The following is a 137675-nucleotide window of genomic DNA, read 5'->3' as shown; positions in this document are numbered from 1 at the left end:
GGTCTCTTGTCACATCTGCTCATTTCCTGACTACTAGGAGTTAGGCAAGTTCCAACTGAAAAAGTGAACTACATTTTCACACAGCAACAACTGAACGACGTGATCCACAAGCAGTTAGCCTTTGTGCTTCAGCACCACTTCAATAACTCCATACAATGAATCAGCTGGGTTTATCAACTACAGCTGAACTAGATGTGGCTCAACAAAAAGGTGGTTGGGTGGGTATCTCCTTGCCATGTACCAGGATTCTAGGACTTCATGAAAATAAGCTGCTGTAAAACTTGTCACAGCAAGGTGTGGGATGTTGACAAACACTTAGTTTCAAAGAAGTCCCAAGACGATCAGCATGCCTAGGGCTATACATACAACTTAAATCCTGCTGGACGGAAACAAGCTGCATTAAATCACTTGGCTATGTCTGCATCACAACTCACACATTGTCCTACAGCTCCTACATATTTGTATTTTCCCGTTGTAGTATTTCTGCAGTGTGATGTCTGGTGAGACATAAGGGGATAACAGGACATTCTCTAAAAACCAATAAATGAAAGAAAATAATTCAATATAGTTGAATACAATACAGTAGTTTCAACAGGTTGGTTGGACTACAAAAAGTGTCACCAGGAAAGAAGTGACAGTGTAAATTGACAGATGACAAATCAAATAAAACTTCTGAGGCATCAACATCTAAAATAAATTGCCTGTACTCAACCTAATGCCAAAAATAATTACACTAAGTTTAAGTAACCAGCAGAGCTAAAGCAGTGGAAATTCAAGAGACAGCTGGCAATCGAAACCAGCGCAACAGTAAAAGCAACCCATTTTTTTAAAGCACTGTATGCTGGAAGAATGAGGGAACAGCCACATACTTGACTACAACCAAAACAGAAAAAGCCTGTGGATTCGGTGGCCTAGCATCAACAAACGAATTAACCAGACTCTAATGTCTTATGAAAAGAAGCAATGATGCAGGCATTTTGAGCCTATGGAATCATTAGGCAGTAATGGCTTTGTTCAATTTCAAAGCCACTACTGAGCTACAAATTACCTTGTTTGCAACTAGTGAGTACCAACAGATTGAAAAAAAACTTCAGCTAAACCCCAAATTAATAATTAAGCTACCACGACAGATAAGTATTAGAAAGGAAAAGCAAGCATCAATTAAAAGTAAATAGATATAAATACAGAAAATACACCAGATATAAGCATCAAGAAAAGGAAAAAGCTAAGGATTAGAAAACAAAAACCCACTACAAAACAAACTAACAGACCAAAAAAAACCAACCCCAGCAACAAAAAATCAACAAAGAAAGAATGTTCTGCTGCTGCTGAACAAGTAGGTGTCAAATCCAACCATAGCTATATTTCAAATACAGGACATATCCCAATCAGAAACATGACTGAAGGTTGAGTAAAATCATTAAATGCAAACATCTTGTGGAGATTCCTCTGCTGACTGTATGCTTGAACATACTCAAAACAGCATACCTATAATCTCCTTGAAGGAGGATTTAAACATTCCACAGGTAATAAGCTATTCTGAAGGGGAGAATAATACTAAAAAATAATCAAGGGATTGCTTCTCTGAGATTTAGGTTTAGGGCTTTCATCTTCTTAGGAAGAGAGAGGATAAGCAACTCTCTTTAACTCTTCAAGGGCTGCAGAGCCATTTTCAAGACAAAATGCTTCACAACTGTTTTAATCTCCTTAGATATGAAGATCTTGAGGTCACACAACTTCAATTAACAAGGCCAACAACTCTGTGAAGCTCCAGAACTGTTGGAAGACGTTGATACAAAAAAATAAACAAAAACCAACCAACCAAACAAACCCAATGAACCACAAAACACCAAACTCACAAAACTAAAAACACACCAAAAAAAACCCCCTCAGTGCAGTAGCTGGAAATTATGAAATTGCACACTCGGTCATCATACTGCAAAGAAGTAACAGCAGCATCAGCAATATGATGACTTGGTGCAAATCAGACGTGTTCATGGCTAGGTTTTGTGAATGAAGATTTGGGAAGGGCTCTACCCACGTTTGTTATAAGTGCATTGGTGGCTAAAAAGGCCAATACGAGATAGACATGTCCGGTTGCAAAAGGCACAGCAGAAAGACTCCTTAGATGGTATATTCTGCAAGGCACGATTCTTTTTGCGTTGTCTTTTCTCCTCGAGAGTGATCCTGCGCGTGTTCTCAAAAGCATCAGCAGCGTTAAAGATGGTGTGTCTCCAGGCCTCCCGATTGGAGGTCAGAGCAAATCAGACATGTATAAGAAGCAGTATATAATGTCAAAGGCACCGTTTCAAGTATGTACCTTCTACAACTCTAACAGGTTTCCAACAAGAGGCCCTTGAACTTGGAAAGGTTTGTGAACTGAAAAAACTTGAGACTTGAGAACCTTTACAAATTCCAGGTGAAGTGGAACAAATCACATCTCTATCAAATGCGAGAAATGCACTTTCCAGAACTCAGAAAGCCTCCCTGGGAGAGTCTTCCAGAATATCACAGCCTCCCTGCCCTCAGGTTCTTCTATAAGGCAAATCAAGCCCATTATCTGTAAACATTATTCACGCAAAAGTACAACAGTACTTAAACAGGGATGACTTCAATGGCAAAACAATAAATTTAGCAACGTGTATGCACCTACACAGTAAAGATAAAAATATTTCATCTGCTTGGAGAGAGTTACTGAAATACCTACTGTTCCATACCAGAGGGTGGTAAGAGGCAAGACGTGGAGACAACTTCTGTGGGCAGGAAACTACAACACACATGGTGTGTGCTGATGAGAGGGGGGAGTGAACAAACTCAGAAGAGGACCTTTTGTATCATCTCATCTGAACAGGACATTAACGATTTTCATGTTTGTATTGTTGGTGTAAGACTTCTTTTTTTAATGTTAATAAACATGAAGAATTCCTACATAGAATCACAGCATAGCTGAGCTTGGAAAGGCCCTCTGGACATCATTTGTTCCACTCTCCCTGCTCAGAGGAGGCTCAGCTACAGCAGGTTGCTTTGGATTGTACTGAGTTAGGATTTTAAGTATATCCAAGTAGGGAGACTCTACAACCTCTCCAGGCAACCTCTTCCAGTGTTTGATCACCTTTACAGTAAGAAAGCTTCTTTTATGCTTAAATGAAACAATCACCTTGAACAATATCATGTAAACCATGCACCAGAAATACAAAACAGCTTTCTACATTGATACACACTTGAATTAAACCAGATTTATGAATATACCTGTGCTTCAATATCTAGAATACGATTTTGAGTTTTACTGTACACATTAACAATAACCTTTAAGTTAAAAAACCGTGCTAATTAAAAAAAGCTAATTTTTTACTTCAGATAAAGATTAAAAATTACTTTTTACTTCAGAGAAAGATAAAAAATTAAATAGAATAACCTGCTTCAGTTTTGTTAGTTAATATAAATGTAACTGATCACGGATTGATGTTAATTCACAGTTTAAAATTTAAAAAATTATCATATCGACATTATTTCTGTATGTCATATGCAGCAATTCATTGATGAGAATTCTAAAGCTCTTGGCAAACTTAACCATTAAACTGGTATGACAGAATGATTCCAATTTAAAAGTTTAGTGGAATACAACCTCAAATTGGGTACTAGAATGCACTGTCCTACACAGGCACCCTTCTGAAGTCATGTAATCCACTCACCTTGGCTACAACAAAAATTAACAATATATCTACAGTGGAATGTAATTCAGGGATGTATAACAAGTTGAAAAAATGTTTCCTAATCATTGCTGTTGTAGCAGAGAAAAAAAACCCTGACCATCACTACACACCAAAGTACTATGAAAAACTCCTTCACTCATTTTTTTCCCAGATTAAATACATTTCTTTCCTCACAATTCCTTACCTCCTAATCTTGTTATTCTGCAACCACTGTTAGATCAATTCCTTTCACTTCACTTATATCAACCTGCCTCACTACTTGCAGACCACAGCCTGGCACAGTTTTTTAACCTCAGTCTCTCACCTATTGTCAACTGGATAAAGCAATATTGATTAGTTTGTGAATATTAGTCAGCTTTTTTAACTTCTCTTCAAAAAACCTCACTTGACAGCTTCTCAGATGCAACAGTTGTTGACAGCACTGCGCAGCAGGAACAAGACAGAGAACTGACAAAGATCCTTCTTTTGATGAGTTATTTTTAAACCAAGTCAAGTCTCTGACCCAGTTCTCTGCATCGCTCCACAAACCTTGGCACATGGTGGAGCACAAGAAAAAAAAACACAATTGTAGATAGAACAAAAACATGCCACTAAAAGAAACAGTTCAAGTATTGCTCTGAATTCTATGTTTCAGCACATGACAAACATTTAAATAGTCTTACACCTATTCAAAGATCATTTGCAAAATGCATCTGTGAATGATAACAAATAATGCTATATTTGGTATTCAGTAAGTGTGAAGCAGGAAATATTCATGCACTGAACAGCAAGTATAAAATTACCTCTAATATATCATTTATCTTATTAGGTACTTTCAAAGCATAATAGTAAATAGAGTTAATTAGCTGATACTAAGAATTCCAAGGCACAGAGTATATTTAGGACATTGCTGTATTTTGTTGCATAACAAATAGTAACGTCTTCCTTTTAAGTCTTACTTATTGTTCCATGAAGATGGATCTCAGTCAATGCCACAAACCTGGCTTCAGAACACAGTCCTTGGAAGAAATAAACCAAATAGTATTGGAGGACTTCCAAGACGACACACGCTCTCTGACAATGAACTATTTAGAGTCTCTTACTGTCTGTCTGAGCTTCTCCTAATACTTCTCCGCCCTTGATTTTCACACTGCACATATCCACAGTGGAAGCAGACTGCTAAAATACCATCAGGGAGAACAAGCTACTCATCAGCTTGGACAATTAATTCTCTGTAGATACTTCGAACTAAACTCCCCGTTCCACAGTCATTTCAGGTTCAAACACACTTCTGTTTCAATTAAATGAAATTTCAAAATTAATCACATCAGAAATAAAAATTAATTTTTAAAAAAATGATCCAGTATTTTAAGCCTCAAATTATTCTGCCTCTGTTTTACAAGCATGTCCACTCCCAGACTAAGGGCTGGCAGATTTGGAGTCATGCTTACACTCTGATAATAGTGTAATAGAAAAGCAGCAAAACGCACTGGAAATTTAAAATCCCGATTCATGACAGAAGCACATAAATTCTTAACAAGTGAATATGCTGAACACCACACACACACAAAAAACCTCACAGAACTTTCACTACTGTGGTCCTTTTTGAACCAGTTATATTTTAGGTCATTCCTGACCTCAACCTGTTGCAAAAGTGGTCTGTGACACCTCTTGTTGTTCCTGGTAGCATAAAAGTTCATGGTGGATTAGCCTCATTTATGAAAGAGGCTTTCATGCCTCAATGCAGTAGTTTTTATTTTTCCATTTGCAACCAAAGTTTGTGATCTTGCTAACAGCTCCTGCAAAAGCTGTTACAAGCTCTACACATGAGTCTTACCTGCAGAGTCTCTCATGCAGAGCTCCATGGCTCTCCAGAGGTCAGCAGTTCCCTTCTTGATTTGGTAGTACATGGCGAACACCATCAATCAATCAATCAATCAATTCACAAAGATAAGCAGATGCACCCCTACATGCAACTACAAAAGAGTTCAAGATACTGACTTAGAGGGATCACTTTTCCAAATATCTAGCCATAGACCGTCCTACTTGACTGTAACTTAAATTATCGCCAAATAAAAGAGGGCAGAATGAAGAATTGTGTGCCTTTCTGGTATGTTCAATAGCACCAACAAAGGAAAATCCAGACAGCCAGATGAACACTCGCTTAGAAAACAACTACTATCCTCCCAAGTAACAAGCCACACCTAGAAGACCTCAAGGCAATTGCTCTTTGCTTATATTAAGATTCTCTCTACTGCTGTTTTTCTGGCAGAGTAGGTGTTCATGAGAAAAGCACTTTACGAGCAGAAATGGTAATAAAGCAGCCAGAAGAACTGGAAATAAAAAAAAAAAGCTGAAGCAGTAAGATACATTCTGAGGACCTATAAGAACCATTTCTAATTTTTGATGCATAAAGAGAAGTTAAAATGAGATATTTCACATGCCTGTCTTCTCCCACCATGTAATTCTTCAATACTGCTTAATCTAAATAGCTCCTCCCTCCTCTGCTCTCAGCTGCACAGTTCCCCATTCCTGAGCACTACCTGTTGCTCATCTATCTGGTCACACAGTATGATTCCTTCACTCAGTCAGCCAACAAAAAGTTACTGTGTTAGTTATTTGCTCTTTTATTAAACTGAATCTGTCTACTGTACAACCAACAAACACCTCAGCAGAGCTTCAGAAGTTATTTCCTCACAACCTTTATTTATAACAGAAAAAGTACAAGTTTTTGTGAACAAACTGCAATTAATTTGTATAGTACACATCTCTCACTGGTCAACATCAGATGTCTAGTATATGTTTTTATGGTTGCAGTTTATGTTTCTGACAACAAACTCTGAGGTAGAAATGGCAAACAAGCCCCAGTTGGCACACGCAGAATGATACTCTTCATTTGTAATCTTCTGAGGCACTTCATCTTATTTTTGCAATAATTAAAAATCCAGCTGAATACTTATGAAAACTAACCAAGTTTGTCCTTTATGTATTGCTTGCTTGAGCTCATGGTTGCAGTTTTTTTTAAGTAAACAACTTTTGAAGCTTTGTTGATCTTCAAAATGTAATTTCCTAAAACGTAAGCAAATGGACAGAACTATTTGCATATAAGTAGCAAGAAAGCATCTAGCTTTAGCAGGCACTGGAGAGATATTTTACAGATATTCCAACTGCGGATGCTCCTGCCATGCAGCATTAGGTTGAATATTTTTCCTATTTTTCCTAATGCTAAGTACTGAAGAGAGCAGCATTTATATCGACATTTTGATTCTTTTCAGACCTTCTTTATAATTGAAGCATTCCAGTGATTGATATTCCCTGCTAATAATTATTTTCTTTCTTTTTCAGTTTTAACATTTTCTCCACACATTACCTTTCAATACTGTACCAGAACAAATGTAACACAGGAAAACCTCAAAGAATGAACACAAGCTTCTGGCTTTTTGCTAATGTAAGATGAAGATTAACACATTCTCTCATCCCAGAATTAGTGGTTGTGCTGCGGCCTGATCAAATAGGACTGTTCCAGTCATTCCTGAGCACATCCATCTAAGTTTACCTGAAGCTACTGTGCCCATTACTTTAAGCTGCTTTCCATCTCAATCTTTTTTTCCTCTGAGCATCAATATGAGCAGTGTTAATTAGTTACTTAGCTTTGCACTGCTCTCCTTCTCCCACTGCGGCCAACAAGCCTTAACAATGCATCTATCAAAGTTTAAACAAACTCTGTTAAAGTTCTAAAAACAGCGTGCTGCATGTTTGTAGAGCTACACTTGAGACTCAGCTGTTAACACTAGGTCTTAAATGATTTAAGAAGCTTCAACTCAGAAAAAAGCAAATCACGCACACACTATTGTAGTGATAACAGGCTTTTCTACAAAATTCCCGACTACTAGTCTGCAGCAAGAGTATAGTTAGCACCAAATGCTAAATTTTACACAGTTCAGTCTTGGTCATCCTTTTCTGGGATTACTGAAGTTGAAATATCTTTCAATATCGTCAAAACTGAGCCTACTCATTGCTCTACTACCATACTTAAGAAGCATTTTAGATGTCAGAAGTCAACCATTCCAGAAATTCAGGTCAGATTGTCATCTTTTCCAAGTCCTTTAACCTATCAAAACACAGTCCCTATACACAGACAGACATGCCTAAGTTATAGTGTACTTTTTGTATAACAAGTGTAGGGATAGTTTTACTCTTCAGACACTAGTCCCAGGTGGATAAACAAGCAAGTCATGAACACGACTGCCAACTCAGTACATTAGTTTAGAAAGAATGACAGTGTTGCCTTAAGAATATGCTTATGGTCTACAGAAATACTAAAGGATAGAAAGTGAGGAATATATTCTTACCTTAATCATTATTGGAACTCCACTGAGAAAAATCTGATAGTCAATATATTTCTCCCACATTCACTTCTGACCTCAAACTCATTTAAGCAAAGAGCAGAACTCCAGTTTAAAGTCTAGGAATTCCACAAGAAAGGCTAACCTAAACAGCAAATATTTATGACCTGATAGGTCTGAAACTTGTCTGCAAGGACTAATATTTTTGAAAGCTAGCAAGTACAATTGAAAAGTCATAAAGACTGCCAGCAAAGTCCCATAATTTCACAGTACCTGCAGAACATTTATTGAAGATTAGACTAAGATGAAGGCATGTTTGCCATTTTTCACAGTCAGTAAAGTACTTAAAACTTCTAATACAAAAGAATCATCTTTATGGGAAAAAGACCAGGTTTGCCATCAATAATTTTGCAGAGCTAACTTGATTCTAAGACAGCTGCATTTGCCAAAGGCCCTGATATTTGATTTTAGAATTCTATCTAGACATGTCAGAAAGGATAATAATCATTCCTGCTGCCATCTGACAGCACATTTAAAAAGAAAAAAATAAACTGTTTTCAAACAAAGTTGAGTCGATATTTGACATTATCTGAGTGCTGTGCTGGCATACAGAATTATGAAGGAATTATTTACTATGTATGTCACTGTATACAGTATGAAAGCCAGTCAATTTCAAAGGCGCAAAAACAATTACACCAAGAAATCCACTGAAAACAAATATAAGTCTAATAGACAATCTATACTCCTAAAGTTTTGCCATTAACTTTCTGCCTTTTATTTACAAAACAATAACTGTTCTCTAAATGCTGCTGAGATATGAGACTACTCAAACTAATTAAATGTAAAAAGAAATTAATTTGCAGTCCACTATAGTCTCTGTGAAAGCAACATCACTAAAGTAAACATTTCTTTACCAGAATTCTGCAGAAACTCAAAGCACAATTCGCAGCATACATAGCAGACTAAAAGCCATTTCTGCCACCAAAAGAAAGCAGACCGCTTATATATCTCACCAATAAACGGAAACAAAGTTAACCTACTACTCTGTTAAAAACAAAATACTTTATTATGGTGACATTTGAAGAGAAAAAATAGGTAATTCACAAATCGAATATTCTTGGTGCCTTGCAGATCAAGGCACTGTTTCTATTTACAACAGATTTCTAACAACTCTCATTTCCTAAATGAGGACTGGGATACAGCATAATGCACGTACAAACATCCTTTATATATATATATTATATATAAATTATGGAAGATTATAATCACAAAAGGTTACAGACTCATCAACTTTATGGTGTTCAGGCTAACAAAATATATGACAGATTAGTAAGAAAATTGCTATAACTTAGAGGTTTCTACACTGGAAGAACACCTTCATAACGACCTGTTGCGAATATTGTCTCAGAATAAATCTGAACCAATTTTCTTTTAAAATATCACATAGAAAAGATTTAAGTTTTAAAATAATAATAAAAACCCCAAAATGCATGGGTTGGATTCAATTAAGTGATTTTTTTTTTCTTTTTAAATTTGGGCTTGTTGAAGACTAGTTAAAGGTCAGTATGAGGAGAGGAAAGCTTTTCACACAGCACACATTTTTTTAAAGACCTGAAAGTACTCCTACTTTTAAATATACTCCAAATCCATATCACTGAAAGGAAGGCATGGAATTTGCTATGCATAAAGAATGCTAACTTCTTACCTCATCAGTTCTGAAAGAATAACAAATTCTGCAAATTAACCAGAATGAGTTTGTCTTCTGCATGTCTCTACCACACAGGTAATCCTAAGCATGCCCTGGTCCAGCTTCCATTTAAAGCTGGCATTTGGTAGACTCTACTGTAGTCTTTCTGTAGGAAAATTCACTGAAACAATAAAATCATCGTGAACAAGCTTTTATTTCCCTAGATCCCTTTCTCTCTACATCCGTTTTCCAACACAGAAGCCAATTTTTTAAATCAAGAACCTGCAGTTTCATTTTGCCATGTCCTGCCTGTGGATTATAATTCCATTTATAATTGTGCTGCCTGTCAGCAGATGAGCTCTGGCATCTGAGAAAACTACCACTGCATGTTCTGTTCCCTATGCTTGCCAAAAACTACCATCCCAACAACAACACAAGGCAGCATATGCCCACACCTAAGCTATTTTCCTGCACAGCGCAAAAACTAAGCTTATGGTTCTGTGCTCAGAGTCTGGACTTCTCTCCACAGCAGCTCCGTCATGGGTATGTATTTTCTTACAACTTTTGATGAGGCAGGAAACTCTGACAGAGAGCTGAGGTAGACAACAAGAGACGGTAATTTTTTTCCATCAATGATACAAGAACAATCAAAACTAATCTGCCTGTAAAGACTCCATAAAAACAAACAAACAGCTTGAAATTGGCTAACGAGCCAATAATAGGCTTTACACTGGGTTTTTACTGAACTAATGCAAGCATGCTGTAATTGAAGAAACTGGTCACAATTGTACAAGTCATCTGTCATCTCAAAGACTTTCTAACAGTAAATTAGAAGTCAGGTAACTTTACAATCCCAGCACTGAAGATGACAATTCATTAATTTTAGAGAAAATACATGCTAATTCTCACATATTTGTTGTTTTCTAGTAATATTGTATTTTAAAGCAAGATGACTTAACTCATTCATTTCAGATGAGTATCGTGCACAACTGATATGCTTTGTCTTGCGAAGTTTCTATGATTCATAGTCAAGGGTACAAGTTCATAAAACATTTTGTGATTAACTCACCTAAATAAGAATTCTACAAATCTAACAAATGGAACAGCTATCATATTCACACCATGCACAAGTAATGAACTTCACAACTCCTTTTTTGGCTGACTGTAGCTTTTACAAGCAATTTCACCACTGGTCCAGAGACACCAAGAACTGATTTTATTAGCACACCTACATAAGCATTTTAGGTCAGATGTGGAACATGCCTTTCAAGCCAATTTCCTGATCACACTCACTCCTCTGTGCAGCCACTCCAGAATGGGCAACTACATTCCTTTTGTACGAAGCTAACCTAGAAGATATACCCTAGGATGGCACATAATGAATCCCAGCTAACATTCAGTGTACAGGACCAGGAACTTTGATAAAGTTTTATCAGTGTACAGGAGCTTTACCAAAAGAAAGCTTCTGAAATACATAAACAGAGCAGATGACAGCTCCTCAGCATAACTTATGTTGTGTCATACTACACGCTAATACAAACACCAATGCACATGCAACTGAGCCATGAGCTGAGGCAAGTGAAAAACAACTTTGACAAAACCTTCTAACTTTTGGCTGAATATACTCCCGGAACCAGCTCACTGTCTGTTGAAAGGAAGTCAGAGCCAGCATGAGGCTGCTCCAGCTTCCAGTAGTTTAAGCTACCACGAAACCCATGCTAGGTCACAACTGAAATACCCAATTGCTCTAGAAAAAGGAAAGTTCTCCACTTCCCCCTCTGTCAGCAGTTTTCATGTCTCCTTTCTTGTACCAGCACTGTCATTCATTCAACTCCACTGCTACCTGATACAGAGTTATTATCAACAAAGAGTTGTGATTAATTTTCTGCCTGCCTAGCCCCTGACGCCAGCATACGACAGCACTGGACAGGCACTAATGTCTTTGCAAGGAGAAGCAGGAACACATGGCTGGGGGAAGACTGAACCACCTCCTTCAGTGGAAACTCACCAACAGATTGGGTCAGCTGCAGTGTGAAACCACACCCTTGAGAGCAACCTGAAGACTCATATAACTATGGAGAAGTAGTTGGACTTGTTATCCCAACACACGTACTTTTATTCACTATTTTATGCAAGTCTTCTACCTTAATGCTCATTTCAGGGATGTGCATAAACAGAAAGAAATACGGGTTAAGAGGGGCTGGTGTTCTCACTCTGGTGTGGTATTTTTGTTCTGGGAATAAGGCTGTCCTTTTGTGTATGTGTATTAAGTAGACATATAGCTTTTGTTTTCCAGGATGCTGTAGTTTTGCGTACAACAACCATAATTGTTTCAGTTTTCTACATGTTCATTTATTCCTATTTAATAGGCAGCTGACAGTGTCCCTTAGAGGCAGAAATGAAAATGATTAGGAACAATGAGCCACACATAATAACTTTTCCTTCTGCAAGACAGATCTGTCACATAGACATAACTCTTTGCAACAAAGGTTGCACGTATATCCAGACTTTAGACAACAGATTTTCAAGCGAAACAAGTTATGAGTCTAAAAATGCAACCATTGCACATTTTCATTTCCAAAAGAATCAGTTCTGAACTGTGCAGTACAAACCTGTACAGCTGAAAAGGAAAAACTTTGAGGTAGTTCTTCATGACTACTTGGTCCCCTTGAGTTTGAAGAGCAACAATTTCATACTTTGTTTTGCACACCTACAAAGGTACTTAGCATTCATGTGACTAGTACTGCACTTGCATTCCAGGATTATATAAGTATTGGGTAACTGAATCAAGTTCCTTTCCCCACAAGCATCAGGTGCTTCAAATGAACAGGTAAGAACACAGCCACCATGTCGTCAAAAGAAAATTCCATCTCCTTCACAGGGTTTCTTTATTTCTTAAGCTATATTAGCTGGAGGTTTAAGTTACAAAGTCTCAGCTTTGAAAACATCAAATGCGACTTCCCTTCGAAGAACCCCAATCCAACGTATTTATGCCTGTGTTAACCCGAGGTAGAGCCATGTTTTAAGAGGAACATAAAATGACTAGACAACTAAATTCTTTTTAAAATATATGGTAGTTTACAGGTGACCAACAGTGACTGCACAAGACATTCGTAACAGGTCGAACTGCTAAGGGCATTTTGACTTTCTTTTCATTATTTACAGTCTCATTCCTCAGGTAATCTAATATCTTGTTTGCCATTTTAACTGCAAAGTTTTCCTTGAGATTACTACAGTGATAAGCCAGGTCTGCTTCTTGAGTTAATTTATTTAGGACCCACAGAATGACGCCCGAGTAGTCTCTCTTCTCCAGATGCAATCTACTTTGCAGAAAAATCTGACCTCCTCTGCAAAAGATAAGGATATAATCTGTATCCACTTATATTCAAAATTCCAAGTCTTTCCAAGTTCTTGCACTAAATTCCTGCATAAAACAACCTCTAGCACTAGCTGACTTCATTTATACACTGATCCAGACAAGTTTTATGTAAAAGAAATTTTAAATACAGCAAACATTTAAACATTCACTTTCCTAGGATGATTTTTCTGAAACTGGTTGGCCACACTCAAAAGCAACAGTGGGTGGCCCCTGAGAAACCTCACTCATAATACTGAGCATGCAGACTCTCTTAAGTCCAGTCTAGCAAGTCATAAAATAAGAGATTACTAGTTTTACCAGTAAGAACCACTTCTTATTCAGCCCTCTTCCACTTCATTGTGTCTCAAACTCGTTTCAGCAAACCAAGTTGCCCTTGGGAGGCCCAAAACACATCAACAGTAACCCTAATCTGTAAGTGTTCTCCTGGTACTAAATTACAGAATGTTGAAGTTTCTGCACTCTGCTTCCAGCAACAGTAAGTTTAATACTTTTGTTAAAAAGGCTGCTTATCTCACTAGGCTGAGGATGAAACCACATAAAAGGCGGCACGGCTTTGTAAATATGGCTTTACCCACAGCAGCTCAAAAGACTATACATGAACTTTAAAGTACTGAACAGTGACAGAGGGAACTGCAGAAGCAGCAAATTATTACAAGTAGCTGTTCATAAGAATGGTTCACTGGGAATATGTTCCTCAAATAATTACACACGCCAAAGCAGACTTTCCCTTTCCCGTGCCGATAGCTCTGCAATACTGCTACACCTTTTGGATGCAACCTGGCCAAGGAAGTAAGTGCTAAAACCACGCACACACAGACTACAAGTATGGGCCCGCATCAGTTTTAACACTGAATTTTTCGTTTTTAGAAATGCTTTGATGACTACAGGTAAGTTAATTCCTGCCAGCAAGTGATGTCCACAAAACACTGCATGGCTTAGGTGAAGTGGATCAGCATCAGCAGCTCCCAGTGACACAAACCCAAATTTCCTTCTGTGTTGCTCTTCACCAGCAGATTGTGGGATGAATCTCACCCATCTCCCTAAAATGCTTCGGGAGTCCCATTTTTTGAATGGCCTCTGCCGGCATGGAACAAACAAGACAGTTTCCTGCCAGCTGTCGGACGCTGCCAGCAGCCACCAGCCCCTTCCCAGCCCCCGCAGGTACAAGGAGAGGGGGAGCCACCACAGGCTGCTCAGTGCAGCACTTGCTGCACCCCCTGCCCCTCCCTCACCACCGGAGGGACTCAGGTGGCCGGCTCCAGGCCAGACAATAGCTCCCTACTCTGTGCAGGGAGCTCTACTGTGTCCAGATCTGGGCTCCTCAGTACAAGAACGACAAGGAGCTGCTGGAGAGGGTCCAGTGGAGTGCCACAAAGATGACAGGGGTCTGGAGCATCTCTCATATGAGGAGAGACTGAGGGAGCCGGGCCCGTTCAGTCTAGAGAAGAGAAACCTAACAGGGGATCTAATCGATGCACATAAATATCTCAGAGGCAGGTGCCACGAGGACGGTGCCAGACTCTTCAAAGGTGCCCAGTGACAGGACAGGGAGCAGTGGCCAGAAACTAAAACACAAGAAGTTCCACCTCAATACCAGGAAGAACTTCCTTACGTTGAGGGTGGCAGAGCACTGGAAGAGGCTGCCCAGGGTGGTCATGGAATCTCCTCTTTGGAGACATTCAAAACCCACCTGGACGCGTTCCTGTGTCACCTGCTCTAGGTGACCTGCCTTGCCAGCGGGGTTTGACTGGATGATCCCCAGAGGTCCCTTCCAACTCCCAACCGATTCTGTGGATTTCCTCGAGTTCCCCGCCCGGTCCCCGCCCCCGCCCGCCTCCACCGGCGAGACGACCCGGCCCGAGGGCTGCGGGGCGGGCAGGGGCCGCGGCCCACGCCCGGGGCCGGCCTCGGCACGGCGGGGCGGTGCCCGGGGCCCGCCGCCCCCGGGGCCCCGAGGCGGCGGCCGTAAACCTGCAATGACCCACGTCGTTGGGCAGCGCGCGGCGGCGAAACTCCAGGAAACGCGGCCCGTTGGACGCCACCTTCTTGGTGCTCTCGGGGTCGCAGTTAGGAAAGAGCTTCGCAGTAGGTAAACGCTGCTCCGCCTCCTCAGCGTCAGCCCCTCCAATCTTTCAGCGCCGCGGAACCCGACCGCACCCGGCGCGGCGGCGGCGCCCGCGGGGGGGCTGCGGGCGGGAGCAGGGGGGACACACGGGATCACACGCGCCGCCGGCGGCCTATGCGCGCGGGCGGCTCGCTCGCACTCCCCCGCCACCCCGCCACGCGCCCGCGCGCCTGCGCGCCTCCCCCGCGGCCTGCGCACGGGCGGCGCGGGGAGCGCCCAGCGCGCGGGCACCCCGCCCCTCCGCGCCGGCGCGGCGGGCGAACGCCGGGCCCGGGGCGGGGCGAGCGCCGCAGAGGGGCCAACGGCGCTCTCCCGCCCCCGCCCCCGCCCGCGCCGACGACGGCCTCATTCGTCTCTGCCCGCCGTGGCGGGGGCGATGGGGTGGCGGCCCCGCCCCGCGGCCTTGGCGGGCGCGGCAGCGGCCCCTGTGGTGCGGCGAGGGCGGTGGGTCCGCGCTTCGCCGCCGCGGCGGGACCCGCGTTCCCCGGTGCGGCGGCGTCTCGCACACCCTGGTTCTGGCCAGGACTGCACGGGCCCGCGAGGCCAGTGCCCGGTACATCCGTGGATGCTTCGGCTGCCCCGCCGTCGTGGCCCTCCCTGTCCGGCGCGGCTCAGTGGGCCGTGTGACAGGCTGAGGCGGTGCCAGACGGCTTCACAGAATCACAGAATCAATAAGGTTGGAAAAATCATCGAGTCCAACCCGTGACCAAACACCACTCTATCAAGTAGACCACAGCATTAAGTGCCATGTATAGGCTTTACTTAAATATCCTCAGGGACAGTGACTCCACCACCTCCCTGGGCAGCCCATTCCAATGTTTAATCACGCTTTCAGTGAAGAAATTCCTCCTGATGTACAACGTAAACCTCCCCTGGGACAGCTTGAGACTATGTCCTCTCATCCTGTCACTAGCTGTCTGGGAGAAGAGCCCGAGCCCCACCTGGCTACAACTTCCTTTCAGGTAGTTGTAGGGAGTGATAAGGTCACCCCTGAGCCTCCTCCAGGCTAAACAACCCCAAATCCCTCAGCCAAGTCCCTCAGATTTGTGCTCCAGACCCTTCACCAGCTTCGTTGCCCTTCTCTAGACTCACTCCAGCACCTCAATGGCCTTGAATTGAGGGGCCCAGGACTCAAGGTTTTGAGTACATCACCAGTGTCGAGTATAGGGGAAGAATCACTTCCATGGGCTCAGGGCACATGGGATCATCACCAGTGCAGGTTCTGCTGGTAGCTGGTGAAGAATTGCCTATTTTGACACATAGGCCCACCTATAAGTGGTTGCCTTCCTCTGTATGCTTCCTCCTTCCACCATTGGTACCTTATGCAGCAACACACAAGAAGTGGCCTGGATAATAACTCTGTACATCAGCCTTGCAAGGAAGAATAGACAAGAGCTCACTTATCTCCACAGCCAGACCTCTTGCTCTATGTGTCTCTCTTGGCCATGTTTTCACAGTTTCTCTTTGTTTCTCTGTGTAGAATCCTAGAAGGTTTGGTTTGAAAGGGACCTGAAAGATCAACTAGTTCCCCCCCCCTGCCATGGGCAGGGATACCTTCCACTAGACCAGATTGCTCAAAGCCCCATCCAGCCTGCCCTTGAACACTTCCAGGGATGGGGCATCCACAGTTTTTCTGGGCAGTCTGTTCCGGTGCCTCACCACCCTTACAGTAAAATATTTCTTCTTTATATCTAATCTAAAGCTGTCCTCTTTCAGTTTGAAGCCATTCCCCCTTGTACTGTCACTACATGCCCTTGTAAATAGACTCCCTCCATCTTTCTTGTAGGCTCCATTCAGGTACTGGAAGGCAGCAGTCAGGTCACTCAGGTAGATCTATGCTTTTGCTGTGGTACAGTAACAAAGTTCCCTCTGAACTGTGGCTTCTGGAGAGAATCTAATGAACACCATGGTCTCCTGCTTGACCCTTTTGAGTACCTGATCTGATTTAAATCCTGATGAGTTGACAGTCCACTACTTCATACTTAGACACATCCTCTCATTTTTAGTTTATGTTTCTTCCCTTTTTCCACTTCACTTTCCTTCACAACTCTTCCAATTTTTCTCATTCCAGATTGCTGTTGCTGACTGCTCTACTTCCCTTAAGCACCTCATCCTTTCTGCCTCATAAAGTAGTTACGTTTGGAACTTAAGGCAGACATTCATCTTCCTTGTTTTTGAAATACACAGTATATGCTTTTGCTGCCAACCAAACTTCTGAAAATCACCTATATGTTAGCTTATAGTTAAAATAAAAAAAGGATCTTCCCAGAAATGTACCATTATCAAGTTTTGCAACCCAAAGTTATACTAATGGTGAAACCACACAGACTGATCATATATTCAGTTAAAATTTCTCAAAATAGCCTACACTACAGAAATAACTTTTTTATATTATATCCAATTATTATGATTTTATAAACCTATATAGGCCAATTTAGCATTGTAGGTCACTTACTTGGAGTTGTTGTCACATCAGTATTTCTGCAAGTAAAATGATTGTAAACTTTCCTCCACAGCTAAATTGCATATTGCAATTCCATTAGTTATTCAGAAGAGGTTTTTTAATCACTTATCAGCAGGTGCTTGGGTTCCAAGTGCCTTTACTTCTTACAGTGATTCAGGGAATCTGCCAGGCTTTTCCCTGTATCGCATAGACTATAGCATCACTCTGAAGCTGTTAAGGTAGATATTTTGGAAATCAGATTGTTGGGTCACATTTCCAACTCCTGTACCATAAACTTACCTGCTTGCTTTGTGCTAGTTCAAAGACTGAGCAGAAATAATAAAAATTACATGACATGTAGCAAATTAATTTCTAACTCCCAAGATCTGTGGACACAGCATCTTTGCCTCAGAGAGTCCCAGTACAATGTTTCTGTGTTTGGCTGTGGGACCTCCCTTCCCCGCTTCAATCAGCCCCTTGAAAACCTCCAGGCCAGGGAGGAATCTGCTCTTCAGAACTTTACTGGTGCCCTTCAGGCCAGACTTAGCATCTACTGAGATAAAAATATGAAATCTTTTCAGTGGCTTCTCAATGACAATTCATTTTCTTTGGCTGGAGAACGTGCTGTTTGCTATAAGATGAACTGAGGAAAATAGTATTCCTGCATGTTTGTAAGTAACTTCTCTGTATTTGCACTTTCCAGTGCAACTACCCTAAACAATGAAACCATATTCTGAATTTAGTTGTTTTTTGGTTTTGTTTGGAAAGATTTGTATCACAGCATTTCCCAGAGCTCATATTAGATACACAAAGAAGAAGTTTTATGGCAAAACACCCACCAAAATATAACATTAGTGATACAGTTTTGATAGAGTAGTTTCAGCCTTCGGTACATGAAACACTTGATTCAACTGCCTTGGTTTATGTTTTAAACAGAACAAGAAGAGGAACTTTGTTTTTGGATTTTTAGGTATGGTACCTTTTATTCTCTCTTTTTAATATAGCTTCTTAGAATTCGGAGTTCTGAATAGCTAAGAGTTAAGCTACTCTCCACATGGTGCCTAATTTTACTGTATTTTATTTTCATTGAAAAACTGTTTGATGACATGTATTGATATCAAAGCAGTCATCCTTTTAAGAGATTACAGTCAGAGAAAATCATCATCATCATCGGAAGGCCAAGTCTAATGACCCAGGGGGAAGGGAGTACAAGGTTATTTTGCTGCCCATAACTCCTAGAATCAGAGCTAAATTATAGATCAATAAAACATTGTTTTTAGAAAAGAAATACTTTTACAATTTGATATGTGACCAAAAATACGTATGTTCATTGCTACTAAAAAAAATAATTTTTTATTCATTTAAGGGAAGTAGCATTTAAAACTGGTTTCAATATCTTTTATAAGCTATGAACTTACAATTGGTTTCTGAAAACTAGTTGTTACTAGAGACTCATTTCTAAAAATAAATGTAGCTCATAAACAGGTAGTTTTCATCAGGTGATGTGGGTGTGCCATCTCTAGGGTCTACCTGTTTTTAATATCCTCATTACAGTTAGTAGATCTCATGTACTATATTATTTGCACTAAAGTAAGTTATATGCTCAGATTATTACTTTTTTAATTAAAAAACCTGCAAAAACTTTCAACCTTGTCAAGTATGTATTCAGGTCCACTTTCCATCTTGCATCTGGTTCTCCAAGTTTAGAAGAATGGCCCTGAGGTTATTTGTCATTGCCTTTCTAAATTCTTCCGCATACATAATGTTGTGGAGCAGGTTTTACAATCTCTGTCAATATACTCCTTTACTTGCAGCTCATCAGAAGTTCTGGGAACTTGTTCTATCCTGATTCTTTAGTGTAAAGACAAGTAGATTAAGGCTAGAAATGAATGAGAGATATTTAAGAAAATCTGCTGTCTCAGACTTTAAAACTGGTTTATCGTTACTGCCTGATTTTTTTTCAAAAAAGAAGATACCTTTGGAGGTAAGGTACTTTATTCCAGACAGAAGATTTTGAGAATGGCTCTAACACTTAAAAATGAAAGAAGTCCCTATTCTGCTTTTCTAAAAGCATCCATATTTTCTTTGTACAGAAGCAACATTTTAGTGCAAGTATAGCCACTTTACAGATGTTTGTACCGCTACTTCTGTAAATTTCTGCATGTATGTTCTGTGTTACAGTTTACAACCTCTTTCCAACCTTGCATTTTTCAATTTTGAAAAACATCAGTTTCATCATATGGTCAGGTTTCACCTGCAGCTGTTTTTATCTTCTTCAAAATGGCATCCGTATTTCAAAGAATTTACCAGTTCTATGAGTCCTGCTGGGATTGTTTCTCCATCAAAAGGGCATCCTACACTTAGGCTATGAAATTTTCCATCGTGGATGAAAAAAATCCTTTCCGCACAGAGCCATGGAGCAGACAGTAACAATGATGGGGGTGTAGTTATTTTCCTTCTGTACAAGGAGAGCACCTTTGCAAGGAGTGTTCATCAAGTAAACGGTGGATCTAAAACAGTGTGGTTACTCATCAAAATATGGTCATTCTGGTCCCTCCTGCACCTCTGTGCAGGCACATCCTGAAAGGGAAAATAATAATTTCTTCGTCAGCAGCCTCCCTAGTGTGTTGTGTTACCACTGACATGTTTATGGGATCCTGGCTGAAGACATCTACTCTCTGTAAATTTCCTCAGTGCAGAATGAATAATATCTTTTCTATATAATTTGCTATTGCATCAGATTTCCCCAGTCTCTCCTTTAAACATGTCATTTGTATGTATCTATCATGGTCCTTGTAAAAGTTGCCCATAGTTAAAAAATTGACCCCTTTTCTCTTTCATCCAAATACATCAATTGATTGAAAAGAGTAAGCAGTCAAATGAAAGCCTCTAAAGGAAATGTTTTTTGGTTAAAGCAGTCAAAGTAAAAGATGCTGGAAAGGGACAACCTTTACTCCTTTATGATTTTGGCAGATTTCTATATGAGATTTCATCTCTGCATCTCAGAAGGTGGGGGCCACCTACCCTCACTCCAGCAGAGCTACATGCATTTGGTAGTTTCCAGAGAGGAATTCCTTTACAGGATGTATTGAAGGCAGAGTAACTTTTCGTATTTACCTCAGCACCTCAAAAGCATGAGCAGCTGGTCAAATACCACTTCTCTTTAGATTTTAAAACTATCCTTGTTTCTTCCAAAAGGAAAGGATGTCTTTTCCTTGCATGATAATATCAAATAAGTCTCTTATAAAAATTAAAATTCCTTTTAGAGCCTTACAACATTTAACTATAAATCCATCTGGTCTTGTTGTTATATTTATTTACAGATTATTCATGAGAATATCTACATCCTCTTTTATAAATATATTCTCTATCATTTTTTAGAGTCAGGAGTGGTAAGATAATTTAACTTTTGTTTGTACTTTTTGACACTAACACACAATTATTCATAAAATGATTTTAATATTGATAAGAACTTCCTTGAAGTGTTATAAGGCTATATTCAAATTACTTTTCCTAATTATTTGGGTTACCTTTGTAGTCCTTCAGTATCTTTCTTTTGAAGCCCTAACATTTTCATTACTGAAGTCCCAGCTAGTCTGAAAACAGTCTTAACTTCCTTCACTACCTTTATTTACTCATCTCCCCTTTCCCTGGATTCTTAAGCAGTTCTCATTGTTCTCATACTTTTTACTCTTTCCTCTTGCTCCCTGAATGTGGAAGTGCACTGTAACTTGTTGATGGAATAGGATGTTATCCCTTCCTGATGGGATTATTCCTCATTATTTCTTCATGATTATTCCTTATTATTCCACTGAATAATGATCTCCATCTGGGAGGGTTGTTAATGGCTACTTCAGAAAACTTCTGGCACATTACTGAATTTGTCAGACATTGGTTACAAGGTGGGAAGGAATGCTGAAAGGAAAATTTCATATCTCTCCCATATTACACACATACTTAACCCTCCTTTCTTTTTCTGTTCCCTGCTTTTAGCTGTACATATATAAATATATCTATCCTTTTCCACTTCACTTATATTTTAGTTTGCATCTTACTATTTTTACCTAAAGATTTTTCAGTTATAATCAGTTACACAAGGTTTTTAATTTTCCCCTTTAACCTTTCTTTCTACATATTTTTTCCTCACGGCCAGCAATACAATCCTCCACAATATTGATAGTCATGGGGTTTGTATTCCAGCCTGCTTTTTCCTTGTGCTTTGGTACCTTCTTGATTCTGGATTCCCATGTTTGTTATTTCACAGTGTGATTCTCCCTCATGGTCAAAATTTGACTCAGCCTGTTCTTTTAGCTGTTTTCCATCAATATCAGTTTCCCAAGGATTTTAGTCTCTTCCTTTTTCATCCATGGTGATGTGAGCTGTTCTTGGTATGTTAAGATAAATAAAATATAAAACTCTGTCTGTGTCTTATATTTGTTTAAGATAGCAATAATCTAGTTTAATTCTTTTTCTGAAAGTCCTCTAGATCAAAAACACCCCCATGTGCTTTCAAATATGCTTCATTTGTTAAAAACAACACTGTTGTAACATTTCTCTGATGTTTCAGTCAGGTATGGGAGGGAGATTAAGATGCTGGGTGTTCCATCTGTGGTGGCTTTAGGAAGGAATCTGATAATTAGAGGTTGTCCTCTCTGTCTATATATAGCTTTCCTTCAGTATGTTTTTCAGACTCTTACATCTTCACACTTTCTAATATTTATGTTATTTTCTTTTCTGTCTCCTGTCTTATGTTTTTCTCTTTTTTTTTTCTTCTGAACATCTTGACTTATTTTGAAGATCTATTTCCAATTACGTCTCTATCCACATTTGTTTTGAGAGATTGGCAACGGAAGCCAGGATCTGAGCATGCTAACAAGACAGGCAGTGGTCATCTTTGCTGACAAAGGTCCCATCCTGCTGCCCCCAGCCAGGGCAGCGGGCAGGGCTGGGTGTTCTGGACCAGCAGCCCATGGCCAGGGACATGCAGGACAGCAATGCAGTGGAGCTGCAGCTCTGGCCAGGCCCTGCAGCAGAATGTGAAATGAAGGCAGATCCCATGGGACGAGGTTGGTCTTGGCTGTGGCTGCCCCTCCAGCAGCCTGTTTGCAACTGACCCTGACCCCCGCAGCCAGATCCCCACTTTAGCTCATTGACCTCACCTCCCTGTCCCCAGCTTACATACAGTGTTAGAAAAGCTAGAATAATTCCATCACACTGAGGAGCATAACTCTGCATTTAAATTAGTATACTTGGGAGCAGAAATCAATTTAGAAATACGGTAGTATTTTCATTATACTACCATTTCAATTCACAGACCCCATTTTTTTATTTTGACAGAAAGATACATACAACATACAACAACTGAAACTTCTTCTGTTTGCATTAGGAGACTTAAGATGCCAGAGAAGAAAGATGTAGTTTTCCTGTTAGTGTATAAATAATTCCTGGAGAAAAGCTCTTACCATCAGAACTTCCTGCTAAACTTGACTCAGTTAGTGTTTGCTAATGACCGTCCTGTAATGTAAAATCAATAAATGGTATTTGAACTAAACCCATTATTTGAGAAGAGTGGAAATATACTTAATTAACACACATTCAAGTGTTCTAAAGAAATGTAATTTCTTTATTTTTGTAACATCATATTCTGTTCCAGTCATTTTAGAGGGACTGTATTTGGTAGAATTGGGGCTAAGCCTACATAGTGCTACAGCTTTCTGAATTTAGGTGGAATCATTGCCAAGTACTTATTTCTCCCTCTTTCTTTAGGAAAAAAAGTTCAGATCTTACAGTTCTTTAAATTAATCCTAAAATGAGTGTGTTAGAGACTGGCAGGATGGAATATGTGCATAAATAAAGAGAGGTGATTGCATCTTTTGCTATCTGCACATTTTTTCATGTAACTGGCAACTTTTGTTTGCTTTCCAGGATTTGCCAGGATTTGTGTCTTTGACAGAGGAGAGAGAATGCTCTTGAGTGCATGAAGCATATATCTCTCTTATACTGGAATATGAAATAAAAGGCGAAGAAAAAGCAGAACTTTGCATCATTACTCTTCTCATGTGCTTTTTCGTTCAGGCTAAGAGCAGTGTAGCTCTCTTATAGAAAATAATTAGGTAGTGATTAGAGTGTACAGCCACCCCTCTGACTGCAAGGCTGTGTCCCGAGTTGGTATCTTTTCTGTACTCCCCAACAGATCAAAAAACAGTTGTGACGAAAGGCAACGCTGAGTCTTTGCAGGAATCCAAGCACTGCTGTTACCTGGCTAAGGTGGCAATCTAGATCTCTTAGCCTGAACTGGAGGTAGAAGGTAGCAGGCTATCTCATCCTCCTCATTCCCTCCTGACCCATGGAGTGATGTATTAGTAGGTTTTTTCATGGGAAATGTCCAGGTAGTGCTTCTTTTTATAGGTGTCTTACAGATGGCTGAGAGATAGTGAGGGAAAACCTCAGGCATGACCCCTGCAATTCCTTTATAGAGGATGTCATGTAGTTGGAAGAAATAGCACCGGACAGTAAAGCAGGGCTTGCTGGGAGCACAGAGTGGGCTCATGCTTGCTTCCCCAGATCTCCAGTTACAGCTGGTTGCTGAGTGAGAACAGAAATTTCTTGTCCCACTTCCCAGTTCATTCTAATGAGAATTGTTGCAGCCCTGGCAGAAAGCCTGTGACTAGGATAGCCAAGAGTTCACCAAATATATTTCATAATGTTGGACTTGATGATCTCAGAGGTCTTTTCCAACCTAAATGGTTCTATGATTCTATAACTCAGACCTTTCTCTTGTTTATATTTGATCATTGTACTCTAGACACTCAACTGACTGAAGACTTAGGACAAATAGCTGAGAAAAAAGGAACCCAAAAATAGTTTATTGAGATTTTTGGGAAGATTTATTGTGTAGTTTGATCTTATTGTCTTGGAAGAGAGAACACTTTTTATTAAGAGCTACTATATTTTATTTAAAAGAAAAAAAGACAGCAGCTACCTTTGACATACAACCTTTTTATCAATAAAGGCTTTTCTGATATCATCTGGGTACTTCAGAAACTACATATATATATATATATATATATATATATATATATATAAAAGTAGACAACCAAATGCATTAAATAGTGATGATGCACTTGAAGTTGTAAACCCTTGCTTTTTTGAATGAGGCATAGTGAAAAGGGAGACAGGAAACTGCAAGAACAATAGGCCTGGTCCCATTTTCCTCTTCTCTTTATACAGAGATTATGAAGGAAGTGAAATGGCCCTGTTTCCTCACATCTGACCTGTGAGAAAAATAGCCTGTGCAGTCAGTTTTTAGCTTGGGAACACATACAAGCTCTATTTCCCAGTAACGAAATAAAGGATGTGTATATTCCTTAGAAAGTTAGTAAACGAAAAAATGCCTGCGTTTCTTCTGGTGTGAGATACTAGTCTTTCCAACTTCTGTTTTCCTCTGTGATGGAAACATTTTGATCCAGAGTAAAAATTAACTGATGTACCAAGTCTTTGTTGATGCAGATTTGCTATTATGAGAAGCTGTTAATACTGAGCCTTTGTATTAGTTAACACTGTTAACTAATTATTACTTAACACTGATGTATTTTGCTTGGTCTATGATACAACTGATTGTCTAAATTAAAAAAAATGAAACTACCCTTCCAACTTCTGTTTCCTGTTAGCACTGTAATTACAGATATTTCTGGATTTTAGAGCAGAAATAGATACACAAATGCTGGAATCATCAGCCCCCTCACTCATTCCCATCATTTCTGCCAAATTTGCAGGCCATCAGAAGCCTACTTTCATGTAATCTAATATTGTTTTATATTGAAAATGGAGATTAACTGTTTAAAATGGAGTAATATGCTGTTTCCTAATAATGGAAGGAAATTGAAGCTGGTTTAAACTTGATTAAGGAAGACTTGGATTCAGAGGAAGTGCACTGGAAACTTTCCATAACTGTTCACGAAGAAAACACTTGTGTGTATGCAAGACAGCTTTTGTGCTTCCTTCAGTAAACATAAAGAAAGTGGGATTCGTTTATGCTATTTATGTGACACAGAACAAATAGCATTTTCTTCAAAATATGACATCACTATGTCTTCAGAAGCAAATATTATTTATATATATGTAACGCAATTACATAGGATAACTATGAACCAAACAAGAAGATGGTTATATCTTTTTTTCTTAACTATCTTTTTAAATCTAAGCTTCTCCAATAGGTCAGAGATGCTTGGACGTAATTTCCATGAGGAAAAATAAAAAAGGTTAAGACTTATTCCAGAAGCTTGCAATTCACAATTACAATTAACTTTGCAGATGAAAAATTCGTAACACTTTAGTGTGAGATGAAGAAGAAAATGGGCACATCATTTGTAATCAAACCATATGGTGTGTTTAAAAGTGTAAATTGATTTGATGATAGTACCTCCCTGGTGGATATTTGTTAACTCTTTGAAATCAATATACAGTTTAACCTGCTACACTGTGACAGAAATTTCTCCTATGCTATTAAGTCAATAGGTCAGACCATATGCAATGCTCTGTAGGAAGCCACGGTGGGAACCTCATCATTGTTCTCTGTTGCAGTTTCAAACAGCTTGAAATCAAATTATTTAGGACCAATGACTTGTGGCTGCAGTGCCAGTGAAATCAATAAAGTTTGATGGCATGCAAATTTCAATCTCATTTGGATTTCAGTGCTGGCATTCTATCATGAAACCAGAAAAGAATTCCTAAAAAGCAGTTTTAATATAAATCTTATGCTAAAAAATACACTTCCTCATATGCAGGCACCAATAAAATGCTTCTGTATGTGACTTCAAAATATAGTATAAATTCAGTGTAATTTCAAATATTATCAGATTCAGATGATCCAACATGCACCTTAAGCACAGTTTTTCAGCTAAGAACCTGGCATGTAGACCAAAAAAATTACAAGTTTATCCCTAAAAATGCATATGAACAGGAATCTTGCATTAAGTGATTATTAACGTTCATAAATTCAGTGATAAAGAAAGATTTCTTACTTCTTTTTAGCCAGCTGTAAACTTCTGTGAACCATGCTTGCATTCTGACAAATATGAATCCACAGTTCCATTTCAATAAGATTTCCTCCAGAAAAAGATTTGATGTACTTGTGTCATGAGTCATTATAAATGCCTGAGCTTTAGGAAGGAAATTTATATGAAAGCAATAAATAAAGATATTACACCTAGAGCTGTATTTGATGTGAATGTGAATAGTAATTCCATATTAATGTAACTGTCATCTCTGCTACCATTATTTGATATCTTTTATGCAAAGCCTCTATTTTTGGTTTTCTGAAAAAGTCCCCAAAATACCAGTCTGTGTATGTATATGTATAGAGGGAAAGGGAAAAGGGGAGGTGATTTTTTTTCATTACGCATGCCAAAGAAGAGGACAGAGGGACTGGATTATTCAGCTTCTACCATGCTGCCTGGATCAGGGCATGTACTCTGTTTCCTTGTGACATGAGATTTTCTGATAGCAGGAATCTGAGAAAATAATTAGTTTTCATGTTCCTCTCTCTCAAATATTCAGCTGCTGTAGCAAAGAACAGTATGTAACACATTAAATACAATCAGCTATTTATATATTTCTTTTTCTCTTTGTAAACTGTCTCCAAACAATTTTTGATACTCTGCTCCCTCAAGACTTTACTGCACATCCTCTTTACTTCACATCCTCTTGTGCAGAAAAGCATCACCAAGCTCAAAATAACACCCCTACTAATTCTGACTTTGTGCCTATTTAAGGATGCTTTGAGCTCAGTCTTACAGTTTTCAAGTAACTACTCTCAGACACATGGTTAGGGTCATCCCATAGTTCCTCTTACAGTGTGTGCTGTATAACAAACATTATGGGCCCAGTCTTTTAGCCTGTACTGATACAGCATCCTTCTGTTATTCCATGCAGAGGTTTACTCTTGGCTTAGATGTAGAGCAAGTAATTTTGGTGATTTACTCCAAGAATTTAAGTACTCCTTCTCTTTTCTATTCCACTGTAGCAAAGATTTACATGCTAAATTTAGGAAGAAGCAGCATTACATTGTTTGAGGCACCTAGCGAAAAACAAGAAGAGTGTGATGCACTGAGGCCATTCCTGAAATAAGTCCCCTCTCCTGGACAGACACCAGTGAGTAACAGCAAAAGTGAATCATTCCATTTGCCTCAATAGAAGTGCTCATTCAAGTGCCAAGACTCAGCAGTCACTGTGTTTGTATTTATAGTCTCTCTTGTTCTGAGGCTGGTCTGGTGTGTTTGCTTTTACACTAAAAGAAGTGTTTATGTTTTGTTAGGTTATGTTTTCAACTCACTAAGAGAGTAAAAAGTAGAAACTGGGGGTTTTTTTTCTGTTTTCTGTTTTGGTTTGGGCTTTTTTGGTCATTACAGGGAAGTAAAGCTACAAGCCCATACAATTAATATTTTAAAATGTGGCTCTACAGGCAAATTCAGGGAAAGTTTTTCAGAGCATCGCTATTCTTTTCGTTTTGGTAAAATTATTTTCTTTCTTGAAACAACTGCTGACTTAAGACAGAGAGAACAGGCAAGTAAGACAATGATTGGATAAGGAGTTCATAAGAAAGTACTATTTTCCAGGTTGATTGGCTTATCTTAAAAAATGTAGTTGTTCTGACTATCTCTAATATCCATACTCTCTGAATATTGCTTATTCCCGTCAGATTTCTGTAACAGCATTGACTTGTAGTGGGTTTTAATTTCTCATTGCACCCAAGGACCCTGTCATGTTCTAGAAAAAAGATACTTTACTTTTTCTGTGGTGTTACAAAATCCACGGGAATAAGGAATGTAGTAGATCCTCTACCACTTGAAATCTTTAAATCATATGAAGACATATTTTTTTAAGACCTGTTTTAGCTTGGGCTAAAGTGGCTTTATAACTTCATGTTGAGTCATAACCCTACAGTGGGTTGCGTAATACAGCACACCCATGATGAGAAGTGACTCATGGCAGGTTGATGACACAAATACATGATGGGACTGGGCGAAGACAAGACACTTATGCACACTCTTGTTTGAATCAAAGCACTACAGTTTACTTCTAGCTTTGGAGACCGGAAGGAGAATCTGGCATTTTGCACAGATGTAAGTTACTGGTATTAAAGCAAAGAGATGGGACAGGCACATGCAGCAGGAATTCATGCCTCTTCTAAATCAACATGTCAAACAAAAATGTGCTGGAAGACAAAAGTAAGACCTGAAGTATGTAAGAAGACTGTTAAGATGATCTCATCTAACAGTAAAATCTGCAAATCATGGTGTCAGTTCTAATGATTTTTAGCTGAGGAGGATCTCAACAGAAAACTGTGTGTACGCGCACGTGATGTATCTGCCTATTCACAAGCACATATAATATAACAAAAAATCAAGAGAACAGTATACAAAACAAGAACAGCATAGGTTACCAACATATACTAGTAAAATGAGAATATTTAGTTAATATGTGCTAGAAAACATTAAAAATGGCCATTACCTAGCAAATGACCTTGTGACTTTCTCCTACTTTTTTCGGTCTTGGCCATGTGCTGTTACACACCTGTCTCTGGAGAAACCTGTTACAATAAGATGTTTACAATATGTTTACTGTAAACATTAAATATTTTTACAAAACTAATTTCTCATGGGGTAAGAAGACAGGCTCCATTCAGAATCAATAAACATCTGAAAGGTAGGACGAGTCAAAAAGGTAGAGGTGATGGTCAACTGAGGGTCATGAGGGAGAAAAGTTACTAGTGCGCTCTTAGTACCATTTCTGTTTGGACCTGTGCTGCTTAAAGCTGTCATTGAAGACATGGGAAAAGAAGTGACAAAGTTTGGGTGATCCTATTTTAAATCACACAGTGAAACAGCTGATGATACTGAAAAATACTGAAGTAGTATACTGTGGGGGAAATAATTCCACTTATCTGTAAAAGAAAAATTAATTACTACCACTTTGGAAATAGTTTTTGACATCACTGTGAGTAGTGCTTAGCACTTTTCAAAAAGGCAAGTAAAATGTTGGGAATTATTAGGAGTGAGAACAAAACAGAAAACATCCTTATGTCTTTGTATATACTATACACGTGCTGAGTAATGCTACTGAGTTCTACTAATGCAATCCCAGAGAATAACAAAAAATTATTTGAAAAATTATAAAGAGAAACAAGAGGGATCAGCAACACGGAAAGGCATTGAATGTGATGGAGAAAGTAGAAGATGTAATAACTACTTGCTCCAATAAAAGCCAGGAAAGAAGAGATTTCATTGATTTTACTGTTTTCCATATACCTGCTTGGTCACTGCTGGAGGCAAAGTGTCCAGTTAATTGATGGTTTGATCAGATGTCTACTGTGGTGTTCTCAAGATACATCTTGTCTAGTTCCTCTGTTTGTCTGCCTTCACGTAAAACTGTGCATCTGGGGGGACAGCAGCGATGAAGTGAGCTGTCACATTAGAATAGTCTGTTTTAAGGCTGAATCTCTTTTAGTAAATGCAGAGCACTTTTAGTAAATGCAGCTAAAATGCATAATGAATTATGAGTCTGATGATGACCTTCACCAATGATATGAAATATGTATGAGCAATATTTCCATGTCTGTCCTGAGAGCTTGTAAAGGACAATTTTGCATTTCTTTCTTTTTTAGAAAAGTATAATTTTTTGTAAGTAGAATGACTGAAAATCACCCTCTCCATAATTTTCACATTTCCTGCTGACTGCTGCTGCCCCTGGAATGACATAATCAGTCACTTAGTTCTGATGCTGGGTAGCTAATTTTCATACTTTGGCAGCATCACTTTTCCCTTAATTTTCATGGTAACAGATGTTTTTTATTTCTTATTTACTTAAAAGTACTTTAACATTAAATGACTAGGAAGGGCCATGAAACAAACAGTAAGGAAAACATCCTGTGTTTTGATAATCTCCTCTGTACCTGGGAACCAATACTTGGGTATAACACTTTCTTTTCAAAAGACAGAATTTAAAAAAATTATTGCACTTTCTCAAAAAAATGAGTTAAAAGAATAAGATAAGGAATTACAGATGTTTGTTCATCTTTCTCAGATGTGTAGTTGATCTGCTTCTTATACATTAGCAGCTGTGATTCAAAACTGAAAAGAATTTTTAACATAGATTTCATCAACAGCATAATAATACTTTTGGTCTGAAAAGTCCCAAACTATTACCCATAAGAACAACCACATTATGCAAAGCAAAGGCCTACATTATTTGTGCAAATATAATGGTGTTTTGATGATTAAGAAATCTAGAGTATGTACAACTGAAAGCATGTTGTTAACAATAAAACCAGAAGATAAGCACTTTTATTCTATACTGCTAAATAACCAAAATCTTCACCATATTTGCTAACATACTAATTAGATTACCTTTTAAAAGGTTTATCTCAGATTTATCTTTAAAACCACTCTTTTTTACTGTAGTATTTAGCATTGCATTGGCCAACAAAATGAAGACCTTCAGAAAAACAGTATGTGTATATGGCATCACATCCACAGAGCATCCGGGCTCTTTAGATACTACATTTTCCTGGGAATTTTTACTGTCTTTTGATTCAATTCAGATCTAAATGTCATTTACTTCATTATCAACTTAGGAATGTAGCCCTTTTAATCTTAACCTGTTTTCTGAACTCTCAGGGTTTGTTTTTTTAAAAGAACACTCCTTACTGATGTAAAACACAGCTAATCTGTTCCAGAAAATGTTTTGATATGCTATCACTTGCCGAATATATAGCTCCTTGAGCAGAAAGCAGCATGGGGGTTTTTTTGACTAACCAAATATTCTGTTACTAATAAACAGTGATTATTCTAAGGAAAAGCTAATCTTTTCCTGAAAACACCATCAAAAAATCCCAGGAAAAAGCAATGGGCTTGGACTACAGTGGAGTGATTTTATCCTGGAGTGATAAAAATATGATCTTCTTGGCATCATTTCCACTGTGCAAATCAATTTATCTAGTTGCAGATTCAAGCTCTAGCAGAGATAGCTTCAGTGGTTTAAGGTGCTGTTAGCTATGTATTCATGCCTACACCGTGGATGGGAGAATGTAATAAGGGACCAGCCCTAACTGGCTCAGCTCACAGTCTGAGAAAGTATCTCAGCCTCACCTTTAGAATCTAGTGCAGATAAATGTGAAGTGCAAGGGCTGGAAATAGTTTCTCATATCAACTCTGCTTTAAGGGCAGTCATGCCTGATAAGGAGGTGGGAGAAACAGCTGGGAACAGCAACGCTTTCGGCAGTGCCAGTGTGAATTTTCTGGAGAGGTTTGGTGCGAACCTTGACTATGACTAGGGGGTTGGCAGCAGCTTCGTTGCTTTGTAGAAGTTAATGCAACTCAGCTTTAATGCCTGAGTCCTTGAGAGATGATGTAGATATTTCTGTCAAGAGGAAGCAAGAGAGACGAAAGCAGTTGTGAATGCCGTGATACGAGACAGAAAAAAGTAAACTGCATTCTTTCTGCAGTGCAGAGTGCAAGGGTATGGGTGCTGAATGAAAAAACAGATAAACTGCAACATAACTTTATCTTAGTTAAATAGTATTAACCCAGCTCCTTCATTTTCTTTGGAAAGAGAACTGTTTTTCTAGAAGAAAATAAATGTGGGGGGCATAGGAAGAGAACGTGGCACAATGTCACCCGGGGAAGCCAGCAGAGATGACGAGCATGGGGCATGATACGGTGACAGAAAGTGACTGAAGGAATACAGTGCATTATTGAAACCTGACCCTCTGGAAGAGAGGGAGCTGCTGGCCTTGGAAGGCGTTTTTCTTAAAAAAAACTTACTAACGCCCTTGTCACGGGAAGAATTTAGCCCTGGCATAACCCGGGGAGAGAGAGGAGAGCACGGACACTCCTACTGCCTCCGCCACCGGCAGAGCCCAGGATGGCCAGGAGCGCCGCCCCGGGGCGGTGGGAGCCCAGCCCGGAGGCGGCCCGGCCCCGGGAGGCAGGGCTACGGCCGCCCGCCCCCTCGCCCTGCCCCCGCCCCCCGCCCGGCACCCCCGCGCTGCCTGACACGGCTCCGCCGGCGGCCCCGAGCGGCGACCGCGGCACCGGCACCGGGTGAGTGGCGGCGGGCGGGAGCGGTCGGGGGCGCCGCCCCGGCGGCGGCCGTGCTCCCACCCCTCCACGCCGGGGGCAGGGAGGCGCTGCCCGGGCAGTGGGCGCGGCTCGCTGGCCCGGGCGAGGCCCCTTCCCGGCTTCCTGCGCGGGTGGCGGCGGGAGTCGGATCCCGGTGGGGTGTGGGAAGGGGACCGCGCTCTGCTCCCGGCGCGGCCCCTCCGAGGAGCCATCGGTGTCTGCGAGGGGAGAGTCGGCGCGGTGGGTGACAGATGTGTGAGCGTTCGCAGCGGTTCGGCGCCCGCCTACCAAATAAGGAGAAGTTTAGCTTTCACACCACGTAGTGAAAAACCACGCTGGCTTCCAGCGGCGTATTGGCGTCAGAAATATTACAGTCTAATAGTTGTCATGCACTTTTGATAGGTGGTGTGTTGAGTCGTTGACAGTATAAAATAAAGATTTAAGTATTGCGATACTTACTTCTCTACTTCCTTACTCCTTGCGTAGCCACACTTCTCTCAGAAGTTTTGCCCAAATAATATAGAATTAATTTTTTTTCATTCTAAATACTGCTATTTAAATTGATGGTATACGTGCATGAGGGAAAATAATATTAAATTAATGTGAACTTAAAACAGCTAAAAGTAAAAAAGAGCCTTTAAAATGAAAAGGACATCTTTAAAGAGAAGCTAATTATGCTACTGTGATGACCAATATTAAAATTGGCAGTCTGACAAATTAATAATTAGTGTAAGCTTTCTAGTACATGGGTCGTATTTCCTTGGTGATGTGCGACAATCTCTTTAGGGCTGAGTTAAACAAAATCTAGGAGTTCACCTAAGGCAATTGGAGCTCTGGATAGTTGCTGTTACCACGTGTTAGGGATGAAACAGTAGTTTGAAAGGGGCTTTGCCCAAAACCCGTGCTGATAGTTAAGCTTGCTCAGTTTCGCATGTTAAAAAGACAGATTTTTTGCAAGTGAATTTGGGATCTAAAAATCAGGCTCTGTTGCAAAGGGGTTTTTTGCTCTTTGGATAAATTGTAAGGGGTTATTGTAAGAGGTGGAAATATGTCACTTTTACCTATTTTAACTCAATAAAAAAAGAAAGGAGGGGAAGCTCTTATGAAGAGTTTGTGATGCATCCAGTTGTCAGTTTTTTAACTCCACTTACGTACCAGTGCAGAACACTGGCTTCTTGAACAATAGAGTGGGTGTCGGTGCTCAATGAGCACCTTTTAGACAGTGCTCAGCTCCAGAAGCTCTCAATGGTTTTTGTTCCAGGCTGCATTGTTGGCATTTGATGCTTTGCTTTGTCTGTGAGGCCCAGTTTCTTGTGCTAACCTCAATGCCAAAGATTTTGCTTAAGGAGTTCAACATCTAAAGGTTTCATTGTGTTGGTGCTGCTTTGCACAGCTCAGATCACAAAACACCTTTCAGGTGTCTGCAGTTTTTAACCTTGGACACTTTGTAGCCAAATAGCGTTTTGTATGACTTCGGTGTTGCCCGGTGCTGAGCTGTGTATGGCTAAACTGTTGCAAGGCATCAGTGTACACTGGTGAAAATTGCTGTGTTTCACAGCCAAGAGGTGTCCCGGAAATATTTGGCAGTTCCTTGGGATCACTATGAATGAAAATAAATGTTGACTGCCTTAGATTACTTGCATAGTTTGGATCAGTTCTGCTCTTAGTAGCACATATGCAGGAACTGCTGTCCTTTCAGACGTTGTGTGTGTAGACCTGCTGTAACTGGCTGGATGTCTGCAGTATCTTGCCAGCATATGTGGAAAGCTGTGGTATGATTTAAAAAACCAAATCTACCACATATCCCAGAGAGGAATTTAAAGGCAAATGTTCCATTTTAATTGAGGCTGTTGGCAGAAAGTTGCAAACCCCTGAAGACCTGTGGCGTTAAAGAGTTGCTCTGACTCTGTGGCAGTTTAAGCTCATTCTTCATAACAAGCAAGGTTCCTCCTCCTTGACCTTCCCACATCTTTCATGTTTTGAGATACATTCTAAACACAAATGTAAGGAGCACACCAAGATTGCAGTTTCTGTTCACCTTCCCTCAAATGTGGAGGTGCAGAGGTTCTTTATCTGTTCAAGACTAAAATCTTATATTATCCTGTAGTCATGTGTTTCCAGGCTACTCGGATTTACGAAGTGTGACATTCCTAAAGAACAGAGAACAGGCCAGAACAGTGCAAAGGATATTTACAGGATTCCTAATAACTTCGTAAAAATTTATTTTACTTGTAGGCCACAATGAACGTGGAACATGAAATCAGCCTCTTAGTGGAGGAGATTCGGCGGCTGGGAACCAAAAGTAAGTATTGTAACATCTCTGACTGTACAGATGTAGTCATGTCATAGATGCATACATGTATATGACATATATTTCATACAGATGTAGTCATGTTATATCAACCTATGAACCTGGCAGATTTAATTAAGCAGGCTCAGGTAAACTGAAAACTTGCATATGCACTTAATGTTGGACTGTCTGGTACTACCTGTGTCCCATCCTTTAAAGTAGTTCTGTTATGAAGTTAAACATTTAAGCCTCTGCAGCAGGGAGGATGTAGGCCTGAAATCCTGCTCCCACTAAAATCACCAGGAGTATTGGTTTTCAATACTCACTATAGTGATCACAGAAGAAAGTTGCACCTTCTCCTTCCACCTCCTTCCTTGGTAACTTCTGTACTTCAAAATTCATACACTTCAATTCTGTTCATGACTGTATTATTTGGAAGAAATTGATCTGTATGCCTAAAACTAATCCAGGAGTTATAGGTGTAGTCTTAACCTTCCTTAATCTTGCGTAGAAGGTAGCCTTTTCTCTTAAGATTGTTTTTTATTGCTAAAACTCCTCTTTCCTTACAATTTTTTATGCAGTTTGTGGATGCTTTATCTGCTCATATATGGCAGTTCTAATGTCATTTGTTCAGTTCCAGTAGTTTTTCGAAACCTAGAGAGATATATATGCCATGTTTTGTATGACTGCATCTTCTTTTTAGGAGTAACTTCACTAACCTTAACATATATTTTAAAATTCTTGCTTTGCATGAGAAATGAGTTCACACTGCAGCCTTTTCAATGTGAACCTCAAATACTAATGAGTGAAATAAAAATGTGAAAAAATATTTAATGTTTGGTTTAGATTTAGGTAGAAGCAGCAGGGAATTGGACTTGATACTTATGGGTCTCTTTCAAATTGAGATAATCTAGGATTCTAGGGTTTTAATTATTTAAAACTAATTTCCTCCTTGTGCTTTGAAGAGGTTCAGTAGCCTGTGCTTCTCATACATTTCAGAAAGCCATCAGTAAAAGTAAACATAGCAGATATGTGGTCCTTAATATGAGTCTTTAGAAGAAAACGGAAAGTTATACCACGCAGGAGTTCTGCCTACCGTTTATCATCAGCATTTATAATATGTTCCCCAATAAATTGGGAGACACAATGGGATTTACTTTCAATGTTCTGACTGTGTCACCTTGTTTCCCCAGCAATCTCCTAACTAAAAGGAAATCTGCATGTGTTTTCACATTACATCTTTGATTTAGATGCTGATGGACAAGTGAGTGTGAAATTTGGTGTGCTGTTTGCTGATGAAAAGTGTGCCAACCTCTTTGAAGCCCTGGTGGGAACTCTTAAGGCTGCAAAACGACGGAAGATTGTCACTTATCAAGGAGAGCTACTTTTACAAGGTGTTCATGACAACGTGGATATCATGCTGCTGCAGGACTGATGCAGTGTTTCAGCTATGCATTAATGGAATTGTTTGAAATGGTGACTTTCCATATCCTCTGAATAAGGCTGATCATTCTATGGTGTTTTGATGTATTTTATATACCTTTATAGCCAAAAGAAAACTGTCCTATTTTGGAAAACATTCCCTTTTGTAAGTCTTCCTAAAATGGTACTGTATGTGAGTAAGGTAAAAGGTGCCAGATCTTTTTCTCTCTTTTTTTTTTTTTAATTTTTTTTTTTTTAAATCTCAGGTAATTCTCTCAAATGTCTAGTGGTTATTTTCAACATAAGAAGAATGGAACTGGTAATTTAATGTTTACAGATCAAAATGTGCCATGAAAGTATAAAATAAAAGCACATACTTAAATTTGTGTAATTCTTATGGCTTTGGTTTCTCTTCTTATTTGTAATCTGAAATGAAAACAAACTGAATTCCTGCAAGGAACATATTTAGGCAACTGTACAGAAAGCATGGCATTGAGATAGAAATAATTTTGCATCATGATTCAATAGAAGAATGACCATCCTTTAGAGTGACCAGATTGTGCACAAAAAGGCATGAATGTTAGATGTACCTCATTCGTCTCTGGCAGTGTCATATGCTTTCATTTTCTTATCCTCTAGACTTTTCAAGGAAGTGGGTGAGGAGCTCCCTGAATGCTTTCATGTGGTATTAACCAGAAGTTAGTACAGCAGCTTCAGATTGTGATTACTTTCCTCAAAGAAATCATACTTTTTCTAAATCACTGCAGGCAGAAAGTAAGAGGGGAAAGGAAAAAGCTCTTTCAATTGTTTTCTAGCTTACTGCTAATTCTTCTTAGCAGGTAAAAATGCTCTCTCCAGTAGGGAGAAAGAGTTGTTGCATGAGGGAAGCAGCAGTGGGTGAGTAAACTGCTTACTGCTCTTTGCTTACACTGTACAGCTGCAGCGTTATGCAAGTGCAAAATGCTTGAAAAATGTGTCCTTTTTTCCAGATACAGGAAAAGCATGCACAGTTATGGAATTTCTACAAAGCTGTGTCATTCCAGCTGCCATCCCTTTCATCTTTGTTTGTTCTGCTTCACACAACAGGAAGACAACTTAGATCCTGTATGCAAACAGATCTGGGCTGCCTCTGCCTGTGCTGGCCCCGGGATCTGGAGAGCAGGGAAGTGATACGCAGAGAAACTTGAGCTGTCTGGATCTAAGCCAGCTGGAGTGGAGAAGTAGAGCAGGAGCTCAGCACAGCTTACTGGCTCCAGTGCTCTGTCACTCCGATGCAGCAATGCTGCTTCCAGACCTGAGCTGGCAAGTGCCTGCACCCCTGCACTCCAAAGGCAGAAAGAAAGGGGACAGACACCCAGGCCTTCAGCTGGAGGGGTGAGACCAGACAGCTCTGTATTACCAGATAACCACAGTCTTCTGCTTCTGTTTTGTCGAAAGCCTGAGTCATTGTCTGGGTTCATAGGGTAGCCTGAGTATGCTGACTGATTTTTTTTGTGATTGTCTGACATGCCAGTTTTGGTACAGAGGGCACCAACCTGCCCCAATCAGGATGTAGTTCTCTGTACAGGCTCGTGACAGTTCTTAAAACGCTGAAGGTGGCTCAGCCTTGAAAATTTAGTGAAAACAAAACAACCAAATGAGTAAGTGTAAGGCTCAGTGCTGAGTTGGAGTTGAGATGGGACTATGAAGAGACCTTTATGTATCTCATTTAAGATTTATCTTAGCAATACTAATAAAAGTGCTCAAGGCTTCTGGGAGCATAGAAAGAGACAGAGTAACTTGGCATTAAAACAAATCTGTAACAATCGGAGAAGAATGTGACTTGTGTACTGCCTGAGGGAGTTCAGATTCATTTTTCCTCTGCTTCTGAAAGCAGAAGAATAAAATTAACAAGGATGTATATCCAAGAATTGTCCTCAGTACAAAGTTTAATGTATCTTCTGGCTTCAGAATTGTGTAGGGTTCTTCACTTCAGGTTAATATACAGGCACTGTTGATTTATTTTCCAATTTTTTTTTCCGAGAAAATCAAATACTCACGTTTCTTCACATGGATGGGATCACACATCTGTTAAGGAAATAATTACCACAGCAAATGGCCTGGACATGAGATGCAGTTCCTGGAGCACTTGACACAATAGTAGAAGGGCTGACTCTAGGGAAAGCATTACTTATTTCTGTAAACAGTAGTACAATCAGCAGTCCCCTGTGATGGGTTCCTTCAGCCATGGGTCTGAAGGAGATCTGTAGGTCAGTCAGGAGCACCAGTGATTCCAAAATAGAAAGTAATTCTCCTGACTGTGAGGAAGTAGGAGGAATCAGAGATCTTTTGTAACAGCATAAGAGGTGTCAGTAGAGCTGTTACCTGCATGTGATAATGCTGGGAAATTAGCAAAAGTATAGCTTAGTTAATTCAGACTCTATAAGATCCGAGAGCATGGTGGAACCTTGAAGAGAGGTTAGATGAGCTCCAGGCAAATCTGGCTGGTAAAATGTAAGATGCTATCAGTGCGTGTCTTCAGCTGGGACTGTTAAAAGTAACTGATTGAGTGGAGTGTGTGCACTTACCTCACCTCAGCTGTTTCCGTGCAAAATGCAGTGACTGGAGGTAAACATGCTTTTCAAAGCAGTTTTGACTAAGCTGTGAAGGTGCTGAGGTGCAGGTCATCATAACTGCTTGTGAGAGGTGGTGACATCTTAAACTTTGCAGCTATTTCTCCTATGAGCATAGTTCTTTTGCTGGGAGCATGAGCAAAGCAAGGGTTGAAATGTACGTGACACTATCTTTTACATGCGTCTCTCATGTTGGAATGAAGTTTGAAAATGAATATTGTGTTTTGCTTGTTTCTCATCTCTCGTCCAGAGATTTGCTGGAGGTATTCTTTCTGCTTCAAGGGATTTCTCTTCGTGACAGCAATGTCACTTTTGCCATTCATAGCTTTGTAAAGCTGATTATCTTTGCCACAAAAAAACACTTGAAGGAAAGAACAAGAGTAAGAGGAGCAGGAAATTCTTACATGCTGAAAACTTATTATATTGCCACTGATATTAGTGGTTTTATTTAAAGTTACTTGAATGTTGTAGGAACAAGCTGAGATTCTCCTCTACTCGAGCAGCACAAAATGCTAAGTATGTTTAAACAGTTGCAGAGCATTTGCCAAGGAGACACAATATGAACCAATAATTATCACAGGACTGGCCTTAGGGCTCCATATTAAAACGTTAACCCATAATGTTATCTTTGTATCACCTCCACCTAATATAAAAACAAGTCCTAAACATTTGTTCCATACTCTGCAGCATAATCGATGTTCAGCATTACTTGAAAATCCTGTCTGATAACTGTATTATGGGAATCATGCTTTCAAGGACTTAAAAAACCCCAAGGTGTTTTTTTGGAAGCTGGAAAAGTCAGTAATTTTGCAAAATTCATGTTCTTGTTCATGTCCTTCTTGAGAAAGTATGGGACATTTGGTCTGTTACGGATCTTTTTGTCTGATGTGTAAGAAAATGATTCATTCCAAAGTCAGCCACAAAAGGTAGAACTAAATATGAACAAAGCAACTTGAAGGAAACTGAGCTCCTAGACCAAAAAAAGGTGTTTCAGTTCTCTGACAGTTGTTTGGAGCTGGTGATCTGACTAGACTGAAGAATAGGAGTTTGGTGGCCCGGAGTCATATTTAAGCCTGGATACTTTTAGGACCAAAGTCAGTGTGACATACTTTGTTTTGAAACCCAAGAGATGATGATATATGCCAGAATACTAGGGGGTGGGGAGGGGGGCATTCTGCTTTCCTACAGATCAGTTAATGTTTTACTTTGTAAACTGCCTATTAAGCTTATGCAAAAGGTTTGACTTAGGTGGACTTGGATCTACCAGAGTACCTTGCAAACATCACATACTTGAATTTAAGTATTCCAACGCCACGGAAGGTACCTGCAATGCAATTATTTCCATGGTTGTATCTTGACTTCTGTGTGAACTGCTACACAGTGCTGAAGTCCTGATGAATGGTGGTGTCTTCCACTGCTGTTGACTATCTTTTTTTTTTCTCTAAGAAAACTGAAAACAGATATCCAAGAAAATCATACTGTGCTCCAAAATACAAGTTTATAAAGGAAGCTTTTTAGAACATTAGCTGCAGAGACAGAGCAAGGCCTCTTCACTCATAAAGACCTGGCAGTAATACATCTTCTATTACCAAAGCTTCACAAAAGACCTAATTCTGCAAGATATAGATATTAATTATTCTAACATGATATTCTGTGGCACTTAGCAGACTTAGCAAAGACCAGAAAATGCAGATCACTATATTCCCATGCAAACATAATTGTCATTTTACTGAGTGTTTCCCCACTCAGAAAAAAAATAGGTTTTAAATACCTGTTATACCAATCCATACACATATTATGCATATACAATTACATGGTCCATACAATTTTTCTCTCTGGAGAACAGCTTTAAGCATGGCAAGGTGGCAGCAAAACTCTTAGTGTCACTCAGCTTACAGTGGTTGTGCAGGAATAAGCTCCAAAAAGGAGCAAGATGATGGACATAATGCTGCTGTATTTGTGAAAATGCTGTACTAGAAAATGCTCAGGTATAACTCTAAGCATTTCTCTGAAAGGACATTTCATCTGGATTTGATTTGACAAGACTTTGGAGAGTGTTTGTAGGTCGTGCTGCTCCCTCTCTAGGTTACCAGACTGCTATTTAACCTCACCGAGTCGCCCAGGTGGTCTGGCAGAGATAAGCATAATCTGCAATGACATCTAGGCTACACCACAAGATAATGCTGCGTCTGGTGCATTATTCAAAATACCTGCCAGCAGACTAGCTTCAGCTGCTTAAATGTGCATCTACAGTGCATTTCTGGCTAAAGCTGTACACAGAATGGCAGAACTAAACTGAACTGCCACCCTCAGGAAAACTTTATTGGAATAATTTCACATTAGGGCAGTTTATGTAACTAGATCCTAGAAACACTGCTTTCTAGAAACACTGTCAAGCACTTATCCTCAACTAACCCATTCAACTTATTTTTAAAACAGAAGTACCTGGAAATTTTGACCATACAGATTCCTGGAAATCATTGGACTGGAGCAGTTCTTCAACCTGCTCTTGATTTTTTTGAGAATGCCATTTCAGATCAAAATGCTGAAGAGATCTTTCCTTGAAAATCAAATCCTTAGGAGATCTAAATTGATATAGGTGCTGGCTCTTAGAGCAAAGGTAGATCACTGTTTCTTAACATCACCTGTAACATCAACAGTCTTGACTAGGATCCTGCCTGCGTGTATTGGAGAGTACTAATCGGTACTTTTGTCCTTGTCCTTTACTCTGGTACATAATAAATGCACTGAAGGGAACAGTTTGGGTCTTTTACATAAGCTTAATAGACAGTTTACAAAGTAAAAAATTAACTGATCTGTAGGAAAGCAGAACGCTCCCTCCCCACCCCCCAGTATTCTGTCCATAGGGATCAGCACACACGTCTTAAGTCCACCAGGATCTTGTGCTGGGAAGCAGGGACACTGAGTAGTCCTCAGCTTTATACAAAAATGTCTGATTTTCTCCTTAAGCATCCACTAAGAGACTTTTTATGATCTTGGCGAATGGTTCTGGCTTGAAGAGAATGGGAGCATCAGCAGCAGGTGGGCGCAGGTTGCTGCCAGGCCCCTGCATGGCACATGGTGTGCCAAAAAACATGTCAGCAGGTGAGGAGAAATCACTACATAAAAAACTGTGCCTCAGACTCCTTGGGAAGCTGGTTTGCACTTTTGTGTCAAGCAACATCAAGGCTGAATGGTTTGCTCAGAGCCAAGAGTGGGATTCCCTAACCTGCATCTTTGTGGTGTGGAATACAATGCCGCTCTGTGTGCTTACATTTGTATTGTGTTACATTTAAGCAAGCCCAGCCAGCTGGCCTGATAGTGGGGAAGTGTCATAATGGGACTTCTCAGAATTGTTCTCTTCTCTATAAACACTTTTGGCAGTTTATAGAATCACAGAATATTTCTAGTTGGAAGGCACCTTTAAGTTTGAAGCACACATCAGCTTGGTTTCCTCTCAAACACCTTGTATAGTGAGAAAAATAGCTCCCAATCATGCTTGGAACCCCATTCAGAGGTGTGCACCCTAGTAAGGGTCTTGACAGCTTTGTTGACATTACTGAACACATCTTGTCTTAGAAGTATAACAATATGTGGCCCAGAAACGGAAGGGTTAAAAAATGGCAATACTGCAGTCCCACTGCCATTACTAAGTTTAGGCCTGTATGCAATGTGCTTCCCTTACATTTTTAAAGCAGCCAAAGACAGCAGGGTTTGCACTTCGATGTAAAAGTGAAACCTTCCCCTCTGCAATCTGCAGCCTGCGCACCAGCAGGATGTTGTGGTGGGTGACAGCCAGGGGTGAAACACTTCTGCAGAAAAGGAAACAAAACCAATCCATGTCAGCAGAAGCAAGAGGGAGTAAACGGTATAAACAGTGCAAACTAAATGATACTGGAAATTTTTGCTTTATGGCAATCCAGACTGCTAGTCATCATGCAAGCACATATTTTAAATTGCTATGTTGATAATCTCTATTTTAAACAAAAAAAGAAACATCACTGAAACTGTCTAGAAAACTCCTAACTTGAGCCATACCTTGCAAGCTGTGTTACTGTCAAGTCTCATGTAAATCTCATTTACTCTCCTGTAAATGTAAGAAACAAAACTAATAATCTTTGCATTATTAGTTACAGATGATGGCAATGATCTTGGCCAGCTAGTGATGTCTTGAGAGTATGCAGACAGTTGGCACTTTATCTATTTATAATTTTTAAAATGGCAGTGCCATCCCTTCACTCCCACTCCACTTCTCCCACATACACTCAGCATTTTATGAGTCAGGCTGCAAAAATATCAAGAGGCTGATGCAAAAATTAGATTTTGGAAAGTTCTTTTTTAAAGAAGGCTTGAGGTGCTTTTTCTTTGCTTTCCTTATTTTCTGGCTGTGAATGGGTCATATTTCCAAGCCTTGTACTGTCTGCAGTACAAGGACAATGTTTTCATTAAATCTAAAATCTGAGAGCATTGTATGATTAAGGCGAGGCCATGAAAGAAATAAATATTTTTACACCAGATTTCTAAGAATGCTTTTGTATTTCGTAGAATCTTTATTTTTGCAAACATCTATAAATCAATGGGATGGTTCACATGAGATCAAGCCATGTATTAGGCTGTGGCTATAGAAGCAAGAGGGCAGTCATGAAAATCATGAGTCTTATCACTGCGTTCAGTACTTATGCATGTTTCCATCCTCAGCACAGGTAGTACACATCAGGCCATTCAGGCATAACATCATGATCCTGTGGCTTCATAACTACAGTAGTTAGGGATACCATACCATTAACTAGACGATACCAAGGCCACAGCTTGGACATACAATCATACTCTAGACACATTTGTCTCATGAGAGAGGTTTATATTACTGTCTTCACCCATTAGCATTATGTTTCAGGTTTAAAGGTTCACTGGGGTAGTAGAGATGTGAAGGCTGCTGAGTGACCTGGTCTCCTGGTTGCTGGAAGGCAGCAATCCTGGGGGACAAGTCCAGAATAAAACTCCTGAGTAAACCTGATGTTCTGCTGGGTGCTCAGCCCAGTCCTGCCCATGATTGTGAGGAGGGGCTCTGCTCCGGGGACACTGTTGTCTCTACTGTGGGTACAGCCACGTAGCTCCTCCTCATAGGAGGCCCATAGGGTGAGGGGTGGGCATGAGGCGTTCACCTTCTGCCTCTGAGATGTGCCTTTTGGGGTGACTATCCAACAGAGTGATATCTCTGAGCCTGTTGGAGAAGGAAAAGTGTGAGTTTGTGTCTCTGTAACACCAGCAGTCCATTTTACAGGTATCTATATTTTTTGTTTTACTTTGTGGCTCTAGGGTATGCCCAAGCAGCATAACCCTACTTGTTATACTGCGAAACATCTCCATCTTTGCATAATGGGCAGACAAAATAGCCTTTTGAATTCTTAGCCCATAAATCCCAGAAAAATCTCTCATAAAGGCATCTGATCACAGAGCCCATCCCTGTGGCTTTCCAGGTAGCACCAGGGCTTTTTGGTGGAAACTCTCCAATGTAAGTATTGTACTTTGAATTTGTGCAGTTATGTGTGGGGTACAGCACAGGCTGAAGGCCATGCTGGATGTGCAGCATGGCACAGCACAGGCCCAAGACTGCTCAGGTTAGCTGTGGAGTGGATGACTGATTCCCTGATGCACAGCAGTCACAACGCAGGTGAACTTAGTTGATTCCTTAACGCTACTCCTTGGCTCACTTCTGAAACGAAGTCATTTAATGTACCAGAGAAAATGGGAAATAAAATTGGGGAAGTACTTTCTGTTGTTTTCAAATAGAGTAACTTGTCTTTGTGGGAACTTGGGTATGTCATGTATTGGAGTGGACTTTACCTTAAAAACTGTCCCAAGGGGAATTTTGCCAAATACACATTTTCTAATAAGTAAGAACTGTATTGTATCACATAGGATATTAACAGGTACTTAATCCTACTGGGTGTCATGTTCTGTTTCTGTGCCTTCCACTTCTTACAAAGCGTTGGTCTTTTCTGATTTCCAGAGCTGCCAGACACTCTAATGTTGGCCCATGTTATACTGACCCACACATTTTCTTTTCTGCTCTGTTGTGTCTGAACTGCCGATTCACTGTCCAGGGAGCAGACTGTGGGAGCTGTGGTTACAATCAGGGAGGAAGTGTGTAGCAGTGGCAGAGACATGACTGAGTTTCGTTTTGTAATGTTCACTTGCTTTATTCCAAAAGACATGCTCTCTCCTGTAGTCTCTTGCCTTTCCTTTTTGCAGAAGTTTCATTTCCTACATGGTGGAGCAAATGAAGCAAGGATCCTCATTAATTCCCAATCTTGCTTCTTTTTCTTATTGCTGTTCTCACTATATGACAAGATCCCTGTGAGAAAATAAAAGGAATAACATTTAATTAAAGGTTATCTTTCATTGTACATACACTAGGATCCAAATTAAGGTGCCATGAAAGGTGTAATTTATAATTCTAGAATGTTTAAACTCAGTCTAGAACATATTATATAAATGCTGTATGATGAACATATATACTTATTGATAAGCATTATCTCCATGTTGATAAGCATTTTTACATATGAGTCTTCCATGACGAAGATGGATAAGCAGGGTCTCACTCTGGATCCCTGTAGGAGTTGTTCTTGGTAGCATACTCTATCCTCCCTCTTCACAAAGGGCTCATGCTCTGTTATTCTGGCAGGATATTGGTGGGGCAAATGCAGATGGCAGAAGGACTGCAGCAACCTAAAAAATCCTGTTTGTCATCCGAGCTTGAATGGAACTCCATGGAAGGCAGGCAGCAAACTTGTCACCACTCTCCCCTCCAGACTTGCAAGGGCTTGCTATGAGGCAGAGGTAGCACTGAGCTCCTCCAGAAAAGGTCAGATATCTTTTGCAATAGCAAAGACTAATCAAGCTAAATATGTAACTCCTCACAACCTGCACACAGAAGTTCAGTTTGCTCTCTCATATCATTCTTACTGCTGATCTAAGTCATGGCAAAAGGCAGGGAAACTTTTTCAGAAGAATGATTTTGGCATGCTTAGAAATTTGGTAAACTTAGAAATGTGTTTAATTCTTTTTTTGTGGATACACAATGGCTTTTAGAAGCAAGTGTAATGTTTAAACACATGCCATTTGATCCCATGTCACTAATTACATCTTACTGAGCATCACCAATTGACAGCTGTTTGTTCCTAAATCCTTTTTTTAGAGATTTCCTTTCTTAACATTTCCTATTAGCACAGTACTAGGTCTCAGACAGTGGAAGTCTTGCATAAATAATATAGAAACTGAATGAAAGCTGTGTTTTCCCTTTGGTCCTCAAGAATGCCTATGAGCAAGGTTAGAGGATGATAGTATTTTCCTACTCTCCAGCTGATGTTGCCCGTAGGAATGAAGCTGGTGTTCTTCCAGTCTTTTTTCACTTTCATTTTATGTAACTTCCACAATTTTGTGAGTGTCCTTCATCTTTCTATCTTATTTCTGCTTATTATAGCAAGACAATCTCATGGAAGCAAGAAAATTTTATCTCCAGCTTCTTTCTCCTTGCAGAAGAGAGCATTTGTTCATTGTGCCTTTTCACAATGATGGCAAAATGATGTACAATTATTACTAGATTAGAAAAGGTGTTTGTGCTCAGTTTGCACAACAGCAGGTGATTACATCAAGTGTAAACTGCTGTATGATTAGGCCCAGTGTTTCTAAATATATGCAGAGCTACAAAGGGTAAGTTATATTGGAAGTTTTCCAGCAGAAAGTATTTGATCTTACAGCTTGTACTTTGATGTTTGTGGAATATGTTTCAATCAGAGCTGTAAGATTGGGCTTAACATATTCAAAGCAGTTTGAATCTTTCAAGATCATGTCTTTTTTCCATTTCCAAACCCAATGGCTTCAAATCATCACATTCCACCACAGCTGAAATGATTTATAAGTCTTAGTGCTGCAAACTGCAGTCTTCCAACCTGGAACTCTCTCCACAAAACATTAATGTTCCCCAATGATTTCAAATCACTTTGCACACTGTAAAAAGAGCTAGGCAATTTAACACCCTTAAAAACTCCCTGTGTTTGGCAGAGATTTGTATTTAAATCCTAGGCATGTAGAAAACCAGGCTGATACAAACCACAAGATGTATTATTTTGTACCTTTGAACGTGAAAGGTATTTCCCAAGTTTTTTTGCTCTGTTAGTCAGCTAAACGTGTCAGAGTCAGTAAAATTACTCTCTGCCTCTTAAACTTCAGCAAGTTCTTGTAAAACAAGCCAAGAAAACTGGTGGGATTTTTTTGGCATAAAATGCAAACTTATATTATGCTTTCCTAAACTACATACTGTTTCTCACTACTGTTTCTTCTGTCCTTTATCTTCTCCATAGACTCTACAGAACCTCCTGTTCAGCGTGGGGCATTGTTTATATAGACAAGAGGGTGGCTCTGAGACCATACAAAGAAGATCGAAAGCTGCATTCAAGGATTAGAGTAAATCTGTTGGATTTCTTCCTCCTCTTCCCTTTCTATGATCTGGTAAAATGAGGGGACTTAGAGTAACAGCATGTGAGGTGGGATCAGTGGGTGCTTATGTGTTGGTTGGAAGCAGATGGGCCTTCCAGATTAGTTGCCAGTGGATACAAAAGTATTTGCACAGGTGGAGTAAGAACAGTCCAGTGTGGGAATTCTCCTGGTTTGTGGGTTTTTTTGTGGTTTTTTTTGTTTGTTTGTTTGCTTGTTTTTTTGGGGTTTTTAATGCAGAACAGTCTATCCTACTTTCTGGAAAGAAAAGGCCAGGGCTTACTGCCTTCCCTAACAAGTTGCAAGCACAAAATCTGTCCCCTCTACCCTTATGCACATAAATACTACCTTCACTCATGCTGGTTTTGTCTGGAGATGAACTGCTTCAGCTGGTTCAAATTCTTTTCTCTTCCTCATGTTCCTTTTGCTCTGCACTTTTGTTTCCCCATACAGCTGAAGTCCCTGCTGGTATTTTGGATAACTAGAATTTTGTCACTGACCTGGTAATGTCCACAGAGACCTAACCTTTGTTATTAGCCCTCCTGAATGTAAGTGCCAAAATCTGTGTGTTTGCCTTATCTCATCAAACTGGAACCAAATTCTGGTGTCAGCACATTGCTGCCACAGCGCTCAGTCAGTCCCCTTCAAGGCTATAATGAAGGGCAATAGCAGCCATGGACAATACTTGTGGTGCAAAGTGCAAAGGTTCTTTGATAAAAGGATTCCTTCCTGAGTATGTGACTAGGGGATTTCAGCAAAAACCCTGAGAGCAAACAAGCTGAACCACATAGTTCTTTTATAGCACAGAGAATTACTGATGTGTTAGTAGGATAAATCAGATGTCAGCTCTCCCAGAGCACCAGGTTTGGCCAAGCATATTATTTTCTCTGCTAAGTTTGATGTTGTGTTTTTTAAATTTATTTACTTATTTATTACATTTTCTTTCTTTGTCCTGTAGCGAAAGGTCTGCAAACTGAACCATACCTGCATGCTTATATCAATCTCATGGTCCTACAAGCAGAGTCTGTAAGATGAACTGAGCCATAACTACAGGAGCAAGAAATTTGTATTGGTTTGCCTTCAAAAGGAACAGTCAGCTATGGGACCTGTGAAGCACTTACTGTTATGCCTCTGAGTTTAAGGAAAGTCCAGGCTGTTGGTTTTATTTTTTAAGGAGAATCTTTCTGTATTTGTATGCACACATAAGAAATGTTGAAAATTAAATGAAAGTGAAACATTAGCTGTTCTTCAAAGCTTGTCACTGTTATTTGTTGTGCCTGCTATTTTGCTACTATAGCAGCAACCAGAATCCTCTAGAAATACTGTATAGGGCTCCTTAAAGACCTCAATTCATCTCAACAAAGAAAGAACAAGTTACAAGAAGCCAAAAGTTAAGAAGTTCTATGTGCTCCTCATAAAGAAGGAGCATGCTGGATACCATGACAGGTTGACTGCCACCTTCCTCTGCTCCAGAGGAGCTAACTTGAGTCTGACTCTGAAAGAGAGCAGTTGTGTTGCCTGAGGGGGGGCAGGATAGCATACTAGAAAGTTTGGATAGCTGTTTCCCAGTCCTGGCACTGGCCCCAGCTCTTTCTGTGGCTTGTTTTTCCTGTATGTAAGGTAAGGGTTTCAGTATTTACTTACTTGACAAGGTGAAATGATGATTAATTTGTCTTGGTTTTTGCAGTCTGATGTACAGAGTGCAATTAGTTGCAATGTGTGCACACATCATCCCCCGGGCAGGCCACCTTCAGGCTGTTCTGCCCAGCACTAGCATGAATCCCAGCAGGAGTAGCTGCTTTCAACTCCTCCTGAACCAGGGAGGGAGGTGCCTGGATTTTCCCTTCCTCAGTCCCACACGAAGCTGATTGTTTGCCTTCCACCTGAAGGTTTAGTGCAGGTGTGGGCGTTAACCATTCCCCAGCTTCTGGGCTGGCCCTGTGTGTGGTGATGAAGATCCAGTGTATGTGAGCTGGCAGTCATAGGTGGCCAATTGCATTATAGATTGCCCAGAAATATCACCCTTATCCTTCAGTCAGGACAATGCCTCCCATGAAGACAAATTTCAATCTAATTGTAACAATATTCTTTGAGTATAATGAGACATAACGCAAAAAGATTGTGATGACAACAATATAAATCAGCACAGCAGTTAATGGGAACACCGCACAGGCCATTCACGCATACGCTTCCATTAACTGGTCTTAGTTCTGTGACTTCATTTTTTTTCCTGTTTCACTGTAAAGGATTTGCAGGTCTGGATATTAAATCTATCTGAGTTTTGTAACAGAGAAGTGAACAACACTGCAATCTAAATTTAAACTCAATAACTGACAGCCTACTCTTTCTGATTAGAGAAAAAAAAAAAAAGGTCATCTCTTCCAAGAAACTTCACCTCTTCTCAGTGTTTCCAAAGACTGAATATCACCTTCACTCTCTCTGCCCTTTTCATCATGCGCCTGGGGCTATACTCCATAAATTCTCTATGGATTCACTAGAATTGCTAGAGCTTGTGGCATTGCTACAGGTTCCAATGCCAGCTTCTCTTTTCTGTAATGCAGAGGTCTATAGTACAGAAAAGAGGGAAAGAGCTTTAATGATCTACTCCAGAGCCCCCAGTCCTACTTGGAGATATCAAGGAATGATGGTAAATTAGATAATGAAAAAGACCTCAATTTTTTTTCTTCTTCCTGGCTCATAGAAGATTTTTCTCTGCTAGAAATTACATATATACTACAAGTTCGTTATTATAATTTACACTGAGTTCATGCATTTTTCCTGGTGTGAAGCTCTGTGATACTCAACCCACTTTTATTTTGAGAGTTGAAAAAGACTTCGTACAGCAAGAAGAGAGCTTTCAATCTGTGACAGGAATGGCACTGAGGTTAAGTCTGGCAGCAACGGCTGTGCCAAGTAGAGATGCTGTTGGCATTTCTGTACCACCTTTGTGTACTTTATCACCTTTACCCATCCCCATTCTGCCCACATCATCCCAACTATTACTTGTGGCAGAAGTGTATTGAGTTGTTACCTAATGGAGTCTGCTCCTGAAAATCACAGATCTCAGATGTTCATAGCAGCAGCCGGACCCAGACTAATAAGTGCCCTCACATCAAGGGTATTTTTCTGTGGTGAAGCAAGTACATTGGGTGTTCTCTTATCTTCTCCTTTCTGAGTTTTCAGATTGCCCTGAAAGCTTTTTTTTAACTTTTCATTGAAATTATCTGAGGCCCCTGTTAATTTGATGCTGCAGCCAGCAGTGGGGACTTTGAGAGACCTCAGGTTGCAATACCCACTGCCTGGATTGTGACTCCATACAAGCAGCCCAGGAGGACCCAAGAGGGAGTAGGTAAAGCCAAGCATATGTTAGGGTGTGCATAAGCACAGGGAAGATGGTGCTGGGAATATCTCCTGGGATCTTGCTGTTCGGAGCACTGACAGTTGGCCATGCCAGACCCCCTTCTGAGCAGCTGTCTCCAGCTTGCTGGTTTCTGCCTTGTTCAAGGAAGCAAAGTCTTGTGCATTGTAAACAACTGGAGCTGTGTCAAAGACACCCACCTCTCTTATCATTACTCTTCCTAACAGAAAATTACTACAGAACCTTGAATTTTGGCTAAGCATTAAGGTTAAAACGCAAAAAGTAGAGAAACGCTAAAATACACAAAGTATGCCTGGTTCTCTTCAGGCATCCTGCAAGATTAATTTTCTATTTCTCCTTACCCCCTGCCTGAGGCACCACATTGTCTATAATGCAGGATTCGCTTGGGAATGTACTTTGTCTTGGAAGTGATCCTTGGTATTTCTGATTATTTTTTTTCCCCTGGGAACTTGTCATTTGCGGGAAATATTAATGATTTCTGAGTTTGACATGATATGGGCCAAAGCTGAAAATGAAAATAGAAAACAAAGATATTGTCCTTGAGCTGGGATTATGGCCTTTTCAGACAGCTTCATCTAACTAGAACACTCCTGAAAAACTGTATGCATTTTTTGTATCATTTCAGGATAGCACTATGAGGTTCTTAGAAGTTGCTTTGTAAATGCATAATGCCAATAATTTTTCAGTGTAAAGCTTGCTTTTATCCATGGATTTCAAGGCATTTTACAAGGGACAGCCATATCATGATCCCATCATTCTAATGAACATGAGATTTTAAACTAGAGAGAATGATTTGCTCAATATCATACCATAAGTGTGTGGAATTGCTAGGAAGAGAAGGCAGATCTCCTGGAAGAAAAGTCAATATTCACAAAAAATAGGCAGCAGTCCCTATCCCTGTATCTCAGCATGAACTGAAAGTTTCATTGGCTATGTACACAGTTTTGAGTCACTAATACAGAGTCTATTGGAATTGAAGCTATTTCTGAGTGACCTCTCTCAAAGCTTGCAGTTTCATTTATTCATGGGGTTTAGTACTGTATTTACAGCATCCCATTTGTCTTGTTTTGTTGGCCTTTAAAACAAAATGGACTATTCTGCAGACCTGAGTCTGTGCAAAGAATGATACACTATTGGCAGATAAAACTGGGAAAATATGAAAAAACTAAGCTCCCTTTGGCATCTACTGACTCAAGTTGGATTAGTACAGAGTGAAAGGTCAAAGTACTGGCAAATTCCTTCTCTCAGCTGGGGGGAAGTGAGCAGAAATCTCAGAAGCAGAAAGTACATTCTTCAATGGGGAATTTTGATGGATAATATAAATGAGCTGAGAAAGAGAGGGAGGAAAATCCCATTGATTTAAGTTAAATGTAACAGCCATAGCTATGAGTAGGTTTTGTCTCCATTTCTTAATAATGAAAAAGTATTGAAAGTAAAAGAATTAGTAGAAAATTATTAATTTAAAAACAATTAGTTGAAATAGATCTGTGAATGACATCATCAAGGCTAAGAAAATATTTTCTGAGTTTCTCTTTTTTTTGCATTGTTTTCATACAGCTGCAAGTTACATCTCTTCCTTTCTTACAACATGTCTTGTTCAAAGCAATTTTTAAAAACCTCACAATTAATGTTTTGGTGAACAATCAAACTTGAAACCAGATCCAGAATTTCCATGAAAACCCAGATAGTCTTATTTGCTTTTTAAATGGGAAATGATGGATTTCATGCTTCTGAGAGCAAATGACTGGGACCTGGATCCTCAGTCCAGACTCCTGAGGCCTTGTGACATTTAACAGGCAACTTTTCTCTTCTTTCCTATGCCATCAGTTCATTATGAACTCTTTGTCAGCAGCATCCTCTTCCCTCCCCTTTCCTTACATTTGGGAGTCCATGTAGTAAAAAGACAGAAGCAGCGTTGTCCTAAGACCTCTCAGCTGCATAATACAGACCAAGTCCTTTGGTCACAAGCAGACCCAAGGGAATGGACTCTCTGCTGGCTCTGGGATCTTCATGGGGCTGAAATATACTTCAGGCTCTTCTTTGTCATCCACACATGTTTTTTGTCAGGCACTGGACTTGTGACTGCTATCTCTGGTGACTTAGGTCACGATTTGACCCATATGCTGGAACACAGAGTTCAGTGGACATCAATAGTAGGTGAGCAATTCCCTACCTGACATTATCTAACTGTACCAATCAACATCTCCCATGAATCTGGGGGAAAAATCTAAAAGCTCACACAGACCTATAAGCTATTCTACAACAGATTTAAAGCCTGGAATATGTCTTTCTGTAAAATGTACTTACCCCTCGCTATACTTAGGCATGTTCTCAGAACGATCAGTCTGGATTAGCTCTTAAAATAAAATTAAAGTTGCAGCAGCAGCCATAACAGGGTTGTCACCAGCAGGACCCAGACTTAGTGCATGCTGAAGGGAACAGCTGGTTCATTTCAGAGAAATGAATAGCCAGCTATAGTCCTTGCACCTGGCCGGTACCGGCTCCCACAGCTGGGGATGATAAACAGGGCGACCATGAAATGACTGGTGTATTTTTCTGGAGAGGAATGAATTAAGTAATAATTGTGGCAGAAGTGTATGATGTGTAGGAATTACATACAAAGCAGGTGTCATGAACATGATCTTCCACTTTCCCCCATCAACGAAAGCTTTTTAGCTCTCTTGTCTTAGGGACAGAAAAACATTGGGGAGAGGGTCTTTTCACAACATGGAAAAAAGGGGAATCACCAGACCAGGGAATGCAAATGAGCCTTCCAGACCACTGGACAAGACTCTAATCCTCATTATTCTTTGCAGATGCAGTGGAGATTTTGATTGTTGCTTTTGTTAGCTAAATGCAACTGAGATATGATTTGTACAGGAAGCCCATCTGTTTGTAAGAATGAGGATGATTGGAGAACAGCGAGGCTGAGCTCAGCCTCCCCTGCTGCTTACAGCAGAGGGTGTACGCAATTGTTCCAAACATCGGCGATGTCTTCAGGCATGGAATATGGAATAACTATTATCACCACAAAGGACTTAACCTGGTGACTGGGAAGGGGCAGGTAAGCCTGCTGTACTGGCTGTGCTCAGGAGGCTGAATAAACAAACCTTGTCACTGTGCCTGCAGCCACAGCTGCTCTGGTTCCATAAGAAGGCAATAAGGTCTGGGGCAGTGGGCCTGGGTTTCAGCACAAGGTGAACATCATGCTCATGCTTTGCTCTGGAGTCAGGGCCTTCACCTTTGATCATTAGTGCTCAAACTTCCTTGAGCACAAGGGACTTCATACAGCACCACTTTCCTTAATTTCACATACAGCTCTGCAGTGCTTTGCAGCTTCCCTACCACAGATGTCTAAACCAATCTTCCCATTCGTTTGAGTAATAGCAATTAGTAATAGTGGAACCCATCTCCTGAGATCTCATTATAAATCCCCAAACCCAGGCGTTTACACATAATTAGTGATAGCAGAAGAGACCGATCCCCTGCCTGTCACTCATCCCAGGGATGGCAAGCATATCCCCCCTTACATTTTTGGAAGCTCAATCTAGTTTTTCAAAAGTAAACACCACAACAGTGAAATAAAGACTGCCCCATCCCTTCTCCTTCAACAACTTTTGCTATACCACCTTTCTACAGATGCAGAGAAAACTTGCCTGTGTGTGGCTTGGAGCCTTTGCAGAAAATAGCATCCATTATTCAAAGGATGAGTAACAGCCCACACATTACATGTTGTGTTTCCTTTTTTTTTTGTTAAAAAATACCTGAAAGAAAGGCTAGCAACTTCTTTGCAGTGAACACCCAAGGAGAACTAGAAAAATTCCCAGGTTATGGATAATTTTGTGTTTTGCAGCTTCCCAAAACTCAGGTATTTTTCACAGACACATGATATTCTCTTGGAAAATCTGTGCCCTGCCTGTCATCTCAGCAATAACTATGTGAAATTGATATAATTTTCTTTAACTTCATCATCTACCAACTTCTGAATAGCAGCAGTGAAGGTAAAAAATGCCACCAATTTTCCCTCAGTAGTTGCAAAAGCTGTGAATGTGCTGCTCTGACACCAAAGCTCCCAGGACTTGAAAAATACTTGGCGCTTTGCAAGAGTCTGCATTCAGCCAGTTGTCGCAAATAATTTCTGAGAAGCTCACATTTTCTGATTAAACCACTTTTCCTTGGCAAACTTCACTGGCCAACTGCAATGGTAACAGCCTGTCTGCCATTATTTCATATTAGGGATAGAGAAAGATGCTTCAGGAAACGCAGCTTTTATTGTCTTAAAAGCTGGAAGGATTCACATAACACTACTCAGGAAAAATTATAAGTGACTTCTAGGACAAAGACTCCTTACAGACAGTGGGTTGAAGAGCAGAAGTCACTTCATCTCTTGCTTTCAGAGTTTCAGCCAAAGCCAAACTGCAATACAGATGTTCCCAGGCACTCAGCTAGGGGCTTTACTAACAGAGGATAGGAGGTGAAAGACCACTGTGGCATCAGAGGAAAGTGCAGATGGGAGCCACAGAGAGAGAGGATGAGAGACTTATCTCTCTTCAGAGTGGGTATTTTTGAAAGACAACTAACTGGAGCCCAGATGTGAGTTTTTAGTTGTCTTAAGAAGCTGGGTGAGGCATAACCTGTTATCTGGAGAGATGACGGTAATAGCTAGCAATAAAATAAACCAGTCAAAGTACTCCATTTTGTCTCCCACAAAGGATGTTTCATTTTTATTTCTTGGTTATGGGTAGTTCTGTTTGATCAGCTTGAATCTGGACTTGAATGAACGTTTTACAGTTGTGGAGAACTGCAGAGGTTTGAGTTTTCACTATTTTAATCTAATTCTTTCTTTTTAACCTTAGGCTTACATAAAAGCACCTACATAGAAAGTTCATAATACAGGTTATTTGTATTAAATATTTCTGACAGGAAAATCCCAAAATGATTCACAACATCTTCCCACTAGCTTTCTCTCACACTTTTTGACAGCCATGGAGTGAAATATGTCTCTCTCTGTCAGTAATTTAAGTAAAATGGCACTATTTTATCTACTCCCATCTCTAGTCAATTGAGTCTCTTTTCAGAGTATGTCCCTGATTTCAAGTGTCTAGTCTGTACCTACTAAGAAAGTCTTGTTGGTTCCTATACCATCGTGCTGATCAGGTGCAGTAATTTTTTTCTGTTATTGACATTTTCAAGCTCATTTTTTAACCTCAAAGGAGATTACACCAAGAATGAAATACTGGCCAATACCTGTAAACCCAAAATATATTGCTTAGGGGAATTTTTCTTCTCTGCAGAAAACAGACTTAGTACATTTTCTCAAAATCTCTTGATCCTTTCTATGTGCAGCTCTTTTGAAGTACACAAACGTGATGCTGTTTACGTTACTACAGATGGGTGTTAAGGTGCCTTTTATGTTCCAAATCAAAATTCAGTGAGATTTAACAATTTGTGAACAGCTGCAAATCAAGTATGTAAGGTCGGCTTTCTGACTCTGTTGCTAGGGAAAGAAATAAAATATAAAAAATACAAACAAATAAGAATAAAAGGCTGTGAAAGGTGATGTGCTTTGCTAACATCTTCCTTGTTTGTTTAAGGATTTATCTATTCTGATAAAGGAACTCCTAAGAAAGTATGATAAATGGAAAAGATCTAAGTGTGAACAGAAATCTGGTTCAGTTTTCCAAAATTTGTGTGAATGATGTAACTACTTACCCGACTTCTAAAATAACTAATTTCAGAGTGAAATGGTCACAACTGATCTGTGTAGTATATATAGAAAGAAAAAGAGATACTTACTTTTGAGTTATGAAAGCTTCTGCAAAGGATTGGATTGTGAAGAGAGAATTTGCAGGACCAGTTGGTGTGAACTTGCTGCACTCGTCAGAAAGATATATCTCCAGGACAAGTCCTGGCTGATGATGTGCAGTAAGGACTTGCTTCTATGGGACAGGGAATGGGAAGGCCTTTGTGGAGAGGCTGGTGGAGACCCCTCATGTTTAGGGATCCTCATTACCCCACAACCAACCATGGGTCTAAGTAGGACATGTACAGGGGGACTGTGCCAGCCTCGTTCCCCTGTCAGACCAGGCCAGGGAAATCAGGCAGCATATATGGTAGCATTGGTACTTGCCACACTTGTGGAAGACCTTTTTCACGCACAGAACATTACAGCAGATCTCCATGACTGCTGAAATTGTCGAAAATTACTTGATCTCTGCACTTAATTTCTATGATCTCATCCTGAGAAGGTCTTGCTCACACATGGCACAACCCTTGTAAGAGTGTAAAAACTGAGTGGACATCACTAAGATTTGACCTTCCAAAGCAGGAAGCTTACATTTTGCAAAACTGATGTTTGAGATGTTACACTCCTTTACCCAGCCATGAAAGTTACTCCTCCAGCTCTTCTGATTCATAGTAAGGAGCTGCTGTCTTGGCTCAAACTGACACGTTTAGTCAATTTAGTGTCAAATTTAGTCTGACACACCGCACATACTCTGGACATGAGAATCAGGCCTCTATTTTACATCCATGGGGTTTTCACTGTTTTACAGGAACTTGAAAAGTTTTCCTTGGAGGTCTGATGTTGTTACTGCAGGCAAACACCTTTACTTGCCAGTGAATGAGATAGTAGAAGGGATCCTTTTTTTGTTTTTTTTTTTCTCCTGTGTACACTTAAAGAAGGGTAAAATCTGCTCTTGTCAAAACAAATAGAAGGTTTATAACTGAGGTGGCTGGAATCAAGGTTTGCCTAAACTTGTGGCCTCAGAAATTGGCTATACTTTCTCCATTCCTCTGGTTTCTAAACAGAAGTGCAATTTAGAAGGTTCAAAATTGTGAACCTAAGATAGGCAGGACATTTAGATATGGCAATGCAAGATACTGAAAAGCACACATTTTCAGAAGGTTTCCACGAACACAAGAAACTGCTTTAAAATCTCTCTAAAATGTTGATTTCTGCAAGGAAAGAGACTAGGCTATGTGACTCAAAACTTCTTGTGATAGCTGCTTCAAGACTATTTCAAAATATGGCTGCTAATTTTCTTGCAAAACTAAGGCTCTGGCTTAGGTAGGCCCAGGTACAAGATGATCTGGGATGTACGTGCAGTGTCTCCTTGGAAAAGATTTGGGAACTGTTCCAGTCCATTTGCCCAGTCACTGCAGATAAAACTGTGACTTACAAAATACAGCACCTTCCCATCAGACAGACCTCACTTATTGCACGTTTTGACCCATCCACTTTGACTTGACCTCTAGAGCCCAGACAGCTTAGGCATACTCTTGTCCTCCCAGCCTGGATCAGTCACAGACCACTAACCATAACTCCTCAATTTCTTGCATGCCTGTGTACTTCTTCTGTGAAGAAATCATGGAAGCCTAATCTGCAAGACTTGGAAGAGAAGGAAAAAAAGTTAACCTTTGTGCAAGGAAAAGCTTGCCAAGCTCAGAATAACAGCTCATTCTGGGAGCTGGTCTAATGTTCTTATAATAGGTTGTAATTTTTTATTCCCGAGATGGATAAGCTGGTAGGTAGCAATGTGAGCACACTGCCAGATGGTACTTGTGAGCTGATGCTGCTTGTCAGCCAGGCAAAGGCATGTCACGAGTGCTGCTGTTTTGCAGCTGACAGGCAGCATCTCACATCCCTGGGTGCAGGAATCCCGTGAATATTAGTTACCAATTTTCCGCAGGGCCTCCCCCACTGAGAACTCCTGGGCTCCTGCAGAAAATGAGGCTGCTGCCCCTCCACAAAACCTCTGTAGAGGCTCGGTGCTTCCAGCTCTGCTCCAGGCGCGTGCAGCAGTTTGAATGTCTTCATCCAACTCATATCCTAAAGGTTCGTCCCGTTATCCGTCACCCACGGATCTACCCCTACCAGGAATCACAGAAGACGAGCATTCTAAAGTCAGGGCTGGACTGTTGTAAGGCTTTGTGCTCCTTGACCCACCCCTCAACATGAGACCGCATTGTTTTGGTTTCCTCCCATCCTTCCCCCCCCTTTTATTCCTGCACACTCAGGTGACATTTTCCAACTGTTCCTCGCTGTTTGGACATTCACACCGCCTGGGATGCCCCGGTGGGACCCAGCCCTCACCGCACGGGCCAGGGCCGGCGTGAGAAGCCCGCAGGGAGACCCATGGCCCCCGCTCGCCCCGCCTGCGGGGGCAACCGGCTACAGCCCCGATCCCCGCTCTGGTCTCCCCGGCGCGGGGCGCGAACCCCGTCCCTTCCCGGGAGCGGCTGCGATCCCGCCGCCCGTGCCGGCCGGTCGATCGGGCTTTCCCTTTCCCGAGAAACCCTGCCCCTGCCCGCGGCCTGGCTCAGCCCCAGCCCCCCCCGCACACGCCGCTCCCGCCGCCGCCCGCGCCTGCTCCGGGAGGAAAGAAGGGGCAGTTGCGGCGGCCAGAGCGGGAACACGCCTTCGCCCTCCCCGGCCCGAGCCCCCCGGGCCCTGCCGCCCACGCGAGGCGCGGCCAGCTGCACGCGCCGCCGCGCCCCGCATGAAGCCGAAGTAGCGGCGGCGGCGCCTTCTGCAAGCCGCCGCCGCCGCCCGCCCCGCCGCGGCGCGCCGGGCCGCGATGCCGAACAGAAGGCGCAAGGGAAGAAGAACAAGCCGCGCCAACAGCCAGCGGCGACGAGCAGAAACGGGCGGCGGCGGCGGCGACCGCGCGCGGCGGGCGGCGTGCCCAGGTGGCGACCGGAGCGGCGGCCGCGGCGCGGCGGCGGCGGTCGCGGGCAGCGGATCGGCGCGCGGCGGCGCTGGCGCCCGAGACGGTCAAGAGCGGTGTCGCAGGGCCGCGGCCCCGCGGCCTCCGCGGTGGCCAGGCGGCGCGGACCCGGAGTGCGGCGCGTGGGAACCGCGGAGCGGGGGCGCGCCCGGCGCGAGGGGACGTGCGGCGGGTGCCCGGGGCGGAGGGCGGTGTCGACCCCCCTGCGGCCGGTGCTGCCGGCCGGGATCTTCCCCGGAACGCGCGCGGGGCGGGGCTGCGCCGCCGGGTTGTCCCCGCCGGTTGTCCTGTGAAGCGCCCCGCTGCGCCACGTTGCCGTAGCCTGTGGGCGGCGGGCGCCCGGCCGCGGGAAACCGTCCGCGGCAGAGCGCATCCCCGGCGGCGGAGGCGCACGCCTGCCGGCATCGGCCGCGGCTCGTCGGATTCGGTGCTCAGTTGAAAAATCCCCGCTTTATTTCATCACGATTGAAAATGGAGTCCTGCCTTTCGGTCCGTTTCGTTTGCCGTTGTACAGCAGTTGGGTTTGTCAGGGTAACGTACTCACTTTTTCATCAACCATTTTATGGTGCTTTTGGTCGGTGGGTTGAGTTTTGGTTCGGAGCAATTTTGGTAAGGTGTTTTCTTGCAGAAACTTGCGTTGCTATTCGTGTTTGTTTTACTGTAAAAGGATACGTCAGGCTAAAACTAAAGGCAGGCAAGGATTTTATTACACTTTTTGCTGAGCCAAAAAAACTCCACCTCTTAGGTCTGCTGCTAGGTTTACAAACTGTGGCGTGGAGTCCCTACTCTTGACTTTTTTCCTTTCCCAAGTTGGATGTCAGCTTCTTACTCTTGATGCTTTACAAAAAGTGAGAGGGTAGCTACAATTGGTTCTATGCTTTGTGGTGGTAGTTTTGCCTTGGCTGCTTTTATGTGGTGGTAGTTTTGCCTTGGCTGCTTTTAGCCACAAAGGCAGTTTCAAGAGCCATAGTTTGGTTTTCAAGATGTCTGATTCCTGTGTATTATTTAATGGAAACTTTTCCTTGGAAATAGTAGCAATTAATTACGAATCACTTCAGCTTACAGGGTGTTTGCCAGACTGCTTTTGTAAGAGTATTACTTACTCCAGAGAATCATGGAGAATGCTTAGAATTTCCTTTTTCGGTTTGTTTTGGTCTTTTTCTTTACTGTTTGCTTTAAGTGAGTGAACAACGGGGGGAAAAAAAGAAAAAGAAAGGTTACCAGGAGTTAGAGAATTTCTAGAGCATTTTTATCATGACTTCATTATGGTGTCCAACATTCACTTTGCAGGTGATGTCTCATACATGGCACCGCTGGCTTTCATTTAGGTGGGGAAAAGCAGTGTTTGGAAATTTTTTTGCTCAAGCACAAGTGGCAGCAGAGGTGCATTTCTGGTGTGGCTTTTTGCCTGTGGATAATGAGATGGTGTTCCATCTGCAGATGCCCCAGAAGGTGATGCCACTGAACACTGGGTGGTAGTCCACCTCTCTAGCTGGACAGGTTGTTAGTCTTCTTCAGCTGTGAGACTGTGTGTGCCAGGTGCCTGACGTATCCTTCCTCTGTGCTGGCCAGCTTCCTCGGAAGTTGAGACTTGCCTGTTTGAGAGCTAACCTGAGGTGCTCCTTTATTCTCTCTCCCTGCTTCTGTATGACTTCAGTGTTCAGAAACATCCTTGACTATTTTGCCAAGTCCCTCCCCTCCCCGTTTTTTCCCCCCTCACAACAGATGTACAACATCAGCTTTGACATTTGCTGTAAGTGCCTGGTCAGCACACCTGATCCTTGCCTTGACAGGATCATTGCATCTACTCGTACCTTTCTTTTCAGATAATCATAAAGGCTGGAGGAGTAGATGTGGTTGCTAGCTTTATTTTACACTGGCTACTACCCATCAGATAATCCTGAGCTGTAAGTTTCGTGAATTGTATTCTCACTGGTAAGTCCAAAGCTTTCAACAGTTTTGGTTCAGGAGATGAAAGGAGAAACTGTTCCTGACATGCTACAGAATTAGGAATCTGGCTCTCATATGCGAGGAAAAGATTAGATGATGATAATGGATTCCCTGAAGTCTTCAAAACCGATGAATCTGAAATGAAACTCTGTACTGTAGCCATGGCCTTGGAGACAACTAGCCCGTTACTAGACTCAAGACATTTGTAAGAGGCTGTTCACTTTAGGGTTGCCTGATCACTAAGCAGTTTATGGAGGATGTGGCCTACTGCAGTGAGTGGTGAGGTTAACAGAGTTCTGTACACAATCAAGCCTCACTTATTCATGGGAGACTATCTGGGTTGCGGATTAAGTGTGCTGGGTGCAGGGAAGCTCTTCATCGTGCTGCTTTTGGATTGTGCAGCTTCATGCTGTGACTCCTGCTACCCAGGTTCACTGGTGCTGTGGATCCCCAGGCTCATTCTTCTCTCCTGCATTGTCACCATATGCTGTTCTAGAGTATTTTGCATATGCCTGGTCTCATCGGTCTCCTACTCTATCTTTACCCTGGAAAAGCAAGGGATGGTCATAATAACATAACCTGTTTTCTTTCATTAATGTGACAAGACAGAAGTATGCAGAGATGAAAGCATCAGATTTAATAATTGAAAATGTCTGTGCAAACCTTGGCTTTGCATCATGGTGTCAGTATGACAGTCTAATTATGCAGTCACATCAGGACTCTGCTTCACTCACAAAGAAATAGTGATTCGGATATGGGTTTTTTTAAGTTTTCAGAGTTCATTCTATGTTCCATGTATTATTTCTGCCCCCACCCATGTGCCATAATGAAACAGAATTTTCTAATTTTCTCTGGGCTTATCCATGCAACTCTGACTAGTGGTGCTATGTAGTAGAGAACTGCTGTTACAGCACCCCTTTACGGTGGAAAGTTGTTCCCTTTTACTTTTTGATAAATTTTGCTTCAATCCCCGCACAATTTTCCCTCAAACTATCATTCAGTTTTTGGCATGATATCTGAGAAATACCAGCTTTTCCCTTGCCCCAAGAGGGCCTCTGTTTATGCTTTTTTGTTGTTGTTGTTGTGATGTTTTAATTTTTGCGTGTTCAGAAATCAAATTGTGCTCGAAGGGTTCTACAGTCGTACGTGGGAATCAGGAAGACAGAGAGCATAACCACTGACAGATGTGATGGCTTTTCTCCATCTTGCGCTGTGATTTCTTAGCAGGTATTGGGATGATGCCTAGAAAGAGGATTCACATTCTGTGGCTGTGCTTTTCATTCCTCTCCCTTCAGTTAGACCAAGCAGGAAATCTGTATATAATAGAGTAATCTTTCTTGATGAAAGGAGTGGTCATTTTCTGCATTGAATGAGGCACAGGTTGTGGGAGAGAGAAGTGTGGGGTGTGGGTAGACTAGTTTAACAGTATCATAGTGTACAGGGACACTGAGATGTGGTGTCACAGAAAGCCTCATTTCTTAGAGTCCTTGTCTTTAGAGTGATTGAATAATGTTTCTAAAATGTTTTTAGTTTTCTTGATGGTTTTCTGGGTTACTTTTCATAACCAAACCAAAAAATCTGAGTGGTTATCATGTAACGTTATGCCAGCAGCTGCATAGGATTGTGCGACCTCATTGACACCAGCATTCCTGATGGCAGTAGTTGGTTCCCTTCATCTGTAGACATAAAGAAGTGTAACATTTTGTGGATACTTTGCCCTGATCAGCAGAAGAGGACAATGATCGATGGGGTTTACTTTCAGGTCTGAGGCTCTGAGTAGCAAATTCCTGTTCTGTTCCTGCCATGCTGAGGCTGGGCACTCCTACACCATCAGCTCCAGCTGTTTTATCCCTTTGTCCTCTGAACTTCTAGCTTTAGTCTCTACATGCTGGTTTCCATTCTTGGTGTCATTGTCCAGTAGACCCAGGTCCTCTTCCTCCACTTAGTGGTTGCTATCTTAGCATCTTGCTGCTTCATCTCCTTGTTCTTGTCACTCTGGTCTCTCCAACACTGGTGCTGTGAAGAGATGAGAGAAAGAAAGAAGCTAGCTCTCCCTACCTGTATTTTATCCTTTAACATGGGGTTAAATAAAGCCAGCTTAATTAAATTCAATGAAAAAGCTGTTCCTGAATTGTTGTTTTAACAGTATACTGGCCACCTGTTTTAAGACCATAGTTTTCCCCTTCTGGTATAGGTCAGCCCTTAAACTGCACAAGTGTCAGAGCTGGAAACTTGGTGGGCTGTCAGGTGGAGCAACCAGTGGTCAGATTTGTGTCAGATTTGAACACTCTTTACCTAAGTTTCACAAATTTTTAAGACTTATGTACTTTCAAATAAAAATGGTAACGTAGAACAAGTGTACGAAGAAGAAAATCAGCACAACAGTAACTAATGTGTTGAAAACTGTGATTGGCCAGCGATTATGATTTACTAAAAACCAGAAATTATATCCTGGAGGTGGGATAGTTAAAGAGGGCCAGAAAATTTGTCAGTGCAATGTTTAATTTAAAAACGTATTTTCAGAGCATGAATTGTAGTAATATTTAAGCCTGGATTAATATTTGCTGTCAAATGTTCCCTGCTGCGTATAACATTCAGTTCCAGTTTGGCACTCTAATGATATTCAGTATTGGCACCTTCTGATTACTTAGCCTGAGGGAGTCCCATTGATATCAGTGAGGCCACCTGGAAAATTAAGTTTCTATTCTGTTGCAGTGACTACAGAATTTAATACCTATTAATTTACTAAAGGGAAATAATTTTGCTTCATAATTCCATTGCATTCGTCTAACTGCAGAAATCAATTGAATGCAAATTTTGCTGTCTCAATGCAAATCAGGCTTGAAAGGACTTTCATGTTAGTTTTAGAATTTTTAAAACTATGCAATTACATGCTTTGGTAGCAAATACAGTTCATGTTCTGCGAATCTTTGCAAATGGAATCATGTCTATGGTATTAATGAATAACACAAATACTGTTCTTTCATGCAAGCACGTACACACCCATTTAAGGTTTTTTTTTAAAGTTATTTGCTATCAAAATGGTTATCAGTGACCTGACAGCATTCTCTGTTCATGTGGTTAGTCATTGCTCAAGTGTAGCACTTTCATGAGTAAGGGTTAGGCTTGATGTTTGTTCTGTTTCATACAAGGAACTACAGTTTTTGAACTGATTCCTTTCTTTGTCTGTACTCATCCCATATCTTACTCCCAGTGATCTAACAAGTAGTGACAAAACAATTTCTAGTCCTTGGAGTCATTTATAAGTTTTCTTCAGCCTCGCTTACAGCCTTGCATATTGAGACATCCTTTGAGATTAAAGTACTTTCATGACTGGTAGGCATCCATCCTTCTCTGCTTTTTTTCCTGCAGCGTGTGTGAGTGAAAAAAATGGAGGTAAACCTTGCATCCAGCTCAGAGTAAAATATTCTGCCAGGGGAGGTTTAGGTTGAATATTAGGAAAAAATTTTTACAGAGAGAGTAATCAGACATTGGAATGGGCTGCCCAGGGAGGTGGTAGATTCACCGTCCCTGGAGGTTTTTAAGATGAGACTGGATGTGGCACTTAGTGCCATGGTCTAGTAACCGTGGTGGTGTTGGATCAAGGGTTGGACTTGATCTTGGAGGTCTTTTCCAACCTGGTTGATTCTATGATTCTGTGATTATAGCTAATCTTCAAGGTGTCTAAATTATAATAGCATTAGGCATGAGCTTTCTTTAACAGTTTTGGTAGAAATTCAGGTAATTTCAAAGAGGCCTCTCAAAGCAGTAATCTAGTCACTGGAGTGGGTAATTCCATTTTGAAAGCTTGTGGGATCTTGAGTGGAGCACTGGCATTTCCTGGTAGATTTTAGTGACATTTATCTTGAGAGCATTCACTTCAGCCTTCATATCTTTGTCTCCGAATCTGTCAGTCCTCCTTCCCAGGCTTGAGGGGGATGTTGCCGTTGTTCCTGTCTTGAATGCCTGCTGGGAGAGGAGGTAGCTTCTCTTAGAGCCTGGCTGTTTGAGTATGTCTGGCACTCTCAACCTCCACTTCTGTGCTACTGATACCCGTTTTGGGAACAGTGTGCAGTTCAGGTTTCTGTGTACTGCACAGATGCCAAAGACGGTACATGACAGGGCTGAGAGCCAGCATAGCATCGTGAGAGAGACGTCTATGGGAACCAACAGCTCCTTGCTCAGGAGCCGCTGTCTTTCAGAGATGCTGGGTACTGCATCTCCTGTTTCCCACTGAGTTTCTACCAGCTTCTTTAGGCTTTAGCATGGGAAATAAAGTACAGTCTGTCACAATGAAGCTTGGGAAGGATAGCCCAATGACAAAAACATCCCCAGACTTGAAACTATAGGAGGTGCTGATACCACTTGATTCAACCTATTTTCTTTTCTCTTCTGCCTTCTCGTGCTTTTGGACTGGGTCTGGTGGCTAACTGGCTCTCAGTCTGGGTGAGTCCAGCCTGCAGCATTTACATCTGTACTTGGTATTAGGGTATCTACTGCATGCCACGGTTATCTCTTTATTCCCAGCATGAGTTGGAGTTTGCAGCTGAAAACTTACTAGGCAGGTGCATTAGAGTCTTACTTTACTTATTAAAACGTCTGTTTCTTTAGGCGCCAAGGTTAGTTCTCTATAACAGTTCAAGTTATTAAAAGCTCTTGGAAGACTAAAATGAGAGGGTTTAGTGCTGGAAGTGCTCTTCTGTGAGGATGATTCATGTGCAGACTAAGCAATAGCCAATGTTCAAAACACATTAAGGCCCGCCAGGCTTGAGATAGTCACTAATCTCTGCATTCACCACAGTGGAGGTCACCAGAAAAATCCACCCAATGCTGAGGAGTGCAAGGAGTCTTCCTGGCTAGGGCACGATTGCATATGGGATGTAGAACCAGTTGTTGCCTGACCTCTTTAAACCAACTTGGAGTTCGCATGGGAGTATCAGGAGTGCATTGGCTTTAGTTGTTCTGGTACTGATACAGCTAGAGGCTTAGGTCTGTTCTCTTTGGTATGGTGAATTGGGGATATTTTCAGTTGAATTCAGGGTACTACAGCACAAGCCAGGGCAAGATTTCTCCTATGCAGAGAGGACCTGCGCATCCTAAGCAAAAGCCAAAGCTGGTGATGGAGTTGTTGTCTGTATTTGGATGAAACATATTAAATGCAAAGAAGCTGGCTAAGTTGGCTAGATGATAACTGTGCAGATTATGGTGACTTGTACAAGACCATGTGAATTCTCATATGATGGATTTCAGCAGTGTAGGCAGTTGGTCCAGCTTGGAGCACAGATGGCTGTGTAAACAAACTGCAAAATTATTGTGCAGATGTAAGTGCCTATCCTCCTTAGTTTGTACAGTTTTGTGCTTGACTTTCTGCCTTACTTTGGTGAGGTGATGTCTTAGCTGGGAGTGGGTGGTTGAATGAGAGCCTCAGATAACTGACTTCGTATCACACTGATTTCATAAACAGCCATTAGGTCAGGCTGTGCTGTAAGTTAGAAGGTGTTAATGTGGCAGGTATGAGTTAAGCCTTCATGATTTCCATGGCATCTTCCTACTGTTGTATAGTTTCTAGGCTTCTTATTTTTTTATTGTGAAGAGATTCCCTTGGAGACCAGGTGTGAAATTAGCATAGGTGAAGTGCATGGAGATAGTCCTGCCATCTGAATTCCCAGATGAATCAGAGTTTATCAGCTCCAAATTACCTGAAATCCTTTCTAGGGGAAGGTGATCACTTCATGTGACTGCTCACTTAATAGAATTAGTGACATCTTGCACAGGGGGTAAAGCATGTGAAGGAGCTGGGCTGCTTATGGCTTTGTTCTCCTTAAAACCCTTCTGAGCATAAATATTGATTGCAGCTTACCTGGTCCTTGAAGGTAGGATTGAACTCCAGATTGGCACCTCAGTGGCAGTACGTAGGTGCTTATGCGTATAAAGCTACCAGCCAGACCGCCTTTGTGATGAGGAGTTGTCTGGAGTCAGTGGCACTGTCTGTTGCTCTCTGAAAATGGAAGCCTCAGCTTCTCTTTCCAAGAATGTGTGAGGGAGTCTCATGACACAGAAGAAAGCTGGTGTTAAAGGTGGTTTGCCACGTACTGCTGTCTTGTTTTTTTCCCTTCCCTCTTGATTGGAAGCTTTAATATTGATCAACTGGTAAAGATTGCTTAAGAAGTTTTGAAGACACATCACTTATCATCAGTGAATGTTACAAATATAAGCAGTGAGCTGAACTATTCTGAAAGACTTCTCTTACTGTTTGTTAGCTGTTGTTTGCTGTTGCTTCACTGAAGATCCAAGCCTGCCTTTTGGATCCACTTGGGAAATATTTTTTCTCATTCTATTCTTCTGCTGCATTCAGGCTCTCAAGAAGGTGGATGATCATTTCTATATTGCCATATGATTTGTACTGTTTAGCCAGTTATGGGTATGGCAATACCATTTTATCACATCTTGATAATCTTTTGAATATTAGATTGTATTCCAGGGTTCAGCCAAGCAAACAATTAGTTCAAGTTTCTGTTTCTGTCTGTTTTGTTGTTGTGGTGGTGATTTATTTTCTATATTATAGCTGCATTACAGTATTAGCACAGTAGTATTGTGTGACTTCAATTAAAATAAAGCTATGCTGCTGATGGCAGAGGAAATTCAGAAGATTCTTGCAGATGGTTGGTAGGGAGTAACCTTCCATGGGAATGACTCAGCTCTGGTTCACACTGGCAGAGTGAACAATTCCTAGTGTGTAGGGTTGTGAAGAGAGCAGTGTTCATGGGAAAGCAGAGTAGAGGTTAAAGTGCTTGATTTGCAAAGTATGTGTCCCACAGATACCCCTCTGGCCTACGTAATGTGCTGGCAAATAAAGTGTCCTTGGCATAGGTGATGAGATGGTAGAGTAACGGTAGACCAAGAGCAAGCCATAGTAACTGTCTTGCAACTGATCTGGTGCCAAGACCTTACCTTTTTTTTTTTTTTGATGATTACTTTTTCCAGACCCATAACAACCTCCTGTTACCTGACAATTGTTTTAAGGTGACAGTAGGGCTGCCTTTTCCAGCAGCCACTGCACTTCCCTCTCCTCTGCTCCCAGCCTCACATGTTTAACACCTCCCTTGAGCTTTACCAGCAATGGCAAGTCTGTGCAGTGAGCTGAAACCTGTGCTGACGAGTATGGGAAATAATTATGTGTTTCTGTCCACTGACTGAAAAACTCTGGTGCTTAACACAATAGATAATGTGGGAGCGTGGCGGGGGAAGAGCCAATTTTGCTTTAGGCATCTACACGGAGGACTTGGAACAAATGAGAGCAGTCACGAAACTGAAGCCATGGAATCATTACATTTGGCTTGCTGGATGCAACTTTGGTTTTATGACGGATGTGTAAACAGAAGTAAACAACATTCTCCTCAATTTACTTCACCGGGGGAAGTTCCTCAGGCAGCCGTTGTTCTGCTGCTTTGATTTGGGTCATGAAATGGGAAGGATGGTCTTCATATACCCCCTCTCTTTTTTATTAAAAGGTAGAAACCAGTTCATGTGGGCGTTTTTTTGTTGAAAGAGGTTTATCTCAGATGTCTGTTTCTGTTCCTGGCTTTTACTGATGTTTATAAACCTGAACAGAAAAACTGAGAAAAAGCCAAACAACCCATTCCAGCTTCCTTGCAATCTTCTGTCATGTCCTCGTTTTTTGAAAGAAAAGTTAATTTTGTGGTAGTTCTGTCAAACATAAAACACAACCTTGTTTAAACAATGAGCTGTCTTTGCTCAAATGTATGTTTGTGTGGAATATTGTATGTCACATCTGTTTTTGAAGAAATTTATGTACTGCTCCTTGCAACTATTTTCAGAATTACTGTTCCAAATCATTACAGAGGAATATGAGAAAACCTGTTTTTTTTATGTGGAAACATAACTTCTGGAAAGAAGCAGCATGTGCCTGTAGTTGCAACTTGACAGCCTACATTGAAGCTGTTCCACTACACAAAATTGTACTCTGTCTTGCTTTGTTCTCTTAGGCTGTGAAATGCATCTTGAAACTGAGAGTTAAATAGAAGTTCTTTTATCATTATTTTGGCATTCTTTCAGAAGGGGCAGCTGGAATAATGGATGCTGCTCTCATACCAGGTAATCTTTCATTTTTCCTGAAGTTCAGTTTCATAACTTTGGAAACCAGAAACCTGTTGAGCTACTACTTGGAAGCAGATTATATTTAGATGACAAACCAGCTTGGGGCTGCAGGTGTAGATGGGCAGTTTGGCCTTGTGAATTTCTATTTACTCCCCATTATCATCTCTCTTGACATTTTTAGTTATGGGAAGTACAAGGGCTTGATAACAAGAATTTTGAAAGTTTTGTAGTATTGTAATAAACGTTCTGTCTCATCTATAAAATGGTGATTAAATAGCCCAGACCACTTTCGAGGATGTGAACTGATGGAAACAGGTCTTCACATTTGCTAAAAAGTGGCTCCCATACTGATCTGAATGCTGTCTCTTTTGCTCTTAAGTCATATCTGTTGCCGTGAACTGGGAAAGTTGCACAAAAATAGCTGTTTTCTGTTTCTCATTTATTCTTCATGCAGGAACATGTGGCATGGTTATGTTTGGCAGGAGACATGGATGGAGAGAAGTCTGCAAGGGATGTTCAGTCCTGTACAGTCTGTTTTGTACAGATAGGCCTGCTGGAAATGGAAATGTTAGGCAGAACCAAATGTTGGCTTGAGGCTTCCGTATGCTTTTCAGGTAGTGGAGTTTTTTGCTTTCTTAAATACAGGGATACTACAGAAGTGGTAGAACTTTCTACTGAGACAATTTTAATTAGCCATTCTGGGCTCTTCAGTTTCTCTTGTGGAAATACTGCTGTAGTTCAATCAAGGCCTTCTGCAAACGAGCAGACTTCAGAATAGCAAATCTGTATCAGTGAAGGCAGGTGCTTTGACTGGCATGGCACAAAACCGTGCTGTGGAGCATGGCAGCATGGCAGAGAGACCTGTTAGTTTTCTACCGAGTATTTCTTACGCTGCTAAAGTGACAGTAGTGAAGTGTCAGGGGAGTGCCCAGAAGAGCTGAGTAGAGACCAGCTTCTCCTCTTAGCAGCGATGGTTTCCAAAGTGATCTCAGTGCCACAGTTTAACAATTCACTGGTGTCTTTTGGAAGGGGGAAGGCTTTTTCATTCTCTTGCTTTCTTCCAGCTACTCTAGACCTGTTTTTGCTATGGTGATTAAGTGACCAGCCAATTCACACTGGGTAGATAGAAGATCAGGTGAGGTAATGTCTGAAAACTTAGTAATCATCTAGTTAACTTAAATGTTGAAGAAGACATCACTGTCCAAAACTTGAAGCTTTTTTTTGTTCATAGTTATGCTGTATGGGAAGTTCCTCAGGTAGTCTGACATCTGTAAGTTCTCAAGAAGCTGGAAAAGATCTCATTCCACAGTATACTTCCATTGACCAACTAGGAAAAGGGAAAAAAGTATGTTGAAGGTTGCCCTTACATTAGCCTCTGGACACCCAGTACATGATCATAATGAATAATTGTGAATGTGTTCTGTGGAAATCATGGGCTGTGGTAATTTTTTTTGTATTTCAGTCACTTATTAATTTCATTTTTTTGCCACATAGTGAAGAGTCTGTAAACTTCTCAGGGGGCTAGAGATCATATGTTTTTGTGTACAAAACAAAAAATATGTTCAAAGGCTAATCAAGAAAACACTTTTTTTAGTCAGGTAACTATGCCAGTATGGATGAACAAGCGTAGGGTCTTCATTCAGTTCTAGACTTCTCTGTATAGTAACTTTCTCAGCTGTCAGCCATAATTATACCTGCAATTGTTAGAACATTTACTATCCGAAACACGGGGAGAGTACAAGTGGATTTTTGGCATGTTCTTCCTTTCCTGCCTCCTTGTGGTGGTGGTGGTAAGGAACATGTATCAAAATAGATGAATACAGGAAATGCATAAGTGAGAATTGTTCATGTTAGTACCTCTGGTATAGAAGGAACCTCCGAAAAGTCCCTAGGGAAAGCCTCTCTCGTCTATGTTCTCTCCAGTTTGGTAATGTGTTTTTAATGACTGAACATATCCATATTTTGAAATGAAATAGGCTTTTTCTGCTTTAAAAGACAGTTTTTGGCAGTGTGCTTTGCTTGCAGTTTGTAGGTGAGTCCTCGAAGGAAAAGTGTTGCAGTAAATTCTCCGTGCAATTGGTCCACTTCTGGCATTAGAAACAGAGGCCAAGAAAAGAGGTGAAGGATGTGGCATCTTCCAGGGAGTGGCTCAGGAGAGGTTTTTTTGTGCTATTTGTGCCTGTTTCTTCTGTGTACATAAATAGTCTTAAGAGATACAGTAATCTTGAATTTACTGAAGGTAACCTTGAAGATTTTGTTTGTTTATAGCATTTTACAAAAACTTGTTGGGAAGGAGCAAAACACCTAGTGTGGTAAAGATCCTTTGTAAAACATCACGTGTATTGCTGCTGGAGGACAGGTGATGATGGGTAGTGTGTCTGTTACTTAGAGTCTGAGTAAAAGTAAACGTAGCAGTGTAAAACCTATTATTCCACTTCAAATTACATCGTATTATTTATGCTAGCAGTGATAAGAATGGGATTAAAAACAGTGCAACCAAGTGATGTTTTTTTTCCCTGCTTATCAGATAGAAATTTAAGGTCCTAAGGAAAAAAAACCTGGATCATGACTGTCTCTCTCAACAAGGCTCTCTGTACCTCTGCTGTAGATCTTGGAACTATAGCTGAGGCAGGGAAACAGCAGGGAGCTGTACTGTGTTGTGTTGTGTACATGGGGTGAGGCAGCACTTGACCATGGAATACCCTGAAGGAGTCTACTAGTATTTGAATGCAGCCATACAGAGGTTAAAAGGCAGCCTGACAGCCATGTTGGATCGGTAATTTCTTTCTGTCTCTCGATCCAGTGTTTCCTCAACTGCCAAAGAATTTGTTGAGCTGTGTGGTGCTACCCTGAGTTGGTCTAGTGATTACTTTAATGGTCAGGGCATCTTTGCCTCTATAGGTCGCAGGAGTCAACAACCATATTTGCAATCTGGCAATATATTCTGTCACATTTGATTCTCCCCAGATCAAACAATTTGTATGCTACCACAACAGCCTTTGTACCTTATATATGTTTGCTATTGTAGAGTATTATAAATGGATAAATGAATACCAGTGTATGCCACAGTCGGATATGATGGATTCCATTCCCTTATGGCTCCCTGTACTGTCTCAAATTATTTATCTAAATCTGCCCCATCCTCTCTGAAATCAGCTTCTGAAGGTGGTTCCTTCTGAACTAAATTCCAGACAGCCGTAGTGGCTTTTCCTGATGCAGTAGTTGTGGCTAAGAAATCCTGAATCAGGTCAGCAAAGTTACTTGTAATGACCACGTGTAAGTGATGAGATTACCTTTTCCAAGTATGGATCTAAAGTTTTTTTAGCAAATTGTAATAAATCATAAATTTCTAGAAAGAAATCAGAAGTCATGAATATTTGCTAAAGCTTGTTTTACTACGGGATTCATAAGAAGAGGATCATGACAAGTGGAGGAATTAGGAAGACAGAAATACAGAGAAGAAATATTTGTAATACTTGAATAAGCATCTAAAAAGTTCATACAGAAACTGCAATAGAAAATTTCCGGCCCCTTTTGTGCCTCCCAGCTGCAACAGAGCAGCCAGCAGTGGGAGTCATATGTAGTCCTGGGTATTTTTGAAGGACCAGAAAATGTCATGAGTCAATAAATGCAGAACATATTTTTGTAGAACATTTTTTGTGTAAAAGCTGACTTTGTTGCCAGGAGATGATTGAAGTAAACTGTTGTTTGCTCAATGGTATAGCAAAAGCTGCTACTTTGATGATAAAAGACCATGTGGCATTTGTTTTTTTTAACCTGTTGGTGCTGCAGAAGTGTTTGGTTTGTGAAATTTAGCTATCCAGGATGTCACTGGTGATGACATAGTCTGTATTTGCCTAAGCAATGTAATGAAGGCCCTCCTTTCTGTACTAGGAATATAAGCTGTTTGTCTTGCTTTTCAAAGTAGTCTGCTTCCTCCTCTCCCTAGCTGTTGTCTCTTGCTCAGTCCCAAAGAAAAGATCAATTCCTGCCTCTCCCTGTGATTGTGGAGCTGCGCTGTATTGCTTACTTGTTTTTCAAACAGTGTTCTCTCCATGTGGCCTCTCAGGCTTCAAAGCAACCCTCCAGAAACATTCACAAAGCTTTCTGCTTGCTTCTTAAGGTCTTGAAACAGTATCTGCAAACGCTTGAGGAGGGCTAATGCTTGTGAGGTGTTTTGGTTTTGAATACTAAACACACTGTGATGTTGTTTTGTTTCTTTATTCCTGCATTTCCATATCTCCTTTCACATGCTTAACTCTTTTTGGAAAATACTGCTTTTTGCACTGACTCAGAGGTAGTGCTTGTGGCCCCTCAGTAATATGGGCCATAAGAACTTGTGTGTTTGTCATGGTCTTTAAAAAAGTATTGCAATAAATAGACTATTAAGTTATTAATGTATCTGTTTTATCTTCCACAGAAGCTCCTTGTGCTACTCCACTGATCTGTAGCTTTGGAAGGCCAGTGGACCTGGAGAAGGATGACTACCAGAAGGTTATATGCAACAATGAGCATTGTCCTTACAGCACTTGGATGCACCTTCAGTGCTTCTACGAGTGGGAAAGCAGCATCCTCGTCCAGTTCAATTGCATTGGCAGAGCCAGGAGCTGGAACGAAAAGCAGTGTCGCCAAAACATGTGGACCAAGAAGGGATATGACCTGGCTTTTCGCTTTTGCTCCTGTCGGTGTGGGCAGGGTCATTTAAAGAAGGACACTGACTGGTACCAGGTGAAGCGAATGCAGGATGATAAGAAAAAGAAATCAGTGTTGGAGAAGAATACGGGAAGGTCCATGGCAGAGTCAACAGAGGAGGCCAAAAAGGGCAGGCCGGCCAACAAGCCCCAGAAAGGCTTGAGTAATGACCTCCAGCGAAGGCATTCGATGGACAGGCAGAACTCCCAAGAGAAGGGTGTGATGGGTGGCAGCTACGCCGTTCGTTCACCTTGTGTCTCTCCTGGCCAGTCCCCGCCCACTGGCTACTCTATTCTTGCCCCCACACACTTCAGTGGGCCTCGTTCCTCAAGATACTTGGGAGAGTTTTTGAAGAACGCCATTCACCTGGAGCCTCATAAGAAGAACATGGCTGGTGGGGGCATGTTCAGGAATGCACATTTTGATTATGGGGCAGCTGGCTTGCAAGCACATAGGTCAGGACACTTCGATGCTCCTGTGCAGTTTTTGAGAAGGCTCGATCTATCTGAGCTGCTCACTCACATCCCCAGGCATAAATTGAATACTTTCCATGTGCGGATGGAAGACGATGCCCAGGTGGGCCAAGGGGAGGACCTTCGGAAGTTCATCCTTGCTGCTCTCAGTGCCAGCCACAGGAACGTTGTAAACTGTGCTCTATGCCACAGGGCGCTGCCAGTGTTTGAACAGTTTCCGCTGGTGGATGGGACCCTATTCCTTAGCCCATCAAGACATGATGAGATTGAATATGATGTTCCCTGTCACCTTCAAGGTACAGGTTGTCTGTCAGTCATACTAGGTTTCATTAAATGATGGAACTGCCTTCTGTGCCCTGTCCCCCTCCATTATAGATTTTCATCCCTATTCTGCATTTTTAAGGAGTTCAGTAAAGCCTAAAGTAATGTCCAAAGTACTCGCGTGGATCAAATTGAAACACTTAGAAGGAATTACAGAAAGCAAATACTCTGTAGGAACGTCCATGCCTTGTGTTTGTGTTTACAACTAAAAGATTTCTTATCTGATTTCTAGGTAGACCATGGGAATGTTTTCCAGCCAGTCTGTTTTGCATGCTCCTTTATCTGTCGTGAACTTTACTCCAAGATACACATCAACCTTTTAATTTTAAAAGTGCAGTGCTGTAGCATGGGTGAAAGTTGTATTTGTACCACTGATGAGGGTGAGGTGCCTCTCATTTGCTTTCAGACCAGAGAATATCGGTTTTGTTTTGTAGCAAACTGTTATTTTTTTCATATGGAAAAGACTATAGTCTGACCTATGTTAACACTGGCCTGGAGAGGTTGGACATAGTAAAGGTAAGCTTTTAGGATGGTAGGTTGAAGCAGCAGTATAGTAGTGAGGGTTTTAGACTTATTTCCAAACTGCTACCTGTTTGAACTGTGTCCTCATCATGTCCCAGCTCTGAGATGAGACCAAGGCATGTGTTTTTTTTCTCCTAGAGAAACAAATGAATGTGGGCTAGCATGAGCTTCAGCTCTTCCCGAAGGCTCGAACTAAGTGATCAGGTGGTATACAGCTAGACATGCCTGTCCTGCAGCCTACTGGCAGACAGCATGGCTAAAATAAGTCAGAGTATTCATAGTTTGGAGTTCAGAAGCATAGAATTATATGTTGAAAAGTGTGTTGGTAAGTGATTAATGAGAGGTATTTTAACATTGAAGTTTCTCACCTTTTAATAAATTTTTTTATATCCCATGCACTGTCATATGTTACGTAACATTCCTTTGCTCAACAAACTTTGTATTTTATTTTTTTCCTTTCCTTAAATCACTGTGCACTAAATCGCTGAACTGTATTCATGCTGACATTATTGTTTCTGTCTTGCCTAATATAGTTCAAGGAGAAAAAACAATAGGCAAATATACATGCTAAAAAAGTTCCAGGATAAACAGAATATACGTATATGAGATAACAATGCTTATTTGCTTTGGTGGGGAGTCAAGCACAAGGTGCTTGTCATTTTATCAGTACTAATAGCTGGTTTAGTAATAATGTAACTCATCATTTGTTAATGTTTGCCACTAAGAATGAAACTCTGTGAAATTTTACTTTTTGTAATTAATTACTTTTTAACTGTTGGATGATATATCTGAAAAACCTGCTCAGACAAGTTGCTGTGAATAATTAATTGTTAAAATTTTTACCTCCTTGTCCTGGGTGAAATGGTTTATTGTCAGAAGTGCGCTTTGAAATGAAATTTTTAAGCTGTAAGGTGCTGTTCCAGACTGTTATTTTCTTTTAAGTACATCAAATTACTTCTTTTATTTCAGGTGGGTTTAAGATACCAGGTGCCTTGTTTCCTTTATAACAAGGATCCTGAAAATTAAGTGATAGGGAAACGTAGTATCTTAATGTGCAGAAACAGTGCATAACCTCAGATGGGGAAAGTTATGTATCTTCTGGCACAACCCAACTTCTGTGTGTGGAATTATTTGAACATCACCAATGTCAAGTGCTTGCTTTAGGAACAGAGTTTATTATATTTGCGCTTTAGTCTCATTGCATCACGTTTTCTAAAGCCAATTATGCCAGTGTGGAATAACTCAATTTTTACCAGCTCATACTAGCATGTTTACTTAGTATATATATTTTAAGAAGAGTCTATTTTTTCTTCTTGTTTTTCTAAAATAGTTGGCTTAAAAAACCAAAACAAGCTAAAACCCAAACTATTAATTTCAGAAATGTCTGATATAGACTAATCATAAATTATTAATATTTTGTTCCCATATGTCTAGAAGAGATACAGGATGTGTGTCTGTTAAATTACAGTTTGTGATGTGTTCTGTACTTTGATGCTAAAGAGCACAAATTGCAATCCAAAATGAACACATATTATACACAGTCCTGTTATGTTGCTGATCTGTAACTGCAGTACTGCTTAGCTTTGTATTTTCTAGCAGTGCAAAATATGGTATGTTACAGAATTAGTACTCTATGTCAGCCCACTTCTAATAACCAACTATTAAACTACAAATCAATTTAGTCATTACAAATCAGGCATAATAATCTGTGTGCCAGATCTTTGTAATCTGTGTAGGGTTTTTTTGTTTTTTGTGAAATTTGATCTCAGATTTTGCATTGGTGATTTTAATCACATGTACGTAGTGAAAATATTTGATTTCCAAGTCTGAAACACTTGATTTTTTGAAAATAAATATAACTCAGGCTTTGAAAGTCATTGTGCATACAGAGCCTAAAGTCATGATAGAGCTCAATATATTCATAGTTCATGGCATGTTAAACTCTGTATGTGTAATACGTAATGTTTTTAAATATTCTTAATGAATGGTCAGAAGAAAATACATGAAAAAAATGACTCTTTTAACTGTTGCTTTTTCTGTGGGGATTAGATCCTTAGTTCCCTCTTTGCTGGAAGATTCTGGCAAGTTGTGAAATGAATCTGTACCAAGTTTGCTAATAAACTTCAGCACTTCACTTCTTCTGTCAGGTGGGGATGAAGCGAGGGCAAAATCCTGGTTTTGGAAACACAGCAGCTGATCTTACAGCTTAACCTGGCATCTGTTCTTGGAGGTTTAGCAACTCCTTTTATAAAATATTTTGCTAAGTTCTACCAGCAAATGATGGAAGGGAGAGTGGGCAGGGTGATGACTAATTCCTGAGTTCTGCATGCATGGAAAATAGCTTTAGTCAAATCCTATGTATTTCCCATAGAGAAGCTTTTTATACTTTTATCATTCATCCTTTATAAAGGAAAAAAAAAAAGGTGTGATTTGTGTCACTAAAGATCAGATAGCACATTGCAGAAAATGTGTCTCTTTTAATCTTCTGATTTGTCTCATGAAGATATGTCTTTCCTGTCCACAGGAAGGCTTATGCACCTCTATGCTGTTTGTGTAGACTGCTTAGAAGGGGTTCACAAAATTATCTGCATCAAGTGCAAGTCCCGATGGGATGGAAGCTGGCATCAGCTGGGAACTATGTATACCTACGATATTCTGGCAGCATCTCCCTGTTGTCAGGTTAGTACTATACATAAATAAGACTCTAAGGTGAAATTGCTGATGATGATAAAGTCAAGGTTTGTGTATCTCTTCTCCCTTTCCTCCTTCCATCCTTCTTTTGCAGTCTGTACCTATGAGTGGAATACAAGAAAGCTGGCTGGGTCCATGTCCCTTTGTCTTAAGAGGTACAACAGCCTATAGCTAGACAAAAGGCATTGCAATGGTCAATGGTTAATACTTTTGGTTTTAAAAAAAGCCCCCTTAAATGCATTTGCTATTAAATCCAGTGCCGCATCACTAGCATCAGATATAATCCACATTTTCAGCAGCTGTTTCATGTTTTCAGATTTTTTTAGTTCATAAATCATGTTTTATCATAATTGTAGCAAAAAAGCTCCAAGGGAACAGAAAGGTCTAAAGTGTCTTTATGCTTGGAGATTACTCAGCTCTCCTTAATCTTTGCTGTGACTGACTCTGGTGATGGTGCTTCATCCACCACAGCCTGAAGCAACGTAGTTTTTATTAAATGCTCACCTAATCTATACCTTGAGTGAGGAAGATCCAAGGCTTGGGGCTACTCCAGAGTAGACATGTGCCCAAGACAGCAGGTTAGTTAGCATTCAAGAGAATTGTCTTTGTGATGGACAGAGCATTTCTGCTGTGCAGGTAGGGGTAGACAGCTGCAAAAAAAGCATTTCTCTGGGAATGATCTCAGTGGTCCGCTCCAGATGCTCGGACACAGAGGTGTTGTTGGTAGGTTAGGACAGGAGCCTCGCAGAGATGCACATGTTCAAACTGTGCTCACTTCGTGGTGATGTGCGTACTTAAGAGCAATCTAAAATACCATTTTGTCAATATGAAAAATGGCAATTTATTTTAAATCTAACATATTTACGAAAATGCGTTGCTCTAAAGACAGGTGGTGTTTCTGCTGCTAGTTAAGATGACATTGATAGCCAGTTATAACTACAGCCAGATACTCTGCCTCCAAATTTAGTGTTTCTTGAAAATTTAACTTTAAAAACTAGGGACTTTTAAAGATAAAACACTGATGCTGACTTGCTATCTTTGTAAAAGGTAGCAACTTTAAATCTGAATTACTTCTGTAGAATGTATAATACAAGAATTAAGAGCTCATTGAGACCCTTAATTACGTGATTAATGGACAGTGTGACAGTACATGGTATCAGAACTGATTATAAAGTCATTAACTGCAGTGACTGTAGTTGCCAGATAATACACATTATTGTTTCACCATGATTGTTACAGGTGATTCCATGCATACAGAGGAATGACATTTAAATATGGTATATGATTTAACTCCAAATTGCCTTGCTGATTTTATTTTGAATAATTTCATGCCTTATTTCAAAATATTTAATTCTACACCACAAATTTACATGAAGAATAAAGCCTCTGTCAGGTTACTAAGACTTAACTGATGTGCTGGACAGCAGCAAAGGAGAAAACATTTTGGTTAAGAAATTAATAAAAATTCATAATCTAATAGATTGTATTTCTTAGAATTTCTGCTTTTCAAGCAGAACAGATGGCTGTGAAGCTGTTGATTAGTTTCTTTTTGAGTCTGGTCTCAACAGGAATAGTACTTTAATAATTTCCTCCTCTCCTCATCCAGGAAAATCCCTTAAATCAAGGTGGCCATAGACAATACTTTTTTGTTCATTTCAGTGAAGAGCTGAAGCTTTCATTAGCGTATTGGGCTGTAAGGTTAAGCTACAGTACAGCTCAGACCCTTGCTCTTTTGCTACCTTTACTCTTAAACTCCTTTACAATCTCAAATCCCTTCTGCTTCTGCTGAAAGACCTGCTGAGCTTTCATGCTGCCTGTTGCTTTCTTTACATCAGATGGGCTGTATTTCTCAGCTAGATTCCTTCTGAAGACTCACTTTTTTGTAACAGCTGAATATTAATGGCTCTGTCTGTCCTCACCTTTGACCTTTAATTTCTCATATCCACCCAGTTAATGTTGCTTTTTTCTCAGTTGATTTTGTAGAATAGTTTTTGTGCTTGAAGTGAGGTTTAGTTTGTGTATCCTGATAAGTATTACAAATGGTTAAATAACTACTTAAGGTGACAACAATATCATGTTCTGCTGATAAAGTAGATTGAGTTATACATTTGTTAAGCCAAAGGATTAAAATGCTTATATATTTCACGGACAGATGATGTTCAAGTGTCAGCTGAAATGGTTGAATTGTGGCACAAATATAAAATTTCTCTCTGTGCTTTGGGGCTTCATTAATAATTTATTGAGACAGCACTTCTTGTGCTGGAGATTGAGGAATTGGTTCAGAGATTAGGCAAAACAAAACAATCATTTGTGTACACAAACCTTGAAATTCTCTGCCTCTCGTCAGTCAGAATGGGACTTGACCTACTCTCCAGAATTTGGTGGTGATATTTAATGTGAAATATATGGTGCATACCTGTGAGTTACCAGTCCAGGTGAGGAATGTCCTTGCTAGCAGATCCCATTACTGCCAATTTCCTGACTGACCCATTCTCCTGCTGGGGAGGGCAAGGGGCTGCCTCTGGCACCTTCGTTTTCCAGAGGTGAGTTTGGTTGTTTAAAAAGTGTTTTTTGTTTGTTTGTTGTTTGCAGGCTCGACTGAACTGCAAGCACTGTGGGAAGCCAGTAATAGATGTACGGATTGGCATGCAGTATTTTTCTGAATACAGCAATGTCCAGCAGTGTCCTCACTGTGGAAATCTAGACTACCACTTCGTGAAGCCATTTTCTTCATTTAAAGTTTTGGAGGCTTATTGACGAAAGCTTTGCTTTAGTAATAGCTATTTTATGGGTATTTCAACTTTATTACATATCTTTTTATAGGATTCATTCTGTGATGAAATTTAGTTTCTTTTCTAACTGAAAGAGCAGCTTCTTTGTCAGTGTACATATTAATATGTATATATATATATATATATGTCGTTAAAACCAGAATCCTCCTGACATGATCTCTGTGAAGGTTGGAGGCAAGCCAATTTAATGGCCTTTGAATATACCCCAAGTATGGGGTAAAGATCAGCTAAAAATGATTTGGGTTTATTTTTTTGTATAATTGTAATACAGTTTATAGCAAGGGTATGGGGAGACATACAGGACAGAGAAATATGTCCAGTTGAAAAATGGGTAGTTGTGTAGGGTCGTTCCTCCAGCTTGGTGAAAATGGGAAATCCTTGGAAAGAAATGGTTCTGTTAGTGCTGAATTCATTCAGCCTTTTAATCGGTCCTCACAGGCGCCGGAGCTGGCTCTATGCTGCTAGTCCTGCCAGTCCCCTCAGCAGGCTTTCTTTCAGATTTCCCAAAACAGGAGTAAACTAGGGTATCATGACAAGTGAATGTAAATTATGCCAGCAGATGCAATCTTGAATGAGGTTTTTTGTTTTGGCATAGCATCTTCCTGCTATGTGTGTTTGATGTCCACTGCCCTCATGGCAATAGTGCTGCTTCCAACGGGGCTGTCATGTGCCCAGCTGGGTCATCTGCTCATACCAAAACAAGCTGGAGATCTTAAAATGCTTTATTTAAAGGTATTTCTTCACAGACATTTTAGAGAAGGAACTGGCTGAGCTGAGTGGGTATGTGTTTGTACGTGCCTGCTGGGGCTGAGGCTTTGCTGCCTGCTCTAGACTGGTGTGACTGATGTGGAAGGAGAACCATGAAGTGGGATCTGGGCCCTCAGATCTGTAAGAGCTGAGAGGTACTGAGTACAAAACATGACATCACTTTTTAAAACAATTAATTGCTGCATCTTCATATTTCAGAATTGTGTTCAGTTTAGGATCTAAAAACGTGGAGACATTTTAAGAAAGCAAACTTAGCATATTTACTTTCTACATGCCTCTGTGCTGTACATAACAGACTGCATTAGGCAGTGAATTTGTAACAGAGAGTTTGGCCCTGTAGACTCTGCAGTTGTTGTTTCTTGATTCCCATTTCTCCTTTGCTTAAATAAATTTTTTTAAAATAGGTCATTATTCTTTTGCTTGGTTTCTCAAATCAGTTGAGACTTACGGGAGGTTTGGTTTTTTTGCTTTTCTTTGTAGTGTATTTATGACGTGTTTGTCCACTTGAGAAGTTTGGGGGTTGTTTCTGTTTACGAGATGGGATTTTTTTTTTCTTAAGTTTTTTTGTTTTCCAAATTAGAATCTTTTTAAAGAATGTATCTGTCAAAATCACGGTCTTGAAAATGGCCCTGATACTCTGCCGCACTGGGAAAGAAACAAAAAAGTCAGAGGCCAAGAAAGTTTTTCCTGTATTGGACTGGGAATTATGCTTTCTGCTAAGTTAAGAAATGGACATGCACATAAAACTCAAGCTGAATACCCATATTTCTTTGAGTGTAAAAATGCCAAGTTCACGGTTTTATTTCCTGGCTATCTTCACTGCAGAATTAGGTTGTTTTAGCATTAGCTACTCTTTGAGTAATACTCAAGTTGCACAGAGGGTTTACGTGGGCACAAGTGACTTACTGCTAACTTGAGTGGTTATGTCCTTAAAAGCCACCCAGCTCATGTGATCCATTGCTAGTCTAAACAGCAGTGTTAGCAGGCTGTGGTAGCCTTCTTCACTGGTGCTCTTCTCCTTCAGTCACCGCTCCTGAGCTTGGTTTTGGGTCTGCAGCACATCCTTGGGTTTTGTTCAGTTGTCCCCTGTTTCCTCTTCAAGGAGAATTATGGGAAGGACTTTGAGAGACTTCTAACACTGTCCCATGGCTACCACAACATTACACCAAGCCCAGTTGCAGTGGGACCAGCACTGTAAAAATTGTTCATAGGAGCAGGAGCTGGCCTGGGCATACCTGGGCTGGAAGAAGGTTTCTAGGAGATAAAACCTAATTAGCTGTGCAGTGTAGACTTCCCTTATGGAGGGCAATGAAATTATAATTTGGATCAACTCCTTGGGAAGGATGAGCTCTTCAGCTTTGATGGTGCACTGAGCAGGCTCATGGAGTTAGGGTGGCTAACAAACTTGGAGTTGCATTTACTGGCAGTACCATGAGAATCACACCAGACAGACAATGGCTAGACTGCCCTAGCAGCCTGAAATCATGCAGCAAAGACAAAGCTCCTGTAATGAGAAACATTAAAGGATACATTTCTTCCTCTAGTGTTCGGTCTTGAGTGCCAGTCACACATGCCGGGAATCTAGGGTGTTACTTCCCACATAGGCTAATGGCATTGTGCACCCACTTTTTCGTGCACTGATGAGGGGAGGTGTCATTGTACAATGCACATGGTAGGGGAGAAGTGGTATCTGGAGTCCTAGATGCTTGTTCACTTTCTTCCCTTAGAGTAGCTTAATTTATAATTCTGTTCTTTAAGTTCTTAGATGTCTCTCTAAACATGTATGTGTGACAATCGAGAATGAGTAGATGTGGAGGAAAGGGAATTTGGCCAGCTTTAAAAACACAAGTGTATGGGAGATTGTACAGTATATCCAAGTCAAAAGTAGGAATGGAGCAGACTGAGAAAATGGGAAGGGAGAAGCGTATTTTAAGTCTTAGCAGTGACAAGGATTTACATACAAATCTATCCAAGAAAACAGTTTAGTTCTCCATCAGCTTTTCCTTTTAATTCTGTTGTTAAGTGAGTCTTACCTGCTGCTTGAGGAAATGCCTATTTTCTTGCAAAACACTCTCAACTGGAGGCTAGCAGCACACGTAGCACTGTAAAAATGATCCTTGATGGAAACCATCTGAGCTACAGAAAGATTCCTCTGAACTTTCACTCCAAAGTAAATTGTCCCTAATTTGTAGAGGCTTTCCCTGCTTCTTGCTGGTGCTGAAACCTGTTCTTGGGTTACTGCAAAATGCAGTATTTTTTGTAACTGCAGATTACAGTCAAGGAGTCAGCCCCTGCCTCTGACCATGAGAGTTTTGCCTAAGTAGAAGGGCAAATGTAACTTCTTTGGGACATAATGGCTACTTTGGAGGTTAAAGTAGACCACAATTGGCTTTGCTTTCTGTCTTGACAAGCATTGGAAGTAGTTATGAGCTTATAAATGTGTCAAAAGGGAAATTATTTCCCTAGCTAGGGAGCTGCTTGCTTTGCTTGTTCGGCTAAAGTTTATTCTTCATTACCTTTCATTTTTCTGGTGCTGTGTGGTTTTTTTTAAGCTGACCCGTGGTCAGATTAAATTTGCCTGAAATATGTTTTGTAAACGAGAATACAGTCCAAACCTCCAAATCTCTGGATTTGGAGGTTCATTCTACTCTCCTTAAGTGCACGTTACTCCTTGTGATAGTAATAGGAGTTGCATGTGCAAATGCTTTTCTTTCCAGTAGTTAACTCTCCTTTCCATAGGAGAGGCTTGCATTTAGATAGATGTCATATTTTGGATGTGTAAAAATTATTTCATCCATCAGTAGGATGTTTCCAAGTAAATTCTGATGACCATAACTAACCAAATGGACATCTTTTACATGCTGATGTGTAATTTGACATCTACCAAGGTGAACAGCCTAAAATTGTTGTTCCATCTAATGCTGCGGAGTCATTAAAACTACAGTGTTCTGTAGCCAGCCCATAGACTATTCTACAGTCTATTTGCATTAACATCTCCAGTAGTGAGCAGTGTATTCGTGAGTTTAATTGGGAAAATAGGGAATATTCCTACTAGGGAGGCATCTAACCCAATTTCTTTCTTTTTTCCCTTTTTCCCCCCATGTACTCTTCACTTTGCTGTAACAGGTAACCAAGGACAAACATGTTGTAAGGCCACTGGTGAGAAAACCCCTCGAAAATATACTTGTCCAAAAGGTTCCTTGTTGAGACATTCTTGGATTGCACTTTTGCAGATGGAAGAATATGTACATAGCAAATGAATGTTGATGAAATTAAAATAATTGGTTATGATATCAATTACATGTGTTGTTAGAGAATATTTTGTTGTGGCTTCTCTGTATTAAAAAGTAATAAATACCAGACAGCTAATGGTGTTGGTTCTTCTTTCCCTGTTCTTCTCTGGACTAGTTTCTTACACCTACTCTTTCTAGAATTACTCTAGTTGCCTTAAGTTTAAAGGGCACAATAAAACCAGGTTTTTGGTGTCAGTTAAAGTGAAACTTAATTGTAATAATTTTGGAGACAGCTGTCCTAAAAGGGTGGTGGTGGGTGATGTGATGTGCCACCTTGCCACACTGAAGTCCTGTTCACTTTGTTGACGTTGGAAGTGCTCCGTGTGTAGCACAGCACGTCCTGCGGGAGCTGTTTCAGGAACGCCCATGTGCTATGCCAGCTGTTGCCAGTGAGGCTGCATAGAGGACAGAGTGCTGAATCCTTCACTTCTGGCTGAGTCTGTTAATGGAAATATTCCCTCTGGTGCCAGTGAAATATCAGAAGGGCTTCTGGAGGGGAAAACACAATACAATAGCACTGTGGTAAAAGGGTTTCCTATGTTATGACTGTACATGTAATCTCTGAAACCCAGTTGCAAGGGAGGGGACCTCAAATCCTTGCTTTCTGTGTCAGTTTTTTCAGCAGTCTGACTAATCATGGAATCATGCATTTTAGCAAACCTTGCTCCATGTGCTTGCAGCGTGATTTTTCAGCCTTTGCATATTACCACAGAGAAGTTCAGGAAGGATATAAGTGATCATGGCCATCTGGACATACGAAAAGTAAAGCAAATACTGCTGAGAGGGATGGAAGGCCATAGCTCAGGAGAGATGAGGTGTGATTTGGAGATTTGGGAACGCTGAAAGAGCCAGCTCTAGCTGTGCACATTTAATTTTGGAAGCAGGTGCCATGGCTGATTTGAATAACCTGACACTGACAACCCGTATGTTAATTGTGAAAAGCACTCTGGATAGCTGCTTTTTAAAATATGAATATTTGCTCATGAGGTGAAAATATAAATAAGCTACCCTCAGCTAATTGCTAGTGAATGCGGGAATTCCATATCGATATTTTACTGAAACAATAATGGGTAATGGTTTAACGCTTAAGCCTATGTGGGAAAACTAAATGATAACTAGTATTTCAGGGGGACTGTTCCCCTTGCTTAATTACTGCAGTTCTTGGTACTGAGTACTAAACTACAGAACTTGAGGTTTGATCTTCTGTGGTACTTACTGTGTTGCTAAAAGAAACTGAATAGCATTGTGAGAATGTAGAGAAAGGAAAATGTCTCAGAAAAGAAAACTTTTCAAGCTGTTACATGATATGGTATGTAGGTAAAATAGGGGTGGCACAGGCAAATTGGGTTAGGAGCATGCCTGGGCTCATATTCTGCTGGAGGCATCCCTGATTGTGTCAGAGGAGGGGAATGAACTATTCAGACTGCATATGCATGTGGGTGTTTGCACCTAAAAATACATGTCCAGGTTTCACACAAATATATTTGTATTTAATTTCTATTCCTACAGTATTCTGTGAAACAATTTCTGTTCATTGTGATGCTAGTAAAACCTGGCCTTATAAAACAAAACCGGCTTTCCAAAACAGCTGCTGCTGCAGTATTTTGTCATTGACTTGCTACATTAGTATTTTTTGGCCTTAAATACATGCATTAGTCACTGAGTTTCCTGCACATTTGCTTTTCATTCACTGATGTCCAACCACCATCAATGGGATGTGAAGAGAAGCTAAAGCAGCTGGTATAGCTCCTTAACCCACAGACCACCTGATCCGAAGCTCATGTGAGCCAAGCTTGCAGAGGCAAACCAACTGTGGTAGCATCCAGGAGGAACTCTCAAGTCATGCTTCAAGAAGAAATTTGCTCCTTCCTCCTTTGAAGAAACTACTTTCCATTTTGTAATGTACCTGCTTGAAGTACTGTATATTCGAGAGTTTGCATTTGGCTCCATTATATAATGTAGCCCTGGAGCTACTCCCTTTTGTTAAACATGTGCTGCACTTGTTTTCTTGTGAGAAAAACACACATGCAGATCCCATCCATCTTACGGCTTCTGTGTCCCATTTTCCTGGCTACGTACTCATTTAACAAGCAGTTGAAAAAAATAAAAAGCTCTGGCAGGATCTTTTCAAAATGAAATTCTCCCTGGTTATCAAGATAGGGTTAGAGAATAACAAATCAATGTGATGCTTGCATGACTTTTATTAATACAAGAATGGTAACTGGAATGGGGTCTGTGGAATAGAATGTAATCCAGCCATAAAAATCAAGGTGACTTAAATAATAATACATATTGCCAATTGCCAAATACTTCAGCCTTTTTTTCCTTATTTTGTGTTTCTTTCAGGACCTGAGCTTTTAAATGAGTCTGGCTCCAACTGAAGTAATACTTTATGTTTGGAATGTGATTAATGTAGGCTCAGTTTAATTGCCTGGGACTTGTTCTAAGAAGCATCTCTGCTAGCTGATTACTTGTATAATGTTTGCAGACTTCCCAATCCCCACGTGATAAACTGATCCTTCCATTTTTGTGTGTTTAGGAAGCATCATTCAATTGGTACAAGACACAAACACTGGTTGAGGATACTGAGCCGGGCTTTTCCTTTTCCATGTCTTTTATAAGACCTGTAGGCAGACAGCACCTCAGGTCAGAAACGAGAAAGACTGAGAAACTGAATCAGAAACTAGAATCAGTACTTTAAAAACTAGGGAATATTTTCTTTAAAGCTTTGTTTAAGTGATTGCTGTGGTTACAAGCTCTGTAACCAGGATATTCCAGTTACACAAATAGTAGTTGAATTTAGTATGCTTTTAAATTTCAGTCTTCTGCCAAAGAATATATTGAACTGTGTGGGAGTCTTTCCTTGTCATTGGGCAGCCTTTCCATTTGGTGCAGTCAACACTAGAGGGGCTGCTGTGTTGATGGCAGAAGGGGAGCAGCTGCAGACCTTGGTGTACGGATGGGTGGAACATAGGAACCTAATAATCAGGGGCAAAATACCACATAAAGTGTAATTCACTGCTGCAGGCAGCACGGCAGCCACATTGGTTCGAGTAGAAGTCAACTGCAGAGTAAGGGACGAAAAGTTTTATGGCAGTTCTTCCTGATGATTTTGTAAGCAGTCCTCACTTAAAAATTGACAATGCTTGTACCTTGTTGAATTTAAATTTCTCTGGCTCTGGCTGGAAGAGTCCCTGTTCCACTTCTTTACCTCTGCCCTCCCACTCATGCTGGAGCTGAAGGGATGCTCACAGCCAGGAAGATGATGGACCTGGCTCCCTCCAGACCCAGTGAACTGGCTCTGCACCTTAGTGCTTGCAGGTGCAAGATTCCATGTGGAGAGTCTGAAGCCTTGAAGAGAGCCAGCATGGGTAGGACTGAGCTGAATTATTTTGCCTCTGCATTCTACCTCATCTGTGGTATGCTTGTGATGTGCTTCTGAGAACTATTTATCTAAAAGGCTTGCGTGGAAAAGGAAGGCAAAAGAGGAGCAGGACTTAACTGCCCCCGTTGGTGCATGTCAGTGTCATAAGACCTGTTACCCAGGGGAACATAAAGCATCATGAGCTTGCTCAAGTTCCCTGCAGCACACAGACATTTGGTGAGGGTCCTTGCTTCCTTAGTTGTGCCCTGGAACAAGATCAGTGGGAGCACACTGTCACTGCCACGGTGTGACTGCTGAATGTGTTGTGCTCATGGAGGTGGAGCAGCTGTGCAGCAGGTGGAGCATGATCACCCACCCATCTTTCTGCTTTTGTGGGAAGATCCTAACAGAAGTAGGTCTCAGGAGCTGCCTATTTGTAGCTGGAAAAAATGAGAAATGAGTCAGTTGCAGTAGAACCAGGAAGCCAAGCTGGGATTTTGGCAATGTAGTTGTCCTGTGTCTCCTGAAGTCTGTGGAAATGGGGTTGTGCCTGTTTATACCAGAAAAAGATATGTGCTAGTGCTTTGGATAGTTGATGGATGTCAGAACTTCAGAGTACAGGTATTGCTGAGAACAAGCGCTGTACAAATTAGTCTAGTCATGTGTTTTGCAGATCCCTCATTAGCAAGGAATTCTTAATAAGAATTATAATATTAATGAGGGTTTATCCTCTAAATCCTTTTCAAAGGAAGAAAAGAATCAGAAAATTGACTCATACAGTAAGGTGAGGACATTTGGCTGAAGGCTGAAAGCATGAAAGAGGTGATGGGAGAATTAACATTTCACTTCCTCTCTGGAGAGTGTGCAGCAGAAGAGGGCTGAAGGGAGGAATGCTCTGACTCAACAGAAGTCAAGTACAAAAAGCTTCTTCCACTGGTCTCTCTGTCTTGTCATGGTCACTAGAGCTGGTGTGAGTTACTACCCATAGCACTGGGCACAGCCCAATGCAAGGACACCATGAGAGGGGAGTTTGCGTATTGCAGTCAGCTTTTGCTGAGGATTGTGTCTGCACGCTGGCACTCTCCTTGTGGGGATGGCAGTGTTGTCATGACCTTACTGGAGGTTTGTTATTTGTGTGGATTTTGGTGTGCTTCATGTCTGACCTCTGATGAAAATGTGCTGGCAGAAGAGGAGCACTGGAGGGCCCAGCCCTGCTCTGCTACCGGTTTGAGAGCACAGCTGCCCTTGTGCCCCTTTGCCACTCAGCTGCCATGTCTGTGCAAACACACACCTACACCTAAAGCAGCTGGACTTTCCAGGCCAGCTTATTATTGAATCCTCTCTTCCTGCCGTGCTCAGCTGCTGACTAGTGGAAATGCAGTTCTGTGAGCCAAGTCAGAGAGAGTAGGCCAAATTTTAAAGTGGGTGCGTATAATCTTCAGAAAAAATACTGTGTAACTGTGAACTCTGTAATTTTCTTCTAATTGTTTTGATGGAGGTCAAGGCATGATAAACATGCATGTGAAAGCTTGCACTAGTTTAACCACATCAAATTGAAAATGTACAGGCATGAACAAGACCCAGAAATGTCAGTATTACACTTTTGAAAACCTGTAGTGTGGTGGCGAGGACCCCAAAATAAGTCTGACTTTCCTCCATAGCACAGTTGCTCCCTCTGACTGCTGTAGGTGCACACTGCATGGGCATAGGGGAAGATATATTACAGACAGGCTTCAGTCCTGGAATTGATAGTGCTCGAGCACAAACCATGTGAACTTCATCATGTTGTCTTAAGCTTGCCCCTGGCTTTTGGAACCAAATGGTTGATGCTTCACAAGTCTTACCAGTTACGTAGTTGATCGTCAGCTGTAACTATGACTCTTAGCTAAAGTCGTTTCAGTAGAAGTTTTCAAAACAAAAATACATATCCAACAGACTTCAAAAGAGTTATAACACATTTGTTGTTCAGACTTTGCTGGTTGGAATTCCCCTGGGAGATGCCCTGTAGGGTACATTTCTGTTCAATGTACTTGATCTGGATGCAGGAGTTGAATGCCCCACTAGCAAGTTTGCTGATAATACTAAACTGCTCATGACTATGAGAGGTTTTGTAGAGGGCTCTAGACAGATTGGAGTACTGGGCAATGATTAAAGGGGTGAAGTTTAACAAGTCCAAATGGCAGATTCTGTACCTCGGATGGAGTAACATCAAGCACAAGTATAAATTGGGAGAAAGTAGTCTGGAGAGCAGCCCTGCGGAAAGGGATCTAGGGGTGTTGGTTGGCAGCTGGCTCAATGTAAGTCAACAGGGTGTGCCCTCGCTGCCAGGAGGGCAAACTGCATCTTGGAGTGCATCAAACACAGCTGGTCAAAAGAAGTGATTATCCCTCTGTATTCAGTGTTGGTGTGGCCTCATTTTGAGCACTATGAGCAGATCTGGGGCCCACAATTTAAGGAGGATGTGAAGGTCCTTGAATTCATCCAGAGGAGAGCAACAAAGCTGATGGAAGGGCTGAAGGCATGTGCTGTGAGGAGTGGAGGAGGACTTTGGGCTTCTCTAGTTTGGAGAAAAGGAGTCTGAATTGTTGCTATCTGTAGCTTCCTGAGGAGGGGATGTAGAAAGGGAGCTGCTGATCTCTTCTCCCTGGAATCCAGTGATAGGACACATGGGAACTGTTCAAAGCTGCACCAGAGGAGATTGAGACTGGATATTAGGAAGCATTATTTTACCAAGAGGGTAGTCAAACACTGACACAGGCTTCCTAGAGAGACAGTTGATGCTCCAAGCCCATCAGTGCTTAAGAGGCATTTGGAGAGTGCCAAAGTGGTCAGGCAGTTCAACTAGATGATCATTGTAGGTCCCTTCCAACTGAACTATTCTATTCTATTCTATTCTATTCTATTCTATTCTATTCTACTCTATTCTACTCTATTCTATTCTATTCTATTCTAGAGGGCTTCTCAATAGGAGGCTGGTGTGACAAGATAAAATGTCTTTATAAGATTGACTTAAGCTTCTTGACCTTTAAGGATTAGAAAAGACTTTTGTTTATTTTGCTTTCTCTGGTTGAATGTAACACACGAGTGTGCTTTAACCAGGTTCTTCTGGTGCTGTATTTTTGTTCTTAATCCTTGTAACATTTTGCCCAACAAGCAGGAACAGTACGTTGAAAGTTCATACACCTGTGTAAATGTTATTGTTAACAATTACTGCTCTGCTGAGCAGTTTTGCCAAAACTTCAGGAGAAAAACTATTAAGTACAGGAACCTGAGCTTATGGGAGGTAGGTCTCAAGTAGCTGTCACTGTGTCACACATCCTATTGGAGCTGCAGCTGCAAAGGGGTGAGGCTTTTGCATTCCCAACAGACCTGGATGATCCCACCTGTTTGCCAACAGTTGTTTCTCTGCTCATCTGGCACAGCTGCCTACATAGTCATCCCCTGAGCGAAGCCAGGTCAAAATGATCTGGTTTGCTTGAGCATTTCCATAACTAAATCTAAAGCTGTCTTATGTATTTTCGCCAGGCTGGCTTAGAAAATCATCACACGAGCTGGTACGCTGGCAAAATTGGTGAGGGTTTGACCAGTGATGGAGTTCATGGTGAGGTTCTAGGAAGACTGGTGTATGAAGGGGGAGTGGTGGCTGCTTTGCTTGGATAGGAGCAGTTCAAGCAGGCAGGGAAGTCACTGCTGCAGTTAAACACATACGTGGGTTCTCTTGTTATGAAATCAGATGTCCCATGTCTTCTCAACAGATGAGCTGGTTTTGTTGAGCCTGGAGAAGGCTCAGAGGGAATCTTAAAGTAATGATGGGAGGCTATAAAGAAGATGGTGATACATAGTGGCAAGCAGAGAGGCCAAGGACATGAGCTACACCAAGGAAGATTAGATAAAAGGAAAAAAAATTTACTCTGAAGAAAATCAAACATGGGAACGAGTACCCAGAAACATGCTGTCTCCATCCTTGGAAATACTCAAAACTGACAGGACCTAAGCACCCTGATGTACCTTCAAAATTGGTCCTGCTTCTTTTAGGAAGGGGAGGTGACCTCTAGGGATCTATATCAATATAAAATATTACATGATTATAATCTTTAATGGCATTTTAAATTGGATGAAAGCAATCTTACTGAGCAGTAAATGCTGTGCTCAGTAACTCACAACCACATTCACCACTCAAATTTTACAAACAAGAATATGAGGCAGAAAGATCATTCATTTGTCTGAGACACAGGGTCCCAAGAGCAGGGATTATAATGCAATAATTGCAGGAGTTCAGGTGCACCACCTGGTGTCTGCATTCTATGTTTCCCCATGCTATCTACCTGTGCCAATGGGATTCTTCAGGGTGCAGCAGGGACCCAGCTCCTCCCTGTGGGAGAAGGGCACCAGGAAGAGCAGAAGTGCAGCTGTGGTGTTACAGAGCTTATACCATTAAAGTGCCTTACTACAGCTCTTCAGGTCTGTATGTTTCACAGCTATAATAGAACATTAATATATAATTAAAATGTTAGTATGGTATATGTTCATTCACCAACATACTGAGATTTAAAGTACAACTTTTCAAATTCTGTTTTCAGTCCAGGAGATGTCTCTTAAAATAGTCAAGGAAAGGCTACCATTAAGAACAGCATTATACTCCAGAGTTAACATCCAAATGTGTGGATTCCTTTATGAGCAAAGGATGGCTGAGTTATGATGACCAGAATTCAGGTTGTAGTTTTCCGAGATATTGTCATAAAAAAAAACCCCAGTGGAATTACTGCAATGATCTGAGTTAATATTAGCTCTTCCTGGTGATGGTGGTGGTGTATTTTTAACCTGAATTGCTTGAGTGACCCAGTTCAAGTGCATCTGCGCAGCACCATGCTGGTGAGGTGTCTGGGTGGGAGTGATGCCTTGAACGGGGGGACAGGCCAAGAAGCTGTAAGTGATGTTACTGCTAGAGCTGGCATTTTATTTTTAATTCTGTGGAAACTGGTGAAAACACCCAGGAAAAAATAGCTGAGTAGCATGATGAGTAGCACAACTTGACTCTCCTCCTGGGACTCTAGGGTTTTTTTCTGTGTATGATGGTCTGTGACACTGGAGGTGTTCAGCTTGTAACTTTTTTTTTTAGAAATTGAACTAGCCGACAGTTTGTAGGGTGAAGCCTTCCAGTGTTAGCCATAGGGCACCAGGACCACCTAAAATGAGAAAACAGAAATTCCAGAAACCCAGTGAATCTCAGCAAATGCTGATTTTAAAAAGCTTTGTTTTATTTGTTGTTATTGTCTTTAGTAATGCTCTCCAAGGGATGGATCGAAAAGGGATTACCACAGTGCCCAACTGTAATGTTGCTGACAACTGACAAATCATGGAATGAAGCTAGGAGGGACCTTGAAATATTCCCTGTCTGGGTGAGGTCTTTTGTGGTCCATATGCCCAAGTCACATAGGCCAGCTCTCCCAGCCCTCTTATTTTGTAAGGTTCCCAGCTCTGTGTCCACAGCAGATCTCACTGAGCTGGCACATGGGGATGGGACCTTGGAATCTCTTCAGTCCCCTGGTGTCTAGACCATAACCTTTTCTTCAAGGGATTCATGATGTTAAACAGTGTATCTTTTCCCTCTGGGCTGCAAAGTCAGATACTGCCACAGCCTGGCATCTGAGGTAGCTTTTTTTGCCTAGAAAACTGCCCAGCTTTGCAAACTAGAAGTGATGTGAAATGAGTGTTCTGCCAGAAGGGCTTTTCATGGCCTGAGTGTTACTGATGTGTGAGGACATATGGACATTCAAAAGCCCTCTGCTCCTCTCAGCTTCTGCAGTGAGTGAAGTGGTAGCACCACAACACCATAATAAGCCATTTTTGAGAACCACAGTAGCAAAAAAAAAAAAAATTGTTTTCTTTTTCAAGATTGGTTGTTTTCCAGGTTAAACTGTAAATCAGCCCACAACTGGGTCAGGAGGTGCCAACACCCAAACAGGAGAGAAGACTGTGATACCCAGCAGAAGTGGAAGAACCTCTTTTGTGGTAGCTAGAGTTTAAGAAATAACAAATACTCTGCTGCTCACAACAATCATCCATATAGTCCTATATTCTATCTCTGTCTCTGGCTATAGGAGAATCACACTTTGTTTACAACATGCTGTGTTTATGTAGTAAGAGAGCAGGATTTCAGTACACCTGAGCTGACCTAGCAGCTTGCTGCTGCCTGAAGAACTATTCCCACTTTTTTCCATCAGCATTCTTAACATACTGGAAAATAATCCTTTTTTCCTTAGTTGCATTACTTTTCTGTTGGGCTAGTGAGTTAGATTAGTCCATCAGAGAGCCTGACAAGTGCCAAAGCTGGCACAGAGAAGGGTCTGTGGAGCCATAAGCTTGTGAGAGGAGCAGAACATCTCTCGATGTAGAAACAGAGAGTTGTTGCGGCAGCTCAAACAGTATTGTCAGCCCTGACCTAGATGTCATGTGAAATGAAATCTGAATTTAATCATATTTTGTTCTATTTTTAACAATGACTATCCAGCAATCTGCAGCAAGCAGAACAGGTTTAGACCAGCCATTAGGTGGAGAAGTGTGAGAAAGAGTGAAGAGCTGCAGGAATTCAGTGAAGTGGTTAAAGAAATCATAGAATCATACAATGGCTTGTGTTGGAAGGGACCTTAAAGATCGTCTGGTTCTGACCTCCCTACCATGAGCAGGGACGCCTTCCACTTGACCAAGTTGCTCAGAGCTACATCCAGCCTGGCCTCGAACACTTTCAGGGATGGGGCATCCACAGCTTCCCTGGGCAACCTGTTCAGTGCCTCACCATCCTCACAGTAAAGAATTTCTTGTTCATATCTTGTCTAAACCTACTCTCTTTCAGTACAAAACTGTTGCCCCTTGTACTAAGAGTACACATCCTTATGAAAAGTCTCTCTTCATCTTTATTATAAGCCCCCTTTATGTACTGGAAGGCTGGTACAAGGTCCCCTGGGAGTCTTCTCTTCTTCAGGCTGAACAACCCCAGCTGTCTCAGCCTGTCTTCATAGGTGAGATGGTAGTCTGCCTTTCATCCTTTGTGAGGAGAGAATGTGAGCTGGAGCACTGCAGCGCTTGGTGTTTGGAAGAGCTGCAACATGGAGGGTGTGGCCCCTTGTGATCAATAAAAATTGCTTTTTTAACACTTTTTCTAAAAGTAACTTCAATAAATGCAATGTGTTGGCTAAATTCTAATTGAGTAAATCCATTCTGTCTCTATCAGGGCCCTTGAAGTATTTTCTGGGTAAAATGTTTGCTTCATAGGAAGAGAGGACTGGCTAATGGTCCAGTAATTCAGTCCCTTTGGATGGGATTCTTGCTGGAGTCAATGTGTGGAGCTCAGCTGGCTCCAAAGAAGCTCCTCTGATTTACACCTGCAAATAATTGGAACTTAATTTTCTGCTGTGGCAGTGCCAGAATTATCAGGGCAAGATACAAAAAAACCCCCACCCCAATTATGGAATAAACTCATAATTGGAAGGTTTCTTTCTGTTACCAGTTTCTGGATGGATTCTCCTCTTACAATTTATACCTAGTAAAAACCTCTGCCCTAACTCTAACTGTCTGTATTTCTGCAGTGTATGGCTGTTGCATCACAGCCCAGAGCAGGTGGCCCTCAGCCCAAAGTGAGGTCATAAATCATTCCTTAACGCTGAACATCCCTTTATTCCCCCTTTTTTCTTTTTTCTCCCCCCTTGCAAAAAAAAAAAAAAAAAAAAAGAAGAAAGAAAAAAATTATTCTACTATTCTAGTAGTATAGAACTTATTTTCTTGATCCGTGAACATATTTCCTTCATCTCTTCTGTGGCTCATGGCCACAAGGTGCAACATCTTAGTGCAACTTTAGAATCCTTTTTTTGTGCTAAGCATAGAGTATTTTTCTAAGGCTGCTTTTCTCTCAGTCTGTATTGCAAGTATTTTATCTGCACCTCATAGCTGAAGCCTACTAACTTCGTCAGAGACAGACTTGCACTAAAACCTCTACCTTTTTTTTCTTTTAGGCATAAAAATACTTTCAATGGGATAAACAGGGAAAGCAATCTCAAATCAGAGATGCGTAAAGAAAAAAAAACAACCTAGTATCCAAATACAGTGAAATGTAAAGCTTTTTCCAGTTTTCAAGACAGGGCTGCAAGTAGTTGTGACAGGGAAGGAGGATGACATGGTTGTTCCCTCTTTATGGTGGCATCCCATAGGACAAAGAGCACATACCTCATGAGGCAACACGAATGGGTGTACATGCATCCCTTTGTGGCATCCTCAGGGTAAATCCAGAACTTCCCTAGCCTGGATACAGGAGTTCAGCTGCTCTGTCTGGGCAAGCTTACATCATATGGCTCCCTTGAGTAGGAGCAAAGAGCAAAGAGCATTCCCTTTAGACTCTTGTTCATATACATGTGATGTAGATATAGTAAAGTACATTATTCTGGCCTTATTTCTGAACTGTCACCTCTTTTGGCTTTTTGTATTCCCTTTCTTTCAGAATATCTCTAAATATCAGAAGGAATGTGGAAGCTACTTTGCTCACAGATGATGGATGTCCTGGCATCTTCTTTGCCACTCCTCTCTCAAAGTCAGGACCAAAATGTAAGACCCTCCACTGTCCCTCACTATGCCTGTGGAGATGGAGCTGACCTATGGTTTGTGCAGCCATCTGCAGCCCACAAGCAATTACCACTTGACCTGCTGCGTGGGGTCAAGTGTGATAAGCGGCCAGGCTGCAGGGGGGCCTGAGCTGTCAGCCATGTGAAGCTCTGAGCCAGTGGGGGCTTTGCATGTTGACATTTCTGGGTTTCCCTGGGATTTGAGCACTGGCCCAGCACTATCCTCCCACAGCCACGATCATCGTCTCCTCCTGCATCTTTGACAGGGGTGTGATAAGTATTTTCCAAGCAGAAAAAACAGCATGACACAGCAGTAATGATGTTAGTGCAGAAAATTCAGGGGTAGGGGAGACCACCAGTGCACAAACACCCTTTCTCTGTGTCTGCCCTTCCTGTCCTCCTGACTCTTATCCAGCTGGTGTGTGCTGTGTTGCTGGGCAGGCTGCCTGGAGGGAAGGGTTATCTCTGTCCCTGGTGCTTCCCCCTTGTCTCAGCAGAGGTCATGGGTGGATGTTGGCATGAATGGCAACACAGGGGTAGTGTGTGGGCCCAGATGAAGAACAAGTCCTGCTGCTGTTTCCTGAGCAAGTAAGAAGAAAAGTCTAAATTCAATACTCATGAGTGCAATGATGTTCATTGCAAAGAGAGAGGCGGTGTGAATCTGAGCATGAAACTACATATGCAGTTGATTGCAATGTGATTGATGAAGTGAATTTGAAGATGGCATTAATAGTGAAGCTTAGAATGAAAGTTTCACTGTATTTTACCATATGTCCCTGTTCTGGGTCATTTGCAATATTGCTGCAGTTCTGTCATCTGGACTGTATATTCCATGCCTATGTCTACTTCTGTTCAGTTTTGTGGGAAAAGTTAAACTGAAACAGATCATCTGTTTCTTACTAATCTCTCATCAACTGGATTTATCAGTTCTGTAGTCTGCCTCAGGGATCAGAAATTAGGTGAGAGGTGTCATGTTAGTGTTATGAATGTGATTTTAGCAGTCATCAAGAAAATTTTCTCACATATGTAAAAACTCTTTGATTATTGAAAGATGTTGTATTTTACATGTTCAGCAGGGGAGCTGTCAGATTTTTGAGGCAACAAAAGGTTAGATATACAGAAAGGGAAAATATTTTTGGTCTTTCCTTGCAACTTTTTCAAATAAGTTGCTGATTTGGAAGCAGTGCAGCAATGGCTGGGTTTAGTAAGGAAGAAATAGCTACCATCATCACCTTTCCTCACCCCCAAATCTGTGCCTGGTAGTATGGGAACAACTATGTGAAATAAAAGCAAGACTGAAGGAGGCAACCACAGAACACACCAGGATTGATGAGACTGGCAGTATCAGTAGGATAATGACAGTTAATGATAGGGGTGAACACTGGGAAGACACGTCTCACTGCTACTTACTGCCTCCAAATGACCACAGAAGTGTCATGGGTTTCTGTGTTTTGAGTGCAGAGGTACCTCAGGGAAGTGCAGCAGAGCTGTTGTGCAAACTGCCATCCCAAAGGCTTTTCACAAGGACACTGCTACTATGCAGAGGCAGTTTTATATTGGGTACCAGTGCAAGAAAAGCAAGAGAAGGCTAGGAATTAATTTTGAAGAATGAGAGAAAGTAGGTTAGCACACAGAAACCTGTGATGGTGGTTTAATCTTCCAGTCTGATGCAATGAACAGGTGCTTGGTTAAATTGTATAGATTTTCCACCTCTACTGAGTGTCTCCAGCCTCTATAGACCATGAGTTTACACATAAATCATCCCCATAGTTTGACTCTAAATACTCTGTGCAGCCTCGAATCAGCCAGCATTTTCCCTACAATTTGTTTCTCCTGCCTTGCAAACACATGAAGCCAAATCCTGAAACAAACAGCTGGGAGGGTCACTCTCCTGTGCTTTTCAGTGTTACGTGTACACACTGAGAATGAGGAGGAAACTGCAGGGATAAAATGCAGTTGGTACATGGTATTAAAGAAGAGAAGCAACAGGTATGTGGGTAGAAACTCACACAGTAATAGGAATTACAAGTATGTGACTCCAGTTTTAGAATGACAAGGGCAAAAATGAGGAAGGCGGAATAGAGTGGGAGTGATTTTCCCAGAAGGCTGTGTAATTATTCAGGAGGAATGATGCTGTAAGAATAAATCATAACTATGTAGGAAGTTTTTATCTGCAGGATCCTTGTCTCCCTGCTCGCTGAAGTTGGAAGGTATAAAGCAACAATTACATAATTAAAGATGTGACCATAATGATTGTGTAAAATGGAACCAACTTAAAGTTGCAAGGCCATTATTGTTGAATTGAATATTTGAATGTATAAGAGAACTTCAACAACTGAAGGCTATTTGAACTAAAAAAAGGGCCTATTTAAAGAAAAAAAAGTTGGTTTCATGCAGGTAATTACTAAAATGGCAGCAGAATCAAACAAAATCAAGAATGAAAAAAACCCCAAAACATCAACAAGTATATAAATTGCATTAATTTTAAAAGTCACCCTAACAACAAACAAAACTTGTACTTGTAATGGAAACTATATTTCTACAGACTTAAGTCAATGGAAACTAAAAAAAGTATATTGGATGAGTATAACTTTTTATCTTAGGACAAGGATTTGTTATAGGTTAACATTTTCACAGGCACATAACTGGCTTGGTTTTCAGAGATGGCCATTCACTTAGTGTATTGAATATGAACATTTGATGGTATTCATATTGCCTAATTTAAACACCTAATCACAGACATATTAAATTTAAGCTAGTTGTCTTAAACTGGCTCTACAGTCTGAAGAGACATGGCATCTTCAGAGAGAAAGTAATTCCTTCTGTCTTGGATGCCAATATTACTGTGAAATATCTTGTCCTCGAAATATTCCTTTTCTTCTCCACTGCTTATAAAAGGAGCTTAAGGTAACTAAGACTTGAATGATCTACTTTCAGGTGATTAAAGACCTGAAATAAATCCTGTAGGTCTTGTTATCTAGCATAAGGCATCCATATTTGAAAAGTGTAGCCATAATAGCTACTCGTAAGGCCATATCCAAACAGGCTATTGCAACTCGTGCTCGGTATACTCCAAGAGTTAGCTCTTGAAAAGGCTGGGCCAGGCAGTGCAGAGACAGACATACTGAGCCAAGGTGTGGATCATGTTGGCAGTAAGCAAAGATTCAAACCCCACTTTTGGAGGGTGGCATGCTGGAAGGGCTCTGTGGCCACTGTTTCCCATGGTCTGCCAATGATGACATCTTTCCTCTTGGTTCACCTGTATGTCAACCTTGGCTTGAATGAGTCACTTTGTCTTCAGGGTCTTCTTGGGATTTGTCTATAAACATAAGTTTCTTTGATTGCGACATTTTCCTTTCCGGCCTCTGAACATCTTGTTTAATTGCCCTTTTCAAATTCTTAAGCTATCCAGCTCAGACTCTGAAAGGCCTGGATTGAATTCAGAAGAAGGAGATGAGAAACAAGAAATGTGCCAACAGGATTTTTCAACTTTCTTCCAAAGAACCTTCTTACTTTCTTTGCTTGAGACCATGTACAGCTGTCTGGGTTGGTACCCTCTCTTGTCTCCTTCCTTCCTCATCTCTGTTCTTGGCACTAGAATCAACCAGTTTCTGACAAGGTGGCTACATTAATAAGCAATGGTGTGTTGGCAGGCATACAGGAAGAGCCGGTTAGACAAGAGGGGATAAGAATGTAGCCGGTGCCTGGGAGTGTCTGTGAAAAGGATTCCTGCTTTCCTGATACCTATTTGCTTCTGGGCTATTTACTTGTGCTCTGCTCCAATGAGCAGGGTGACAAGTGAGTGTCCTTGCCCTTCTCCTGGGAGCATCAGCACATGCAGCAGGGCCAGGAGGAAGCTGTGGTGAATAGGTTTGTGTGGCTGTAACTGGGAGAGATGCCACCATCCAGAAGCATGATCTCAGGGTTTTCCTCTGGAATACATCTTGGTGTCTTCCAGTCTACTTTCTGCTCCTTGCCTAGAAACTGGGATCTGCAGCCAACTTCTGACCTTATTTGTGAGCTGGAAACAGCCATGATCCCCACTGTTGGGCTCATGATCCCAAACAGTATGACAAAGTAGCAGTTTTCTGTTGGATGCAGAAAGGGGGTTGTGACCCCTACCTTATGAATTGCCATCAGTTTGGAAGTTTCTTTTCAGTTGTTTTTAGTTATTTTATGAGAATCTAGAAAAGATCTTCTCCTCTTCCCTGTAGTTCTGTGGAAAACAAAACCTCTTTTAGAACACTGAGCAGAAAAGACCAATGGAAGGTAAAGCTGAAAGCTGGTGGGTGTTTAGGCCACAGTGCTGATCGGTCATTTCCTCTTACAAAAATTCACATTTGGTTGTTGCACTACTCCTTGGATATGGCTGACCATGTTGATCATTTCACTATTTTACTTTGTAATTAGAGATTCCTTTCAGCTCATTTATTAAAATAACTGTATGTCCAAGTAGGCCATCTTTTATGCAATGTCAAAACAAATAGATAGAATTAATTATGAGTCTTTAAATATATGGATGTGAATTGCCATAGGTTTTGAAACATGAAACTGCAACACTTTAAAATTATATTGCTGAATGAGATGACTCATCATGCCTGGGAAAAAAAAGATCCTGTGATTTTATTGTATTTTCCTGTCATTAAGAAAATATTATACTTCAAGCAGATGAAGGATTGCAAAATTTGCAGACTCATTATTACTGGATAGTGGTAGCAAAGAGAAGTGCATTACATTTGCCTTCAGATATGTGAGTGTGTTTTAGCACCCACATTTTTGTTTCTTTTTTTAAAAAAGGTATCCATTTAGAGGACAAAGCAGAGCTCTGGTTTGCAGAAGACAAGCCTGGACACACCAGTGTCTTCAATCCACTGCTTCCATGTCTGCGTCCCCTCTTTGCTCAGCGAACTGACCTTGGACAGATCTATCTGCTGGGTCATCCACACATTCTGTAGCTTTTGGTGGACATTCCATGGGTACTGACATATTCCCAAGGGGAGGGGGCATGTTTTGTGTGGGTGTTGGCATGTTTTCGGGGCTTGCTGGCATGCTTTCAATGGGTTTTGGCATATTCCCTGTGGATACTGGCACACTCTTGGGAGGTATTGGCACACTTTCTGTGGGCATTGGCACCCTTCCTGGAAGTGCGGGCATGCTTTTGGTGGGCTTTGGCATGTTCCCAGTGGGTGTTGTCATACTTTCAGTGGGTGCTGGCATGTGTTCAGTGGATATTGGTGTGCTTGTGCTGGGCTGCTCACAGTGTTTCCCAGACTCTGACTGTGGGGTGAGAGGAGTGGGGAGTTCTGGCTCCGGGGCAGCATTACACATTTGAGTGTCACAGGTCTCTGGATTGCTGCTGTTGCTTGGGAGGGACTCCTCTACCTTGTGGGACACACTGAAACCTTCAGCCAGCTCCTTCAGCATTCTCTTGTCACTTGCATGCAGCTCAATGCTCGCCTGCTCAGAGGGGGAAGGGCTTGTATCAGCATCTTCTTCTTCTTCTTCTTCTTCTTCTTCTAAGATGCCATTTCCATTCACCTCTTCTGGGTACTGTGCTTGCTTTATTTTTTTGTACAATTCATTCCTCTCTTCCTGCAGAGCACGGCAAAGGTTCTCTAGTCTCTGGATTTTCAACACAAAGCACTCATATTCCTTGGACCTCATGGCTTTCTGTAGTCAAAGACATCAGACAAGGGTTCATTAGTAGAACTGGCAATTAGGAAACAATTTGAGACCTAACCAGCCTTCACAGGATGCTGCCAGGTGGCTGGCTTTCACCAACTGCTCTACAATAACTATGGTCTTTTGGATCAAAGATTCAAGAGGAAATTCATCCCTGTTACTACAAGGTATTAGCATTCTCCATACATATTCAGATCAATTTCACTCAAAAATATTTGCAGGAATACCTGTTGATGATCTGTAGAGGTGGAAAAACATACTGGATGTCTATACAGATAAGCATCCAAAAGTCTTCCTGGACTTTTGGTTGGTGTGGGTGTGAATTTTGGAGGAAAACAAGCTGCATACTACGTTTTGTTTGTTTTGCTTCTGGGTCCTGTGAGAGCAGCCTGAATTGGAACATTTTCTGCTTTTACACCCAGTGAGGAAACAAGAGATACATAAACCCATAAAAATAGAAACAGCAATAGCACAGAGCTACAAAGCTAACCAGAAAGACCTGGTCCAAGTTCAGCATATGTTTGGGGTGAAACTTCAGGCAGCCTCTTATCTTATTTGAATGAGTTCCAATGTGCTTATGAACTTCCTTTGCAATGCCCCTGGGACAACATGTTTAAAACCATGGTGAGACTCAGTACTTGCTTTGTACTCTTGGAGTTTGCCTAAACAGGAAGTTAATGAAAGGTGTGAATTTAAAGTTCATTACCTAGAACACATTAATTCTCTGGATGGATGCTCTTATGCAGAAAGAAAGTAGTATGAAGTCAACTAATGCCAGTTGGCCTTTCTGGAAGAGCATTAACAATTACCCATTTTTAGAGCACTTAAAATTCACAGTTATATAATTCAGTTTCTCATGGATGTAGTGAATGTCTGCACAATCTAAAAGCCCTAGCAGCTGGGATTGTCTTTTTCTCAAAAGATATCTAATTATCAAGGTAGCTTTAAAAAAAGACCCTTAGATCCAAAAATAAAATTTTCACTGACTTTTGGCAGTGTCAGGTTATCTTATCTCCTAGTTAAAGCTTTATTTGGGGAAAAAGACGCATCTTAAGATGAGAAAGACTGCTCACCTCTTCAATCATGTCCAGTAATGCTCTGTTGCAGTTCTCAAACCTGGATTTCCATGTAGCAGTATCCTTTTCCAACTTCTTCATTTTCTTTGTCATCTATAGAAGCAGGAAGAAAAGCTGAATCACAACAGAAATTTCATGCTGCAGATGAAAATAGGGCCGCCCTTTTATTCGAGTCTTTGGCTGTACTCATAACTCTGCTACCAGCAGCTGTACTGTCCGTGCTAGGTAATAATTTACGTTAAGGGATGGATTTCATTTTAAGTAGCTGCCATATAACTTTCAGCCTCTAGTCTGTAGTCCTAAAATAGGACCAATTGATTATAGCTATCTTCCAGCATACAAACTATCACAAAAACAAAAGGCAAAGAAATGGAGGAATCATTCTGTTTGTCTCTTTACCAGACCACAGTGTTAGATTGCTGGGAAGGTAAAGAAGGGCTGGCATCTTCTGAGCCATCAATGCCAAGGACATTCCCCCTGGATTAGTCACCTCTATACTACCTCCAAAACACACCACTAGCTAAATAGCCCCATTTTCCCCTTTGGTTTTCTGACTGAACTCTCTGTGAAGAATCATTAGAGACTGCTTGGATCAGGGCATGAGGATTTTGAGCCCTGGTGGCAGAGTGTTCATTATGAAAGCAGGTATAGCATGTTGGTGTGTTTCACTACAGGGATTCATAACCCCAGCTACAAGGAAACAGTCTGTGTGGGCTGTTTCCACACAGTGAAAAGGTGTTGGTGGGCTTCAGCTCTGCCTAGGCACTCCAGTGGAAAGATGTGTAGCCTATGTCAAGCTCTCTGTACCAGTGTCAGTCCCCAGAAGCTTCTGAGCACTCCTGGAGACATGGTCTGACAAACATGGCTCCAGACTCCCCCTCTGGTATCTCTTAGGGATCTGTACCCAACTACCATATTAGATTTTAGGGAAAGTGTTTATTCTTACAGGAAATCTTGGTTTTAGCTGAAAGAGAAAATGAAATGTTCAGCTTGCAGAGCTGAAATCTAAACTGCTGTCAGTTGTGGCTGAGTGTGTCCCAAATCTTATTTGAATGTTGAGATTTTTCTTCAAAATGTGAAGAAATAGTCCCATCTCAAGTACAATTATTACAGTGAGAAATATAAGTATCAATTACAAATTTCAGGCATGAGTTACTACTCACTTTTTCCATCTCTTGTTTGAATGTGGCAAACACTTCATTGCTTTTGGTCAATGTTTTCTGAAATTCTTCAAACCTTTCAGAATAGAGAGTGATCTGCATTAACAGAAAAAAAAATATCAATTTCAGAATCTCCAATCTTTGGTAGAAGATAATAAAATATTATCTTCTACTTTGGTAGAAGATAATAAAATAAATTTTGCATTTGGACATTGAAATTAGCTTCTGTTTGGAGAATACGAAGCACAAACATCAGGAAACAGAAACTCTACACATCTTTTTAAGGTTGCAAACTATTATGATTCCATCATTGCAGAAAGGTACACTGAGTAAGAATAGCAAGACCCAGGCAAGTGATTTTTAAAAGACCTGGGAATTGTGGATGCCCTGTTCTCCTGAATGTTCCAGCTATGGTGTTTCTACACAGGGTATCCAGAAGCAAAATAATTCCCTAGATATAGAGACTTCTGAAACATTTCCCTTGGTTTGATCCCCAACCCATCTCCATGGACACGAACTAAGCTGAGCTGGTCCAACCACTGATTTCTGTGCAGGACCATGCAACAGGATTCACTCAAGGTGAGAGCCACCGTGATAATGAGCTGTGCCTAAGCTCTAAGTCTTACTTCACCACACAGACATCACCAAACCCCTGCTTTAACCCAAGGTCATAAGCCCTGATGGACCTTAGCAGAGGATCTCAGTACCACTTGGCTGCCCGGCTGTTCACCTGCCTTGCAGATTACTCCCCCAGCCAGGCTAGGAGCTGAGTGCTACCCTGGCTATGCTGCTTCTGATGTCCAAGTGAGCTGGGGAGAGGCATCCCCACATCAGGCTGCAACCACAGTTTCCCCTCTTCCATCATTCTGCCTGGTGCTCAGACTGTGGCCTGGAGCTGCAAAGGCAGTGCTCGATGTGCTTCACTGGACTCCCCTGTTGAAGAGGAGTGTCGTTGCTCACCCCACCACTAAGCAAAGCCCACCCTTCACTTTCACAGCACTGTGATTCTGTGCTTTATTACTTCAAGATACATCCCTGTACCATGGCTTGAGCAAGCTGAGGGTACCTTGTCAGCTCTGTTTTGTAGCCTGCATGTGGACTGCAGCTGTGGGCAAGGCCAGCAAAAGCAGAAGTGATCTCCAGCTGGCCTTTTCTGCCAGTTTCACTTCACGAAGCAGAGCAGAAGAAAGGTCTGTTGCAATGTGCCAGCATTTCAGGCTACTAGGGCTCCATATTGTACTGTCAGTGTATACCTGGCAGCCATGTGAAAATTCACCAGTAGCTGTATTTTGTCAGTAATACCTATTTTTTATATCTAAAATCATTAGGGAGTTCTAAAGATCTGAAGTTAGTTTTTTCTGTATGATTTTCTCATTTTTCACTTTTTCTGGTGTGGGATTTTTTTGGGGGGTTTTGTGTTTGTTTCTTTGGTTTTTTGTCCTCTGGAAAGGAAGACCATCTCCAGCTTATTCGCTTCCTTCTAGTGCCAAAGCATCCCCAACAGTGTTTAGGTGATCAGACATTTCATCTGTCCAGCCTGACAGCTCTCAGAAAAAGTGATTGACATAACATGTGGTGGCTGAGGCAGGGTAGGTGCAGGGCAATGGGAGGTTCAAGAACAGCCTGCAGTATTCTCACGTCTGAGTGGAGGCTGGCTGCCTTCTCCACACTGGCAGGGAGCTGGCTAAATGATTAGTTAGGAGCTTTCTTTTTGTGTGGTGCCAGTCAACTCATCCCCTCCCCTGATACTACTGTGCAATTACTGAGGAAAAGAAGATTTAGAAAATGTTGCTACTGGTGGAGCATGTTTAATTCTGATTTTGAAATCAGGTATGGTTATATTATGTATTATACTCATTTAAGCTAGTTGTTATGATGCCCCTTGTCACAGCCATAAATGCACTGTACTGTGGATGTGTTCCAGCTAAGTTTAACCTAGGTAGTTATGGCCCCAGTGGCTGTGAACACAGCACTGGCTGCAGCCCTTCCCCGCCAAGGTGAGTGAAGACATGGGAGGTTAATCTGTACAGAGTTCTCTGTGGTGCCAATATCAGAGCTAGCTGACATGAAGCTCGTGTGTATTTATAGAAAGCTGTATCCAGAGTTGTGACCTAGGCACAAACAAAAACTCAGAGGGATTTGTTTCAGCAGCCCAAGTGCCACAGCCTAAGTGGGACACTGATATCAAGTAAGACATTTGGAATAGATGTCATAGCTCTAAGAGGAAATGCCTGAGCATCTCAAAGCCAGGTGAGGGAGCAGGGGTGGGAGTCAGCAAACTGAGGCTCCTAGCCCAGACCCATTGCCTCAAAAAAAGCTCACCTCAATTCTGTCATTGCTTTTCTCTTACAATTTTTGTTTAATTAAATTAAAAACCTTTCATGTTTGAACAGGGCAAGCTCTGACCTCAGCTGGGGCCCTAGGCAGCACCTAGGCAGCTAAAATAATCTGCCTAAGCATCATACCTGGGGAGAGCGTGCAGCATCCTGGGAAGCACCACCACAGTTTGGGTGTAACCCTCAGCTGGTGCCAGATTCCTGTCACCATTCGGAGTGCCAGAATTGGCCATCTCAGGCACACTGTGTGACCCAGAGACAGGCTGGCATGAAGATGATGTCTGCAGTTCCTTACAGCTCAAGGAAGCAGTGGGTGCTCATCACCTCCTCTAAAATGGAGTGGTATTTCTGTGAGGGTTATATTATGGCTTCTCCCTATCTCACTGACTAATGTCTTATAATTTCCATGCAGCTGTTCCTCTGCTAATCATAGAATCATAGGACGACTTGGGTTGGAAGGTACCTTAAAGACCATCCCTGGCGTGGACAGGGATGTGTTTCACTAGACCAGGTTGCTCAAAGTCCCATCCAACCTGGCCTGGAACACTTCCGGGGATGGGACATAACATCTATTTATTGTTTTGTGTTGTTTGCATCAAGGAGCCCTTTATGCTCTTTCTGTTTGGCACTTGCACAAGACCTTGCATGATGGCATCTGGTCCATGAGGGAGGCCTTTCAGTGTTACCATTCTAGAAATAATAAAAGTAACAAAAATAATACTAATAGTGTTATTATTCCCAGTAATTTCAAAGGGAGGTTGATGTGTGACAGAGCCCTCACACTCGAGCCATATACAACTGTATGTTTCATTTCAGCAAATGAATCACTTAAGTTTCTCTACACAAAACTGAAAGGGGCGCATGTATTTTCAATGCCTTTGCAGACTTGTTTGACTGGATTTTTTCTAAAAACAATTTTACTGTTTCAAATGTATGCTTAATAAATTCTAGTTTTTATCAATACCTTCAGTTTCATTAAACTGGCTACAGAGGTCTGCGTGCATAAAAAAACCTTTTTTCTGGTTGAACATAAAAGTTTAATTAAAACCACCCTGAGAAAATTGGGAGCAGGTTTGCAGTTGGGACAGACTCAGCTGGAGACATTTGAGGTTTGATTGCAGAACCTGTCAAACTGGTGTCAGCAGGAATTTATATGATGTTCTTCCGTGTGCTACTGGCTTATCTTAACCCTTGAAAAAACAGTTGAAGAACCAAACCCCTCTTATCACATTTCCAGGTTATCAGTTAACCACTAGCATTTCTTGACTGCTCAACAGGTAGCAATTAGACCATCTGCAAGGTCAAAACTGGAACAACTTACCAGTATAATTAACAGTGAGCAAGGGCTAGGAGAGGGTTTCCTGATGAGTGAGGAGATTGGCAGCTGCAAGAGGGGCTGAAAGACTGACACCACCCCTCTCAAGCTCCTGCTAATCTTTCTCACAGATTTATCAAAGAAGATAAATCTACATGACTCTTTCTTTAGGTGTAGGGAAATCTACCAATACTCTCTTTTTGATGTGAAAGTCCAGGATATCATCCAGTGTTCTCACTCCTTGATTCATGGTCTCACTCGACTATTCAGTGTTGATTATTGCATTGCTCCCAAAGTGTAGTATATACTGCCTATTTCTTGGTTTTACTACCTTTCACTCCAGCCTGACTCCTCGTGTAATTTTGGCAAGTAATTTTATTTTATTGAAAGTTTCAAATTACAATTAAAACTAGCGACCCCTTTGCATGAACTCTTAGTAGACAGAATTCCTGCTAAAGTTAATGAAAACACTGCCTTCACACTCTAGTTCAGAAAAGCACATGAGCACATCAGCTTCAGTTTGGTAAATGTTTCATGATATGCATGTACTCCAGTGCTTTGCTGGATTATAAACCTGCCTGAAGGGTAGTTATGGTGTATAATCAAGCCAAGGCGCATGCATTGTTTTGTGGTTGAATACTGTAAACACTCATAAATCAGAGAACTATAGAATGATTAGGGTCGGAAGGGACCTTAAGAGATCATTTAGTCCAACCCTCCTGCCTTGGGAAGGGACACTTTCCACTAGACCAGGTTGCTTCAAGCCCCATCCAGCCTGGCCTTCAACACTTCTAGGGATGGGATATCCACAAATTCTCTGGGCAACCTGTTCAAGTGTCTCACCACCCTCACAGTAAAGAATTTTTTCCTCATATGTAATATAAATCTCTCCTCTTTCAGTTTAAAACTGTTATCCCTTGTCCTATCACCACATGCTCTGGTAAAAAGTCTCTCTCCACCTTTATAAACCTCTTTTAAATATCTAAAGGTTGCAAAAAGGTCTCCCCAGGGCCTTTTCTTCTACAGACTAAGCAACCACATGACACAGTATGATCTGCAGTTGTGGGCATTACCTTACAGCTGGCTTGAAAATGACCTGTTTCCTTTGCAATAGTTTACGGGATGTAGAACGAGGGTAGAAGGAATACACAGAAAGTAGTTTGGATACTTTACCTGGAATGGGCCTCATGGGTTAAAAACTGGGAAACAAAGGCACACCATGCAATAATCTCTCCTACGTCACCTGTGCCTGCAGGACAGTCTCTTGCTCCTTTAGCATTTTGGCCTGGAGCTTCCATTCTGCAGCTTGGTTCAGGAGCTGTGTTTTGGGCAGCAGAGAGAAAAATTGTTAGGTCTCTAGTTTATCAGTTGGAAATCCTCATTCTCCAGCTACTCATATATCTACCTCTGCTGCTGTAATAAGGAGTGATCTAACTTTCAGGTGAATGTAGTTAGAGGAGTTAGGCAAGACAGGGTATTTAGTGTTAACTTGAGACATGGGATGGGCCATTTGGTTTCCAAAAGAACATTTGAATTGCAGTTCAAAAACTGCTTTGAATTAAGTGTGCAGTACAGTGGGCTATAAAAAGTGTGGTATTTAACCATATCTTCACCAGACTTCTAGAGAATGGTTGTGATGCTTTCTGGCACATTCATTTCAGCACAGCTCCAGCCAAATTCCTGCTCTCCAATGAATGGCAAACTCCCTTTTGATCAGGACGTAGCATGGTCACAGTCAGACATGCCTTAAAAAATCTGGAAGTTTTCAGAAAGGGAATGCATAGTAAAGGCCATATATTTGCTGCCGTCTGTTATCTTTGGGCTCTATTTGCATTGACAAGTGGAGAATCCCAGCTCAGCATGACAAACATCTCGCTTAGGTCAAGGAGGCAGCCCAGGAAGAGCTTGACTGCAGTTTCATTCCTGGCTGCTCGTGGGAAGATGTAACTCCCTGCTCCCAGGCATTTGGCAAAATTACATTCTGATATGAAGGCTTCAGATAGACCAGATGGAGGGTTGGTCGAGGCTGAATGAATTGTAAGAATGAGGTGTACAGAGACCTTTTCTGGCTACAGTTCTGAGTCAGGACTTCCAAAGTGCAGAGTAATATTTTAGCAATTGGTTTAATCTGAAAGCAGGAAACATTTAGCCAAGTGTGGAGGAAATATACTGGTCGCCTACCAAACATTTATAAAGTGTTTTACCAGTGAAGCCAAATGTGTTTTAGAAAAAGAATGCTAATGATAACTTGAGCAATGAGACATAAAGAAGTTAGTTACCACAAGAATTTGTTCTGTTTGACTAAATTGTGCTTAAATTGTACTGTAAATTGGATTTAAAATAACACAGTTGGGCTCTGAAATTATATTGAAAATTAAAAGGACTTTGTACATCAGTGGACCCTACTCTTATACTGGAAATGAAAGGTGAATATAACCACATGCAGGAAATGTGTTTGATTCCCAGTAAAAACCTTTATTCTAACCATTCTATTGGAAATAACGCATGTAAACTCTATATACCACCTGGCGAGAGAGCTTAGGATGCATCCTAAAATGCTGACTGCCTCCATCTATTTGTGGCAAAAAGATTATAAGCTCTAGAAAAATATTTCTTCCATCAATTTGGCCTTTGATGTAGACTCACAGAATTGTTGCCATCTACAACTTCCTAGACAAGAATGTTTTACAGCTAAAGTATGTACTGTGTGAAGAAATGCCACATTCTATTTGTTTTCTACCTGCCTCTCAATATTTATTTTGAGGATTTAATTGGATGTTTGGTTCAGTGGAAATAAATCAAATTCATGAATTTAGATCTTATTGGCTAACATTTCAAATAGGTTGTGTCATAGCCAGTAAAAAGAGATGGTATGGGTGGGCCTGGGTTAAATGAGTTTCAGTCCATGCATTTATTTTCTTTGAAGAGGGTAGGTTTCACACACATAAAAAGAATGATTTTTTTTAAAGTTGGATGAGATCTGGATATTTATATTTCACCTTTTTTAATATCTACTTGTTTATGGTTTTTTTAGGAATTATAGGGTATCAGGCTTGAATGATTTAATGAAAACCTTTTTGAAAACCTTCAGAGCTACGCAGTCCCTAGGCCAGTCATTTCTTCGAAGAACTGGGCTTTTATCTGTATTGCTTTAATCTCAGCCAGGGTTACCTTCATACCCAGTGTGACTGGAATAATGAAAAGGTCCCACATCTTGTGCCATGTCTTCTGCCACAGCACAACAGATGGACAGAGAAGGCAAAGGAAGGTTGCTTCTTTTGCCTGTTAATGAAATTCTTCTCTCTTACCGACCCACATAGCTTCTGCAGCCAGTAAAAATCCAAGAGTTAATAAACTATTCTGTAGTGGAAGCAAGCCACAGAGAGCCTTGCTCAAATTAGTATGTGTTCATATGCAGCCCGAGGTCATCTGCAAACACCAAGCTGGGAGAAAATGAATCAGAACTGATACATTTATTAATAGGCTGTGAAGTGGTAACAAGGAGGCTGAAGTATAAAAAAATGAATAAATATTGCATGTGGTGTTTACAAAGCAGCACTTGAGTGAAGTGTGGTGATGTTACACTCTATTGTTAGAGCTATGATAGCTGCTGGAGACCCAGACAGTCACATCACACCCAGGACTAAAAGGACCAGTTCTCATTTAATGGCATGCATCTAGGGACTGGCTTAGAGAAAATTAAGCTTCCCTTTTTGCTGTCAGACTCTGTAAATTCCAATTATGAAGAAATCTAATCAATGCCTTGCAGTCATATACTTGAAAGCCATAGATGCTTTAAACTGTGATTAATTGCACATCAAAGTTTGTATTACAAGTGCTAAAAATGTATGGTAGGGAGAAGAAATCCAGGTAGTGCTGACCAGTTACAGGATGATAATGAAATTGCATCCTTAGGTCAAGTTGGCCCTTTGTGGAGGCCACACACTATGAACCATTGCTGCTTATATAGGGAATTGCATTCTTGGATGCATGTGTAGAGTGAATTGTGCAAGCAGTGAGAGGACCTGCCTGTTGAGATGTACAGAGACTGCAGGAGGGGACATCTCCCCTTATCTGACTTAAAGAAGTTAAGGGGCAAAGGGGCAAAGATTCCTACATGGAAGAACTGCCTAGGAAGATATTAAAGTGAGCCATCAAAGAGTAATCAAATAGATAAAAGAATACAATAATTTTAATTTAAGAACATTTGCAAAAACCTGCAGCAAAAGTCATGCACAGGGATATAAAAAATGCTATGGATAGAAAGGTTCTGAAAGCCATTCTAACTTTGCACATTACTGAGCTGGAGAGAGTTACAGTGAAATGAGAGAACTCCATCAAAACCACCTTGATTTCATACATACATATACGTTACTCCCACAGACACTAGCACAATAGCTTGGTGGGTGGGACTAAGAGCATATCAATAGGATTGAGATGGGAACCAAGTGTCGGCCAGCTTTCTGTGTGCTGGGCTACCTGTGATGAGTTGTGACATGCTTAATCGTGCCTTGACTCATTGCATGGCTTTTGGCCTGCCACTTAAGTTCTTCAGCTAAATCTACCTTGCTCTGAGGTGATGTTAGCCATATATCACCAGCCTGCCTCAAAGACAGAGTTTTTAAGCATTAATTTGGACAGTGTGAAAAACATTCTTTGTACTCTGCACATACCATTATACACCCACTGCTTAAAGGTTTTACAGCTTGTTTTTGAACCTGTTATTTCAGAGGTGCTAATCATACATACAGCAAAGCCAGAAAGAAAATCTTCCACTCTCAATTGTAGACAGTGATGACTTTTGCTACTTAAAAGGAAATGAAAATACCAAAATTGTGCATACCAGTTCTGGATAATCTACACAAAGTAGTTTTGACTAGAAACATGGCCAGTCACAGGCAACAAGCATCCCCAAAACTCATATTCTGTGAGACACAGCAAGAAAGATCATTGATACAAGGCTGTGTATGTCAGTTTTCCACAGAGATAATGCCTGGTCTTTTACATCTTCTGTTTTGAGGGTTTTTTTCCCAGTATCTGAAATCTGGTAGTCGGTAGCAAAACTCCCAGTGACAGCAGTAAAGTAAGTTCCATATTTGCTTTGCCATTGCAAGTGATTTCTTGGACATGTTTCTTGGGGTTTAAATCTGCCAAGAATCAATGGTCATAAAGGGAATTTTGGGGTTTCGCTTTACGTACGTTTCACAGCGAAAAGGAATAACTCAGCTGGACCAATCAAAATGTCATGCAGTGACATGCAGATTTGCACACAGAGAAGTCCCACCCCCTCTTCACCCGTCCTCTTTAGCAGCTAGTAAAGCTGAGCAAGAGCATGTGTTCCAGCCACAAGATCAGTGCAAAGAAAGAGGATAAATGCTCTTATGGGCAATTTTTGGTAAGAAGTGTTTGCTCTGTTTTGCTTGTGCTCTAACCCCAGGAATCAGAGCCCCACATTTTTGTCCATATTTTAAGATACTTATTAGCCATGCTTGTGCTACTACATCTGTTTCCAGATATGGGGAGGGGATAAATGTTCTCTCTTTAGAGCTCTCTCATGCTGCTCCTGAGTTAGCTGGAGGACTGGTGAAAATTAAAGCCTTCTTCCAGCTGATGAGAACCTGTCACTCCCCCTGAGTAGTCTCAGCTGTTGCCTCTGCTGAGAAGAGGTACTATGTGTCAGTGTTGAACTCCAATCCTTTGTAGATGTGAGGGTTGCTGTGAAAATACCAGACAGTCTGACAAAATTAATTTTGGTCTGATTGAGTCATAAAATATGTGAGACTGTGGATGGAGGAGTGCTGTCTTCCGATCCCAGCTGTGCCTGTGGGTGACATCCCTCCTGGATCTACTCTTCCCTATCCCCCTGATAAAGAGGTCCCCTCCTTCAGATAGGGAGGAAGAGCAGACAAGGCTGCTAAGCAGACCCAGACCCTTTCTGCCTGAAAGGTGGGCTGGCAGAACAATGTAAGGAGGGGAACTGAGAAGGGAAGGCTCTATCACAGCAAGCAGCTCCTGTGGACTCCTCCCCAGGAGGAGTTCTCCTCTCTGATTGTTTAGATGTGTGCATTTATCTTGTGGGGAGATGGAGTATCAAATACCAGAGCCATCTGAAAACTGATGGCATCATCTACCCAACATCACAATGAATCAACTGCATAGTAACAGTGAGTTAGCTAGAGCAGCCTGTACTCTAAGCTACCGCTCTGCAGTTTGCTTCTAAAACTGTAAATGCCAATGGAAGCAGCCTTCCAGAGGCTGTTCCATTGCATTAAGCATTGATGGTAGCTATAAAAACTTCTCTGCTACTGTATCCTAGATTGGACCTGAAGAACCAATATATTAGTAAAATAGCATGCAGGGCTTGTTTTGGCTTAAAGTTAGATAAAAGACAGACAGATTAGAATGACAGGTACATATTCCTTCTCTTTCTGATGCCGCTCCTCAGCTTCTTTCATCATTTCCTGAGACTGTTCCAACTTGGCATCTACCAGTTTCTGCTGAAGTTCTCTATGCTGAAATATTTTATCAAGGTGCTGTAAGAAAATAAATTCTGCTGAATGTGTAGGTTTAATAATCTACATAGACCTTCATGCTTATGCATGTACAGCTATTAACCAGAACTCTTGTAAGACAAAAATATTGCAAAACAAGAAGACACCCAATCTATTGCAATTATTAAAAAATCACAGCTCTAATAAGAACAAACTGTGACAGATTTTGCATGAGAAGGGAAACCAGTTTACATTATCAATTTTGACTTATTGTAGGGGGAAAAAAAAGCCTTAGCATCTTTGCCAGTTTTATGGTCTACATATGAAGTCATCACTATAATCCAATATGACTGAAGATCAAATAATTGCTCATTGATAATAAATATGCTGGGGACACACTTTTTTTTAGCTGTTCAATGGCCTATGGATCCAAGTCACTATGTGAACAAATGTGTAAATCACACCTACAGAACTTGGAAACAGGTGCACAGCCCATGCCATCCTCTATGTAAATACAATCCCCTTTGCTCTGGCCACACCTGCACAATGTGGGCATGGAGGGCCTGGGATCTGGAGATCAGACCAGATGAACCAGAGGCCTCCTCTAGACTGTAAAATGTCTAGCTCCATGGTGACCTTCAGGAGATAAATGTTGCTGATAGCCCTCTTCACTCTTAATTCATTTAGGTAAAATTCATTGGAGCAAATATTCTGTGTCCCTCTGGTTTACATTTTCTTCTCATAGAAACCACAAGACAGGAATGTACACTTCCTTCATTCAGTATATGACTTCATACATGATTCAACAGGTTTGGAAATGCAGGTATTGTATCAGCCATTCCAGATTGTAAAGACAGATTATTTATATTTTATTCAGTATGTTGTCTGATTGCACTGAGGCTCACAGTAAATGTATTTAAAAACGATAAAAAGACCCATCGTGATATTTGTTAGCATTTGTCATAAAATAAAACAAAAAGGCAGTTGGGATTTTAATGGAGGATGGGGATTTTTGCGTCAAAATTTTCTGACCAATTCCAATGTTTACAGAAAGAATAATTTCCCATCTGTCTATTATCTGCTAAATCTTATGGTGAGCACTGTGTTTGCAAAAAAAAAAGAAAAGAATCTATTCAACTTCAGAGGACCTCCTTTATCTGTTGTCTTAATTTTCTGCTTTGGGGAAGGGTCAAATCACTTACATCAGAGATCTTCTCAGCAAAGTGTATCTGGAGGGAACAAAGTATATTTGGTGTCACCAGCAGAACAGGCTGTTCAGAAAAATGGGAGCTGGGATGTGCTCAGTGGGAGCTCAGCAGGAAGGAAGAAAGGGGTGCTGGGAGATGTCCCCAGGGATTTGGGGGAGCTATGAGGAGCCTTGGGCAGTTTAGCAGACAGCTGGCACACCTTGCTGCTTGTGTGAGTTGGCACCTCTCGGCACAGCAGCAAGTCTGCCATGGGTGCCATGGGCGGGGTGCTGTCCCATACAACTCCATGGCCGCAGAGCATGGCAGGCTTGCTGCAGGCATAGTCCCACTCAGAGGGCAAAGTATGGTGAGGACTATCCTTATTACCTCTGTGAGACACCTGAACGATAGCCGGCAAGGCAGATAGGCTGCTGGCAATGCCTTCTGCTTTCCCTGGGTTTGCTGCCTGTCTCCTCCAGTACCCACGGCATTGCTCTCACCTCTTCCCGCAGCTCGTATTGGTCAATGATGCTCTTCAGCTTCTCTGCCAGCTCCGTGTTCTCTTGGCAGAGCTTCATGTTCCTCTCACTTTGCTGCTCGATCTGAGCCTGGATTTCACTCAGTGTGCCCTGGAAGTGATTAGTTATTTCTTTCCTCTTCTCATCTTCCTCTCGTGCCCGCTGAATTGTTTCCTCCTGTTGTTAAATGGGAAGGAACACAGCAAGTTAGAGGCATAATAAGCAGTTCCAGAAAGATACTGTTTCAGAGTAGCATAAGCCCTCCCTTTGAAGGATTTTACATGTTTGCATTCCTCTTTGGAGATTTTCTTGCTTTCATCTGCTCCGGCATTAGGCGTGATTCTAAATTTACAGAGCAAATTACACAGTGGCCTTGAAAAAATTAGGGAACAAAGAATTTGCATTTATAAAGATGGATGTAGAGCAGAGCTCCAGATCAAAGCAAGCCTGAAAGAGAGGACATGTGTGCATATCTTGATTCATGATACTGCAGCACAGCTTTTGCTTTGGAAGAAGATGTTTAGTGAAGCAGTCCAAAGCTCTTTTATCGAAATTCTCTTTGACTGAATTAGAATATGACCCTTTAAAATACCTCCTGTTAACTAGGACTCTTCATATCAAATGTATGGCCTTTGGGATTTTAGTTTTAAGAGAAATTCATCACTTGCTGAAGAATCCATTCCAATTCCTCAAGTTTTTTCCCCTACTTTTTAACCAACATAAACATTTGCACTAATTTATTAGTGAGTGGAATCAAGGAAAGCTTGTGTGCAGTTTCTTACAGAATCAAAGCAGACATTCAGAATTATTTTTTTTACCTATTATTGAAATTCTGTTTTAGATTTGTTTATATAAAAGACAATGCAGAAAGAATCTGGATTCATTGCTTTGGATCCAGAAATATGGACTATTTTTAGTCCTTACTTTTGCTTCCAGGACAGCTTGTCCTTCTGTGGAATGTAACCCTGATACAGAGTGGCTAGGACCATATCTGCTGTAGTTACAAATCATGCCAGAACCATCTTAAGAACTCACTCCATAGCATGCAAATGGCATACTCTAGTAAGGTTTCAACTAGCATAGTCATTTACATAAAAATCTCTGATGACACTGCATATGGATATTTTCTGTAAATATATTTGAATAAAGCCTTAGCTAACTCTAATAGGGTATAATTTGTATCATGAATGTGCACAGAAATCACCATGAAGCCCTGCTGTGCTCTGCAGTTTACACAAGAACACATGTGTATGCTCACAAAGAGAGAAACATGAAACCAGAAGAACTCTCCCTTTTAAGAGAAAGAAAGAATGTCAGGTGGAGCTGGGCAAGTGACTTGGAGATTGGGTCCTGGTTCAGTACCTGGATTGGAAATTGGACACATGGAAAATTTGCAGCAAGATGAAAGAGAAGCTCTCCAATTATTTTTTTTTTCAGTTGGTGAGAATGATTTTGAAACATTTTGCTTGACCAGCAGTTGAGTTGTGTTCTGTTTCTAGTCACTTTTTCTTTAAATTTTTTCTAGTAAAAGAAAGCTTTTCCAAAGTAGAGTTATCCCATGACTCACAGAGTTAAATCACCCATTGTGAAACTCCCCACCCTGGGGGAGGTACTGAACCTAAGCATATATAATCTTGGGGTTTTGGAACTTCTGGTACCACTTGTTAGTTCCAGAGGAGGACCAGAAGTCCACTAGGACTGCAACTGCCACTCTCTACAAGACTGCGATCATTACTTCAAGAGGACTGTGACCATCATCTGGACCAACAGGTTTCCTTTCCTTTTACTTTGCCCCCAGGGAGACCACGTGGTGCTCAGCACAGGGGTAACAAACCCCATTCTATTCTTGTCCCAGGGTGCTGAGTTATACATCTGTCTTTGGGGGTTAAAACCAGTTTTCTCTGTATCACTGTATTTATTATAATCTTTTTAATAAATTGTAACTCTGACTTGCAATCTCTCTTGAGCTGGGTTCATTTCTCCTACCGGTTTACTTCTAAACCAGCACAACCTCTAATACACTGTTAAAAAAACTCTTCATGCCTCTTAGTTCTTCATTATAGAAGTGCAGCCCTGAGCAGGGAAAAGAATGACCAGGTGCTTTCACTTCTGGAAGTCAAAGTGAGAAATTGAACTTGCATGTCTGGAGTCCTATTTCTATGGTTTCAAAACATCCTTCCTCAAAAAATTTATTGTTTCAGTAGACCAAATAGTGTTATAACACATCACTACTGTGATTTAAAGCTCTGTGGAGTAATAAATCCAGCTGAATATAAAAAAAAAGGTGGATTGTGCATCTGTCACACCAAACAGCTCTGTTACAAGGTGAAATAAGACATCCTGAGAGTAACAATCATGCAAATGTACACAAACCAACACTCTGTGCATGTGTTCCTCAGAGGATCTTATTTCCTGCTCTTCTGAGGTAAAATAATTATGCAATACAGAGCACAGAGACAATATATAGATTCATTGTTAAGACACTGAGCCAGCAAGAATTTGGTTGCAAGACACAGTATTTCTCTGGATCTTTTCTGCTTCAGAGAAAAATATATTTGAGGAGGATATTTGCTTGGGGAGGGGCCCTGGTGTGTGTGCCAGAGAGCTCCTCAGAGTCCCTCATTTGTTAAATCCTTGAGATCCCAGTCACAGATTAAGGCTCAGTGTGGGTGAGAGGAGCTGGCTGAGCTGAAGGACAACTGTGTGGCTACAGCACTGCACAGACTGACAGGCATTGCCTCTTCCCTGTGCCCAAGACCAAAAGCCTCTGTGCTCAGTGCTTTGCCATGAGTGGAGCTCGCTGCGTTGCTGCTAGTGCCCAGCTAACAGTAGGCCGGTGCCTGGTCCCTAAGGTAATACAATTTTAATCTCACAGGCTTCTAAGTGCTACCAATAATACTATGAGAATAGTGATAGGACTTTGGAGATGTCTGCTTTAAACCTGAGCCTTTACTAGCCTAGGGCTGAGGCTGTGTCTGCACTGGAGCCAAGGAGAGGGCTGGATGCCCACGGTGTCAGCATCAAAGCTCTATATCCCTGCCAGCTCTGCTTCAGGGCTGTGGGGCCAGCTCCCCTTCACCCATCTCACCTGGGCAGGCACAGTCTGGCAAACCTCAAATCATCATTATCACCTAGGTTTTATTATTGCAAGGCTACAGCCTCAGCTCTTTGCTTGTACCAATCCCTGGCACCTGAGAAAATGCATGTTTTTCGAATACTTCCTTAGTGTTTCCCATTTCAAGACAACACAGTGTAAAGTAAAATCCTGAAGATTTCCCCCAAATGGGAGTCTTGAAGACTGATTACTGTTTTGTGTTACTGCTGTTGTAGCTGAAGTAGCTGCGTGGAGTCCAGAGCTTCTGGCTGACTTGGTTTTAGGGAGCAGAGCAGAGGGTGTTTGGGGTAGTGAATTCTCAGCATCATCATGGTTAATTCCTAGCATGCATACAGATGTCAGATGCTTCACTTTCTACTTATTCTTTTAGTAGCTTTTAATTAAGTGTTCAATTTTAGTGAGAAAAATAAAGCATTGTAAATTATTTTTAGATTTCCAGTTGTGGAAAGCTGAAGTCCAGCCATAAACTATTGTTCTTTTTTCTCTGCCTTTTCTTAATCTTCACAATCCATGTCAACCTTTCAAAGACATATTCTTGCATCCTATTGTAATATTGCTTTTGCTCAGGTGTTTTGCTGCTAAAAATGTAAGAATGAATTGAATAAAACCTTGTAAAATCAAGACAAGGATATTTTGCACTTTGGGATTTAGCACTGGAATGTGAGATAATTTGAAAATAGAAGAGTGTGATTGTCTCTGGAATTGTCTTCATGCCTCTCTGGGCCAGCTCAAGAAGACTGTTGGTCTGCTGAAGTCCTATCAGCCAAGAGGATATAAGAGTGGAATTCTTTTTTTTCAATTAACTGTTTTCTTCATTCCTGGGCACCACAGTCTGAGCCAGTTTGAAGCTGAGCCCACAGTCAAAGCTGTTGACTTTTGTGACATTTGTATGAAAGTCATTACTTAATGCCTGGTTGGCAGGAAGGACAGGGTACCTGAGATTTTCATGTCACTGCAAGATACTAAGTAGCTACCAAACTGTCAGATAATTGACAGAACAGGAACTCCATGCAGAGAAATTAATTGCTCTTTTTCATAGGAGACCTACTCTCTATTGCAGTGGGAATACATTCTGCTATTTCATGAACCTTTATTCTGCTTTTCTTGGAGGGAGAATTAAATGTCTGTGTAACTGCAAGGAAATAATCAGAATACCTGGGCTGTATGCAAGTCAGAATTTGAGGCTGGTATCCAATACTAACCAGAAATTTTTCTTCTCTGATCTACCCTGTGGATTTTCAATACAGCTCCACATTGCATATTCATCACCACTTGGCTGCATGGATCTCCAGTTAATGGGAATTCCACACACCAGCTGAGTGAAGATGACACTTACATGACGTGATGTGCATACAATATACCACATGGTAAGTCAAAGATGGTTCATGATCTGGGCAGGCCAGGTTTCTCTTTTGTTATTGAAATGGCACAATCTTCTACAGATTTTATTTTTCATGATTTGGAACATAATCAGAGGTGCTAATCCCAAGCACTAAAAAATTATGAATCAGCTTCTCTGTCCTGCCAAAACCAAAATAAAAACATTTAAGTATGAGATTTTAAAAATAACATTTGATAGATTTTCCTCTTTTGGACCCTCTCAGTACAGTCTTAAGTGAAAGAAAATAGCGCTCAAATAAACAGAACATGAGTTTCTGGAGAGTCACAGATCTCCAGGAGCTAGAGCTTAAAGGCAGATATTCCAAGAACTATGCTAAAATTCTCAGAGAGATGAAACTGGATAAAGATAATGAATGCCTTTGTTTATTAATTTAATTCACGTATATTTTGCAAGTCTATTTTGTCTTACTGTCTTATTTAACTTTGTTTTTTCTACACTGAAAGCCCAGGAACCAGAGGAAAGATGGTATACTGGGTTTCTTAAAAGGTCTCCAAATTCTTTGAAAGAAGTGGCCAGAATTTGAACACTTCTTCCTACTACCAGATCAACTCAGGTACCTTTCCTGACTCATCTGGCATAAGCACAGGATAAAAATCAGAACTGTCTGAAATTGATAGGTTTATTTAGAGGACCTTAGTCACAAGGCAAAACAGTCCAACAAGTGGAAAGGTGCTGGAAAGAGACTTTCCTAAATGTAAAGCTGAAATGTGTGATGAAATATTTATATACAAAGGGGAAGGGAAAATCATGCTCTCTAGTAACGAGATTAATAAGCATAAAGTAGCTGGGTAATTGTGTGAGAAATTCAACCAAATTTGTTCCAAATATGTTTTCCAAATATAACTAGGTTTTCTTTATACCCCAGTCTCCACCAACTTGTTCCCCTAATATTATTTGTTTAGTAATCTCAGTTAAGGCTATGCAAAGCACTGTACTCTGTACTCTTAATTCACTTTAGAACTGGCTTGTATTTCTGTTGAAAGATTTTGCCCACAGACAGTCTGGTAAATCAGTGTAAATCAGTATTAAAGTACAGTTCAGATCTGGTACAAATTACAGGCATATATTTAATTTTCTCTACCAGTTCTGTGCTACTATAACTGGGCACAGAGGTTTGCTTCTAGTTTGCCCATCTGTTAAACTGCTTCTATCCTTCTACTAGCACACAGTTTAAATATATGTGTGACCACTGCCCTCTCCCAGATGTATTCTTACCAGTGTACAACGAAAGTTAGAGCTACACCCTGAAGGCCCACTCCTGAGCTGGTGAAAATGAATGAAAATCCATTACAGTTAATAGGGGTTATATCAGGTGGAATTCTTGCTGCTGACAATTCATATATGTAATTCTATACATAACTATATCCCCATAAAGAAGGGGTTTGAATAGATGAAAGCAGAGGCTTTTCGTATAATAATACAACCACCATCACTAACATGTCCTCAGGAAAAAAAGGACAATCACAACAGTAACATACTTTGTGAACCTACAATTTTTCACAAAGCATAAACATATTATAAATTTCACATTTAAATGGTGTGATGCACCAAGCAATAGGCAGACATATGGATCCCAGCCTTTTGATACTCCAGAAAATTTCCTCTTTGAACTGATTCTTGTAATCCAAATTACTTTCACAATGTTGGCATTCTTCCTGTCTTATGTTTGATGTCTTGAGGCAAATGTCTTGATTGACTGACCTTCACAAATCACTTGAAAACCCCAAGTACTCAAATTACGTGAAAATACCCACCAGCATTCTGTGAGTCCACTGGAGCAAAGCTGGTGTCCCTGTTATTCTGTCCATGCACATGCATTTTCATCTGCAGTCTCAGGGACCTGGTCTGTTAGCACCACTGCTTTTCTCTGTGCTGAGCTCCCTGATCATGCAAGGAGGGCTTACAACTAGTGTGGGCAAACACAATATCCAAAAGTGCTTGGATATTTCCAAATGAGAAATAAAGAGGTCTTGGCGTAAATGGACCTCAAGACATATAATTACATGATATATAATTAAAACATATAATTATATATTATATATTTATATATATATTATATACTACATATATTATACAGTATATAGTATATATATTGTACTTATTATAAATACAATTATAACATATAATTCTATATTGCAAGTACAGAAGCAAACGTCTCTTTGACCTGGTACTAGAGCAAGATGGGAAGGCATCAGCATCTTCTTCCTCTCCACTGCTCAGTACCTTGCTAAGGCCACCACCCACCTTGAGGTTTTTGTTGTGCCTCTGGAGCTCCCGGCACAGGCTCTCCAGCTTGCTGCGGGCAAGGATGGCTCGGCTGTGCTCACTCTGCAGCTGGTCCTTCTCCTTGGTGATCTGAGCCTGCCTCTTCTGTAGGTACTTCAGCTTTTTCTGCTCGGCACGGTGTTCTTCGAGCTGGGCAGGAAACAGGGATTAAAATGAAAAAAGACAGGCAAAAAAAGAAAAGAAAATGAGCTTTTTTTGGTTTAGAGAGTGTTCACACTTTCTTAACCTCTTAGGAAATGTTTTGTATTCATCAGTGCTTATGGGAGAGGAGAGAGGGAGCTGGAGAGAGTCCCAAGACTGCTCACTGCAACAGTCCCAAGTCTGCTGTAGTGTGGGTGGTGAACACAATTTTTAACATTCTTGTCACACCATTTCAGTCCTTCCTTCTTTGGTTTGAGTTTTTTTGAAGGACATCTGTGAGGTTTTTATTTTTGTTTTGGCTTTAGGAACTAGAACAGTCAGTAGTGCTTTATGCAGTGAGATTTCTCCAGATCATGAGATAACACAGTAGTTGCTCATTCTTTTTTACAGTTTCCTGAAATAAAAGTGGCTTCCCAAATACCCAGGAACCTTCTGGAAAAAATAGCAAGACAAGTGCTGGAAACCAAGAATGCTGTCTGTATGGGAGCCTTGTTGCTGATGGAGGAGAATTCTCTTCAGGGAAGAGCTTCCCAAAATGTCATGTGGGCACCTACTCTTGCCAGGCTCCTCTTGTTCACAGGACCATGTGGCAGCATCTGTCAGTTGTGTTTCTGGAGGTCCTGTCATCAACAGAGGTAGGTTATGGGAAGTGAAAACTCCTTTAGGCTTTTTGTCTCCATATAGTTACTGAAGGAAATGTGGACAGTCCCTGATGTTCATTTGAGAACCTCCTATTCCTGTGGGTGCATGGCTCCTGCCTTCCCTAGAGGGCTGGTGGGGAGGAGAGTGTATTTGGAGGGGAGAGTGAGGGGCAGCAACAGAATTGCTAATATCAGTCCCTGCACAGTCTGGTCATTTCTTTTGACACATGCCTATTAGAGTCTGCTTGGAAAAAATTTCCTGTACTGTAAATTAACAGTCAAGTCAAAGAAGCATTTTCCCTCTGAAGCTTTTAATGATTTCATCTCCCATTCCAACACACAAGAGCCCTCCCCACTGTATCACAGGCGTGCATACATTGTGAGATATTTCTGAAGTCTAGATGTTTTCTTGTTGAAAAATATTAGCACATGATCTGCAACATGCAAACCTTAATAATAACAGTTGCTATTAAGACTATATTATCTAATAATATAGTACCACTAGTATTAATTATTAACCTCAGTATGACTGGGAAAGTCTGTGAGCACCAGGGAATGATGTGCAGCTCAAACAAGACAGTCAACAAGCATCATATTTTTACACTTTCTCTGCCCGAGGATCTGTTTTCTGCAGTTGTTCTGTAATTTATGCTTCCAGTAGAGACCTCTGTGTATTATTAATCAAATCACACCTTTTGTGTACCACAAAACAGTGCAGTCATCAGCTTGGAGTATATTTACAGTTTATGTCCAACTTTCAGCGTGCGCATTGTGTTTTACTCCCATAGATCAGAATAGGGCCTTTCCAATCTATTCAAGCACCGAAATAATTTTTTCTAGTATTGTAGGAAAAAAAATAGCCTTTCTGTAGTTAAGGCTGAATTTTTTTTTCCTTTATAAGCTTAATTTTGTTCCCTTCCGCTTTCATTTGAGAAACATAAAAAATGTTCTTTTTGCTTCACGTTTTGCATGTGCAGCCAGTGCTGAGTGGATAATGATTTACCCAAATTTCACGATTCGCTCAAACTCTGCATGAGATAGGTGGTTTAGAATAAAGTAAGTCTTAATCATAATAAAAGAAGTCTTCCAAAAGAAGTCTTTTTGCCTTTTTTTTTTTTCCCATTAAAATAACTTGTACTAGAAACTTGTATTTCAAAGTTCTCAGGAATATCTAAGACTACTTTTGCACTGAGAAAGGGTAAACAGGAATGACAAAAGGGCTGCCAATGATAAATTTTTAAGAATAATTAATGAAATATAAGCTAAAATTAAATGCAAATAGAAGGAATTACGATTTTTGGAAGGCTGATCTAGAGAAATAAACAACTAATTTAGGAAAAATTATCTTTTATCTTGACCCCACTGCAGACGATGACAACACTTACATTTATTTATTTATTAGCATATGGTTCTTGCACTCAACACTTACGAGAGACCCTCAAGATCTCTGAAAATAAGGCAGTCACAGCTTGTGCCCAAATGGCTATGCTGTCTTGCTTCCCCAACCTCACAGGCATGGCTTCTTCCTTCACCAGCCCATGCTCTTCCCTGATGCCTTCTGTTGTGTACTCACAGTCACTACAGACTGTGCCAGGGCATGTGCTGACAGATAAATATCATATTGCTGGTTGGCCATGGGGAAGGGTCAGTGCTGCATTGGGTCCCCAAGTACCAGGAACCTCTTAAGCCACAGCCAGCCCCAACACTACCTAAAGCAGGGGAAGCTCAGTCTGCCACATGGCTACATCTTCCCGTGGCCTCTGCTGCAACATGTGTTTGTGTCACCACATGGCTCACCAGACCAGGGAGCTGATCTGGGTGGAAAACAACTCAGCAAAACAAGATGTGATCTGAAGTGTGTGATGGGGATAGACAAGAGGGAGCAGAGAGAGCTGACAAGCTATTAATCACACTACACCCCTCAGCCACACTGAGTGAGCAGTGTAAGGCTTTCTCCAACAAGATTTTAGTTGTATTTATTGAATGATTTATTTCAGTGACATTGCACAGTATGTCAGAAACAAATGCTCAGTATTTTTGTTTTAGCACCTTTCTCCTCCATGGGTTACTGGAAATAAGGTCCCTGTTTTATACATTGCTGCAGTGATGTTTGAATGCAGTGAAGAGTACTTTATAGAGGAAGAAGACCTATTTCAGTTAATCTGAGAGCATGAATTCCCTTTAAGCATGAGATAAAGCATGAACAGAGGATTTCATGTGAAAAAAGGGAAAGCTAAACTTCACATTATGATGAGACATGGACACATCTGTGCATAAAACCAATTACAAAGTCAATGATCTGCTTGGCACATTTTTCAGCACTCCACAAACTGTAAAATGCTGCAGCCTTTTAATTTGAAAGATTTTCACAGCTTATGCTCATACAGTCCTCTGACTACTTAGAAAAAAATTAATCTGAAAATAACCCATCATCAGTGTGGAAAGAACAGAGTTGGGTAGGTGGCATTGTTATAGGGATGATGTTATGTTGGCAGAGGCTTTGATTCTTCATTTCATTGTGTTGTGTTTTCTCTTACGATTAGTCCCAGTTGGCTATTATCTGCTTCCTAATATTTTATACTAAGTCCTGTATTATTTTCATTTTATTTAAATGACTGAAACGTAATTTAAAGAAATACCCACTTACAGATGCATGCAAAACTCCTTGCAGAAGGTGAAGACAGAAGCCTAGGCATTAGTCTCCAGTGTGGGTCAGTTTGGTAGGTTTGCTTTTAAGTATGAATATTCTGCCTCATCAACATTTTGACCCAAAGTTCAGCTTGTTTTCCTCACTTTTTACTTTTTTTTCTCCATCTTACCCATAATTATTTGACCATGACAATTATTTTGGGATTCATTTAGCACAACAGACAGTACCATTACATGAGATTTGACCATGCTGCATGACAAGTTTTTTATACCTTCCTATATGGACAGATTGTACAGAAAAGAACCAATACTGTACTAACCAACTCAGCATACTTCTTAAACAGCAGGTCCAACTTCTCTTCTGGAGTATTCAGTTTATTCAAGCTTTGCATCAGTAGGGTGGCTTCTTTTCCTTCAAAAAAGAAGAAGAGGAGATTTGATGGTAGTTTGGTTGATGTTCTTTTATAAAATTGGTTGTTTGATGCATGGATCTGGAAAAACTCAGAGAGAAATGAGGTATTTTGGAAGGAAAGGAATATTTTTTGCTATGAACTTCTGGGGTTTTCGCCATAAGAACAAACATGCTAGAATCTTCCTCCATTTCAGACCTCAGTAATGTGCTCTACTCTAGCAAAAGCGTTATCTCTGAAATGCTTTTGTCCTGTGTAATCTGATTTTCATTGAATGTTTTTGCAACATGTTTAGGTCACATACATGGCACATTTGACTGAAATAGGGAGAGAAAGGGCCTGGACCCTGAAGGCCCAGGAATAGATCTCTTTGCAAGTGAAAGCAGATCAGAACTGGTGTACTCAGCTCCTTTGCTGCTCAACTCATACATGACATAAGGAAGATTAAGTTAGGTACGGAGACTGTGGTGTGGAAGTCAACAATCAGAGAGTAGTAGGTACTGCCAGCCAGGTCTGAGCTACATGATAGTGGTGTAAATCAGTTCCATGAGTTGGTGAATAGAGTATGTATACCAGAGAAAGTCTGATAGCTCTCTGGGGTGTGAATAGCTAAATCACTGCATAGCCATTTAAGTGTTGCTTTTCCTCTGATACCTCTCAGTATTCATTTCAGCCCCAAGCATGAGCTTGAGCTTGAACACCACTTGTTCATCAAATACAAAGTGTCCCTGGCATCCCAGGAGATAAGGTTGGCTGTGGTGCCAGGGGCTTAGATGTGCTTTTCCAAATGCTCCCCTTTCCCAAGGCTGTGAGACAAAATCTGCTTTCTGCTTTAGGCTGGACTTTTTCCATTTCAAGTCTAGTGCAGTCCAGAAGTACTGTCAGTGGAGAAAATCCGTTATTTCACACTAAATTCTCTCTACAGCATCTGTATAAATAAGTTGAAGAGAGCTAAAATCAAATCCTAGTGTGAAAACTGTTGCAAGTGCAACTGGAGCACTGTGTGTTGGTAGGGTTTTCAGTGAGCTTACTGAGGTACCAATAACTGCACCAAAGCCAAGACAATAGAAACTGAGGAACTTTCTTCTGGAAATTCAAGGAATTTGGGAAAAAAAATCTATAATCTGTCCTATGCTTAGTGCCTTGCCTGTAAGAACATTCTGTGGTTATTCCTCTACAGGCTTAGTCTGTGATTGAGTTTGAGTTCTCATGCAAAGCAGAAGCTTGAAGATTGGCCAGAGTTAAATGCAGGAAGGAAAATAAATTACATGTTTGTTAGATTGGAATGTGACTACATTGCTCTCTAGTGGCTGCCCAGCAGAAAGGACAAGCTGTACAAAAACTTGCTGAGACTTCTTTCTAGCTCAGCTAACAGCCCTAGCAGGGCTGAAGTGCTCTCTAAGCGCTGTGCTTAGAGAGAATAAATGTATTAGTTTATTTTGTATAGTCCATAATGAGTCCAGAGGCTTCCTAAAATTTGCTAAATCAAAAATAACCTGGGTATGACTGAATTTGTTCTGCAGGTTCCCACGCCACATAGTAGCACCATTAGCACCTTTGTGACTGGTGAGTAGTCATACCTGAGGAAGCAGGAAAAGAATACTGAGGCACAAACAAGAGACTGGGTTTTCCTTTGTCTGAGAAGTGACTTTGTGCAGTGTATTGTCAGGCTGACAGCTGTGGATAACCACTTTGGGCGGCTCAGTAGTACATTAGATTTGTGTGATACAATCCTAAGCTCTTTTCTTTTTAAAAGGACTAATATCTGATCCAGCCTACATGGTAATGCAAAAAAAAATAAATTACTAGTTAGAGAAAAGATGTAATGGTCACTGTAATTTTCAGTGGTAACTGAAGGTTCCTATTATCCATGGCAGAGACTTAAAATGGAAAAGAGCAAGGGAGTTCTTACTTGTGTTTGCAGAAGGGCTGTGTATGTAAATACTTGCCTAGTCCTTTCAGGATTTTCTTCTCCAGCTTTTGCTCCTTGTTGCCGCTGGGCTCCTTTGCTCTGCAAGCATCCCCAGGAACCAGCTTCTCTTTCTCACTCTCCTCATTTCCATCTTCATACTCTGCATCCTCCAAGATGCCTTGCTCTCCCTTCTTAGGCTTTTCAGTTCCTGTGGAAGTGTTTTCCTTCTCCATCAGGCTCGTGGCAGACCCGTAGGTTTTAATGATGTCCTCCAGCTGCCGGCTCAGCTCCTCTGAGATGTCACACGTGGCTTCTTCGGGCCCGGCACTTGGCTGCTCTGTGGGGGCTGGAGCAGGGGACACCAAGCCAGGGGCAGGTTTGTCCCCACTCTGCCCCTGGGTATCCTGCTCAGGTGATGTTGGAGACTGGTCGTTCTCCATTCCTAGTGCAGTACCTGACAGCAAACAAATGGAGGATTGACTTAAAAGCACACAGAATTAGTCATCGAACTGTTCCCAAAGCTTGGCCAGCATGCGAGTGATTTTGTGTGAAATTTGGAATGGCATCTCATCCATTAGCTCTGGCTTGATAAATATATCACACTTAAATAAATAACCAAGGTGATTTGCCTGCAAGGAGAAAAGCAAATTATATACTTTCCAAGAGAAAAACCTACCCAAATCTATCACTTGAAAATGGAAAACCTCCTATTCCCATTGCCAGCAATGACAGATGAAATGACACCTGAGTCACTTATACCATTTTCCTCCCTGCACACCATTTACCACGTTTACTTTTCTTGATCTGTTTACCTGCAACGCTGGCTACCGATATAGGCAGCTTCACTTCAGAGCTGCATTAGTTTCATTTCCTATTTTTCCCCTGTCAGCACATGTTAAGTCAATAATCATGAAAAATATTTTAAATGAAACTGGTGCACTGAAAATTGTGCTGTGCCCTTGGAAAGCCCAGCATGGTGCTTGATGTACAAGAGATCTGGTTTGGTACTGTCACAATAACAGCAAAGAATAAGATAAACAGCTCTAAACCACCCTTCTCTTGTACTTGCTGCATGATGCTGACATCTTGTTTGACAAAGTACAAAAATAAGAATAAATCACAGTGAAATAAAACCAACCAGACATAACATGGTTTGATAGTCCATGGTGTTTTCCAGGATGCATTTCAGCTAATTTATTCCCAGTTTGCAAAGGGAAACCTTTGATTCCTCATGTCTCTGAGCAGCTGCAGTGAGCCAGGCAAATACAGAGTCCCAAACATACCTGTGTTTCTTCAGAGCCTGCTCCAGTTTACCCAGAAACTGGCAATGAGGGTGTCAGCAAGAGCATCCTAGGCACCTGCTCCTAGCTTCTGCAAGGTGTGGGCCAGCAGAAGCTGCATGTAGCTAAAAAACTCGGTGTAGAGAAGGCTCCTTCCCTCTCAGAGTGCCAGCAGAGCTGCTGCACCACTGTGTTGCCCTCAAGAAGTAGTCCAGAGGGGGTGCACAGGTGGGCCTTGCTCTGCAACTAGCCTCTACTTCTTCTTGACTGCAGACTATACTCTTTTCAACCATGAGCCCTTTCTTGGTCTTCTTCAGGCTGATTTTTGTTCCTCTCTTTAATGATGTGATTTACAATGGTGCCAGTGGGGAAGGAAGAGAGGAAGAAGCTTGTTTGGTTGGTTCTGTTCTAGCATCTGAAGCAGTTCCTTTCTTATTTTTTAAAAGACAACTTGCTTTGAAAACATGGAGCTTACTGGGAAGCATTTTGTTCCCTGTTCATGCAGGCTGTAACATATATCTTCTATAGTGTCTAAATTTCTTCAGCTTTCAAAATTGTAAACTAGCATGGCCAAAGGTGGTATATGATAAGAGAGATGTCATTTATTGTAATAAATGACTTGATGTTTTTTATTAAACTCTCCCCAGTCAAAGTGATGTTTGAAAGTGCAGTGATGGCCATCACTAAAACAACGTTTTTCAAGATTTGATTTTCTATATGACTAGGCCTGCAGATAAGATAGTCAAATGAGTTATCATCTCTCAAGCAAATAATTGAAAACTTTGACTGGGGCTCAGGATGTGCTTGAAAACTCATAGCTATAAATCCATGCCCCTGCAGTCCTCCCATAGGTACAACTTGCCAGAAGAAATGGCTTAGGCAGTTGTCTGGACCTTGTTTCACAGACCCTTCAGACAGTTGCATTCCATTCTGTCCTCCTTGTGGCATTGTCATGATATCACTGCAAAATGATTGTCAAATTATATCTGTCTGATTTGATGTCATATTGAGTTTAACTTACACTGAAACATAAGACCTTATGTATGCAATTTAGGTAAATAATTCCAGATAGCATGAATATTAGCCTACAGTTTATGATCTTTTTTTTAACTAGGGCTAATTGATTGCCAAATAATTCATGGTCACTGAGAGTACTGTAAATGCTAAGCTAGAAGCTCCACAAAGTATGTGTTTATCTCTGACATGTTCAGTCTAGTGTTTACAATTGTAATCATTAATTTGAGCTAATTGGCAGTTGGAATCAATCAGCTAGAAAACCCAAGATCACCAGCTCTTGTTTAGGCATAACAAAACTCTTTTTTTTTAATATGTTCATCACAGAAGAAGAACAGGATTGCAAAATGTTCAATTTCCAAACATGAACTTCTCTTCTGACTATCTCCCTCTCTTTGTAAGAAGGCACAAACTGATGTTGTCATCACACCTCAACTCTCTCCCTTAGGTGCCTCCCAACTCCCAACTTCATCTCTCACGGACCAGCACTGTCTGGCTAAAGGTTTCCTCTTACATTAAACACGAAGTATGCCTGCAAATACAGCAGGCTTTAAATCAACAATCGATCTATGCATGGTGTTGCTCAGTAATAAGGGAAAAGCATGGGTGAATGAAAGAGAAACTGGATTGTTAGAATCAAGATGTTTACAAGCTGGCCTTGCAGGAAATCATCCCTAACATACATTCCTAGCTAGAAGGAGATTAGTTATAATCAGTCTCTGAAACCATAGCAATGTGCATCCTCTGAGGTCCTGTCCACAAGCCCAGAACAGTAAGCAGGCAGGAACCCCATAAACATCCAGCAATGAACCTTTAACCCAAGGATGCCCACCTGCTGGGTCATACCAGAGATTGTATTTACTCACACAAATAAATATCCAAATGTTTTCCTTTGTTCTTCTTCAGGCTAAACCAGAGGTCTGATAAATTCTTTCTAGCACAAACACAATGCCTGTGAAGACTTCTGTACCTTCTTTTGCACAACAGCTTCCACAGCTTCACGGAGTTTATTTTGAGGGAGACAGGGCAGCTCTCATCCACTGATAGTTGCCTGCTTACAGCCTTTGACGCTGGGAGATTTTACTGCATTTGGCCCTGGTTCTCCTCATGCTCCAGCCTGTTTAAGCTTGATGCAGATAAGGAATTCTGCCTTATCAGGCCATAAAAGACTTTCAGTGCCAATTTCACCAAGACCCAAAGTGTTTACATTATATACTATCTTAGACACAGTAATGCCTAAAAATTAGGTGACTGAGTCCAGAAGAGGAATTCTTTGGTTTCTCAGACTTGCCTAATTTTAGACTACCCACCTCGTGAGTTTTGCAACTCCTACTACCATTACTGTTGCCTCCAGGTACCTAAATTTCCAACACAGCCTTATCCTGTTTTATGGCAAAGGGGAGGACTGACCAGTTATCTGAGTGAGTCTGACGATTGCATCTTGTTTATTCTTTTCCCCCTGCATTCCCAAATTCTGGACCTGTTCCACAGCTCTGAGATCAGCACCTTTCTTGGCCCTGGTGCTTTGGACGGAAACTTGACTCCGGACACTTGTGGTTGCTGCTTCTACAGATAGTCACTGTGGCCCTCCTCTTCTCCAATGGGAAATACCCTCAAGAGCCGGAGGGTGCTGCTGCCTCACCTCTGTGAGAAAGACTCATCTGCATTCTCCTCCTTCCTCTTTTAAAAACTTGGGAAAACCCAGGAGAGCAATGGAGCTCTCAGAATAGCTAAGCACACAACACAGCCGCAGCTGCACTCAGAGGCAACAGCAAAAGGTGTGCTGCTCAGATCAGTCTCGTTACATGCTGAGTTTGTTTGTCTCTGATTATATCCCTTAATATTTCACATTTGCAGCACAACTTGCCTTCACTGCGCTTTGACAACAGCCAGTATTTCCAAACTAAAAGGTCAATAGGCAAGAGTCAATGACTGATTTAGCAGAGCTGCAACAGCCATCCCTCTGCTGCTGGGGCAGCTGTTCCCATGCTGGGCTGCACCAGCCCACCTCGCACTGCTGGAGCCAACACTGCTGCCCAGGCACACTCCTGGCATGAATAAAGCAAAAATTAAAATTAAATGTTTTCTTCTTAGCTTTTCTTGCAGGTTGTCTTAAAGACTGTCACAGAGTTTTGTTTATCTTTGTTAGACAGTGTGCTTCCCTTTCCTTTTCATGGAATTTGTTTCCCCCTTTCCTTCTTGCAGCTTGAACTTCTAGAGGTTTAACAAACTGTTCTATATTTAGCTTTTGCCTCCTCATGTATCCAGCAGAAGGACACATGGCGCCTGCTCTGCAGCCAGGAGCTATTTTAAGCATTTCTAAAATGGGTAATGGGATGGGCACTTTATGCTCAAAATTCACATATTCACACAATTCTCTAAAACAAAGCTTTGCATACACTTGTATATTTGCAGTGAACATATGCTGATAAAATCAGAATTCTTACCTTGACATAACACCAGATTGAACTACAGTAACATGTCAAAGCAGAAAACATTAAACTCTGGAATGGCCCACACTACTGTAGCTCCAATTAGTCTCCAGAAAAATACAAGTACCTTTTTATAGTCTAGACACCACCCTATGTATTACTTCAGAAAGTGATGATAAAGCCAGCTACATGCTACATTTGAATAGCTTTATGATTTATACACAATTTTCTAGTACAAAACCGAACAAAAGTTTGGAGGTTTCATGGCAGGTTTCCATACAGGCTCAGAAGCAGACTCAGAGACTTTCTGAAGTCCCCTGCCTCACCTCACGTTCAGCACCTGAGTCTTGATCACTTACTGTTGTAGCAAACCAGCCACGGCCCCTTGTCTCACTTCAAGGCAAGCTCTACCAAAATAATCTCAAAAGTTTTTGATCACTCTTAAAAGAAGCATTTCTTACTTTCACCAACAACCCTAGATACTTGCCCATTTTCCTCAGGTGTCACATGGTGCCCAGGCTTTTAAGGCTATTCCTAGAAAATGTGTGCTGACAATCCAAAAGGGAAGTACTCACATTAAAGCCCTTGCACCATGCCACCAAGCAGTGACTGTAAGGAAGCTGTTCATCTAACTTACCCGAGCAAAGAGAAGAGCTGAGCAGAGAAAAAAAAAGTCAAGCAGAAACCTCAGACAAGGGCACACCAGCAACAGGACACTGCCTCTGTAATCTTGCCACCGAGGGAAGAGGGATGGGAAGACCAAACGAGGAGGGAAGGACAGAGTGACACAGCAGGAGCAAGCACTGCAGGGACTGAGTGCACACTTTGTAGGGGACAGTCTCTGATAGGTGCACAGGGAAGCTGCCTGCTGGCTGGCAGCGTAAGCTAGCTATGTTGGCTGTTCCCTGCTCTCACAGAGATAGCACAAGAGGTTAGAGACTCCAGCCCTCTGAAAGAGAAAATAAAGGAAGGATACTTACACAGCTGCTACCCTTCAAATTTAAGCGTTAATCCCTCAACTGCTTGACTTGCTGTGTGGTGTGAAATTTGTCTGTATTGACTATGGATTGGTCAAAAGTGGTTGAATTTTTCTGTCTCTATTGCAAAGACTGGGGTGGCATTCCATAATGTGAACTCCCAGCTGTGACTGCCCTTTGCAACCTGGGATTTGGGCAGGATTTGTTAAAAACAGATTGATTCTTAATCACAGACTCACTGGCTGGAAGGGACCACAGGAGGCCTCTAGTTTAACCTCTTGCTTGAAGCAAGCTCATCTGTGATCTCAGACCAGGTCTCTCAGGGCTTTATATTAGTCTTAAAAACCCCCACAGACAGAGACTGCATGACCTCTCTGGGAAGCCTGTTCTGCCTGACTGTCATGGTGGTGAAAGTTTCTCTTTACCTAGCCTTAACTTCCCTTGTTCCAGATTGTGCCTTTTGCCTCTTGTCCTCCCACTTTACACCTGTATGAAGAGCCTAACTCTGTCTTTTGATAATCTCCTCCAAAGCTGGCCCTTCTCCAGGCCGAACATCCCACTTCCCCCAACCTCTCCGCATGGAACAAGTGCTCCAGCACGAGCCATCATGGTGCTCCTCCAGTGAATTGACCAACTTCTCCCACTGAGGCAGCAATGCTAATGGAGTAGGCTGGTGTAGCTGCCCCGCTGATCCTAGCAGCTCCCAAACAAGTGCTCTTATTGCTGTCAAGGTAAGCTGCCTGACCCACTTTCTGCATGTTACCCTGCCAGCTTAGGTTGGCCCAAAGTTGTTGACACAAACAAGCAGAGTGCTCCCGAGGGAGCTCAGCTGCACACTGGTTATGCAGCTACCAGTATTTCCCGCTTCTGTGACCCTCAAGCCACTCAGGCAGCATCTTGAGATGCCAGATCACCTACGGACCATCTGCCACCCACTCCCTAGAAGGAGATGTAGGCCACTTTAACACGCAGATATGCAAACAACGGAGAAATGATAGGCTGGTGCTGGAAGTGGCAGCCAGGGCTATGGAAGAGAAACTGGACTTGGTCTGCAGTGAAAAAAAATAAGGCTCAGAACAACAATACATGGAAAAACACATGTATACTACAATGATTTGGAGTAAGCCTTCAAACTGAACCATGGCACTAGAGGAACCAGAAATGTTTTGTGCCTGATTTACAAGGCATGTAAGAGAAAACAGTACTGCACAGCTCAGTATCAAGAAGTACCAGTTCAGAAATAGCCCATGTGTTACCAGCATCTCAGACTTTAACTGGAGAGGACTAAAGGTCTTGTTATATTTGTGGAGGCAGAGTCTATGGGACAAACAGTTCACACTTGGAGTGGTTTCTCCTTAGTCTTGTTTCTCTGCTTGGAAAAGGCAGCTCCTAGAGTCTGGGCATGTGTGGGCATTGCGGCTTAAGGGAAAATCAGTTCTTACAATCTTCTTCAGACACTGATGGTGGCTCAGTGGTGGTCTTAAGGAAGTCACAGATTTAAGGGTAATGAAAAGGAGCTTGCAAGGCCAGGGGCTTCTGCAGCAAATCTTGCGGAGAGAGTTGGAAACTGGCTGGACGTGTTTTGAGAGAAGATAAAGCTCTGGGGATGTTTGTGACAGGGAAGCGTGAGAGAGCAGAATACCAGTGAAGATAAGAGAGTCTGTGTGGGCTCTTCGTGCTCCTCCTGATCTGATTGGAGAATTCTCCTGTTTCAGTCCCCTGTTCATTTTTCTGTTGAAATAAAAGCAGCTCTGAGGTCAAAATGCACAACTGAGCTACCAAGGAGCTAAGTAACAGCTGAGATGCAGAAAGTTACTCCAGCATATCCAAACTCCTTGGCAAACACAAGGCAAGACACATTCAGCTTTGCTTTCTTTCACTGGTGGTATAGCTATTACATGTCAGCTCATTTTTTTCAGTAGCCTGACAGCATCCACACAAAACCCTTATCACAGCTCAAATGACATGCTGGGATTCACTGGGCACTGGGAACTTGGTCATGTCCCTAAGACATCAGTGTGTACTGATAACAAGAAATTAGTTGGGATCATCATTATAAAAATTAGTTTGTAGTACGAAGCTACATATTCTGAGTTGTTCCTAAATAAACAAGTACATAGAACAGTCTCTGGTACAGTCAGGAAATAGAAAGAGGCAGACAAATTCTATGTTCCTGAGTTTGTGGGGAGTATGTGGGTGTAACTTCAGAAGATGAAAGGAATCTGATGGATTTTGGCCTGTGAATTGAAATAACCACCTTAGGAACCGAAAGTGAAACTCAGACAGAGAAATTTAGAGGAGTGTGTTGAAACTACCACGCAGGCAATTTACATGCT

At 41.2% G+C, this 137675-nt stretch overlaps 3 protein-coding genes and 1 long non-coding RNA gene across 5 annotated transcripts; 3 read left to right on the top strand and 1 right to left on the bottom strand.

Annotated features, from left to right (window-relative positions):
- Positions 1-32734: 32734 nt before the first annotated feature.
- Positions 32735-36889, top strand: ABRACL (ABRA C-terminal like). The gene is made up of 3 exons (XM_018077829.2): positions 32735-32773; positions 35027-35093; positions 36332-36889. Exons 2-3 carry the CDS (start codon positions 35033-35035, stop codon positions 36514-36516), a joined length of 246 nt encoding a protein of 81 aa, XP_017933318.1. The 5' UTR covers positions 32735-32773; positions 35027-35032; the 3' UTR covers positions 36517-36889.
- An 8673-nt stretch (positions 36890-45562) lies between these two features.
- On the top strand, positions 45563-48812 carry LOC108640638. Its single transcript, XR_003916106.1, has 3 exons — positions 45563-45980; positions 47479-48159; positions 48570-48812. It is a non-coding gene; the product is annotated as an uncharacterized LOC108640638 (long non-coding RNA).
- Positions 48813-59569: 10757 nt separating this feature from the next.
- On the top strand, positions 59570-85415 carry HECA (hdc homolog, cell cycle regulator). The gene is made up of 6 exons (XM_029962729.1): positions 59570-59882; positions 60041-60250; positions 74208-75248; positions 78320-78474; positions 81079-81120; positions 85173-85415. Exons 1-6 carry the CDS (start codon positions 59570-59572, stop codon positions 85251-85253), a joined length of 1842 nt encoding a protein of 613 aa, XP_029818589.1. The 3' UTR covers positions 85254-85415.
- A 14355-nt stretch (positions 85416-99770) lies between these two features.
- Positions 99771-135189, bottom strand: TXLNB (taxilin beta). Of its 2 annotated transcripts, none has more exons than XM_008932354.4 (10): positions 135000-135189; positions 129674-130090; positions 127635-127726; positions 123842-124012; positions 117063-117257; positions 115298-115417; positions 110128-110202; positions 105237-105329; positions 104071-104166; positions 99771-102985 (listed from the first exon to the last, which is right to left on the bottom strand). In XM_008932354.4, exons 2-10 carry the CDS (start codon positions 130074-130076, stop codon positions 102179-102181), a joined length of 2052 nt encoding a protein of 683 aa, XP_008930602.2. In that variant the 5' UTR covers positions 130077-130090; positions 135000-135189; the 3' UTR covers positions 99771-102178. The 2 variants fall into 2 exon arrangements, with proteins under 2 accessions (XP_008930602.2, XP_017933575.1); XM_018078086.3 differs by having other exon boundaries at positions 115298-115396.
- Positions 135190-137675: the final 2486 nt, after the last annotated feature.

Source organism: Manacus vitellinus, unplaced genomic scaffold, assembly GCF_001715985.3.
Source record: "Manacus vitellinus isolate BGI_N305 unplaced genomic scaffold, ASM171598v3 scaffold_4_pilon, whole genome shotgun sequence".
Taxonomy (NCBI): domain Eukaryota; kingdom Metazoa; phylum Chordata; class Aves; order Passeriformes; family Pipridae; genus Manacus; species Manacus vitellinus.
Note: the sequence above shows the minus strand (reverse complement) of the source record. Positions and strands in the feature narration are given on the sequence as shown.

Coding starts and splice junctions, on each gene's coding strand:
- HECA (XM_029962729.1), top strand. CDS start 59,570: ATGCCGAACAGAAGGCGCAAGGGAAGAAGAACAAGCCGCGCCAACAGC. Junction 75,249..78,319: donor TGTTCCCTGTCACCTTCAAG/GTACAGGTTGTC, acceptor TCCTGTCCACAG/GAAGGCTTATGCACCTCTAT. Junction 81,121..85,172: donor GTGGGAAGCCAGTAATAGAT/GTACGGATTGGC, acceptor TTGCTGTAACAG/GTAACCAAGGACAAACATGT.
- ABRACL (XM_018077829.2), top strand. CDS start 35,033: ATGAACGTGGAACATGAAATCAGCCTCTTAGTGGAGGAGATTCGGCGG. Junction 35,094..36,331: donor TCGGCGGCTGGGAACCAAAA/GTAAGTATTGTA, acceptor TCTTTGATTTAG/ATGCTGATGGACAAGTGAGT.
- TXLNB (XM_008932354.4), bottom strand. CDS start 130,076: ATGGAGAACGACCAGTCTCCAACATCACCTGAGCAGGATACCCAGGGG. Junction 115,418..117,062: donor AATACGAGCTGCGGGAAGAG/GTGAGAGCAATG, acceptor ATTTTCTTACAG/CACCTTGATAAAATATTTCA. Junction 102,986..104,070: donor TACTGGACATGATTGAAGAG/GTGAGCAGTCTT, acceptor CTTTGACTACAG/AAAGCCATGAGGTCCAAGGA.